At 48.2% G+C, this 115,045-nt stretch overlaps 2 protein-coding genes across 2 annotated transcripts; one reads left to right on the forward strand and one right to left on the reverse strand.

Annotated features, from left to right (window-relative positions):
• The first annotated feature begins 11,717 nt into the window (after nt 1–11,717).
• ZNRF1 (zinc and ring finger 1) lies at nt 11,718–98,986 on the forward strand. Its single transcript, XM_028502119.2, has 5 exons — nt 11,718–12,802; nt 86,922–87,017; nt 95,344–95,449; nt 97,101–97,192; nt 98,329–98,986. The coding sequence occupies exons 1-4, from the start codon at nt 12,379–12,381 to the stop codon at nt 97,156–97,158; spliced, it is 684 nt and encodes a 227-aa protein (XP_028357920.1). The 5' UTR covers nt 11,718–12,378; the 3' UTR covers nt 97,159–97,192; nt 98,329–98,986.
• A 3,486-nt stretch (nt 98,987–102,472) lies between these two features.
• LDHD (lactate dehydrogenase D) lies at nt 102,473–106,684 on the reverse strand. Its single transcript, XM_028501830.2, has 11 exons — nt 106,571–106,684; nt 105,635–105,747; nt 105,291–105,432; nt 104,925–105,066; nt 104,629–104,788; nt 104,124–104,323; nt 103,900–104,028; nt 103,698–103,825; nt 103,149–103,239; nt 102,952–103,063; nt 102,473–102,860 (listed from the first exon to the last, which is right to left on the reverse strand). Exons 1-11 carry the CDS (start codon nt 106,643–106,645, stop codon nt 102,695–102,697), a joined length of 1,458 nt encoding a protein of 485 aa, XP_028357631.1. The 5' UTR covers nt 106,646–106,684; the 3' UTR covers nt 102,473–102,694.
• Nucleotides 106,685–115,045: the final 8,361 nt, after the last annotated feature.

Genomic DNA, 115,045 nt, shown 5'->3' on the forward strand with positions numbered 1-115,045 from the left:
AGGCAAAACAGTTTTGATAATCATACTAAGACTTTATTTGCCAAGCCCTGGCTGGCATAGCTCAGTAGATTGAGTGTGGGCTGCGAACCAAAGTGTCACAGGTTTGATTCCCAGCAAGGGTACATGCCTGGGTTGCAGGCCATGACCCCCAGCAACCGCACATTGATGTTTCTCTCTCTCTCTCCCTCTCTAAAAATAAATAAATAAATAAATAAATAAATAAATAAATAAATAAATATCTTTAAAAAGAAGACTTTATTTGCCTTTTCGTTTTCTCTCACCAGTATAGAGTGGAGTTTTCTAGAAGCTACACAATTGTAGTAGATTGAATGGTAGAAGCAGATGTGAGAATCCAGAGGGGTGTTTTTTGGGTTTGTTTGTTTTAACTTTCATAGGAGCTTATTTGAGTCAAACTGATGATGAACACCAGGGAAAAAGATCTCAAATGCTTCTCCAGTGTTTTTGTTTTTTAGCTAAGCCAGATTTTAAAGAGATTTGCCACTTTTCCCGCTGAAATGTTTCTTTTTTAATTGCCTGATGAGAGAGAAAGAGAGCAACATCAATTTGTTGTTCCAATTATTTATGCATTTGACGCTTGTTTGTGCCCTGACCAGGGATCAAACCCTCAACCTTGGTATATGGGCATGACGCTCTAACCAACTGAGCTATCCCACCAGGGCCCCACTGAAATGTTTTTGTTTTGGAAAATACAGTTCTTTTTCATTTACAAAATGTATTGTTAATTTTAGTGTGCATTAATGTAACAGGGTGCAGCCCAGAGAGGGGCCCCAAATAGGGATTTGGAATGGGATCCAGAACTCAAGGTGTCCAGGAAATATTAGAAAGATATATAAGATGTCCTCACCCCTTCCCTGGATGGGGTTGAGTTGGAGAAAGGGACACATGGAGCAGGAACATGCAGAGCTGTTTTGTACAGCAGCAGCTTTGCAGCTAACCTCTAGCATGGTCATTTAACATATCTATAACCTTCAACTGGTTTCATAGATAGTTGTGGCCATGCCTTGAGCCAGGGGGATGGAAGTGACTTCCACCCAAGATATAACTGGGCGGGCAGCTCCCCCTAGTTATAGCTCCTGAGTGAGAGCTTGGACAAGATTGGCTCCATGACATGAGGCCACACCTGCTCAGACTCACAATGGCAGCCCAGTAAACTTGGAATAATGCAGGAATGCTGGCAGGTGTAACTGATTGTAGGAGGAGCCGGAGGTGAGAGTACAGAGGAAGGTTGGCACGGGGATTTAAACCCAGACTCGGCAGCCATGCGAGAGGGGAGAGAACCATGCAGTTTTGCCAGAGTGGGGACCCTCGCAGCTTTGGCGGGGAGAGAACCATGTGACTTTGCCAGAGTGAGGACCACATGGCTTTGGGGTGCTCCCTTTGGCCACATGGCTTAGGAAGTAGAAGAGACTTTGCCTGGAAGAAAAGGGGTGAAAGGACTCTTACTAGTGGGCCATGAGAAGGTGCCACACGGCTTTGGATTAACTGGAGATTGTGGCCACAACACAGCTGGTTGTGGCAGGAGCCCGAATCACAGACTTCTACTTCTTTTCCTGAGATACGGTACCCCAGATTAGGGCAGAGGGAGAAGGAAGGACTGTGTGTGTCTATGGGTATCCTCACAGACTTTAATACTTTAATGAAGACATTAAATCACTACTCTAAGTCTGTATAGCTTTAAATAAATATTTCCTTTCCTTTTCACAAATCTCTGGCATTGAGAGATATCTTTCCTCTGGCAGTGGGCATAGTGAACCTGGGGGGTCCTTTTTGTAATAGTATATCATACTGTTCTTGTCCCTGTTCTGTAACATTAATGTTTAAGTAAAATAATAAATAAATATTTAAAATTCTGTTTTAATTTCTAATAATTACTATCTAAATAGCCTGCCTAAAAATTTGGCTGGAATGGGGAGGAAATCTTTAATAATTCTTAATAGTGTAAATGATCCTGAGATCAAAAAGTTTGAGAATTGCTGTGATAGCATGATGAGTGGTGATTAGTTTTCCCCTCTTTTATCCCACCATCTCAAATTCTGGCTTAACTGCTTAGCTTCAAATTTTTTAAGGAAAGAGGAAAAGACCAACTTCATTCATTCAGTTGTTGTACCAAGGTAAGCACATGGCCTGGAGTATAAACAATACTGAAGTGTGAACTATTGTTGTTGTCAATATTATCACTACTTCTATGTGAAAGTCACAGAATGAATAGAGATAAAAAGGCTTTCCTTCCCAGCCCTAGCTGGTATGGCTCAGTGGATTGAACAATGACCTACAAACTCTAAGGTCGCCAGTTCGATTCCCAGTCAGGGCACACGCTTGGGTTGCGGGCCAGGTCCCCAGTTGGGGGCAAGCGAGAGGCAACCAACTGATGTTTCTCTGGCATGCCAATGTTTCTCTCCCTTTCTTTCTCCCTCCCTTCTCCTCTCTCTAAAAAAATAAAATCTTTTTAAAAAAGGGGCTTCCCTCCCCTTCTAGAGTGTTGGATGTACTGGAGTGTTGGATATAATAGGAAAGACAGCCTTAGCAACAGTTAGGGTGACCAACCCATTCCGGGAAACCCTTCAGTCTAGACAAACTGCAAAATGAATTTGGTTTTATAAAAGACTTGCAAGCAGTAAGTCAAGAGAGGACAGAGTAAATGGAGGGCCTGAGAGGACCTGACATAGCAAAGGTGACATTTAAGTTTTTCAGCATATTAGGATTTGATACAGTGCACTATCAAAAAAGTACTTTAGCATCAAAAGTGTGAACAAAGACCCTGAAGTGCGAAGAACAGGATGCATTTATGGGGAACATAAAGCAGTTTCTCAATTAATACTCACAGCATGGTGCTTCTTTCTTTCCTTCAAAATTCATCACAATTTGTAATTCAATATTTATTGGTTGATTTCATATTGTTAAGCTTCAGGACAGGGGCCAGGTCTGTCTTGTTCAGCCCTGCATGGCGACTGCATATACGAGGCACCCCATTAATATTTCTCCAATGAGTGGATGTGGAAAATGTAGTCATATATAAAGTCACATCCCCAGAGTGCTGTACTTGTCAAAAAGATAAGGATGCCTTCTGTGGAACCAAAAAGTAATTTTTAAAACTGTCCACTGTCTTTACTTGTAATTCTTTACACCCAGAAGGGAATACAGAATCACCAAACATTCCCATTAAAATTCCTTTGCTTTCTTTCCCATCCATCTGTCAGTTAATCTCACAAACTGCAGCCTTTAAAAAACTCTTCTGGCCCTGGCCTCCATCTTCCTGCATTGGCCTTCCTTTCAGCCTCCCAGCTTCCTCCGAATTCTCCAACACAAAAGGTCAAAGATTACTTTGGAGAGAAAGGCCGCAGCTGAGAGAACCAGGAAGGGGAAAAACTGCAGACCAGGCTCAAGGGCAGGAAGAAGGAGAGATCAAGAATACTTTCTATGCATGCTCATGCCACCGCATAGGACTAGATTGTGGACATAAGAAACATTCAAACCTGTAAAGAATTTCTGTGAGATTTTATTTGAGCCAAACGGATGACAATCGTCAGGGAGCAAGATCTCAAATGCTCAGGGGAATGACAGTTTGACAGGTTGTTTTTATTTTATTTATTTATTTAGTCTGCGTGTGTATTTGAGATAAAGGAGGAAAGGTAAGAAAGATTGCATAAAGGTGAGAGAAAAACAAGGCAGGGAATAGATTATAGAATAGTTAACAAGACCATTTCTTGAGGGTGGTTACCCTTATTTCAAAGGTGTGTTAACCTAGATGCCCCAAACCAATAGACAGAGCTTGCTTAAGGCAGAAACAAACCTTTTACTAGAAAGGTGACAGGCCTGCCCTGTGACTACCCATCATAACCTGACCAGGTAGAAATTTATGATCAGATCACCTTGTGACGCTACTTCCCATAGAATCCCTTTATTGCCCTCAATACGAATTAATTGATTCACCTAACACACCATATTCTTATTTGTTTATTTGCCTATTGTCTAGAATGTCCTGGGTGCTCAGTAAATATCAACTGAATGAGTGATTAGCCAACAGGGCATGTGGCAGGTATAGCCAGAAGTACAGCTAGAAACACAGGAAAAGGCTACTTAAGAAGGAGCTTGCTTAGTCACTTGAGGGTTTTTTTTTGTAGATATAGATGTAGATAAAAATATATTCCAAAATTCTTTGTCTTTGGAATACATATATATGTATTGTCTTTGGAATACATATACATTTTAGTAATCTGATTCCCACTAAAACTAGCATGATTGCCTTTGTCTGAGAATTTCTGCAACCCGCCCCCACTCCCACCTCTCTAGTGCATGTTTGTCTAGTTCGCAAAGTCTGCTTGTCATAGTTCATAGGCACAGAGAGTACGTTGGGTTTCAAATACTTGGTGCTCTGTGTTTTCTCAATGTTTTCTTTCTTAAATGTGAAAAGAGCCTGGGAGAATTTTTGAGAAAAGGAGCATGAACACCCTTCAAACTGCTTCTTAGCACCCTTCCTTTCCATCTCCCACCCACACTGCCTTCATGGAAGAGTGTGGACTCTGGAACTACATCCAGAGCTCTCTGGCTGCGGCTTCATTGCTGTATGCCTCTGAGATCCACACGTGACTATCCTATCTGAATCAGAGATGGGGAACCCTTGGGAGTCCCTTGTCAAGTAGACTTCAACTTGCTGACCAGGTGACAGGGCCCTTATTACCAAACAATGTCTCTCCAGTGGGCCACTTGCTAGGAAGGCAGGATTTGTGGCCAACTACAAATCCAGGGCTTTGGCAGTCTCTTATCAGCAACTGGCCTTGCACATTTGAACAGGGTCCTTTATCTTTCTAGTCCTCTGTTTCCTCTTCTGCAGAATGTGGAGTTAGCTGGCTCTTCCGTCTGTTTGCATCTGGGAGGGAATACTGGAATCTTGCCTTGAGCCCCAGTTGTAATTTCCCTCTCTTCATCTGTCGACAAAGATATGTGGACGTGCCCACAAGCTCAGGCTCCTTTCTAGGTGCATTCATTTGCCCAGCACCCTGGCTTCTCTTTTTAAGTTTTCTCTTTTCAAGCAAAACAATGACAATGTAAAGAGCTCTGAGAGGTCTGGGAGGAAGTTTCTTGCTGGGAATATTTGCCTACCCCCTGAGAAGGTGCTGGGTGCTCCCTCTGAAGCTGCAGGAAGCCCTCCCCACCCTCTGGCTAATGGAGACAGAGAGGGGACCAGGTTGGGGGGCGGGGCTTCCCAAGACTTCCCAGGAGTAGCCCTAACAAGTAATTTCCCTAATTTTCTCAACCCTTTATGTCCTAGGCTTAGATTCTTCCAGAGGTGCTTAAAACTGGGCTTTTCGGCATTGTTATGCACTCCTCTTTACAGATTTCCGCAACACCAGGTCTTTCTCCTGACTCTTCTGGTAGGTGGAGTCAGTGCTTTATTAACCCTGTTTCACAGCCAAAGAAGAGCCAAGCAGCAGCTCACCCAGGATCACTAAGAGGACGAAGATATGAAGGTAAAAAAATAGAGAGAGAGAGAATCCCAAATCTTGCTGGGGCCACTTCTGTATCTGATATCCTTGTACTGAGAGCATCCAAAAATGAATTGACACCTCCCCAGACCCGTTAACCTTAAACCAAGAACCCACAGGAGAAATTTGGAGAAAAACACATATTGGACTTTTGAAGTAACAAATGACAAATTGAAACTAATCTGCAGGTCTTGGTGGATGCTTGTTGCTACACGTTGAGTCACTCTAAGAGGTGAAGGGTAGAATCAAGCTACTGAATGGAGAACTCTGTATCTCAATATTTTCATTTCAGAGGGAAATTGTCATTTGCAAAAGTGCACAAGGAGATAACAAGGGCATTGCCTGAGGAAGGCCGCCGTTCACAGTCCCACAGGGCACCTAAGTTTAGTGTCATCAGCTCGTAGAGAGTAGGGGCTTCACCTTGGCAGTCCAGGCTCCCAGCTGTTTGGTGGTGCCAGGTGTGAGAGAGACTGGCTCATGACAGCCTTAGACCGGGATATAAACTTGAAGGGCAAAACATTAATCTACAAAAAGAAGTATAGCTGTTATGCAGATCTGTACTTTTTCACCCCGTTGGAAACCCTACAGAGAAAATGAAATTGTCACCCCGAAATTCCTCGATGAACATGTTCACTGTAAAGCTTAGAAGCCTAGCTCTGCTCTTCCCAGCCATGTGACTTTTTAGTGTTCATGTGATATATACTCCATATATACCTCTATCTCTCTGCCTTTCTCTAAATTTTCATGGCTCAAACACAAATACAAAAAGGTATATAGTGAAAGGATGTTATTTTCATCCGTTCTGTCACCCAATCCTCCAGTACCTGCTGCTCGCCCCCAAGGGGCTACATTATGTTGTTTCGTGTTCCCATCCAGTATCTTTATGAATATATGAGCTAATAAAATATAGACCTTTATTTGGAAAGGAGGCATTGTCAGTGCTCTTTAATCATTGGTCATGGCTTTTTAAAAAATATTTTATTGATTGATTTTTTTAGAGAGATGGGAAGGGAGGGAGAAAGAGAGGGAGAGAAACATTAACGTGTGAGAGATACACTAATGGGTTGCCTCTCACATGCTCCCAGTGGTGAGGGGGAGGGGGCCTCTGCCTGCAACCCAGGCATGTACTTTGGGAATTAAAACGGCAGCCTCTCGGCTTGCAGGCTGGCGCTCAATCCCCTGAGCCATACCAGCCAGGGTTGGTCATTCTTATTTTTAATGATAGTGATGCTGATAAATCTCTCCACAGCTTTTCATCCCCTCAGGTTATGACCCATGGCTTACAGGACACTGTTATCTGCCCTGAGGACCATCTTCATCTTTGGCTCCCACCTCCTCTCTTCACAGCTCTTCAGCATCATTCAGTTCCTTGGAGATGCCATGTTCTTTAGGCCTTTGGACTTGCTGTTTCCTTTGCTTGGACCAGTCTTCCTGAAATACGGTTCTCCCCTCCCCTCATTCTCTAGCTAATCACCAACTCACTTTTCAGGTTGTTAAACAGAAAACTGCAGGCCCAAAATGGCATCACTCCTGCTCAAAACCCATGATAACAAGTCTAGATTTAATACCTGATTCCACCTGCAGTTTCAACCTCTCCAGAAGCATAATTTTAATCTATCAGTCTGGAATTTCCTGGTCAATACTATGAGGTCATCTGCCTCAGAAGGTGTCCTTACCTGAAATAATCCACCCTTTGAATTTCTTAGCCCTACTCTCATCCATTTAACTTCTTTTTTAAAATTAAATTTTTTATTGTTGTTCAAGTATGTTTTAACTTCTTAGTCCCACTCTTTTTCTGCCTATAAAAAACTTCCACTTGTTACAAGTCATGGGAGAGCCTTTTTAGTTGCCAGGTGAGATGTTGACTGATTCATAAATCACTTAGTAAAGCCTATTAGATGTTTAAATTTACTTAGTTAAATTATGTTTAACATTTTTTTTAGTTTATTGATTTCAGAGAGAGTAAGGGAGAGAGAGAGAGAAACATTGATTATCGTTCCACTTATTGTATGTATTCTTCGTTTGGTTCTTATGTATGCCCTGACCAGGGTTTGAACCCAAAACCTTGGCCTATTTATGACCAAGCTCTAACCAACTGAGCTACCCAGCAGAGCTGAATTATGTGCTTTTCTTTTCTTTTTTAAAAAGATTTTATTTATTTATTTTTAGAGAGAGAAGGGAGAGAGATAGAGAGAGAGAGAAACATCAATGTGCGGTTGCTGGGGGTCATGGCCTGCAACCCAGGCACGTACCCTGACTGGGAATCGAACCTGTGACACTTTGGTTCGCAGCCCACGCTTAATCCACTGAGCTACACCAGCCAGGGGCTTTTCTTTTCTTTAATTCTCACCCAAGGACATTCTTCACTGTTTTCAGAGAGAAGAAGGGAAAGAGAGAAACATCAATCGGTTGCCTTCCATACACTCTCAGATGAGGGGATCAAACCTGCAACCTAGGTTTGTGCCCTGACAGGAAATCAAACCTGTAATTTTTCACTTATGGGATGATGCACCAACCAACTGAGCCACCCCGACCAGGCCAGGGCTGAATTATGTTTTTAACAAGGTTTTGGCTTAGAATCACTGTATTAGTGCCTGTCTGCTTCCAGCAGCACCATGCTCTTTCACTCTCATAGCACTTACTCATTCATTCATTTGTTTGGCAAATACTTATTGAGTGCCATCTACATGCTAAGCACTGCTGTATGCTTATCTATCACACTGTACTATCACTGCCTGCTTCAATAAACTTTGTGTGTATTGCACTATAATTCACATACCACAAAATTTGCCCTTTTAAGTATATATAATTCAGTGGTTTTTAGTATACTCATAAAGTTTGGCAACCATCACCATTGCTTAATTCCAGAACTTTTTCACCACTCCAGAAAGAAAATCATTAGTATTCTCCCCTCCCCCCAGGATCTGGCAACCATTAACCTTTCTATCTCAACAAATTTGCCTATTCTGGATATTTCATATAACTGGAATCACACAATACGTGGTCTTTTGTCTTTTATAGTGTTTTCAAGGTTCATCCATGTTGTAGCATGCATGTATCAGCACTTTATTTATTTTGATGGCTGAATAATAGTCCATTATATGGATATAGCATATTTGTTTGATTTAGTCATCAGCTGATGGTCATTTGGGTTGTTTCTACTTTTTAGCTATTTTGAATAATTCTGCTGTGAACAATCACATACAAGTTTTTCTGTGGGTATATGTTTTCATTTCTCTTGAAAATATACCTAGGAGTGGTATTGCTGGGTTACATGATAACTTCATGTTTAATCTTTTTTTTTTTTTGCCTTGACTGGCTCAGTGGGTTGGGTGTTGTTCTGCCAAACAAAAGGTCCCCAGATAGATTCCTGGTCAGGGCACTTGCCTGGATTGCAGGCCAGGTGCCGGGTTGGGGGTTGTGTGAGAGACAACCAATCGATGTTTCTTTTTCCTTCTCCCTCCCTTACCCTCTCTCTCAAAATAAATAAATAAAATCTTCAAAAAATTGTTTTTTATTCACCGATTGTATTTAGTGATTTGAGAATGAGAAAGAGAGAGAAAGAGAAACTGATATCAATTTGTTGTTCCACTTATTTATGCATTCATTGGTTGTGTCTTACACATGCCTTGACCAGGGATCCAATGTGCAACCTTGGTGTATGGGGACGATGCACTAACCAGCTGAGCTCCTGGCCAAGGCCCATGTTTAATCTTTTTTGAGAAACTGCCAGCCTATTTTTCATGGCAGATATACCATTTTATATTCTATCAGCAAGGTATGAGGATTCCAATTTCTTTTCATCTTACCAACACATGTTATTGTCCTCTTTGATTGAGCCATGCTCGTGGATGTGAAGTGGTTCCTCTGAAGCTCTGTGAGAATGCAGACTCCTTTGTCTGTCTGGCTCAACACCGTGTCCCAGACCTTAGTGCAGTACCTGGCACTTATTAGATATTCACATTTTGTTCCATATACTGAAAAGTGTTGAATGAATAGGTAAATTGAAAGCTAGTTAGATGGCTACAATACTTATTGATTGTAGGAATGTAGGAAAAAACAAAATGTTCCAATACACAAGAAATGATCGTTAAGTGCCTAAATGAGAAATTTATGCACACTTAGGTCCTAACAAGTGACCTGCAGAAAAATAAGAAAGCTTTTATCTCCCCAATAGAGATCTCTATCACCCCCATAGAGTTCTGTCAGGGGATCTGGTATTCTTTTTTTCCTGCACAGTACAAAACCACCCTTTTCTGTTACAATAGACTTCCTTCCTTTCTTTCTTTTTTCTTTCTTTCTTTCTTTCTTTCTTTCTTTCTTTCTTTTCTTTTCTTTTCTTTCTTTCTCTTCCTTCCTTCCTTCCTCCCTCCCTTCCTTTTTTTTCCTTTCCTTTCTTTCTTCCTTATTCTCCCCCCCCCCCTTTCTTTCTATTGTATTTTTTCCTATTACCATTAATCCCCCTGGTTCCCCCTCCCCCTGCTGGTACCACAGACTTTCTTCAGGGACAAACGTGGTTTAAATTTAAGCTTTCTTTTTTTTTCTTCTTCACGTCAGTCTTTAGGATCTTCTCATTTAGGCACTTAAAGATAATTTCTTGGGTATTGGAACATTTTGTTTTCCCCGGTGTTCATATCTCTTACAGAACTCTTGACTTCCTTCAGCAGGGCTTTTTGCTGACCCCCAAGCACTCCACGCCTGCAAATAGCCTTCTTCCTGTTTCCTTCCAAGCTGGTCACACTGGGACAATCAGTAGCTATGACAGACCAGCCATGTTTGTTTGTTTTCTTTCAATATTTCTCTACACCCTTGTTGACATAAGCAACATCCAAACCTGTAGAGAATTTTTATAAGGGTTTATTTGAGCCAAACTGATGACAGTTACCGGAAGCAAGATCTCAAATACTCCGAACAGTAAGTTTTGCAGTTTCTTTTTATACATTTGGAATTAAGGGAGGAACATAAAGAAGATTACATGAAGGTGGGAGAAAATAATGTACAGGAGAGTAAACACGTGCTCCCTTGAGGATGGTTACACCTTCCTTCAAGTGGTCTGAAAAAGAGGCATTTCAAAACCCATTAACCTAGATTCACAGAAACAATGGGCAGGGCTTGCTTAAGAGAAAGATAAAACTTTTAAAAACTCTTTTTATTGTTTATGCAATTACAGGTTGTTTCCACTTTCTCCCCCTTTCCCCACCTCCACCTAGGGAAAGGTAAAACTTTTACTAAAGAAATGATATACCTGTGGCGTGACTGCCCAATTAGGAATTTATAGTCAGATCACCCTGTGAGGTTACTTAGATTTATCACAACACCTCTTTTTTGATCACACTATTTCAGCTCCTCGATTTGGAGGTCAGACCAGGGGCCGAGTGATGCTTTTTTTTAGCACTCAGTACTTGAAAAATAGTGAGTGAATGAGTGAATGAAGGAATGAGAATAGGGGTGTATGTGAGAGGGGCATACTGCAAAATGCAGACTTGGTGAACAAATATTTATTGAAACACATTACGTCCCAGGCCCTCTGGTCCATGCCGGATAAAAGGTAATGAAACAGGAAACTCTCCTTGGACTGTTTCTAAAATCATTACTTTTTATTGCATTATTCCATTTCCATTTCTGTATCTTTTCACCTTTTATCACACAACTAATGATTTTCGGGATCACATTTTAGCTAAGGTACCTACTCATTTACTTTAGTCCAAAAGACATTTTCATCTGCTATCAGAAAATTATGGACAGTGTACCAGGGCGCTGTTTATCTCCAAACAGCAAAAAATCCCCCAAATGCTAAGCTTCCTGATCTTAGGGGTCTTTGGATGGAGAACCTTGTAAAGAACGAACACAGTGCCCAGCAGAGGGTGCTGTGGGGGCAAATTTGAGCCCGGAGGGGAGCTTGACCAGTGACCCTCAGAGCCAGGTAGGCGTCTTGAGTAATCTTTCGTCTTGCTTGTGTTTCCTTTCCACCCCCTAGAGCCTTCGCCACTCCTCCCCCATAGGTGGTTCCCCCTGCATAATTAACCACTTTCAGGGACTTAAAGAGTGTTCTCTTTGGAAAGACGCCTTGCTCCTGTTTCTGACGATTGGTATTTCAGGACACTCAAGCCACAGGCCCGCAGGGGCTGGGTGGTTGGGTGGGGGCCTCTTGAGCGTCAGCGACTAAGCGCTGCAGGGGCCGGGAAGGGGTTAAGCCGGCGGGGGGGAAGGGGAGGGGGCGCGGGCCGCGCCTGCGCTCTGCCGCCCTCCATTGTCTACACGGCTGCGAGGAGCGCCGGCGAGCGCAGCCCGGGACCTAGCGGAGCGGGGCGGTGCGGCTGGCCGGCCGGCAGCAGCTGGAGCGAGAGCGCGACGTGACGCGACCGCGGCTTCCCGAGCTCCGCTTGGCCGCCCAGCGCCGCAGCCAGCCCAGGGCCTGGAGGGGTCCGGGTCGCCGTCCACAGTCGCGGCGTCCTCAGGCGGGGGACGCGCCCGGAGCCCCCAGCCCTCCTCGCCTCCTCCTTTCGGGCCGGCGGCCTCCTCCGGCGTCTCCCCGCGCCCGCCTGCCGCCTCCCTCCCTTCTTCCCTGCGGCTCCCTCTGCTTTCGGGAGCCCGGGGGCGGCCTGTGGCGTTCCGAGCCTGCGCCGGACTGCGCCTCTTTGGACCTTGAGGGGAAACATGCGCTTGGCTTGGATCGTTTTAAATTCTTAGTTTGGGATCCCCGCCCGCCTGCCTCTTCCGCCCCGCGGGTTTTCTTTTCTTTTTTCTTTTTTTCCCTCCCGATCTCCTTTTTGACTCCCAACCCCTTTATGCTCGCCCAACCCTCCCCCTGCTGCTGAGAAGAGGGGGAGGGCTTTGGCCTCCAGGTTCCCGCCCCATCGGGGCTCGGGCGAGCATGGGGGGCAAGCAGAGCACGGCGGCCCGCTCTCGGGCCCCCTTCCCGGGGGTCTCCACTGATGACAGTGCTGTGCCCCCGCCAGGAGGGGCGCCCCACTTTGGGCACTACCGGGCGGGCGGCGGAGCCATGGGGCTGCGCAGCCGCTCGGTCAGTTCGGTGGCGGGCATGGGTATGGACCCCAGCACGGCCGGGGGGGTGCCCTTTGGCCTCTACACACCCGCCTCCCGCGGGACCAGCGATTCCGACCGGGCGCCGGGCGGTGGAGGGTCCGCGTCGGAATCCACTTATGCCCAAGGCAATGGTTACCAGGAGACGGGCGGCGGTCACCATAGAGACGGGATGCTGTACCTAGGTTCCCGAGCCTCGCTGGCGGATGCTCTACCTCTGCACATCGCACCCAGGTGGTTCAGCTCGCACAGTGGTGAGTCCGCGGGTGGTGGAGGCCTCGGAGGGTGGAGTGCGAAGGAGGGCGCGCGTGCGGAGGTTTCGACGTAGAGTGCACGACCTGGATCTGTATGTTGCCCCGTTGGTTCCGGAAGCCAGGGACGAATGAGATACCGACCCTCTAGAAAAGAGGTTTTCTGTGAGGCTGTGGAGCCGGGCGTTTTTGGACTTAAGGCATTGGTTCACTTATGGATGGGCAGAGTGAAACCTGCCTATTGAAGTCCCACTTATTGGCAGCACCATCCTCAGAGAAAAGGTCTTGCTTATATACAGTCAGCCTCGGTGCTTTCTTTCTGTATCTGCATCATTGTGCCTACCTCACCCTTACCAGACAGACAGATTTACCAATTTGACCAAGCTGGGCGATGTCTCCCAAACAAAGAATGTGAAAAGAAATAAAATTGGGGCCAAGTGGTGGTTGGATTTGGGCTCTCACTCTAGCTGGGAGAGAGGGGTGCTCAGTTTTGCCACCCTGCTGGAGATCTCTTCGAATTGTTTAAAATGGAGCAGCTAGCAGGCTGCTGGCATAGACAGGTGTGGCCTGCCGAATGGAGGCCCAGCCAGGGAACCTCCTCCCAAGCTTTGCAGGACTAGGGCTGTGGTCACCCTTGCTGCATGCAGTAGGTTTGGCTACATGACTCCCACATCCCTCCATCTTTTTTTCCTTCCCCTCCATGCTAAGTGCTTGGTCTTCCAGGTAATCTGCATCTTTTTGTATGGAGAGGTGGGGTTTTATTGCCAGGTGATTGGTACATGACAGGGGAAGAGGAGGATTCAAAGAATCTGGATGAATTCATGTTGTGAACTTCTGGTGACTAGCCAGGGAAAAGCTGGAGGAGGATTTCCCAGGCTTTGTCTGGCAGGAGCTTCTGGAGGAAAACAGGTCTGTCTGCTCAGCTAACCTGAGAAGCCAGGTTAGGCTTCTAGAAAATTGGTCAAAAGAGGTGTGCAGCCACTATTTACTAATTGGTCTTTATTTGGGGGAATCGGTCGGATTTTTTTTTTCAATTCTATAAACTTCATTTTGTGAAAAAAAAAATTCAGGGGGGAGAATAGTAACACTCGAAAGTGTCTTTTGAATTGCTAGGATGGCATTTTATCATATGTACAGGTCTCTAGATACCATTGAAGCTTCTCAGACTTGCATCAAACTCTTCCCTGAATGAGATGCAAGGCATGACTGCCTGTAGCACTTGTAGACGTGTGATCAGCTTTAGGTGGACGTCTTGAAATTGATCATCTTTTTCATAAAATTTGGTCCAGAGTCAGCTGTATTTACAAGATGATGTGGTTAAGTGTTTAAAAGAACTGTCATAAATATCAGATTTTAAAATTGAAAAGCACTGTAAGAAGTTTCTCTAAAACCCAGAATTTTGTGTGTTGTAAAACAAATGCAATCAGAGGCTTGTCTGGGGAAGGAGTTCCCCGATTGCTAAAATTTCTTGTATGTCTTTTTTACTAGAAAATTCTTTTCCCACCAGGTTTCATGCTAGAGTTGTGAGCTTACAGTTGGATCCCAAATTTCAGATTCCTCAGCTGTGAAATCTTTGTTTGTTTGTTTTTTCATCCAGTTGTGGTGAGGGCAGGAAGAGCCACTGAACCATGGGAATACAGGAAAAGTTGGAGCATATTAATCCGTTAAGGGAGTAATATAGTAAAGCATGTGTTGGGGGCTGCTATTAACATTTTGGGTAGTAACTTTCTTGATGGGACCATCCTGTCCTTTTGAAAGACATTGAGCATACCTGGTCCTGCCCACTACATGCCCTCAGGAATTTCCAAATGCTCGTGATGGAAGCATGGGGTGGGGGGGAGGGCACCACCCAGACTGAGAACCATTGCTCTAGGAATTCATTCTTTTGCCCTGGCCCAGAAGCTCAGTTGGTTAGAGTGTGGTCCCTTACACCGAGGTTGTTGGATGGCTACCCAGTCCCCAGTCAGGGCACATATAAGAAGCAACCAATGAATGAACAACAAATGTTTTTTTCTCTGTCTCCCCCGCTACTCCCTCTCTCCTTCTCCTTCCCCCTCACCCTATCCCCCTTTATCTCTCCCTCTCTCTCTCTCCCTCTCTCAAATCAATAACTGAAATTTTAAAAAATGAATTTGTTTTATTCAAATAAAGTAATTAGTTTTTCCTGTGCAGTTTATTTGAGATGAACCTTCATACTACCGCTCTTCTGCAGCGGTGGTTCTATCTTCCTTTCTGGAACATGCCAAGGGATCTTCTAGGACATCCCTTTCCTCTCTTGTTCAGTGTTATAAGAAGACACTCATTTCTATTCTGTAGCCTATGAGTAAGGTCTGAGCAGTTTTTACTCTTGCGTTGTAAAAGCAGAAGGGTAAGGATTTCGCTGCACAGTTGACTAGATGCCTGGAAGTTGATGTGATGCTCTTGCTTGTGTTTTCCAGGTGCTTTGGGACTCTTCACGGGCAGTCAAATAAGCAGGGGAGTTCAGTGTGCAGGAGGCTTCCTCAAAGGGAGTGAGCTGATGTATCGGGGTAGAATCCTGGGGTCCCAGCTCAAGGGAGTAGCTGTGACCTCAGGTGAGACACAATCTTCTCTCTTGAGCCTCATCTTTGTTATTTGAAAAATAGATATGTAATCCTCAACTGCCAGCCTCCTAAGGTTGTTTCCCAAACCAAGTGAGGATTCATAGCAGTCACATTTGTCTTCTCTTCATTCCCAGACTTTCTTGGGCTGTGACCCTCGCTCACCCTGTTCCCTATGCCTGGAATGCTTTTCCTTTCATTCTGTAGATCGATATCTCTTTCTGATCACTTAGGGTTCAACATAAATTTGTCTTCAGAGACCAGCCTTAAAAACTGGCTCCCTCCTCTTTATCTCTCCAGTCATTCACGTGTTACCTTATTAGAATTTATACTTTATAAGTTTTTATTTACCTGTTTACTTTCCTGTTTAGTTTGACTAAATTTTAAGCTCCACAGGAACAGAACTGTGCCTCTTGATCACCGTTGTAACTCTTGTACTATGTGTGCTCAGCACAAATACTGGTTGAGTGAATGGAGTTTCTTGTGTCCATCATCTTATGTAATCCTCACTATAACTCTGTGAGATAAGACTTTTTATTCCCATTGTACAGGTGAGGAAACTGAGGTGGAGGGGAGGTTAAAGAACCTACACAGGTTAGACAGCTAATAGGTGGTGGAGCTGGGATTGGAATTCAGGTCTAGCCACAGTCAGAACCTGGGCTCTTAACGATTACACTCGACTGCCCCCCATCCTAAAACAAGGAAGCCGACAGTGTCCTGGAAGTTGCGCTGGCCTGTGAGTCAGAGGACTGTGCTTATCTGCTGGTTGGGCTACTAATTGACTGCCTACTTGTGGCTTTAGGCAAGTGGGTCATTCAGCTGCAGAGTCACCATTTCTTTTTCTTTTTTTTTTTAATTGATTTTTTTAGAGTGAGACATCAATATGTTGTTCCACTTATTTATGCATTCACTGGTTGATTCCTGTATGTGCCCTGACCGGGAATTGAACCCTAACCCTGGCATATCAGGACGGTGCTCTAACAAACTGAGCTACCTGGCCAGAGTACAGGATACATATTATCCCCATCTTACAGGTGAAGAAAATATAACTCTGCTCTGTAGCTTGTTTGGTTAGAGCACCATACTGATATGCCAGGGTTACGGATTCAATTCCTGGTCAGGTCACATACAGAAATCAACCAGTGAATGCATAAATAAGTAGAACAACAAATCGATGTCTCTCTCTCTCACATATATATATGCGTGCGCATGCTCGCACACACACACACAAACACACACACACACACCCCTGCTTACCTTGTTGGGTCTCCTGAGATAGTGTTTAGAAAAGCCATGTAACATTCATAAGGAGAGTGATGTTCCTTTAGGGGCACTTCTCTTATAGTTCTCTGCCTTCTTTCATCTTAGAATTTCCTAGGCATTGAGATTTAGAGCTGTGTGAACTGTTTCCCCGAAACAGAAGCGAGTGCTCTCTACTGAAATCCAACCTACACTGACAGGCCGCTCATAATAATGAATGCCATTGAGAAGAACTGCTTTATAGGGTCAGAGTTAAAGAGTCCATTCCTTTCCACATTAAAATGTAAGTTTTGCTGCAAGGTGTTTAACTCCTAATAGTATCCTGTCTGTCTCAGAATATGGATTTCTAGATGTATGTGTGTGTCGGGGGCGGGGGGCAATAGAGGATCCACCATGTAGGAAGGAAGAGGTTGCCTGTTTTCTGAGTCCTACTATAGAATGGCTTGAGGGTTTCGCTCCAACTCGTTAGTCATGTGTATGTGTACACATGCCCCTGGTGGTCTCCCAGGAGCATGATGGGTCTCCTGCCCCGCAAAAGTTCTGTTTTTAATGAATAAAAAAAATTTTTTAAGCAGCGTTTTCAGTTCTCTATTAACCATGAGGGCTTAGTTTCTATAAAATAAAAGAAGTTCCCTCGAGGAGAAGATAATTTTTAAGAAAAATCTTATTTATTTATCTTTAGAGAAAGGGAAAGGGAGGGAGAGAAACCTTGATGTGTGAGAGAAACATCAATCGGTTGCCTCTTGCATGCCCCCAGCAAGGGACTGGACAGACAACCCAGGCTTGTGCCCTGACCGGGAATTGAACCTTGCAGGTGGGCGCTCAATCTGCTGAGCCACATTAGTCAGGGCAAGGTGATTTCTTGAAGGTCAATAGTTAACTTTTACTCGTTGGGGTTTGAAGGGTGTTGCAAAAAACAGGCTTTACTCTAAAAGTATTTATTTTATGGGGTGTGTACATTTTGTTACTATACAAAGACACAAGCCAAGTAAGTCACAAGGAATACTCTAAACCAGACTACTGTTAACCAAAGAAATGCAACTCTTAATTCCTTTTGGGAAAAGGAACATGCTTTGTATTTTTACAAATGTGATATTCTACCGGAGCTTATTGGGCACTAACATTTCAGAGAACCCACATCTAAAACTAAATTTTTTTGACAGTTTCAAAATCGGAAACAACTTTATAGGGAAGTGGTCGTATCTTAAATGGGTTCTGACCCTGCTAAGCCTTAAGCAAAGTTGTTTTAATGACAGATGGTCGCTGAGGTTGTGGTAGTAGAATTTTGAAGTTAACCCAAAACCTAAATCCTAATCTCAGTTTTTTAAAAAGATGGATGAGTATAAATTTCCATATTTCCATCTGTTTCTTTTCCAGGCTCTGTCATGGTCTAGTCTGAATCAAATGGTTCCTGGTGATTACTGTGGGTATAGGTTTGACTATGAGAAAGAACTTAATAGATTCAGCAGTTTGTTTTTTGAAATCCTCACCAGAGGATATTTTTATTGATTTTTAGAGAGAGTGGGAGGGAGAGAGAAACACTGATAGGCTGCTGCCCGCAAGCGCCCCATCCAGAGTGAGCCTACAGCCTTTTTGGTATCCGGGAGGACGCGCCAGTCCGCTGAGCCACCCGGTCAGGGCTAGATTCACCCGTTTTAACTTCTGACTCTTATGTGCTCATTAGCACATGGTGTATTCTTTTCTTTTTTAAATTTTTATTTGTTTTTAGAGAGAGGGGAAGGGCAGGCAAAGGAGAGGGAGACAAACATCGATGTGTGAGGACGTGGCTTGCAAAACAGGCATGTGCCCTGACTGGGAATCCAACTGGCGACCTTTCTGTCTCCAGGCCAGGGCTCAATCTGCTGAACCACACCAGCCAGGGCAAAAGTATGAGACTTTTTATGTATGTGTGTGATGTGTTGTGCTAAGGCATGTATTTATTCAGCTGGTACTTATTGAGTGCCTCCAGTGTTCTGGGACCTGTGCTAGGTGCTGGGGATATCTATGTATTAGCAGGGTGATTAACATTGCTTTGCTCTTTTTGTCCACACAAGAATGTCCAAACCCGAGAAGAATTTTTATAAAATTTGTTTGAGCCAAATGGAAGATAGCCCTGGAAGCAAGATCTCTCCAGGCTGAGATAAATGTTTCCAAGAAATGACAGTTTGCAGAATTGAGGAACCTTAAGGAAGGTTACCTGAATGAAGGTGGGGAAAGCAACCTGGGGATCCGATTACAGGATAGTTAACATGAATACACTCTCTCTAAGAGTGGTTTTAGAAGGAGGGATCTGAAAAGAGACGCTTTAAGGGTGTGTTAACCTGGATTCACAGAGGCAATGGGCAGGGCTTGCTGAAGGCAAAGATAAGCCTTTCACTAAAGAAGGTGTATGCCTGGGGCCTGACCACCCACCCTGACCTGCCCCAGCAGGAATTCACACCCTGTGAAGTCACTTTCCCTGGAACTCCTTTCAGGCCGACATTTGTAAGAATCTTTGCTTCCTTGCTCTTTAAGAGATAGTCTGAATATTGCAGCTTGTGTAAGATTTTACCTTCTTCCTCAGTTCCTCAGTTGAATAAACAGAGAAATTCAGGATTTTGTCCATGAGGCTGCTACATGGATGATATTTCTTCTCTACTCATCATTCACACTATTCATTCTTTCCTAAGCCCTAGTTGTGACCGGGGCAGGTGACCTTTTCTTTTTGGTTCCAGTCCAGTGCCTACTTAGTGCCTACTAAGAAATTCCTCACCTGTCCCAACACAGGTGGTCCTCTGTCTTCTCAATGAGAATATCAAAGGGTTGTTCTGATATTACATTATCTTTTAAGGTTAAAGTTGATTTGTTTGCACGTAGGAGAAACTTAGATCTGGGGTCACCCAGATGATCTGGGACAGAGGTAGGGGGAGAACCGAAGACCCTAGACCCCAGCTGGCTCGATCATTTTGCCCACATTTCTCAGCTCTTTGGAGAGCTTTTGGTTTGTTTCTGTCCCCCAAAACTTTTTTTTTTCCTTTGTCCTGTTGAAAGGGTGTGTTTCCTTAGTAAAAGCTATTAAGATTCTTTTATCCCCAGGCTTGCCCAAATACTCTGGGAGTCCTGCGAAGATCTGAGGGAGTCCAACCTAAACCAGCAAAGTACTTGGTCTACCATAAATACAAATTGGCTTTCTGTGATAATTGTTCTGTTCTATTTAGATCATTTACACTGTTAATGCCCTCTAAGGTATAATGCTGTGTAAGTCAGCTTTTCAAAAGAAACTTTTCTGTAACACTGCCCATTACTGTAGTGCGCATCACCAAATACCCGTGTGTACCACATGTTACTAGATTTCCTCTGTCCTAGTTGGATATGGCTGAACCATTCATACCATCGCAACCATTTGCTCTTGAGAACTATGGAAGTCTAAGGTCTGTGATGAGGACTGGCTTGCAGGCCAGCTGCCTTCCATCTTTTTTTCTTTTTTTGTTTTTTTAATCCTCACCTGAGGACATTTTTTCATTGCTTTCAGAGAGAAAGGGTGAGAGAGAAACATCGATGCGAGATAGAAGCGTTGATCTGTTGCCTTCTCTATGTGCCCAGACAGGGGATCATACATGCCTGAACCGGGTATTGAACTTGCAACCTGGGCATTTGTCCTGACTGGGAATTGAACCCTCAGCCCTTCAGTTATTGGGATGCAGCTCCAACAAACTGAGCCACACCAACCAGGACTGCCTCTTATCTTAATATCTGACGAGCCCAGTCATGTTGGCTCTGTTTAACTGATCCATTTGCTACCTCATCTCTCAGCTCAGAGGCCAAGTGCAACATAAAAGCATAGTGAATCTAGGCATATCCAGTATTTTGAGGTGTAGGGATCTCCTATGAAGTAGCAGACCTTTGAGGAATAGTATTATGAGCTGTTCTGTGTTTTCTGTGGCTTTGGAAAACCTTTGGATTCTTCTACTGAAAATCTGTTTGAAAAAAATATCTTTTTAATGAAACAGTGTGAGTCACAAAGCAGGCACTCCTCATAATAGCATTTCTCACCAGGGAATTTTTGGTAGCTGTTGGGGGAGGGATTTGAGTAGGTTGTGGATGATAAATCCCTCAGTGGAACATAACCAGAGGCTGCCATATCAGAACTCTGGTGCTTTCCTTGCTGACTGTGAGCCCTGAATTCACAGTGCAGGACCGCAGAATAGAATGGGAGGCCTGTGCTCAGTGAATTGCCACCGCAGCATGACCAATGAGATTGGAGTTTCAACAATCAAACTCAGTTCATTAAGTTCATTAAAACACCATAGTAGTATAATAGGATCATGAAACGGAGGCCTTGGGTCAGAGGGCTTGAGGCCATTTGCAGGAAAAGCATCATATTTCTGGATTAAGGGATGGCTGTGGACCTAATGATGAGAATTTAAGAATTATACGTGTGCCTTCTTATTCCATATTGTAAAATAGTGGCACTGTGCTTGGCACTGGCCGTGGGACTTCTTTACAAAGAGAGGATTCATTCAAGGTCATCTGTGCTCTTAAGACTTTAGGTCTAAGCCCCGGCTGGTTCAGTGGATTGAGTGCCCGCCTGTGAACCAAAAGGTCACTGGTTTGATTCCCAGTCAGAGCCAGGTCATTGGGTTGCAGGCCGGGCCCCCAGTTTCGGGGGTGTGCGGGAGGCAACCAATCTGTGTATCTCTCGCACATTGATGTCTCCCCCGTTCTTTTTCCCTCCCTTCCCCTCTCTTTAGAAATAAATAAAGTCTTAAAACAAAGAGTTCAGGTTTAATAAAGCACTTAGAATGACACCCAAAGTGAACATCACCCAGTGAGTCTCTTCGTAGGATTGTGAAGAGGAAATACTGGAGATATTAAGAGCTTAGAACAAGCCAGGATTATATCAACACCTAGAACGCCTGTCCTCAACCTCTCGACCCGCCCAAACCTGACTGTTGACTGTCGCCAGCTTCAGTGACCTGCAGTTCTTTGTCCTCATGTCTGAACCACTGTCTTACATAAGCTACAGAGGACGTGCTGAAAGGTTGTTACAACTGTGTTAAGATTTACTTTCCTTTGGAAAGCCATAGCCATCTCCACTCCGCGTTTTCCTGGCTTTGTACTTTCTTCAAAGCCGCTTACCAGTTCTAAGCCTCTGGAGTTCAATAAAAGGGAACAGGAAGTTGGTGTTTGGTGCCTAAGAGCCAGCAATAACTAATAGAGAAGAGGAGACACGCAGGCACAGAACCGGGAGGGCGGTTCTGGGCCTTGAGGCATGAGGCCTGCAGGGTGCAGACATCCTTCAAAGATGACTCGAACCAGTGCTTTCAAACAAGGAGAAAGCAATAGGAATCTCTGCTCTGAGAGGACTGATTTCCTTAGGTTGTAGAGTAGAGGCTCCAGATTTTTAACTGGTGGTATAATTACAAACCATCTTGCCTAAGGAGTTCAAAACACTTTTAAAAAAATGATTATGTTTCACAAAATAGCAGAAACGACTTCCCTGCCCCTGTGTTCCGTGGCAGGGCCTCAGGGTACGTCCTGTCACGGGACCCGGCTGGAGCCTGACCCTTCCTTTTCCTGTCTGCTCGCTTTTATGAGTTGGACTGTAAAGTGTCTCCGTGCTGTGATGGCAAAAAGGGGAAGTCACACGGCTTCGTGCCACTTCAAACTTGGTTTCACGGGCACATTTCAGGACATCAAATAGTGGCGTGACTCTGAATGGGAGCTCTGGTCTCTTGGAATCTTTTCAAACAGTGAACTATTTCAGGCATTCAAAAGAGATAATGTACTTTACCTGCCAAGCAGATTAATAAATAAAACATTGCAAAGGCAATTGAATGTACCCACCCATTCCCACTTCTCTCCTTCCCTCCCCAAAGGTAGCCACCGCGCTGACTCTCCTGTTTGTCATCCTGCCCGTGTTCATAGTTTTACCGCATGTCACTGTCCGAACCAGTGTTCACCTAATTTACGTAAGCTATCGTAATGTCTCTGTCCTTTCGTGTCCCTGTGTGCGTTGACCTCGGAAGAGGTCTGAGATCTGTAAATCCATCGTGCTGCTCACTGTTTTACTACACGTATCTTCACTGTTGTACTCTATTATGTGAATATACCACAAACGCTACTGTTTGTGGATCCATTATCTATCAATGAATATTGAAGTTATTTTCAGTTGCTTTAAGAATGTCTTTCTGTTTCCTTATATACTTGAATGAGAGTTTTTCTAGGGTGCGACCTTAGTCAGGAAACAGCTGGGTCATAGGGTATATACATCTTCAACTCTTAATTTAATATTGCCCAGTTGGTCTCCAGTGTGCTTGGATCAATTTACACTCCCCAAATAGCATATTTTCACTTGTTTTATGTCCTTGCCAGATCTTGATAATGTCATAGTTTAATTCTTGTCAAGCTGTGATGGGTGTGAAATGATATATCATTGTGATGTTACTTATATATTTGATGATGAGTATTTCCATAAGTTAATATATTAATATTGTATATTTGACATCATGTTTTCTCTTCTGTGAAATGCTTATTCAGGTCTTCTACCCATGTTTATATCAGATGGTTCATCCTTTTCTTGCAGGTTTATATGAATTTGTGCTTTGTTTTGTTTTGGGATAATTCTTTGTCATGTGTAATTCAGATGTATTTCTCCCCGTTTGTGGATTATGTCTTTACTCTTTTGGGATTTCTTATGGTTAACAATTTTAATGTAATTAAATACTCCAGTGTTTTCCCTTGTGACCTGTGTATTTTGTGTCTTAAGGAAGATTTTCTTTTCCTGAGGTTATAAAAATATAATCTTATATTTTGTTCTAAAAGTTTTTAGATTTTGTCTTTCATATTTAAGTCCTTAATCTGTAGGGAATTAGATTGTAAGATAAGGATATTTTCTTTTCTCCATTTGAATAAACAGCTCTCCCGGCAACTAGTGAGGAAGGGCCAGTGAGGACTTCCCCTGGGATTTGCGAAGCCGCCTCCCTCGCAAGCAAGCTTCCTTCCAGGATTCACCCCTTCCTGGGCTCTTTGTTCTGTTCCCCCAGTCAACTCGCCTGTCCTCCTGCTAATACTTTCTTAATTCCTAGAGCCTTGTCTTGCTGCGCAGAAGGGCAAATCCTTTCATCTTGTTCATTCTTTTTCAAAGCTCTTTTGTCTAAGCGAAGCTTTTTAGGGGACAAATGCAGATTCTGGAGAGAATCAACAAAATGAAGTACCAAGTGCTGGGAACTGCTTTGTTTATAGCTGGGATTCCTAATGACAGGACATCTGGCAAACCGACCCTAATAGGCAGTTTCAAATTTTTTTCTCTACTATAGTGCACAAACAATAACATTTCCGTGTTTCTTTGTATTGCAAGCAGCAGAATAAACAGTTCTGTATGTTACAGACAACAACAATAAAAACAGCAAACACTGGTTAGCTATTCTGGGCACATTTTGCTTCCAGATAAATTTTAGATACAGCTTTGTCAACTTCTCTGGGGGAAAACCTGTTAGTATATTTATTGGAATTAAATTGAATTTATTAACTGTCAACTCTGAAATTGAGTCTACCCATGACCCTGATGGAAGTGGACTTACAGATATATAAGAGCCCTGGCTGTGTAGCTCAGTTGGCTAGAGTATTGTCCCCATACACCAAGGTTACAGGTTCGATCCCCTGTCAGGGCACATTTGGGAATCAACCAGCAAGCATAAATAGGTGGAAAAACAAATCTATCTCTCTTTCTCAAAAATCAATAAACAAAAATTAAAAAGAAGTGTCGTGTTTGGTTTTGGTAGATATTTTTTATTCACCCAAGGATATGTGTATTGATTTGAGAGAGAGAAATAAACATGGATGTGAGCAAGAAACAACAATGGGTTGCCCCCCATATACGCCTCAACTGGGGATCTAACCTGCAGTCTAGGTTTTTGTAAGTGCCCCAACTGGGAATTGAACCCCCAACCTATTGGTGCATGGGGATGAGATTCCAACCGAGAGCCACACCAGTCAGGGCTTTTTCTGACTTCTTGAGATAGACCCTATGTTACTGACTTTTCAAACTCCTTTTCTAATGAAGGCCTCTAAGGCTCTAGATTTTCCATTGAATACTTCTTTAACTGAATTCCATGATTTTTGATATTTGTGTTTATCATTTAGTTCTAGGTATTTTATAATTTCATGTATTTTTTGATTCATGAGTTATTTATAAGTTTATTTTTTTAATTTCCAAACATTTTTTAAGTTGGCTTCCAGCTTAATTGCATTATAGTCACAGAGCAGTCTGTATGATAGTGATTTTTTTTGGTTTTTATTGATTCTCAGTTTGTGGCGTATTACTACATGGTCAGTTTCCATATACAAGGTCTGTCTGGAAAAAGTCCAGCCATTGTTGTTGTTGTTGTTTTAAAGATTTTATTTATTTTTAGAGAGAAGGGAGGTGAGGAAAAAGAGAGGGAGAGGAATATTGATGTGCAAGAGAAACATTGATCGGTTATCTATTTCTCATCCCCCATTGAGGACTTGGCCTGCAACCCAGCATGTGCCTTGACTAGGAATTGAACTGGCAACCTTCTGGTTCTCAGGCAGGCACTCAGTCCACTGAGCCACACCAGCCAGTGCCAGCCATTGTTAATATAATGAAAATGGTTTGCATGACACAGAACTTGGCAGGCAAGGAGAATGGACTGGAATGTGCATGTGTGAACAATGACAACTTCACTATACTAGTCAGCGCGGGCAGTAGATGCTGTTGAGTGAGCATGTGTACTGTGTGGCTGTAGCATTCAAAATGACTGAGCAAGTAGAGCAATGAATTTACTAACAGCAAATTTTGTGTTAAGCTTGAACATTCCTCCGCAGAAACTATTTGGATGATTCAGAAGGTTGCTCGTGCATCATGTCTCGTGCAGAGTTTTTGGCAAAACATCAAATCACCTAGGGTCACCTAGGTTTGGTGTCCTGCAACTTTTGGCTTTTTCCAAAACCAAAGTCTCCTTTGAAAGGGAAGGGATTTCAGACCGTTGATGAGATTCAGGAAAATATGACGGGGCAGCTGATGGTGATTGGGAAAACTCTGTGAGGTCCTAAAATGCCTACTTGGAAAGGGACTGAGGCATCATTGTCCTGTGTACAATTTTTTTTGTGTCTTTTTCAATAAATGTCTATTTTTCATATTATATGGCTAGATACTTTTTGGATCATCTGTTGTATTTATGTTTAAGATTTTGTTCTAATTGTTGAGTAAGAGTTCACTCAGGTCAAGCTTATCAGTTTTGTTGTTGGAATCTTTATCTTAGTAAGTTTTAGTGTACTCAATCTACCAAATTCCTGAAAATCTCTCTGTGACTGGATTTGCCAACCTCTCCTTATAGTTCTGTCAAATTTTGCTGTATATGATTTGGGGTTCTTTCAAGTGCATAGTTTTTTGGAATTCTATCTTTCTGGAGAATTTTTTTGTAGAGAGCATCTTTATCCCTAATAATACGTCCCCTTGGTATGTTTTGTTTGGTATCTAGGCCAACTTTCTTTTTGTAAATATTTGCCTGGTATCTTTTCATATCTTTTTACTTTCAATCCCTGTGTATTGATGTCTTAGATGTGTCTCCTGTAAATGACAGTCAGATTTTTTTCCAACCTAACCTGGGACTGTCTTAATTGGCAAGTTTAGTCCATTGTAAAAGTATGGTTACAACTATATCTTACTTATTTTATTTTTTAAGATTTTATTTACTTATTTTTAGAGAGAGGGGAAAGGAGGAAGAAAGAGAGGGAGAGAAACATGATGCGTGAGAGATATATTGATTGGTTGCCTCTTGCACACCCCCAACTTGGGACCTGGCCCACAACCCAGGCACGTGCCCTGACTGGGAATAGAATTGGCAGCCTTGTGGTTCACAGGCAGGTGCTCAATCCACTGAGCCACACCAGCCATGGCTGGGTTTTTTAAATTCTATCTGTTATTTTAATCTTCTCTTTTCGTGTTTTGCAAATTTACTGTCTGTGTATTCAGGGTTTGATTTACTTTTATTTATCCTGCTTGCTGTTTGTCCTTGAATCTGAGATTTCATGTCTTTCAAAACATCTGAGAAATTCTCAACCATTCACTTTTCAAATTTTTCCTTTTATTCTCTCCCATGTTTCCTTCTGGAAATCTTTGAAGTTATACCTTCTTATTGTATCCCTCACATTTCTTAAACTCTTGTACTTTCCAATACTTTATCTCTGTATGTTGCATGCTGGGTAATTTCTTATCTCCACCTTTCATTACACTGGTTCTTCACCTGCTCTGTAGCCCACCCATTGAATTTTTTTTTAAAGATTTTATTTGTTTATTTTTAGAGAGGGAAGGGAGGGAGAAAGAGAGAGAGAAAGAAACATCAATGTGCGGTTGCTGGGGGCCATGGCCTGCAACCCAGGCATGCGCCCTGACTGGGAACTGAACCTGTGATGCTTTGGTTCGCAGCCCATGCTCAATCCACTGAGCTACGCCAGCCAGGGCCCACCCATTGAATTTTCAATTTTATCAAACTACATTTTGATATCCTTGGAATAACCTGGTGGTTGTTTACTTATTGCCTTTAGCTGTGTAAAAAACAGACAAATAAAGATGAGTAAACCACTTGTTTCTGTGGTTCTAGTTTTCCTTTTTGGGAAAGTTAAGTGGGGTTGGTTAGTTGCTTTCTTTTTCCTCCTGTTCAAAATTTCCATGAAGCTGTGCCCCTGGCGTTGCACCGCTGAGCAGCGGTACGAGGGAGGCAGGAAGCTGGAAGCCCGTCATTTTGTTCTCCGCTCCCAGAGGAAGAGCTGCTCCTGAGTCATGTAGGGAAACCTTTCAGCACTGTACCTCTTGGGAGATCACAGCTGTGGCAAGGATCTGTTTCTATGGCAACAGGAGGCTTAATCTTTTTCTGTATTCAGGATGTGCAGAGGGAAGTTACAGGATAAACTTTCCAATTTCTCAGAAGGCTGGATGTATTCCTTTCTAGACAGCACTGACACAGTAGCAGCCAGCCACATGTGGATATTTAAATTACAGTGAATTAAAATGTAAAATTTAGTTTCTGAGTCACAGTAGCCACATTTCAAGTGCTTAACAGCCGCAATTGCTAGTGACCACTCTGATTGGACAGCATAGATAAAGAGCATTTCGGTCATTGCAGAAAGTTCCGTTGGACAGTGACAGTGCTGTCAACTCTCCCACAGTATTCTTCGCCTCCCCGCACCCCCCAGTATTCTTAACAGTACATAGAGAATTGGTAAACGTGTAGTTCCAGAAAGCGGATGAAGTGCACCTGTTGATACCCCACATCGAGAAGGCTCCCTTTCGAGTTACTGCCACTCTGCGCCATCTACTTGTAGGAAGAATTCTGAGAGGACGTCGCATTCTAAAAACGATTTATGGGATCAAATGCTGACCCCAAGCGCACTTGTATTACCTAGAATCTGGTGCCATGGGAAGAGAGGAAGCCGGGTAAGCAGAAAGGTGAATGAACTTCCGTTAGGACCCTGAAGACACATTACTGCATGGGTATACTGATTTTATGCAGTTGTGATTAAACTGAGAATTGGGAGGATGGGTTTGTGAGGTGACTGGAGAAAACCAGCCCAAGGTCTTATTACTTGAAAATTGACTCAGGCTGGAAATTCCTTGTAGTGAAATCATCTTTCTCCACCCCCTTAAATTGCCATCTCATTCTCCTTGGAGTTGCTATAGAACAGTTAAAGATTCTCAAGAAGAGAGGCCTTCTTCCTTCCCCTGCCACATACACGCGCCCACACCTCCTTCAAGTATAGCACCGTTTCACAGGACTGGCTCCAGACAGACCGAGAATAGGAGCAATGTGGGTCACACCAGCCCTGCCCCAACAGGCCACGCAGAGAGGGAAGAGCCGCGGACCCTGACCTTGTTCTTCACCCAGGGCCGACATTGCTAAAGCTTCACTCTGTTTTTGTTTTTTACGATTTTATGTATTTATTTTTAGAGAGAGGGGAAGGGAGAAAAGAGGGAGAGAAACATTGATGTGTGAGAGAGATATCCATCTGTTGCCTCTGGATTTTATGTTGTTTTTGGTTTTGGGGGGGTTCCTGTCATTTCTAGAAACTAATTGTACTTGAAAGTGGTACTATTCACAGCAAATACATCCTACCCATCCCCAGCCATTGTGCCTGTTTAGGCAAGGAAGTCATGATAAAATGGTAATAGGTTGTCCACAAGCTTGCCCAGAAATGCTCTTATCTGTTTATCTCTTTGCCAGAGAGACTATACTATTTGGTCAAAACTTCTCTGTAAGTTGTGATAAGAATACCACAGGGAAAGATAACAAAGTCCCCTCCTGTAAATGTAGTCTGTTCTCCTAGAGTGATTAAATGATCGACTAGGAAAGAGCCTGGAGCCCAGCCTCAACTGCAGGACATTCGGCAGGTGAGTTACACCAGGCAGCAGGATTCATAGGAGCCCTTGGTCAGGTCTCTCCCTGCCTTAATTTCTGAAGCAATGCAAATGTCTAACTTGCTCCCGAGTTCATGGCTCTGTCCCATTTTTCTTCCTGATGGGATGATCACTTCTGCCATAGCTAGACTTAGAGCCTAAGAAATTTTTATCTTGGGTCCACAGTCTGAGCTACTGTAAAAGGAAATACCAAGTGGAGACCCCCCGGGTGGGGGGTGGGAGTGGAGACATTTCAAGCCAGGCCTGTAAGAGGGAGCTAATCATGGCTCTGCACTCAGCCGGGGGGCTTTTGCTTCCTTGGGGTGCTGCAAACAGAAACGCAAAACCGGCAGCCGACTGGTGGGGCCTGCAGCAATCCACTGGGACCCAGACGCTGTCTGAGATGATATCCCACAGGGGAGTCGCTCATGGGCTCAATTCCCACAGCCTCGTAGTCTGAGTAGCCGTCAGGGGACGGCAGGCACTGTCTGATTCTCCTCTCCTCCTCCTGCGACCTGTGCAGTGATAAAACTGCCAATAACCAAGCACCTTACTTGACGTGTAAGAGAAGTGTTAGCCTGTTCCTAAATGAACATGTGAAATATTCTGAAATAAGAAAAAGCATTCTCTCAAGTGTTTTTTAAAGATGTCGTTATTCTGTGTGACTCTCTGAGCCAGCTGTGGGCAGGAAGTAAAGGTGCCAGCCCTGAAGCTGGAAATTGAGCTCTGGATGAAGTCGAACCCGTTGCCCGTTGCCCAGCCGCAAAGTGGATGCTGATAAAGTTCCTGGGAGCTCACAGCCCTTCCGGATGGCACGTGTCATTTCTCCCGTGCCCCAGAAAGTGGAGAAGCAGGAGCAGAGTGGCACAAGTACTTGGAAAAATTCTGTAATGATTTGAGCTTCAGCCAGGCTTAACACTTGAGTCTTTGAACTCTTCCCTATTGGGACTCTTGCTTTTTAACAGTCAGTATCTTTTAGAAATAAGACACATGCATAATCTTTAAAAACAGTCTAAAATAACAGTGTTACTAATAGCAGACATTTATTTATTGCTTACTCAGTGCTAGGCACAGCTTATATAAATGCTTCTCCTGTATTAACTCTTTCAGTTCTCACCGTGGGAGGTAGTTATTTGTTATCATTCCCATTTTACAGATTAGCCAACTGAGCCCCAGCAGTGAGGGAACTCGCCCAACATTCCACAGCTAGAAAGTGACGTGGCTCTAATAAATGGTATCTGTACAGTCATTAAATTGTAGTCAGTTTGGCCATGCCCCAGAAAAATTAAATTTGGGGAATCTTTCAGTCCTATGTCCTCCCTACCAGTTAGGAGCTTATAGCTTTCTTTGTAGTTTTATAAAATGGTGGAGAAATGAAATAACATCTTGTTATCTCAGCCATGAGAGGTGTTGCCCTCGATTGCATTTTTCTGCTGTTTATCACAACGTCAGTCCTCTGGACAATCTCCGATTCCAGCGGGACCCTCGGCCCATTCACCCTCTTCCCTTCCCCGTTCCCTTCTCCCCGTCTCTTAGCCCACCATGCCTTTATTTTTTTCTTCAAATAGCTTAAATTCCAAAGTCGGTCATTATAATCACTGCCTCATGTAATACCCTGTCATTCTTCCTCCCCTCTTTTGCTTTGTCACACTTGCTCGGCTAAATAAACCACAGCCCCGGTTAAATCCCAGACTGCCTACGCCGTGGGCGTGCTCTGGGGCTGCAGGAAACACCCAGCATGTTCGCTGGCCTCACTCTTCATGTGTGACTCAGTGAAATTTATGAATAAATTTGGGGAGAGTTAACAACTTAACATTGCAACTTCCAGTCCATGAAAGTGGTATTTCTCTACATTTATTTAAGTGAACTTTAATAAACACAGCAGTGTTTTGTAGTTCTATAATAAATAAAGGCCTTGTGCACATTTTAAAACATTTACCTCCTAAGTACAGTATTTCCTGTTTGTTTTTTTTAAATTATTTTAAATTAATTGTGGTAAAGTTCACACAGCAAAACTTAACCATATTCACACTGTTCGAGTGACCAACCTCCAGCTCTTTTTCATCTTGCAAAACTGAAACTCTGTTCTCTCTCATCAAACAAGTCAGCCCCCCATATCTGCCTCCCCCAGCCTCCGGCAGCCACCGTCCTACTTTGTTTCCGTGAGTTTGACCACTCTTGCTGCCTGCCTCATGTAAAATCACATAGTATTTGTCATTTTGTAACTGGCTGAACATCCTCACGGATATTCAGCGGAACATCCTCAGGGCTTATCTGTGCAGTAGCAAGTGCTGGAGCTTCTTTCCTTTTTAAGGCTGACTAATATTCCACCACGCGTGTGTGCACCACATGTTCATTCATCGACAGACATGTGGGCTGCTCCATCTTTTGGCTACTGCGAATAATAATGCTGCTGTGAATGTGGGCGCACAGCTCTTTCTCTGAGGCCTTGTTTTCAGTTCTTTTGTATACATACTCAGAAGTGGTATTGCTGGATCATATGGTGATTCTATTTTTAACTTTTTGAGGAACTGCCATCCTGTTTTCCATAGTTGCTGGACCCGTTTGTATTCCTGCCGGCAGTGTACATTCCCACCGGTGTGTGTTAGCTCTTGGCTTTCGGATACTGGGCATCCTAGCAGGTGCGAGGTGCTGTCCTTGCACTTCCCCAGGGATCAGTGATGTTGAGCATCTCTTCATGTGCTTGTTGGCTGTTTATCTGTCTTCTTTGGAGGAATGTCCATTCAAGTCCGTTGTTCATTTTTTTTAGGATTTTATTTATTTACTTTTAGAGAGGGGGAATGGAGGGAGCAAGACAGGGGGAGAAACATAGATATGTGAGAGAAATATCCATTGGTTGCCTCTTGAGCACCCCCAGCTGGGGACCTGCCTGCGACCCAGGCGCGTGCCCTGACTGGGAATCCAGCCGGCAACTTTTGGTCCGCAGGCCGGCACTCAGTCCACAGAGCCACACCAGCCAGGGCCTTTGTTTATTTTAAAATTGAATTGTTGAATTGTACAGACTCTATATGTGTTGGATATTAACCCTTTATCAGATACATGATTCGCAAACATTTTCTCCCATTTCATAGGTTGCTTTCCAGCCTGTCGGGCCCCTTTGATGCACAGATGCTTTTAATTCCACTGTGGTTCAATTCACCTGTTTTTGCTTTTGTTGCCTGTTTTTTCTTTTTTCTCACCATATCTGTTGATGGCATTTTAAAAACTTCTTTTTCCTAGTTTGCTGCTAGTCTGTATAAATACAGTTGATGTGTATATATTGATCTTGCTAAATTAACTTAACTGGTTCAGTAGCTTTTGTGTAGCTAGTCCATAGAACTCTACCTACGTAATTACATTATCTGCAGATCAAGGCAGCCTTACTTCTTTCCAAACCTGAATTCCTTACTTTATTGCACTAGCTAAGATCTCCAGTACAGTGTTGACTAGAAGTAGTAAGACAGATCTCTTTGGATTACTCCCAATCTCAGGGGAAAGCATTGCGTCTTCCATTATTAAGTATGATGCTAGCTGTGGGTATTTCCTCAAGTTTCCTCCTGTTTCTCGTTATCAATGGCTGTTGGATTTTGTCAGCCTCTGTCGAGATGATCATAGGAGTTTTTTCTCACTTGTTCTGTTAATATGATGAATTACATTGATTTCAAAGTATAAACTATAGTCCAGTTGGTCATGATGTATTATTTAGTGTGTGTGATAAAGGAAAGGAGTCTTTATTCAAAAGCTACACAATTTTGGAAAAACAGCTTTCCTTTTTCTTTTTAAGATTTTATTTATTTATTTTTTGAGAGGGAAGGGGTGGGGGGAGAGAGAGAAACATCAATGTGTGGTTGCTGGGGGTTGTGGCCTGCAACCTAGGCACGTGCCTTGACTGGGAATCGAACCTGTGATGCCTGGATCACAGCCCGAGCTCAATCCACTGAGCTACGCCAGCCTGGGGAAAAAACAGCTTTCCATATGCATTAGTCACATAAGGCTATCCGTTAAGGCTAAAATCTTTAACTCTGGTCATAGCTCTAATTGCTTAAGCATTGCCATTAAGGCTAAACTCTAATACCTGAGGGTTTTTTAAACCATTCCTGCTATTAGTTTTTAATTATCTTATTTCTATAGGATTAGTTTACAAACTAAAACAACGTAAGACACAAAACTACACAATTTTGGAAGAATGTCAGGCTTCTGCCTCAGAGCCAGTCCCCTCTAGGCCACTCAGGCCGACCCTGGGCTGTGCCGAGAGTTCCTCCCATCCGAAATTCCGTCCGCTGGGAAGCGCCAGCCGCTGCCGCATGATCACCCAGGAGTCCTGGAGGAAGAAGAGAATGTGATGTATTATTCTTTCTACATATCATTCACTTCAGTTTGTTAAAGTTTTGTTAGGGATTTTTGCTTTTATGTTCTTGAGGACTATTCGTGATTTTCATGAAATATTTTTGTCTTGTTTTGGTATCAGTAATGCTGGCCTCATACAAGGATTTGGGAAGTGTTTCTTTTCTGTTTCCTGGAAGATGTGGTGTAGTATTTTTTTTTTTTCTTTCTTAATGTTTGATAGATTTCACCAGTAAAGTTTTCTGGGTCTGGAATTTCCTTTGTGGAAAAGTTTAACTAAAAATTTAATTTCTTTAAAGGTGTAGGGCTATTCAGGTTATTTCATATCAAGTAAGCTTTTGTAGTTTGTCTTTTTCATGTAATTTGTCCATTTCATCTAGGTCATTAAATATATTAGCAAAAGATTATTTGTAATATTTCCTTATCCTTTTAATGGCTGTACGGAGGTTTAGGGATGGCCCATTTTTCATCCATGACATTGATAATTTGTGCCTTCTCCTTTTTTCTGGGTAGTCTGGCTAGAGATTTATTAATTTTATTAATTGTTTCAGTGAACCAGCTGTGGGTTTCATCGATTTAATGTTACTTTTCTGCCTTCTGTTTTGTTGATTTCTGCTTCTTATTTCACTTTCAGTTTAATGTGCTCTTTAAATTTTTTTTTGATTGATTGATTTGAGAGAGAGAGAGAGAAACATCAATTCATTGTTCCACTTATTGATGCATTCATTGGTTGATTCTTATATGTTCCCTGATCAGGGATTGAACCCACAACTTTGGCTATGGGGACGGTGCTCTGACCAACTGAGCTACCTGGTCAGGGCTTAATTTTTTGATACTTGTCTTGTGGCTCAGAATGTGTTCTGGTTTGGTGAATATTCCACATGCATTTGGAGAGAAAGTGTTTTCTGCTGCTCTTGAGTGGATTTTCTGTCATTGGCAGTTAGGTCAGTTTGGTTGATAGTGTTTTTTAAGTCTTCTAGAACTATACTGATCTTCTGTCTCCTTGTTTTATTAATCACAGAGGCAGTGTTAAAATCTTTAGCAATAATTATAGCCATTCCAGTTTTCTTTTGATTAGTGTTTGCATGGTTATTTTTTTATCCTTTTAACCTGTGTCTTCCTGTTTACTTTTTATTTTACTTTTTAAAAAAGATTTTATTTACTTATTTTTAAAGAGAGGAAAAGGGAAGGGGAGAAATAACTGATGTGAGAAACATCAGTTGATTGCCCCTGGCATGTGCCCCCACCTGGGACCAAACCTATCACCCAGGCATCGAACTGGTGGCTTTTTGCTTTGAGGAGCAGCACCCAACCAACTGAGCCACACTGGTCAGGGCTGTGTCTTCCTATTGAAAGTGGGTGTCTTAGAGAAAGCATAACATTTTATATATGCTTTTAACTGGAATGTTTGTATTTAATTCAGTTATTAATGTAATTGAGTTTAAGTTGACCATCTTGCTTATCTTTCTGTCTCTTTTCTCTCTTCCTGACTTCATTTAGACTAAGAGAATTTTTTTTTATTACTTCATTTTATCTCCATTACGGGCTTATTAACTTTTTACTTCTTTGACTTATTGTTTTTAGTGGTTGCTCTCGGTTTTACAATATACATCTTTAACTTATCACAGTGTAACTTCCGTTAATATTATTCCATCATTTCATGTGTAGGGTAAGCACCTTACCACAGTATTTTCATTTATTTGCCTTTCGAGGAAGATCTCTTAAGTCCTTTATCACTGCCTCAAGTTCAACCACCGTACCTGAGAAGATGGTGAGTGCGTAGGCCCTAAACAATAGCATTCAGAGTTCACAGTTCGTGGTAGACATTGTAAGATCTTGAGTAAACCATAAGAAGCTGAGACCTGAAAAGCACATATAATCTCATTTTTCTGGTTCTCTGGTTTCAGCGGCTAAAAGAGCGAGGGAAATTGCAGTATAACAGAAACAGGCAAGGACTGAGCTGTAAGTAGGAGGAGGTTGCCATTATCAGTTTAATACCAGGTAGAGTAGAAGATTCAACTTACTACCTTATGTAAGAACCAAGAAGGATCACCCTGAGAGTTTTCAGTCTCCTAAACCCTAGCAGCACGAAGCTCCTCTGTCAGCATCCTCTTGAGCATGAAGACTGCTTACCATGTTCCAACCAGCGCTTTCCCCTCTCTCCAGCTGTGGACCCAAGGACGCGTTGCTCCCCCCAGTGCTCAGGTGTTCACTCGCCAGCTCCCAGTTCTGAGTTGAGATCGCTAAGACGTGCATGGCTGCTTTGGGCCGAGAGCTCGTCTCAGCAGTTCTCCTTCCAAGGACCCATCTCTAGACAAGCATGGCCTGTTGTCTGGCAGTGAAGCTATCTGCTGTCTCATCCGAAGACCTTTGAACAACCTGTCCAGAATTATAGGAGCAACTGGATTCATTTTCTTTCCCAGATGTTAAAATTTTAAACACTTTAAAGGGATGGTAGTACCTGTATGGTACTCGGATGAGTAGGATTTGTCCAGTGCACCTGGGGGATACGTGTTTATGTGCAACGTATGTTTAATTCCCTCGAGCACTGTGAACTAAGCCACACGTAATTCAGTTTCTTCATTGTTTTTGCCTGGAGTACATTCAAGAAAATCCTTGGGCTGCAAGACATTTTATAGGTGCAGTTGCATTGATCTGGGAGGAAGAACGATGGGAAACATGAACTTGACATTTCTTGGATGCCTATTCAGTGCCAGGCTTCTTTCATCTATAAGATGGGAAATGACGGAGACAGAATTTCAATCTGCCTGACTCCAGCATCATCTTTTGCAGCTTTTGTGATGGGTGGCATTTTAGATGTGATCAGGTTTAAACATCTCATTCCGATTATAACATTGACAGGAGGTGCTGCTGTGGAGAGGGAAGAGCAGCATGGATCATACCGTTGAAATCCACATCTTCAGGACCTTTTGTCCCTTTCCGCAAACCCCGAAGGGTGGAACCACACCGACAGGTTGGTGTGTAATGGCACTCCTGTGCCTCCTTTGGCCTTTAGAAAGGACGTAAAACATTCATATAACTTGCTCTTTTCATATAAAATTTGGAAAACAACCAAACCTTGCCAACAGACCTGGAAAAGTCTATAATAAGAAAGTGGGTTGGGTCTTGTGAACACTTATTTTCCTCCCTCTGGTTGCCAGACTTCAGGCTTCGCCTAGCCTTGAGATGCAGAGACCAAGTTTGTACAAGTCGGCTACAATCGGCTTGTCGTTTACCTAGAAAATGTGCAAGAGCAGCCTTGAAACCTATTTTTGTTGTCTGTTGTTAAGTCATAAAACCTATCCCAAAACTTAGTGGACCACAGCCATTAACACATTTGCTCATAATTCTATGACCGAGGAATTAAGGTAGGGCTCAGCTGGTCATTCTCTCTGTGGCCACAGCGAGGACATCTCGTGAGGTTACTGTAGTCAGAAATGGGAGGTGGAACATCCGAGATGGCTTCACTCACACATCTGGCACCTTGGTGGGAAAGGCTAGGAGGCAGGGACCTCTCGGTCGGTCGGTCTCCACGTGGCGCTCTCGCCCCCTGCAGCTTAGGTTTCACTGTGTGGGAGCTGGGTTCCAGGTGATAAAGGCAGAGCTGCCGTTCTCTCAGAAGTTACATGCTGTCACTCCCTCTGCATTCTGTGGGTCAGAACAGAAACCAGGGCTGCCCTGTGGCGAGGGGAGGGGCAGGGCAGAGGAGCCAGTGGGATGGAAAATATTGTTTCAACTAACTTTAAGTGAAAAAAAAAATTTTAGGGAGGGGGAAGGGAGGGAGGAAGAGAGGGACAGAAACATTGATGTGAAAGGGAAACAGTGATTGGTGGCTTCTCATACTCAATATGCGTACCAGCCCGGGCCGAACCCAAAACCCAGGCACATGCCCTGACCAGGGGCCGAACAGCCAACCTTTCAGTTTGCAGGAGGACATCCAGCCAACTGAGCCACACCAGCCAGGGCTGCAACTATCTTTAGATACATAACCTACCACAGAATCCTTTCCCTGGAGAGCTTGGGCCCCACCCCAGGCCGTTTCAGTCAAAATCTGAAGAAACTGAGGTGCTCTTGGGGAAGTTCTGCGTGTATGGCCTTCAGAGCATGTTCCCGCTGAGGTCCTCAGTCTGGCTCTTTCTGGCGCATGCAAACATGACATTCCAGTGTGCGACCCCCCCCCCCCCCATAGTATTACGAGAAATTGAAAATAATCTAAGTGCTGTTACATTTTTTTCTAGGACACAGTCCTGCTTGGATAAAATTTTTCCCCACCTGCTCCTGCATACGCTGATGTTGAATACTATCGTTTGTGTGATAGTGTGTAGTGAATTCCTTGTAAGAACTAGGTCTTCTTCTGTGTCCGTGTCTTCTGTAATAACACAGCATTGGACACCAGCAGGGATACGGGAAATCGTTGAATTGAACCCTTAAAAACGGCACTGGGGCTGAGTGTTACCCAGTGCTCGTCAGGACCGCGATCCTATAGATCAGTCAGTTACACGTCCCTGCTGAGGACTTAGGAAAACATGCGACCTTGCACTTCACAGATTTAAAATTAGATTCAACTTGAAAAGTGGCTTAAACATTTTTAAAGGAGAAAACACTTTTTAAATGTGGAAGCACATTTAAAATACCTTGAATAAATATCATTTACTTCCCTGCAAACTACTTTATTCAGAAAGGCCCAAGGCAGAACCCTTCAGACTTGGAACCATTTCAAATATAGGACATTTGTCTTGTCATTGTCAGCATAGGAGCACACAAGTTCTACTCTTGAAACCACTTACAAAATAGTTAATGGTATATGAGAGTGTTACATAGCTCATGGAGTGCTGGCCCACAAGAGAGTAATTATAAACCTCTCCCTGTGCCTGTATGAAGTATGGATTCCCAGGCCCTCCTTTTCTAAAGAGTCGGCGTGGTAGGTCTCTGGTGGGACTTTGGGAACCTGTGTTTTTGCTGAGTGTTTCTGGAGCTTTTTAGAAGTGCAAATTAGTGAGCCTCATCCCAGGCCTACCAAACTCACATCTGGGATGAGGGGGTGTCTGGGGCGTCTGCATTTAACAGTTTTTCCAGGTGATTCATACTTGTACTAAAATTGGAGAAACACTATTAGAGAGAAATCCGTTTTTTAGTTTTCTGCCTGAAAACTCCATTTCTAGTAGGAAGTGCCCCCAAAAGATTTTCACTGTGTATAAACCTGCAGTCAGGGACCCTCCAGATAATAGGAGAGATTTTTTTTTTGAGGGGGTGGTTAGTGATTTTTTAAAATTACTTTATTGTTGTTCAGTTACAGTTGTCTGCATTTTCTCCCCTCACTCCCCCCCACCCCGAGATGTTTTTTTAAGCTGCAGTATAATTTACATGCCATAAAATTTATCTGTTGTGTATAATTCCATGATTTTTAGTAAACACAGAGTTGTGCAACTATTTCTGAAACCCCACTTTATAATACTTTCGTGCCCCCAAAGTGTCGTACGCCTGTGTGTAGTCAGTCAGTCCCCGCTCCTACCCTCAGCCCCAGACAGCCCTCAACCTGCTGTCTGTGGGTTTGCATTTTCCGGAGAGTTCTTTAAATGAATACCCAGTATGTGGCCTTTTTCATTTGGCTTTCTTCACTTAGGTTCATCCATGTTGAGCTTGTTGTTCCTTATTATTGCTAAATAGTATCTTGCTGTATGAATTTACCATATTTTTGTCTGTGCGTTCACCAGGTGTTAGACATTGGGATTGTTTTTAGTTGGCAGCAGTGACGAACGTTACTGCTGTGAACATTCATGTACAGGTTTTTGCGTGGAAACGTGTTTCCATATGGCAGGTCTGTGTCTAACCTTTTAAGAAATCAACAGACGTTTGCAAAGCGGCTGCGTGTTCCAGTCGCGTGTGAGGGTCCCACTCTTGCCACCCTCACACCACCTGGTTTTGTGTTCGTCTCGTGAATTACAGCCATTCTTGTAGGTATGTAGTGGTTTCTCGTTGTGATTTTTTTTTTAAAGACAACTTGGCTTTTATTTACTTTGCAATGCATTCCTATCGTTTTTTTTTAAAAAGATTTTATTTATTTATTTTTAGAGGGAAGGGGGGGGGAGAGAGAGAGAGAGAGAGAGAGAGAGAGAGAGAGAGAGAGAGAGAGAGAGAGAGAGAGAGAGAGAGAGAGAGAGAAACAGAGAAACATCAATGTGCAGTTGCTGGGGGTCATGGCCTGCAACCCAGTCATGTGCCCTGACTGGGAATTGAACCTCCGACACTTTGGTTTGCAACCCGTGCTCAATCCACTGAGCTACGCCAGCCAGGGCTTCTTGTTGTGATTTTAATGTGCTTTTCTTTAACGACTAATGTTGTTGAGCCTCTTTTCATGTACCTGTTATCAGCAATTCATATCTTATCTTTGGTGAAGTGTCTGTTCAAATCTTTGCCCATTTGTTTGTTATTCGTTGCCTCTTACTGAGTTGTAAGAGTTCCTGGAGATAAGTCTTTCATCAGATATGTGATTTGCAAATATTTTTTCCCAATGTGTGGCTTGTCTCTTCATTTTCTTATATGGTGTTTTTTGAAGAGTAAACATTTTTAATTTTTATTAAATTCAGTTATCATTTTTAATCATGTTTTTGGTGTTATACAGGAAAAAAACCTTTACCAACTCCAAGTCACAAAGATCTTCTCCTATGTTTCCATTTAGAAGTTTTATAGTTTTAGCTCTTAACATATGTCTGTGTACCATTTTGTATTAATTTGCGGGTATGGTGTGAGGTAAGGTTCTAAGTTCCTTTTAGTTTTATTTTATTTCTTTACACAGATACATACATTCAGTTGGCCTAGTGCTATTCGTTGAAAAGACCATCCTTTCCCACTGAATTCCCTTGGCAAAATCAATTGGCCATAAATGTAAAGGATTATTTCTTGACTCAGTATAGTTCCATTGACTTATATGTTTATCACTGTCTTGGTTACTTACAGCTTTATGTAACCAAGCTGTAAGTGTTAGTTCTTCCTTTTCTTTATTTTTTTATAGTTTTTTTTACTGTTTTTTTCCATTGCTATTTATCTTACTCCCTCTTCTACCTCCCTACACCCCTTCACCCCCACAATCACCACCCCATTGTTCATGTGGTTCTTCTTTTTCAAAATTGTTTTGGCTATGCCGGGTCCTTTGTATTTCTCTCTCAAGTTTAGAATTAGCTTGTTGATTTCTACAAGACTGTTAACCTCTTTTTGAATCCTGATCCTTTCCATTCAGGAGTGTTGGTGACTTCTCAGAGGAATTGAAACTGACTCGCTGCTCTTTGAGAGGCTGTAATGAAGGGTTCCTGAGAGACGCGATCTGTTGGCGTTTCTCCCGTGCAGCCACGCTACATTGAACAGCTAGAGAACGCAGGCCAAGGCCAGCTCCAGAGCAGCAGTGGACTGGGGTGTCTCCCTTCACCCCGGTAGTTGGCATACCATAAGTACTTAATAGGAGCGAGAGAGCATCTACAGTGAAGAGTAAGTTGAGGATGATGCGTTTATCTTCTTTCTCTTTTTGATCCTTCGTTATTTTCAAGCCACCTTTGTATCAGTGACTTTTGAAGCAGCCCGGCCGAGTCTGGTTTCTTCCTCACTGAAGGCATCTTCGTGGTTCATTGCTTTTATCAGATTTTTTCACCTGCTCTTGCTTAAGCCTGTAACACATTATCACTCAAACCAGATGTGCTTTTTTTATCTTCTCAGAAGCTTGTGAGGGGAAACTCGGGTGCTTTCCTTCCTCAGTTTTACTTAGAGGAACATTTTATCTCCTTCTTGCAAAGGTTGGCTCTTCATCTTTTCACGTTTTAAATATGTATGTCTTTTGAACAGGCTGCCTTCCAAACTGTATAGTTCTTATCTTCCTTCCACTTGCCCAGGCCTTTTTGTGCTGAATTCACTTAAACCCAACTAATACTTTATTGAGTGTTTGACTGTATGCACGGTATCATTTTAGGTCCTAATAGATGTGCAGAAATGGATAAAAGATGGTTCTTGTCCTTGTGGGACTTACAATATTGTCAAAACAACGGGTAGTGTGAGTACACAAACAGCTATAGGAGGAAGTGTGTAAGACACCGGGAGGATCTCTGGGTTGGACGGGGTGCTGGCTTTCCAAGGAAACGGCTGTGAATCAGGGCCACTTTTGCTTCGTATTTTAAAACTATGCTCCTGACTTTCTGAGTTTAATCCTGGCAAATCTCTTGCGATGGTTTAGCTGTCAGCCTTGCTGAGTATAGGACAGATGGAGTGCTCGAATTTCAGCCCTCCTCTTCCCGTTAACGCACTTTTCTGCCACTGATTTTACAAGGCTCTAGGATACACTTTTTTAAAGAAGATTTTATTTACTTACTTTTAGAGAGAGGGGAAGGGAGGGAGAAAGAGAGGGAAAGAAACGTCAGTGCGTGAGAGATACATTGATTGCTTGCCTCTTGCATATCCCCACCCCAACTGGGGACCTGGCCCGCAACCCAGGCATGTGCCCTGACTGGTAATCGAATTTGCTGCCTTTCTGTTCTCAGGCTGGCACTCAGTCCCCTGAGCCTTAGGATATACTTTTAATTAAGTTGTTTGATGGACATTGTTTTTCCCTTGGGAAACAGGGTTGTATATATGAGGGGGACACACCCCCCAAAAAAACCCCAGAATTATCTTCTGGAGGGCAGGCACCTTATAATACAGGCTTCCCCCACTAGGTGAGTGTTCTAGGAACCCATCCGTATCGGTGTACCAGCTGGTGTTGTAAGAGGCTGTGTTCAGCTTTGTTGAATTTTTTTTTAAAGACTTTTTCAATGGTGTTTGCCTACTTCATGATGGGTGATTTACAAGCGCACCTGCCCACACTGCACTGAGTGTTCAGCAGTTTTTGACCAAAAACGGCATGACCCCCATGACCCACCCACTCTACTCACCTGATCTCTCCTCAAGCGACTTCTTTGTGTTTCCCTAGGTGAAAAAAGTTCTCAAAGGGAAACAATTTGCCAGTGTGGATAAGGTGAAACAAAAAACACCAGAAGCATTAAAAGGCATCAAAATCGATGAGTTCAAACACTGTTTTGAGCTGTGGAAAAATGTCATGATAGGTGTATTGCATCAAATGGAGAGTACTTTGAAACTGGATGAAGTTTAAACACGTAAGAATGAATACACAAGTTTTTAACAAACAAATTCTTTTTCTTTGTGGGGTCTCTCCTCATATAACAAATGAACCAGAATGATGTACTTAAATGGAGTAACACAATATTTTAAGTATCTCATCTGTTATTTAATATATTATTCCCCAAGGGGAGCTTAGTATGGTCCTGTCACCCACAAGCATCTTGAAAGGGGGATTCTTTTCTCTTAACATCGTGTGATATGTCCACCAGAAGAAGGAGGTGGCAGAGGATTGAAATAATGATTCTGTTAGCTGCCTCCCCTGGCCCTTTCTATACCTTGCTGTTTTCAGCAGAAATCTCGATTAGGTGTCCTGGCCAGATCAGTGGGCGTTGCTCGTCTGGTGGCCTCATGGATCCGGGTTAGGGACGTGTTCCTGTTCTTTGTTTGTTTGTTTTTAATCTGACCCACACCCTGCAAACCAGGTTCCCCATGCCAGTACCAGAATAACCCTGGCCAGGGCTCAAGAAAGACCTGGTAACTGACCTAAAATTAAATGCATGAACTCTGCCTGCCCTTTGCATTATGGGTTTTCGCTAGGTGTTGTTGACTGTTTCCCCCCCTTAGGAAAAGGATGGGAAATGGAAGTTTGAGTCATTATTCTAGGTAGAGGGAGGGGGTGGATGAGTGGGAAAGGTAACTGCTAATAAGCATGGGTGGGGCCAGTGCAGATTTTCCTGGATCTCAGATTTTTTTTAACCAGCAATAAAGATTCCATGATATTATCAATCATTGGCTTTATCCAAGCGATCCCTATTAGCGTCTTAATTTGACTTTGAACTTGAGCCATATTGCATCTGGTGCCTGTAAGCCTGCTTTGCTCTTTTGACTCAGCTAAATCTTCTCTTTAACGATCTCACTGAGTACTCCCAGGTGGAGAGTGTGGTATATTTATCCCTGACACCTTCCAGACTATAGGGTATCACAAAAACCATGAAAAAGGGGGGCCACCTATCCCTGGCTGGGCAGCTCACTTTGAGTGCCGTGCTGCTACACCGCCATTGCAGGTTCCGTCTCTAGTCAGGGCACCTGCAAGAAGCAACCAAAGAATGCACGAATTAGGGGAACAACAAATCCATCTCCCCGCCCCCCCTTCTGTCTCTAAGATCAATGAATTAAAAAAAAATTTTTTAAGGGAGGGCACTACCTAAAGTTAGTTTTTATTCTGACTTAAAAGTAAGTGTCTTGGGGTGGCCGGGGTGTGGGGGGCCTGGGTGAAAAGATAAAGGGATTGGGAAGTACAGATTGGAAGTTAGAAAACAGTCACAGGGATGTAAAGTCCAGCACAGGGAATATAGTCACTAATATTGTAATCACTGTGTGGTGCCATGAAATATCAGGGAGAACGCTCTGTAAAGTGTGATTGTCCAACCACTATGCTGCACACCTAAAACTAACACAAAATAATGTTGAACCTAAACTGTACTTGAAAAAGTTGAAAAGAACCACACAAGTGTCTTGGAAATTAAGTCATGTTCTTGTGCCTTTGTCTTTCTGGGGGGGGGGGGGAGGCAGTGCCCTGGGGAGCAGGTGCATGCAGGTGGTGGCGGACAGCACTGTGGGACTCGTGAAGACATTGCAAGCCCTGTAGGATGTCATGTTTACGTTCATCTAGACCTCAGAGCTTTTGTCTTTACACAGAATGAGGAATTTCAAATATGCAGAACAATGTGGAAAATAATATGGCGAATATCTATGTGTCTATCACCAAGATGAAATGTTCATATATGTTTTTATCATTCCTGTGGATTTGTCTGTTCTCGTACCACTCAATACCCATGATTTTGTGCACATGTTAAAAATGAAAAAAAAAATAATGTATCTCTTTGCAACTTGTTCCTTTGTTTTGTTTTTAATTCAGGCTATTTCAAAAGACATATTTCAGGCTTTTGAAATATGTCTGTACAGATCCGGCCTGTGATAAGGACCCTAATCATGTTGGATTAGGGTCTGCAGTGTTTAACTTCACTTAACCTTAAATGCCTCTTTAAGGCCTTGTCTCCAAACAGTCACATTCTGGGTTACTGGGGGGTTAAGACTTCAACGTGGGACTTTTGGGGCACACAGCTCAGCTGGTCAGTTCACCACTGAATTAAATCATTGACGGTGTGAGTTCTCAGTTTGTTCCTGATCATAGAGGGGTTTTACAGAAGACGTTCTTAAAGTCTCACCACTAAGGTGATTGTTGCTGTGGGTTTGTAGATAGTTTGCACCGGGCTAAAAAAGTTCCTTTGTAGCTTGGGTCAGGTAGCTCAGTCGGTTAGAGTGTCGTCCTGATACACCAAGGTTGTGGGTTTAATGCCTCATCAGGGCACATAGAAGAATGAACCAGTGAATGCATAAATAAAGTGGAACGAGAAATTGATGTTTCTCTCTCTCTCTCTTTCTCTCTCTCTCTCTCTCTCTCTCTCTCTTTCCTTCTCTCTCTCGGTCCACCGTGCCCCCTCCCCCCAAATCAGTCTCTCTAAAATCAAGTTTTAAAAGTTTTCCTTTCTGTACCTAGTTTGCAGTTAGTGATGAACTTTGGAGACTTTCCAACCCCACGATCCCCGCTTTCTCAAGTTAAAGCTCAGGAAAATCAAGTACCTGGCCCTCCTCACTGCAGGGTGCAGAGAGAGGACCTGGGCTCTGTCCAAAGGCAAACTGGACGGAGCAGCTGCGTGGTGGAGACTGCGTGTTGACAAGGTCAAGTTCTAGCGTGTATATGGTGTCGGGGTGGTGTGAGGGTGGCGTTTTCCCGGAAGGCTGAGGACCGCTCCTCATCAGTCCCGCTTCGTGCTCTGGATTTTGGCCTTGTCCCTGGAAGCTCAGCTTCTAGTCCGTGTTACTCTGCCACTGTCCTTTTAATTAACATTGTTTTTTGCCTAATCACCATGGTTCTTTTTCGCTGGTTGATGCGAGGAACTTTTTCTGGCCTAGTGGTCTCCCTACCACTCTTTGGGAGTGCTCTCTGGGCCTTCCTGGGTTGTTGAGTTGGACACTGATGACTTTCCACTATCTTAGGTGCATTTTTCTCAGTGTTAGTGAGGTGTAATTCACATACACTTCACCCATTTGAAGTACACAGCTCAGTGCATGACTACAGTTGTGCGGTCATTGCCACTGTCAGTGTTTTAGAACGTTCTCGTTGTCCAAGAAAGAACATCTACAGCCTCTAAACAGCTCCTGTCACCCCACAAGTCGCCCAGCACTGAGCAGTCTGCTTCCTGTCGGTGTAAATTGCCTCTTCTATTGCATGCATTTTTAATTTCCCCCAGGCTCGGCTTTGCTGTATCCCACAAGCTCTTTTTAATCATAGAGGAATTATTTTTTTATCCCCTTTTCTTGCTTTTTCCCCCCTAAAAATTATTTTGATATTAACATAAGAAGCCTTATGCTTATTTAGTATTCAGGAATCATGGCTATAGAATATATAGTGAAAGTATTACTTTTAGATCTTTTGGTGAAGTTGGCAGTTATATTTCCTTAGATGATCCAATACAACTTCATAAATGTTATCTGCTTTGTTTTAAGAGGCATGGAACCGAAATCCCCTGAAATTAAACGAATGAATTCTCCATTAAATGTTGTCCTGGGGACTTCCTTACTGATCAAATTTCCTTAGGTTGGAACCATATTAAATCATTAAGTGCTTCCAATTATTTCATCCCTTCTTTTTTACCTCTACACTCATTACCATATTTAATTGCCCTGATACACATGCAGGTTTTTAGGTTTATAAATGTACAAGATGTCTTTTCCCTCCACTTCTTTTGAAAATTTTTGACCCTACAGAAAACGTGAGAGGACAATAAACACCTATGTATACCCTCAGCTAGGTTCAGCCAGTTAACATTTTGCTGTATCGAACTTCCCTTCCCTCTCGTATTTTCTCCTGAACCATGTGAAAAGTAAGTTGTAGACATCACGACATTTACCAGTTATTATTATGTAACATTATGTCCTTATTCAAATTTCCAGTTGTCCCCAAAATGTCCTTTTTCTCATTTACCTTTTCCCTTTCCCTCCCTCCCTCCCACTCTCCCTTCCTTCCACAGTATCTTACTCTTTGGAATTATGAGTCTTTTTATGTACTAATCTTTAAATATATTTATTCTGCAGGATTTGTTAGGTTGTACTGTTTTCAGATTCCTGGTGGGCAGTGGATTTGCCCTGTGCATTGTAATTGTAACCTGTGACTACAAGGCTGTCACAAGCAGGGCACGGGAGGGGAGGTGCAAGCCCCTGGTTCCAGTTCTGAGGGGAAACTTTTCTTTCCTCTGTACACAGCACAGGCAGACAAGCCTCTTTCCTTACCTCACTTTCTTTTTCTTTTCTTTCTTTCTTTCTCCACCTCCCCCCCCCCCCCCCCCCCCCCAATTCGCTCTCAGTTTCTGGCACTGGGGATTTCCAGTTCTTTGTTTTGTAGCAGTAGGGTTTTCTGGCTATGTAGGCTGTCATGTTACTGTAACTGGAAGTTCCCCTGATTTTCATGTTCAGAATTGAGAGTTGACACGTCAGAGATTTTTTAAGGCTTAGGTTTCAATCTGCTGTGAACTTCCAGCAAGTGACTGAAGTTGATGTCTTTCTCACAATGTAACAAGTCCTAGAATCTTAGCTTCTCTAATTGTTACTCATCCTGATTACAATGATATTACAAATTATCACTTTTTTAATGCTTGGGGGCTGGAGAAAAGATGGGGTGGAGGGAAGCAGTAAGGAGTATCGCCAAGTTGTTAAGTTGTAGAAGCCACTGGTTTTTGTGTTTCTTAATCTTCCAGTTCTTAAGGGCATCAGTATATCAACATTGAAATGTGTCATAATGGTTTCCTTTCCAAAACGATCAAGCTGGAGCAAAGTTATTACATTTTAAAAGATGAAAAGAATCGTGGTTCATTCCCTTGCTGAAGTTGTAGTTTCAAGGATTTATGACTTTTTAACATGTTCTTTTTTTAGACAGGATCTTACTTTCAACAGCACAGATGGAAACAGCTGTCTAGAGCATGTTCCCTCGCGCTGCTCGTGCAGTTTACCAGCCAGTGGTGGTTCGGGAGCTCTCAGAGCCCAGAGAGCCCCATGTCGACAAACCCAGGCTTGGGCATGCGAGGAGAGAAACACTCCGTTGTTTTTTTTTAAATTTATCTATAATTTTCAGTTTGCAAATTTGCAACAGCCCCAATTTAACTATAGGAATCATCTTTCTACCCCCCCCCCCCTTTGGCCCATTCGATATACCTTTTTACTTCTGAAAATTACCTGTTTGGATGATCTCAATCCTAGTGTTTCGTGTAATGCCAAGATTGCTGTCCCAAAAAGGGAAGAGATGATGTCTCTGGGAATCAGGGGCTCAGGGATATTAATGAACATTTTTGGTGCTTAACTCTCCTTTAGTTTTCGAATTAGAAAAGGAAGGTTTCTGTGACTGAGAAACTTCCATGAGCTTCGGGATTTTATTTATTTTTCCCCCTCTGCAGTAAGTGGTTAGACTAGATTAGCAGTTCTTAACTAGGGAAATGTTTTGGCATCATCTGAAGAACTTGTGTTTAACTTTTTACTTTGAAATAATCATAGATGCACAGGAAATTGCAAAAAGAGTGGCCACACATCCCTGCACACAGTTCCCCCACTAGTGCACATCACATGGCTGCAGTGCAAGATCCAGCAGGCAAATCCAGACCGGTAACCTTGGTACGGTCCAGCGACCTTCCTCGGACGTCACTGGTTCCATCCGCCCGTTCGCGTGTGCGGTTTAGGCAGTTTCACCACGTGTGTAGGTGGGCGGATCCGTCTCTGCAGCTCAGGTGCAGAGTGTCCCATCACCACAGAGCTCGCTGGTGCTTCACTTCGCAGGCACACCCACCCCCGCCCCCGCCCCTGGGTACCACTGGTCCATTCTCTGTCTCTGTAACGTTGTCATTTTGTTAATGCTAAATGGAATCATACAGTATGTAAGCTTCAGGGTCGGCTTTTTTCACTTGGCATAATTCTCTTTCCAAGTTATTTATATCTATAGTTCATTCCCTCTGTCCCCTCTGCACCTTTTTTGCTAATTTCGTGTTCAATGGCATGGCTGGCCCTCAGTTCATTTAACCTAACTGAGGAACTTTCATAAAATACTTGTCTGCTGGGACAGCCACAGCACCGCCTCCGCCACTGCCCATCCCAGATACTTCTCTTTTTACTGCGTTCGTTTTATCGTCACCTATCTTTTCACCCATCCACTCAGCAGTCTTACTTTCCAGCTCATTTCAAAGTAAGTTGCAGACATCTGTATACTTCCCTCTAAGTATTTCAACATACAGGGGTGGGCAAGAGTAGGCGAACAGTTGTGATACAAATAAATAGTACAGTAATTAATGACTAAAACGAGAATGAACTCCGTGTCTCACATACAACTGTGGGCCTGCCCTTTCCCACCCCTGGGTACACCATTACCTGGAGTTCAGTGTTTGTTTACAGTTTCTCTTGATGTAAAATGCACGCCCCAATGAAGTGCACACACTTCACGTATATGTTCACTGACTTTTGACACGTGCATACACAAGTGTGACTTACACTTATGTCAAGACACAAAAATTGTCACCCCATCAACCTAGATCGTGGGCTGTTAGGTTTACTGTGGGGACCCAGCTCGAGTTGTTTGTAAAAGGTCCCTCGTCTTTTTAAAATTTATTTTTTCAATCACAGTTGACAATTATATTAGCTTCAGGTGTGCAGCATAGTGATGAGACATTTACATACCTCATGAAGCGATCGCCTCGGTCAGTCTGGCAGCCATCTGACAGGTCCCTCGTTTGGAGGGGGCCGATTCTGATGCTCGCCCTTGGAAGGAACCCCATGTCACTGCAAAGCCTCCTTCGGCCCAGCAGGCTTGTTGAAGCTGAGGTCGGGGTTTCTATCTCAAGGGCGTGAGTGACACCCATACTCCTTCCTGCAAGGCCACCTCCCTCCTCAGACAGACAGGTCTGCCAGCGGCAGTGACATGGAGAGAACTGTGCAGTGCACACTCGTGTGACCGCCACCGGGCCTCCACAGTCGCCGCGTTCCCGCGTTTGCTTCAGCGCAGACTTCCTCTGCGCCGTCCCGCGGTGACCCGTCTTACTGTTTGGATGCGTCTCTCCGAATGCAGTTTTCACCTCGCCGTGATCTCCTCCGTGACTCTGCTCCTTTGCAGCACAGACTTACAGAGTTAGAATGGCGCTGGTGACCCGTGTGGAAATGAGGAGACTCTGAACCTGCGGATGCGAGAGACATTTCTGTTTGCTGCCATTGGGGATATGGCACGTGTATTCCCAAAGCTAGACATCCTGTGGCTTAGCTCCATGCGGCACCTGTACTGGGGGTAAGGGAGGAGCCTCCTGACGAAATGGGCTCTCTCTCAAAGTCCCGTGCTAGGTAGGCGGGCTGCCTTCCACCAGCTCCATGCGTAGACCCCAGAGGGAATGTGGCGGATTTTATCTCACTCCCCACCCTTCTTTATACAGTTAGTTCAGGTAGGTGGTTAGTATCTTAACACTAAACACCAGTTTTCAAAATATACATAGAAACTGGGAACAGAGGGCGAGAAAAGAATTATATTCTCCAACCTGAGGCTCCAGCTGGGAAGATAAAAAGTGCAGTGCCCAGTGCCCACAGCCGCCAGGGCCTCCTTGTGGGCCTGGAGGTTTTCCCTTTGCAGCCGTAATTCCCATTCATAGGTGTGCCCCGTGCTGCAAAACACGATTCACAAATTAAATGAACAAACTTGACTCGTGTAAGTAGTTTTCCTCATAAGCCCAGTTTATGTCTTTTCAGTTTGTCCTTGGGTATGACATGTCACATTTTCCAGGAAATCTAGACTTCAGCAAAGAACCTTTAGGCTAAGTCCTATTGGTTCTTGGTTCCCTGTTCAGGTCTCATCTGCTGTAGTGTCCACTGGCTTGTGTGACTCATCCTGGTGGGTCAGCTTCTTCCCTTGTATTCCCTCTGGTGGTCATTGTCTTCCCAAGCCTAGGTCAAAACTTCGCATTTGGTTGAACTAACTGTGTCTCTTCCTGCAGCTTGCAGGGTTACTTGCATTTTAAATTACTTCTTCCCTCCTTGTTGACAGTTCCCTCTGTGCTCTCCCTCCCTCGAGCAAGGCCCTTCCGTTTCCCCTGGTTTTGTGGTTCCTGTGGAAATGGCGGGGGCCCGTGGAGAGAATGACTGGCCAGCTCTGCGTGTTTGCAACAGTGTAGCATTTTTACGTGCGCTTCTTGTCTTCCAGAGTGAAGGCCTTGTTGGCTGTGTTGATCCAGAAATGTGGCTTCTGGTTTGGAGAAGGCAAATAAAACTCCAACAACTGTTACTGTGCGGGCTGGGCACTCTCAGGAGCCTGGCCTGGAGTCAGTCCAGTCATGGAGTGGGGTGGCCCTGTCCACAGCCGTTGATACCCCTTGGCCTTCCTGATACCCAGGTGGTTCTGCTGCCTCACTGACCCCTGTCAGTCAAAAGGCAAGCCAGTCACTGGCTAAGGGTCTGTAGTCTAAGATCCTGGACAGATTCCCCCATAGGGCCTGGGGGAGAAAGAAGAGTGGCTGTGTGTGCTGGGGGCAAGGGGTACCAGGGATGCGAGCAGGCAAAATGAGCTTCTCAGGCCTCATGCTGGCTTTTCAGCCTTGTCTCTGGTTCCCGAGTCAGGAACATCTGGTTAAGGATCTAGAATCATTGCTTTTTACTTTAAGAAGCGATTTAATAATTTACCAGTCAGGAGTACTAGTGTTCTGTGCTTCTCTGACCGTCTCTTCCATCTGAGTTCTGGGATAGCGTTACTGTATCACCAGTGATTTCTCTCCTGATTCTAATTCCACTGGGAGGTTGGCTTACCTATTCATGTGGAGCGTGAGACCTCGCTGTGGAGGTGGTTTTCACTGATCCCATCTGTCGAACAATCTCAGCCCCTCCTTGTCTCCCACACCTGGCCTTTCATGCTGGTCAAGTCCAAACAAGAGGGTCTGACTCTCTTCCTGGTCTGTTCTCCTATGTAGCTCCCTTGTTTTCCAGCAGTAATTAAAGGAGCAGGTCGTCTGGATGAACCTGTTACTGCGATCTTATCAGCTCCCCAGAGCAAATGCAGAAAGACCCTTTGTAGCAGGCAGAGTGGGTGGACCCATTGTCATTTGTAGAGCTGGGGCTCCTCTCCCCAACAGGCAGGGCCAGGCCCCGTCCCGTGCCGCGCTGATGCAGGAGGAGAATTGAGAAGTGTGGGAACATCACTTGGACTTTCCCCCTTGCTCTCATGTTAGCGTTTTCTAAAGGAACTCTTTCTCTGGTTTAAATAAAGTGACAGTGCTAGTTAATTGGGATTGAGAACCGCCCCTCCCTTCGTGTACACACACTCCTCTTTTCCAGTCCCTGACCATGATTTAGACTTTCACCCTTCTTTTATAGAGCCAGGGTCCTGAGTTAAGGTCCTGGGTGAACTTACTGGGAAGAACTGGGTCCCCAGCACTTCCCATGCTACTGCTCCAGGAGCAGGTCAGGCTGCGGACTTGATGGTGAGCACCGCTGGTCCCTCTGGGTGAGAGGTCTTTTCCTCTGCCCACACAGTCAGAGGCGTTGTGGACACACCAGCTGCCTGGAGGGAGAAGGGCATGAGAATGCCACATGGTTGACCTCTTCAAGTCAGCTTGGAGGCAAAGGATTTTGACTTTACAGAAGAAAAACAGCTTAAACATGCCATCTTGTGGGGGTGATTGTTGCCTTTCCGAGTGAAATGAGCCTTCCCCGGGACAGTCAGCCTCGCCTCTAACTGGGCATATCCTCGAAGGATTAAGAGTCTTCGTGCATCCCGAGCTTCAAAGGAAACAAGTAATGTTTCTGCTCCAGCATTTCCTCAGTAGTGAGTGACATTTGCTGGCCGATGACCCAAAGCCATCCCTGAGCTGCTCGGAATTGAGATCCATCCCTTTGCTGAGCTGGCAGTTTATCATTTCCATGTAATTGGGACTGTTTGCTGTTGGAGAGTATTCTGAAAACTGCGGTCATCTTAGCTATTAACAGTAGCTGGTGGTTATTTCTATAGGTCCCTCTCCCCATACCACCTTAGAAGTCATCATATGCACATAACACACACACACACACACACACACACACACCTTTAAATGTAAGGGTCTCTAAAGATGAGCTGGACTCTCCCTCTTCAGAGGTCAGGGCTTAAGGAAGTTGACTGTAAAAGGACCATCTCCTCCCGTAGGTCGCAGTGACTGTGTTCGCATTTCCATCGGGCAGCTCTGGCCAGTGCACCCTGGCAACTGGGTTTTGGGCTCAGGATTCCATCATGTTCAGTGATGATGCTGCCCATAAGTTCTAGTTGTTGTGATCGGAACAGGTTTGAAACTCAGGTATAGGGTTCTGTCCGATGTTGGCATTTACCTTTCTTGGTTGAAGAATGAATCTGGCATTGGCACTCTGTAGCAGGAACGGGAACTGTACGCTTATACAAGACTTAAAGATACTGAAGTTTCCAAGTAGTTTGTGGGAGAGCAGAGTGTCACGGAATTATCTCTTGGGAGAGACTTTTCAAACCGCTAGGTTCTACCACCCATTGTAGGAATCTGCTAGAGAAGCAACCAGAAAACTCAAGAGTTCTCTGGCTTTGGCCGTTTTATTGCCAGAAAAATTAGGCAAACAGGATCGCAGTGCATGGACGTCCTCTGTTTTCACAGTTCACCAAAGTGAAAGTGAATCGGTATCTCTTGGTTTATTGCCTTGATGATCAACTGACATCCTCCCGTTGGTCCAGAGGTAAGGTTTCCCGGCAGGTATGCCTGTGCTGCTTAGATTGACACCCCCCTGAGTGTGCCCAGTGGTGAACCTTTGAAGGGCAAGTGAGCATTCCCTCAGACGCCCTCGGACTGCACTTTCTCCAAGGGGGGTGGTGAAGATGCCCCCTGGCTTTTGTTGAAACTTCTCTGTTTTCCCAGGAAAACTTACCTCCCCCTGATGCATTCATTCATTCATTCCTGCAGCATCTTCCTGTCCAGTTTCTTGGGTTGTTGGAACTCAAGATTTAAGATTCTTGCTATGATGACATTTCTCCTCAGAGAGTCGCGCTGTCATATTTTCTTTGGGGTTTGTTCACAGTCTCCCGAGGGCTTTTCCGCATACAGAGCCCGGCAGCGGCTCCCCGGCTTCTTTGAAAACCTCCGCCCTGCCAGCCGCCTCCTCCAGTTCCCTGCTCCTCTGACTCCGGTGTAACTCAAATACTTGTTTTGCGCTTATTCATGCCAAGCAGATTTCTGATCTGAACAGACTTCAGTGAGGTTATTCCAGTGCAAACAGAGATGGCGACAGGGTTTTGTTTTCTTATTTGCTGAGCAGGAATCACCAGGTTTGATCAAAACCTGGAGCTTTAAAAAATGGTTTAATTTGTGCTGGATTGAGAAGGGCTTGAGGACGATGAGCTCCTTCGGTGCCGGGGCGCCGGAGCCCTTGCACAGCCAGGGGCTGGCTGCTTCGGGGCCGCCGGGTGGCCGGGTTCCCGCTGTTCTCCCACGTGCTTTCTCTGGGTTGCCATCACTTTCGAATCTTCTATCTCCGCTTACAAAGTCAGAGAGGTCTTAGGATACGGACTGAACATAGCTTCACAGGAGGACGTGAAAACTTCACACGCAACGAAGGAGTGCAGTCAGCCCTGGCCTCGGGACCAGCGGCAGCAGCTGCTGTGCCGGCCGGGGAGGCAGCGGGCTTGGTTCCGTCTGCCTGGGTAGCTGCCCCTGCAGCAGTGAGCTGTGTGTGGAGAGGGTAGGGACCAGTGTGAACCCCTCAGCCAGTGAGAGCACCGAGAGACAGAGACAGAGAGGGAGAGAGAGAGAGAGAGGACAGCCTCTACCCTGTCCCTCTGGTCCTAGAAACACTCTGATACTTCGCCTTCTCTCTCTCTGAGGAGAGCCTGGGACTGTCCCGTGAGGTGGGCTCTTCTCTATGGTATTCAGGTTTTTCCTTTTTGGCTTTCAGTAGCATTGTCGCAGGGGACACCCTGAGAATAACACCAGGTAACAGTTACATCCAAGATTATTTCCCCATACCTGCTGGCCCAGCACCCCTGCAGGCAGCAGAGGTAACAGGAAGAAAAGTGGCCAAGGCCCTGGAAAAGAGTGAGAGGAATGGTTTAAATGGGGACAGCTTGAGGGGGCGCTGGAGCCCTGCTGGACAGTGGGGACCCCAGCCCTCACGATGCACTGGGGCGGAGTAAGCACATTGCATCCGGCTGCCTTGGAAAGATGGAGTGTTTGGATTGAGTCTGGTAAGTCGATGAGAGGTTAGATAGTGGCTGGTGGCAGTTCCACTTGCTTTGGGTGCAGCTGTGGCTGGTTGGGTCCAGGAGAATCATTCCACATGGCGTCCTTCCTTTTCTCCTTTAAATAAATCAAGTCTCATCACCCAGAAGATGCACTGGGCCTCCTGTACAACTTAGTTGAGAGTCAACCACACTGTTTTGTTTTGTTTTTTTCTTGTGCTGATTTTGAGCTGCTTACCACCATCTCAGGGGCTGCTACCTGCTAGGCTTTTCATATTTGAATATAAATGACTAGTTCCTGGCCTTGATCTCCAGCCGCGTGAGCCTCTGGGAGCTGTGAAGGAAGGCCTCCGAGTGTCCCAGACCTGCCTGCCATCGGGAGAGCCTGCTCTCGGAGCTGTCTTCAGATTAAACAAGAGGGCTCATTCTGACAGACACTCTGACGTTAGTTACCTTTCCCCATTGCGTGCTGTCATCACATGTCCGTGGAACTCAAACAAGGGCAGCATAATAAATCAAGACCAAGCCGAATAAATCTCTGATACCGTGAGGGTGTCAGAGACAACTAGTCGTTTTCTTTTTGTTTGTGATGGAATGGCTGGATGGCATAGGAGCCCGTCTTTCTGCCACCAGAAGACCTGTCTCTTAAAGTGTGCCCTTAGGTCTTATCCAGCCCTGTTTGATCCTTCTGGTTGTAAGCAGAGGAGTATTGGAAGCAAATGTGAGTTTTCTGCTGTACTCATAATGGTTGGAAGTTGTATAAATTGATGTAAAAAGGTGGACTATAGGTCATAGGCTGATAGATTTGATCTCTCTCTTTCAGGCCAACTTTGTTCATTGGACCCTTGGAAATTCTAATGTTTATATTCCTTTGTCTCCCCCTTCCCCATTTCTCCCTTCACTCCTTTGCACTTACAAAATCTAGAGGATTGGGTAGAGTTTGGGTTGGGTTCTATGACAGGCATTCTGGTTTGGTTATTTGGTATAGTCCAGGACCCTCTCTCAATTGTAGCCAACTCAGAAACCCCTGACCACTGCTAAACCGAGGGGACAGGGCTGCTCGCTGACACGGGATGTCCGACCCTGCCTGTGGTGGGAGCGGAGAAACCAGTCCTGCCGACACACTCGGGCACCAGGGCCGTGAAATCCTTCTGGCACACCAGCCTCGAAGGAGAGCACAGACGTCTAGAAACCTTGGTTTTGAGTTTGGCTACACCCTTGATTTTGGGGACCACTTCCAAGATCATGTCTTTATTTCTTCTCAATACTGAGAGGGTACTGGAGTTTCTTAACTGCATGAGGAGGCCAAGAAAAGGAGGCAGGAGGTCTCAGCGAGGCTGCCCATGGGGACTTCCCTTCAAGGGACGCAGTGGGTCCAGACCCTGTGGTGACACTCTGACTTTCATGCCGGCAGGTTTTGTGATGGCTTAGTCAGAGTGACCCAGGAAAGAGGATTTAAACAGAACGAGACTTCTCAATTGATCGCTGTACTCCAGTGTAACTTTCGCTCCACCAGGTATTTTAGCAGAATTAATCATCTTGTCACCAGCTTGGTTTAAAGTGTCAATTTGAGGAATCAGCTTTGTAACAGCTTCTGACCTTGCTGAGGCCTTTTAATGAAAATTGGCGCAAGTGGAGTAATACTGAGAGGTTCCCTTCCCTGGGAGCCTGACTGCTGAGACAGTGGAAACGCAGGTTTGTATTGTATTTCCCTCAAGTCGATCTGCGACAGAAACTTAAAATTAGGTTACATTTTGACTTGACAATGTATCACTGTTCTCTCTCGCTGTTAGGCAGCTTAGAAGGATCTAAGCAAATGGCTGTTCAGCAACTTCAAAAGAACCGAGACAGTTTAAAGAACTCGCTTTGACAGATCTGTTATATTTCATTTATAATAACATGCTTAGAACTTCATTTGTTTAAGAGCGTCTCAGAAGAAGGTAATGCTTTGTAGTTGTCCCATTAGCAGGCTCTACTAAGCACAACCTTGGGAGGCTAGGGACACCCCAGGTCTCTTTAGAAAATGCATTTCTTCGTCACGTGGGAAATACTTCTCGCTCCTTAGAACCTCTCAAGGCCTGCTGGAAGGCTTATCTGACGCTGGAGAGGTCTCTACCCCCAGAGTGCCTTCAGGGAGGTGGGGAAGGATGCCTTCGACCTGGTGTGGGAGTGGGGATTCGCATTCCCAAAGCTTTGACCTTTTGCTAAAGTTGCATTTATTAGAAAGAGTCTGTTACAAGAGCTAAGTGGCCCTAGGCGGCATGGCTCTGTTGGTTGGAGTGCTGTCCCTTGAACGGAAAGGTCGTGGGTGTGATTCCTGGCAGGACATATGCTTGGGCTGTGGGTTCGGTCCCTGGCCGGGGCACAAGTGGAGGCAACCGATCGACGTCTCTGTCCCTCCCTTCCCCTCTCCCTAAGCATGTCCTCAGGTGAGGATGACAAAGGAGAGAGGGAGTTAAGTAAAAGGGAGCACAAATATGGAATGTCTTTACCTTCTCACAGCAGCTTTGGCCACACGCACCTGCGTTTCCTTTGCCTCCTGTGTCCACAGCAGCACGCAGGTAACGGGGCCGTCCCGCGTCTGGTCTGTTCCCATGTGGGTCTCCTCTCCACTCCGTACCTGCGGCAAGGTGAATGTTTTCGGTCTGTAACCTCCGAGTCTGTCTCCTTCAGGTCACTGTAGGTGATGGCGGCTTCACGTGGGACTTGGGGGTAGGATGCTGCACAGGTGGTCCCAGGGGAGGTGTCAGATGAGGAGCAAGGGGGTGTCTTCTGAAGTTTTAACAGTCAGTGTGTGAATAGCAAGTATCCGCTTGCCTTTCCTAATAGAGGCTCTTTTAAAAAGGGGGTATCAATTCTGAAAATATTTTAGGACATTTGCCATGTGCGAGGCCAGGCGGGGGTTCCTAACTCGTTCTGTTCACCTGGGAGTACTACTGACTTTCGTAAGGGGCAGAAGAACCCACACTAAGGGACCCTCCGCAGGGGGAAAATACCACAGAAATCCCTAATTTTAAACATGTGAGCCTTAGAATTAGAAGGAATCTTAGAGGCATAAGCCAGTCTCCCCACTTTGGGTGAAAAATGGAGACTCAGAAACACTAAGTTTTGTCCAAGGTCACACAGGGGTTAGAGACAGGCCCTCAAGAATGCACATAGTTTAGCTCCCTGCTTAGCCCTCTCTCCAGCACCCCACCCCACCCCACACCGGCAGTGGGCTGGACACTTGGAGCCAGAGCCTGTGCAAGGAGGAGTGCCCTCAGGGAGGTCAGGAAGGGTGCCCTGGGCCTGGCGCAGGGGTGGGGGTTCACATTCCTGGAGCCCAGGGGTGGACTCCAGCCTAGACTGGGGTGGGCACAGACAGCCAGGCTCTGCCTGTTCTTACTGGCACCTGACCTCCCTTCATCTCTGACCCTCCACCTCCACCTCCAGCCCCGTCCTGGGTTCAGCATTTGCTTTGGACAGGTGTTCATGTTATGCAGCTTCGTTAGAAAAATTGATGGTAGCATTTCCTTTGTATGTTTCAAAGTTTGGCCCAAGGATCTGGATCTATTCTCGGAAGTATTTGAATTAATAAGTGAATGGAGATAACGTGCTGGTGGTTTTGAGAGTGAGCAGTGAAGTTGGTGAAGCCACTGTGAGGGCTGAGGCTCTGCGGCTGTAAGAGGTGAACACTTGTGAGCACGTGGTACGTGGCCCCCGTGGCATGTGGCCCCCGTCACTGGGCCCAGGAGATTAAGGGAAGGACCCATTCCTATCAGAATCGGAATGAGGAGGGAGAGCAGTCCAGGCACAAAGCCGTCACTGCTTTTGTCCTCGGCAATGAGGGACTGAAGGTGAGGGGCAAGTGGCTTTCCTCCCAGCTGGCGGTGACCTCCCTGCAAGTGTCTGCCTCCGTCACGTCACACTGGGTGGGGCTGGCGAAGGGGTGCAGGTTGTCCCCCAGCTTGTGGTGTTTGCTCAAATACAGGGGTCCAGTCCCTTTGTATTTCTAGATCACCCGGAGGAATACAGGAACATTATTACGGGAAATCCCTCTCCTACCTGGAGTCTCACATTAGCTAATCTTGGAGATAAGGGCCTGATTTCAAACCAAAACTCAGTCGCTCTTAACTGGACCGAAAAGGAGAAGCAAGTCCCCATTTGGGCCAGCTGGTTCTACACCCCCACCCCTCTTCTCCATCTGGCTCTTCCTGTTGTCCTGGGGTCACTCTGCCTGGGTTGGGACCGAGGCCCCAAGTCACTCATCGCTGTCTGACCTTCACCTTCCTGTGCCTTCGTTTTCTCATCTATGAAGGAGAAGTAAGAACAGTGCCCAGCACAGGGTTCAAGAGGTGAAATGCAGTCATGCCCAGAAAGCACCCAGAACCCGTGCCTGGCGCACAGGGGTGGCTCCCGGCATGCAGGCTGCCTGGCCCTCTCCCACCGTGCGCCTGGGTGGGCGGAGAAGCTAAACGAGCTGCAGACTCAGGGCTGCTGTGGCAGGAGAACCAACACTTATTCTGGCTGTTCTCGACAATCACTGCTGTATTTAGCACCCATGTGTCTTGCACTGGTGAGCGCCGAAAGGGCTTTTGAGAAGGACTGACCACCCGACCCTGCCCTTGGCTCGTATGCCCTTTCTCAGTGGCACCTGGGCCTGTCCCGTGCCTCTCGGAGGGCCCTGGGAAGGGCAGCGTGGAACACAGCAGCTGGCGTGCTGGGTTCAGACCTGCTCACGCAGGCGTGGGGTGTTCGGTTCATTCAGACTGATGAGGCTGCATTTCCCGGGGATTCACCTGAACTTCCGTGAAGCATAGGCCATGTCCCTGTGGCCCTCGCTTAGTACTTCTTGTGCCCTCAAACAGGGAAAAACAGAACGTGCCTTTGTTCGCAACGCCACACCAGCCGAGTCGCTGTGCTGATTATAGTACTGCACGTGCTAACCCAGGCAGGCAGAGCTAAAAATGGAGAAGAGGGAAGCAAAAATGGTGAGAAGGCCTGGGCGAGGCTCTGCCCTGCCCTAGTACCGGGGCTGGTGGGGCGGCTCTGAGGGCGACATTGTCGCAGTCCTGGCTGTGTCCAGCAGCTCCCCGGGGTGGCTGGCCCTGGAGCACCGCCTGCACCCGTCCCTCTCCTGCGCCTGGACCGTTGGCTTGGCCTTCCTTCCTAGTAAGGAGCAGCCCCAACCGCCATGGTTTTTGTCAAGACCCAGGAATAATAGGGGTGGGGTTAGGAAGTGGGAGGACTTAGGAAAATATCTCTTTTGGTTCTTGTAATTATGAAAGTAACTTGAGTTCCTTATCAAAAGAAAAAAAAGCAGCAAAGTGTTTAAAGTAAGAGGTTATTTCCCTTCTCCCGCTCAGCCTCCCTGTCCGTGGGTAACGTGGCGGCTGCCGTGAAACACAGGTGTGCCAGTGCGTGTGCTGCTGCAAGCACACGTGGGCTTGTGTTCTCTGAGGGTGGCGTACTCTGCATGTTGTCCTGCAGCTGTCATTAAACATTTCAGTTTGTGGGCATACTAGTCCGCAGAAGTTTTGCCTCTCCGTTTGGGCTGTCCAGTAGTAGCTCATCATGTGGATTGCGCAGATTCTCAGCCAGACCCCTGTTAACTTTGAAAATAAGGGGGGTAGTTGGAAAGCCTGAACAAGGGCCCATTCGTGTCTTCCCCGTCAGGTGACTCCCCTTCCCCGGCCCCACGGCACCCGGGAGGCGTCGTCTCTGGAGAAACGGAGCAGCAGCGTGTGGCCTTAGCCGGGCACCCACGCAGGGAGGCTGGGGGTCAGGTGCCAGACCTGGGGCGGAAGGGTCAGACAGGAGTCTAGTCTGTTCCGTGAGGCCCCCAGTTTCTTTCCTGCTCAGTTCCAGGAGTAGAGAATAGAGTTTGGAGGGTCTTTCTTGGAAGAAATTGAACTGCTACCCAGGAAAGACCTGTGTATCCCATTTAGTCACAAATGAACAAGCTCGTCAGCCCCCTCTATTGCAAAAATTCCAAGAAAAAGATTCGCTAACCAGTTCCGTAGTGTGTTGAGAACATGTACATCCCAAGTACTATTTTCCCCCAGAACACAAGGATGGTTCAAAACACAAGGATGGCCTCTCACATCAATAGACCAAAGGAGGGCAAATATGATGTCAATTGATACAGACACAGAATTTGATAAGTTTAGTGCCATTTTATGGTTTAAAATGTAAGTAAAATAATGATAAAAGGAACTTTTTTTAACTTGACAGAGTTAAGTAACAAAAATCTGTAGCAGTATATTCAACCAAAGAAACATTAGGTAGTAGAGGTCTTGATCCACGGGCTAAGGAAGAAAAAATAAATTAAATGCAAGAACTGTAAGGGAAGAGATAACACTTTTTATTTTCACATGATGTAATCAGATGTGAGATGAATCTATCAAATCAAATTGTATTTTCCTATGCCAACAGTAATTGACTAGAAATATAAGAAATAATAGCAGAAGAAACCATCAAGTTCCTGGTATTTAACTGGAACAGAAATATGTAGAACCTCTGTGGGAAATCCAAATAAATGGAAGACATTCGGTATCCTTGCATGAAATGTAATATTATAAAGATGATAATCTTCCTTTCACGTTGATGTATAAATTCAGTGCTATGGCAATGACAGTGGAGTAACAAATTACCCAAAAACGTAATAGCTTACAAAAGCAATAATCATTCTTTCTCACAATTTTTGTGAGCCAGTAATTTGGGAGCAGCCTTCCCAGGTACTTTCGGCTTTTTGGCCTCTCACGAGGCTGCAGTGGGCTGAGGGTGGGATCGTCTCAAAGGCTTTTCCACTCACATGCCCTGTGCCTGGTCTGGGAAGACTCAAGCCCCTGGGGACCAGGGCAGCTGGGGATCCCTGGGCATCTCTGCTTATAGGCAAGCTTCTGTGTGAGCTCAGCATGGTGCCTTCCGGGTAGTTGCTGGACTTCCTATATCTTGGCCCAGGGCTCACACAGCTCTTGACCCAAGAGAGAACCAGGCAGAAGGCTATCTGGCCTTCTTTCACCCAGCTGTGGAAGTTACCCATTGTTACCTTTGCGTGTTACCAGTTGAGGCAGGGGTGAGAGTCACTCTAGGTAAACGGAAAGGAAACACAGACCCCATCTGTCGGTAGAGGAATGTTAATATCACATTGTGAAAAGAGCATGTGGGATGAGACATATCTCGGTGCAGCTATCTTTGGAAAATACAGTCTGCCACAAATGCAGTCCCATTCAGAATTCTAATTGGATTTTTAAAAACAGAACTTTAATTCTTCAATGCACTTGAAGTAACAAAGTCAACATTTAGAAAGAAGAGAAAATGAGATGTGTCCTCGGGAACAATCTAGTATAGGAGTTGCCAACACACACACAGAATATTGTGCAAGACGGACCGCAGTAAGTTCCATTAATGGGTAGAAGCGAAGCTCTGTAAGGACCCAGGGCAGGAAATCACTGGTTCCTCCTCCTGCTGTAGCGTGTTGAGGCAACTGCTACCGCCTCTACCTAGTCTGAACCCAGCTCGCTCTCTGCTCAGGCCTTAGAGTGACTCCAGTTTGAGGGACGCTTGGCCTAAGAGAGACCAAAAATATGTGTATTTTAGATAGCTTTATTGAGCTAAGATCTAGTCAAGGTTCACACGTTGCGTTTGGTTGGTACGTTTCTTTCATTTCTCTTGATCCAGAGTTGTGTGTGTGCACACGCACGCACGCGCATGTGTGTGACATGACTTCTTGTAAAGAATGGCCCTCATTCTGGATTTGACTGTTTTGTCATGGTGTCATTTGACCTGTTTATACTACCCCTTGCATATCTATAGAAACTGAAGTCTAGGTCCAAAGGTTTGATTAGTTTCAGTTTAAACATTTTTGGCAAGGATACAGGTGTCATTGCTACATACTTCATATTGTGTCATGTAAAGAGACATGTAATGAATGTCAAGGTTTTTCTACCGTTAGTTCTATCAAGTTTGATCATTTGGTTAAGACGCTGATGGCCAGATCTTTCCCTTGTATAAGTACTTCAACCCCCTTTGTGGTTAGCAAGTTCCTTTCAGGGTGATTCATTGGTGACTTGCAAATATTCAGCCCTCCAAAAGCCAAATGATTTTTAGCATTCTAATGATAAAACCTAATGGTTTTAATATTCAGTGATGACACTTGCCAGAATCAATTATTTCTTTGGTGGGTCACTTCGAAGCTATTAATGTGTAAAATTGTGTGGTGCTGTCCTATACATTAATAGCGGTATTACATTATGTCACTTTCCTTAAGTCTGGAGCATCATAATCCTAAACTCCTGGCCCCAGGATTTGCAGATAAGAGGTTATAAACAAGTAGGGAAAATGCAGGACGTCTTTGTGTCACAAGAGCAGGGAAGGACTTCTTGAAGCACAAATAAGACAGAAACACACAGGTAGTATTTAAAGCCTCAAAATCCGAAGGGAGAGGATATAAAAGAGAATAGTAGAGCCCTGGCTGGATGCGTCATCAGTTGGTTGGAGCGTCATCCCGTACATCGAAAGGTTGCAGGTTTGATCCCCGTTCTGGGCAAGCAGGGAGGCAGCTGATTGATGTCTCTCCCTCTCTCTCTCAAATCAATGGAAGTATCGTTGGGTGAGGATTAAAAAAGAGAAAGGCAGGGAGGAAGGGAATAGTAGAGGGCCAGGTCTGAGCCCTAAGGCACAGACTGTTATTGAGTGGTTGGGAGGAAGAGGAGGAAACAGAAGAGGAGGCTGAGGAGCAACCAGTGGCGTAAGAGGAAAACCGAAAGAGTGCAGTACATAAGCCAAGTGAAGAAAGAACCTCAGAGAGGAGGGAGTGATGAGCTGGCTTGTGCTCCTGTGAGGGGTCAGGTAGATGAGGACCAAAAGCTGACTGTTAGGTTTGGCAGCTTGGGGGCCGGTGGTGCCCATGCTGAGCGGTTTGGTGGACGATGAAGGCTAAAGTCTGGTTGAGGTGGGTTTGGGGTGAAGAAGAGAGGCCTTAGCAAGTATAGACAACCTGGAGAAGTTTTGATGTAAAACGATGCAAAGAAATGGGGAGATAGCTGTCAGAAAGCGGAGTCAAGAGAAAGCATTTTTCTTAAATTGCAGAAGTAGCAGCATATTTGCTTGCTGACAGGAACAAGCCAGTAAAGAGCAAAGAAATCACACAGCCAAAGTGACAACCCACATTTTGCAAGCACACCTACAATCCAGAGGATGCACACCAAGTGCTTGTACATGGTTGCTTCTGGAGAAGGAGGTCTGCAGGGAGGAGAATGGAAAGAATGACCCTGGGGATGAAAGGAGCACACAGAGGAGACTGAATAGATCAGCCCTTGTGACCAGAGGATAAAAACAAAGGATGGGGTAACGGCAGCCTGATATCTCGGACAGGTTGCAGTGAAACCAGTCGGCCAGCCCCACCCATAGACACGTGGACGCCTGGAATAAAGTCATTTGCAGGGTCGCAAAAAACTTTCCATTCTCCAGATAGCTGCTGAAGGACATACTCACTCCTAATGAGGGTGTAAACCAAGAAAGAGGAAAACCCACCTGGAATCCATGAAAGGGTTGTCTAGGGAAAGGGATACCTGTGTGCTGCTTGGGACTTCACTTTTCCCTTGCCCCCTTTTATAGTAGTAGTTGTAGAGTATCTACGCCTTAACTAAAGAGTTTTACTTTGTGGCGTCAGGGATGAGACCGGACAGTGCCCAAGAGCTGCCAAGATGCGTTGTAGCATTTAATGCTAACTAACTGGAAACAACCTAAATGTCTATCTGTAGGACATTAGCTGAATGAAGTACGTCTCCATGTAGTAGAATAGTACATAAGTGTTTCATAAAAGAGATGAGGAATATTATATTGTTTTGTGTAAAGAAAATTTATTTTTAAAAGAAAAAAGCCGACTTCAAAATAGTGTAGATGTATCCCTGGCTGATGCGGCTCGGTCGGATGGAGCGTCATCCCATAGCCAAGGGGTTGCAGGTTCGGTTCCCGGTCAGGGCACATACCTGGGTTGTGTATTTGATCCCGGGCCCCGGTGCATGCACCCCCATCCGGGTGTTGAGTCCCCGTCTGGGCGAGTGCAGGAGGCAGCCGACTGGTGCTTCCCTCTTGCATCAGTGTCTGTCTCTCTCCCTTCCCCTCTCTCTAAGAGCATTGAAAATAAAAAGCGTAGATGTAGAAAGAAGGAATTTTAGTCCAGAAATACATTTTAAAAACAAAATTCTTTTATACACTGGAGAAAAGAATGCTCACATAAAAAAGGGCCTCACAGTTTAGAGCCCAGCGCTGGTGTGTGTTCCTCAAGAGTGCAGCACGCTTGGAGAGCCATGAGCTGGAGGAAGATGGCAGTCAGGGCTGGCGAACGTTTTGTAACGTGCTGAAGCGATTGGGAAAAAAACCCCAAGCGTTGTGCCATCCCCAGCAGAGAGAAGGTGCTGCCACCGGGCCAGGGGGTGGGGGAGTGTCTCTGTCTGCGTGCTGAGCAGCTGCACACACGTAACAAATGTCTTTCTCAGGAGGCCAGGTTGGGTTCTAATCCATACCCACTGTTCCTGTCCCACGGACTGTCTAGTTGGTTGGTTTTGCCCATGAAAGCCAAACTGAAACATCTATTGGGCCAAAAAGTCAAAGCCTCAGGGGTCTAGTTCTGGAGTGTGACCCCTGGAGGGAGACTGCCCAGGTGTGTGCGAGGGCCTCCAGTGCCAGCTGCTGCCCGTGTGAGGCAGGCGGAGGCTGCGCCTGGAGCCTGTGCAGCGAGTTCGCATCTCCAGCCAGGTACCCTACTTCCTTCCCTCCAGGGCAGGAAACCTATCTCCCTAGTCCAAGTCCAAATTTGACCCTCGTGGCCAGAGCTGTACATTTCCCTTTGCACCATTTCCTTGCTTGTCTGAGCCTGTTTCCTCTCCTGTAAAAGAGAACCGAAGCCATCTCACCAAGTTATTTTGGGTGCACTCATAAACACGAGGGTTCCTTCCCTCCTCCCTGGTTTCATGCAGCAAATGGATGGAATCAAGCTGATGCCTGAGGAGAACCAATGGGGCAGAAGGGAGAAAAATGGTACTTTCTGCTGCTCTTAGCCAGAGGGCTGAATGTCATTTTAAAGATCCGAGTGAAGTTTACACTATTGTCTTTGCAGAAAAGAAGAGAACAAAAGTAAAGAAGGAAGACAGGAAGTAGCTTTGCAGATAGATTCCTACAGTTTTGGAGACTTATTTGCTGTGGTTGCCCTGGGTCCCAGGGACGCATGCTGTCAATGTTACTCTGAGCCGCTTGCTCGCACTCACCGGGAGCTACCACGTGCGCACCTGGTTTAAGTTGCCCTGGAATGCTGCTTCCTCTCAGGGCCCAGGCTTGGATCCTTACATATTCTCCTGGAGTGGGCACACCTATTTCCATGATCCATGATGTGCGTGTGTGTGTGTGTGTGTGTGTGTGTGTGAGAAACTGTTCCTAGCCCTGGCTGGGTGGCTCAGAGGGTTGTGGATTTGATCCCTGCTCAGGGTGCGTACCAGAGGCTACTAATGAATCAATCTCTCCCTCTCTGCCCCCCCCCCCACATACACACAACTTCCTCTCTCCCAAATCAATAAACATATCCTTGGCTGAGGATTAAAAAAAATTGTTTCTAGCCCAGTTCCTATCTTCAGTCCAGATTTCCCTTCTGGGCCTCAGCTTCTTATACCAGATGCACCAAACACCTCCGCCTGCTCACCTCTCAGATTCCTCAGCTTGATCTGTCCAAAACGGAACCATTACCTTTACTCCCGCTCCCCTCCTGTGACCCATCCTTACTCTAGGAATTCGTATGTCCGTGAACGCCACCATTTACCCACTGTCTGAAGCCAGGCACGGGAACATCACTGGTGACTTCTTCTGCACCCCTCTTCTGACTTCTCAGATAACCAGCCCAAGAGAATGAACACTTTATTTTTTTTTAAAGATTTTATTTATTTATTTTTAGATAAGGAGAAAGAGAGGAAGAGAAACATTGATGTGTGAGGGAGAAACTCGATCAGTTGCCTCTGGTACACAGCCCAGGCAGGGACCAAACGCACAGCCCAGACACATGCCCTGACTGGGAATTGAACCAGCGACCTTTCACTTTGAGGGGCAACGCCCAACCCACTGAGCCACACAGGTCGGGGTGAGAATGAACACTTTAAATTTCTTTTAAATCCATATACTTTCCTACCAGGGTTGGGCACAACAGTATAAAGGAATGCCCCCAAAAACCTCAGTAATCAAGATAAGTAATTATTCGGAGTTGGGTATGTCAGATGGCCCATTGGGCAGCCTGTCTGAATGCTTTAATAATATAGGGGACCTTAATGTTGACCAGGGCAGTGGGGTAGCCTGTTTCTCTCCATTCACACCGCCTTTGGGTTCGGTGGCTGCTGGCAGCATCCTCCTAACTGCTCGGCAAGGCTGGAGACGGCCCCAGTCCATTCACTGAACGGAGCCCAGAGTGGTATTTCCAAAGTGCAGCCCATCTCAGAGCTGTGGAGTAGCTTCCACCACAGCTGGAACGATGCCCCCAGATCCTCAGTGTGCCTCACCAGGCCTTATCAGATCTGATCCCTACTCACCTCTTTAGCTTCCACATATTTTGGTCACTCTCTCAATATTTAAAAAAAAGGAAACTTCTTTTTATTGCAGTTTAATGTAGATACAGAAAAGGGCTTATATTACATCATAAATACACGTCTTAATGGTTTTTCACAAACCGAACTCTGTGACCAGCAAGCATCCTAGGAGACCCTCCCGTGCCTCCTGCCCTGGTCCAGTCCCTGCCCCTGCAGCAGGTCACAGCCGTCCTGACGTGTGACACCACTGACTTGTCTAGGTTTTGTACTTCAGGTGGACGGGCTCCTCTGGCAGACGCCCTCACGTCTGCGTCCTTCACTCAGCTGTACCTCTGTGAGAGGTGTCCAGGTCGTTGGGTGCAACTGTACAGCGTCCCTTTCGCTTTGCTGTAATAGTTCCCCATTACGTGAAAACACTATTTTTATCTCTCCTTTTGTTCTTGAGCTAGGATCGCAGAACAAAATACCACAAAACGCAGACGCACAAAACAGCTGTTTGTTGTCTGTGGAGCAGCCCGTCTCTGCTGCGTGATATTTGGGACCTCAGCCGGGAAACTGGAAGGCCAGGCGCTATGTCTCTTGGTGGCCTATCACGCACATGTGTGGCCGAGACCCCAACCGGGGCCGTCTGCCAGGTGCTGGCAGGTGGGGCTGCTCCATGTGCTCTGGGGGCTTCCTCACGGCGTGGTCCCGAGAGCGAGGTCCCAAGAGCAAGGTCCCGAGAGCGAGGTCCTGAGAGAGAACTAGGCAGCCGCGGTATCTTTTCATAGGATAGCCTCACAAATTGGAGCATTTTGGCTGTGCGCGATTGGTCACAACAGCCCTAAGCCCACCCAAGTTCAAGGGAAGGGAAGACAGACCCTAGCACATGACGAAGAGCCACGGGTTCTGGAAAGGCCTGTGGTTGGGGAACAGTCCTGAGGCCATTTTTGGAACATACAGTCTGCTGCACCGTTCCGCTGGTGGTACATGTTTGCCTTTCTGATGCAGCCACACTGATGCTCTTGAGTTCTTTTTAAAAGTTTTTTTTTTTAAATTGATTCTAGACAGAGGGGAAGGGAGGGAGGAAGAGAGGGAGAGAAGAAGCATTGTTCGGTTGCTTCTTGCACACACACTAATTGGGGCTTGAACAAACCTGCAACCCAGGCATATGCCCTGACTGGGAACCGAACCAGCGACCTTTCAGTTTGTAGGACCACTGGGCCACACTGGCCAGGGGCACCTTTTTAGTTTTTTGAAAGAACAGTCTCTCTTCACCCCAAAGCCCTTGCACATGCCGTTACTTCTCCTTGGAACCCTTCCCTCCCCTCCCGCTCCTCCATGCCAGCAGCCTGGCTGGCGCATGCTTATCCTCCTGTCTCAGCAGCGCCGTCCCTTCTCACAGGGGCCTCTCCTGACACCACCGCCGCCTCAGCCCTGGCCCCAGCGTCTCAGTGACTACTGCCCTCCCGGTTCTGCTTGACACCGTTTTGTTGTTGTTTGTTTTAGATTTTACTTATTTATTTTTAGAGAGGGGGGAAGGGAGGGAGAAAGAGCGGGAGAGAAACATTGATGTGTGAAAGATACATCATCCAGTTGCCTCTCACACGCCTCCAACCAGAGACCTGGCCTGCAACCCAAGCCTGTGCCCTGACTGGGAGTCAAACCTGCGACCCTTTGGTTCGCAGGCGGGCACTCAGTCCACTGAGCCACACCAGCCAGGGCTTGACACTGTTTTCTGTCCCTATCATAACAGCGCTCATGAGGCAGTGCCTATGCTTGTATGTTTGTGTGTACGCCCCATCAGCGTTTAGGCTCCATGAAAGAGTTCTTTCTGCTTTGTATGCTGATCAGTGCCTGGCACTTAGTAACCCTCAGTAAAATGGATTCAGCCTCCAGTGTCCCCTTACTGGAGACAGTGACATATGCCCAAAACTGAGCAGCGACACAGCTTTGGTACATAGAAACTAGATACAATTTTGATGCTAAATACAATTCTAGTTTGAGACATAGAATTAGCAATATCATAGGACACACACACTTAGGGACATGCACCAGGTCAGGGAGCGATTTGAGGTTTAGGTTGTCCCGTCAAACCCCCACATTTTGCAGGTGAGAAAGAGAAGCGGAGCTGTGACAGGAGTCGGAAGCAGGTGCCTCCAGGGCCTGAGGTCTTGGGCCCGCAGTGCCAGGGGCGACGTTCCAGTGGGTGGGGGCCCCTCCCCCAGCCTTCACCTCTGAGGCGCAGGGCTGTGCTGGACCAGTGATGACGCCCTGAGACTGCCGTTCGTCACGCCCTTCCATGTGTCAGCAGCAAGGAGTGAGGCCCTCTCCATCAGTCTCCCGAGCTCTCCCTCCCTCCCGGGCCCTGGACCGGTCATCAACCACTTACTCTCCTTTGGGTGAAAGAAAGCACTTAAAAAAAATCAAAGCCAGGTTTCTTTTCATAAACATTGATCATTTGCTTGGCTTTTGTTAAAAGTAAGCTTTTTTTTCCCCCTCAGAACTTGCTGTGGTGTAGAGGGTTGAGTTAATACTGTTCCTCAGTTTGTGGCATACGATCATTGGCCTGCGCAAGGCTGCATTCTTGGTTTTGTTCATTCGTACATACACTTCCTTTTATTCCTATTTCCTGTAGCCAGCCACGTCAGTGTGCTCGTGTTCTCTTATTCGTGTATTATGAATTGCTGCCTGTGTGGATGTGCAGGGTTTTCTATGGTTTTAGATTCGGCCTTTAGTTAATCGTGTGCATATGGTTTTCACTTAAGTAAAAGGGTTGTTGCCACAGACACTCGTTTATTTTTAACTCGGCACTGTGTTCAGATCTATCCAGTGGTTAGTCTGTTGCTGCTGCCTGCTGCATGCTACTTCACAGTGTGCATGCCATGCAGGGTCTCGACCCATTCCCCATCCGTTACCTGGGCTGCCTGCCGCTCCCTGCTTCCCAACTCCATCCCATCCTGCCTTCCGATGGGCCTGTAGGGGAATTTCTCTGGGAAACATCCCCAGAAGAGGGCCTGCTGGACCATCGACCAGTGAACTTTCTAGGGTCACTGCTGAAGACTCAGAAGACCGAGTCTTCATGTCAATCTTTTGTATCCCTTTTTGTATCCTAAGTGCTAGGAAGGCAGGTTGCTTACATTGCCCCAGCTTTTAGCTGGACCCTGGAATCTTGCAGTGACACTATCCAGCAAAGCAGAGGCAGAAGTTGGGGTTTTATTCTCCTTGAAGTCTGGATTGGATTGTTCAAACTCAAACTGCTCCTTCTGTGTCCACGAAGGCAATGAGTTGCGACTGTGGAGGTCTGGTCTGCTGTCCTCTTGTCACCGACGGATGCTGGGCTGCTGACCGGGGCAGCGTGGCGTAGTGGAAGGAGGCCCACCGTGCAGAGCAGTGAAGCCGCCACAGCACGCGCTGGGCCTCTTCACACACGCGCCGACCCCATCCACGAGCTGGGGCCACACCGCTGGCCCGCAGGGTGGGTGCGGGGGCCCACGAGCCAGTGCACAGTGCAGAGCCTGTCTGGGGCCACTCTGACTCCCTCTTCCCTGTGCCGCGCTTATGAGACCTGAGAGCTCCAGCAACAGCGTTGGGAGGAACACGGTGCTTCATGAGTTGGTGTCGTAAAGGTGTTGGACTATATTAAAATCTCTGGTATCACAACAGGCAATACTTATGGATGGATTTATGTCTGGAATTTGCTTCAAAATACTCTGGGCACAGGGGGAAGTGCATGGGGGTAAAGATCAGGTGACCATATGGTTTATGGTCCAATCTCAGGCGTGTTTGAGACTGAAAGACGGGGCTACTACTTATACCAGAACAACACACTTAAGCCAAGATTGCCCAAGACATGGACACCCCAGGAAGAAATGCGATGATTCCGTCTCATTTAGAATCAATGCTGAGTTCATCATTGTTGAAGCTGGGTGATGAACAACTGGGGGCTCATCAGACTCTTTTTGGTTTGTTTGAAAATTTCCATAATAAAAGGTATTTTTTTAAAAGGAACTATATCTGTCAGACTGCTGAAGCATTCAGAAGTCCCCATTGTGCAGGAAATAGCTACTGGGTCCCTAGGCATCCCAGGCCTGGGGTAGGAAGCCCAAGGCTCCCAGTACTGCTCTTCCACCACCTTGGGGTGGGGGGGGGCCGTGTGGGGAGGGGGAGGGAGGGAGGCCCTGCCTGCTCTTGCTAGTCAAGCATGGGGCCAGGGCTGGCCTTTTGCCTGCCCCCAGGACTTTCAAGGGCTGCCCAGGTGTTAACCGAAGCAGATGCTTTCCCGTCTGCTGCACACCACACTGCTGGTGGCGGGGGCGCCTGGAGTCTGCGCACACGCATGTGCACATGTGATTATTATCTGCACCCATAATCAGAGTCACGGGTTGTGCAGGAAGCAGCGTGACCACTGTGGGTTTTAACCGACACTCTGCCTCACACGCTGTGCCACCCCACTTAGCCCTCGCTGCGTGGTGTAAGGTAGCCTCTGCTGGGAAGGGACTCGAACAACAGTGTAACCTCCCCTTCGTTTGTTATCTCTCTTCGGTTGTACAGCTGGGCCTTTCCACACAAGTGCGCACCAAGTGTGATATTTATCCATCCAACAGATGTTTACAAGAGCCTATCATGTGCCATGATTTGGGGACACAGTAAAAGCAAAAGACTCTGCCTTCAAGGAGCTTGTTTTGTCATGGGGGTGAGAGCAGGTGCAGCGGTGGTGAGTGCTCGGAAGAAAATAAATTGGGTTGTGGTGGGGATGGGTTGAGATGGGCTCCTTCAGATGGTTGTGCAAGGAAGTGAGAGGGAGCTGGCAGATGTGAGAGAGGGGCATTGTGGGAGCCAAAAAGCAAGTGCAACATGGAGGGGGGGCAGTGGGTGGAGGAGGAGGGGGGTCATCCTTCTTAAATGCTGCTGAGTGTTGGAGAATTGACGTTAGGATGGGACTATGTGGAGGTCACTGGTAACCTTGGAAAGGGTAATTTGGGGGTTGGGGTAGTTAAAGAGGGAATGGAAGGAGAGGAGGCGCAGGAGGCCATTGCAGAGGGCTCTTTGCAAGGGGCTTTTCATGGTAAATGGAGCAGTTGCTGAGGCTGTAGGTGGGGTTGAGTGTGTTGTGTAAGGTAGAGACTGGCACACTCAGGGACATGCTGACTCAGGAGGAAAATGTGTTTAATGGAGCTTGTAAACGACCCCTGGGTGCTTTAGCAAATATTGAATGGCCTGCTCATGAGGGAGAGTCCTTGAGGGCCTCAATCAGTTTTCTTTTTCCCTTGGAGTTCCCTCTTCTCCATACTAAAAGTAAGCTTTAAACATTCGGACTGTTCTCAAAACATCTGTTATAGCATGCTTTATTCTTCTGTCTATAATTTTTTTAAAGATTTTATTTCTTTTTAGAGACAAGGGAAGGGAGGGAGAAAGAGAGGAAGAGAAATGTCAATGTTTGAGAGATACAGCAATCAGTTGCCTCTCACACGCCCCCAACTGGGGATCTGGACCCAACCCAGGCATGTGCCTTGACTGGGAATTGAACCTGCAATGATTCGGTTCTCAAGCTGGCACCTAGTCCACCGAGCCACACCAGCCAGTGCTGGCGGCTTGTTTTTTAGTTGTCTTATTGCCCATGGATTTCAATAAGCGGTATTTGTGCATATTCAGGTTGCTGATGCTAATACTCTGGGAAGTCAGTGTGCTGGCTTGAAATGGGAGAAGGTCAAAATCTTTGTAAAAATAGTCATCAAGGCAAAATGTTAGAGTGAAGAAGGAATTCCCAGTTTATGTGGCTTTTCCATTTCATAGGCATTTATGTTTATAAGTCCAGTACAGAGACTGCTTACTGGCTTACTGTTTTGTCCACTGACATGCACTTGATTTTAATGTTGCATCGTGTCACACGTTTTTGCTTGCCAGCCCATCAGATTACTTCTTGTCGGCCATTAGGAGATCCCTGCCCTCTTAACTTTGGAACCATTATTATGAATAAAGATTTTTGAAGTGTTGCCATCCATGTTCCTCCTCCCTTGTTCAAGTCTCTTCCGCTTGCTTTCCCACTTCTTCCTCTCCCATTTTTGTCTACTAGACTTGAAATAATCTGAACCAGAAATGAAGAAAACCGATAAAGTAACACACTCTGTGTGTCTTGATAGGGGTCTTTCACTCTTCTAGGGAACTTAGGGTTAGTGACCCTTTTTGCTTATGCTTTGTTCCAGGAGGGTCTCTGGGAAATCCTTTTCACCTCATTAGCAGTAGCTCCTTGCTCTCTGGGGTCTTCCCGTGTCTTTCTGCGTGGTGCTCAGCTGTGGATGACGAAGAGCACGTCCTGGAGCACTAAGGCCTTCCCACACACTGACAGGAGTTAGTTCGCTGTGACGGAACTGATCATTCCACTGCTGTTGGGCTCTCAACAATCCCATTCTATTCCTTTCCTTCTTCCTCTTTAGGTGACATTTCAAAGCACAGTTGTGGCCTAGAGGATGAGGTCCTCTGCGTGCTGCCTCCGTCTACTTCTGTGTTGGAGGCACAGCTGAGCAGAGTGTATGCCCTGCTGCAAAGGGGCCAGGGCTAGGCCCAGGCAAGAAGCCAGCCCATGTTCATTCTGCCAAACAGACAAGCTCAGCCTGCAGTGTTGCTGCATGCCAGGGCCCCAGCCAGAGCTGATCGTTTTTGTGATGTGAATACAGCTGTACATGTTCTGCATCCTGAGCTTATATTGTGAGGCTTCTAGCAGACCCCCAGTGACATGAAGGCCAGGGCTGTCAGCATCAATAGATGCAAGTTCCATAGTGCCAAGCAAATGGTGTTGTTCAATACCAGCAGTCACTTAGATTTGAATGCCATGTCTGTTTGCCCGTTGAGTCCGATGCTGGCTGAACATCAACAAGCAGTGTATTCAAGCACTTTCCTTCTTGTCGTTGAAAACTCCCTATCATTCATATGGACATTGGGGTGGACGGTGCCTCCAGGAACCCAGAAATAAACTATTGGTCCTGCATAGATTTTATGTGAAACTTTTTTCTTTGTCTTTTCCCCTTCCCCAACTTTCCTTTTCTCCTCCAACCCCACCTCCAAGCACTCATACGCATGCACGCACACAATGAAAAAAGCAGTCAATTAAAGGTTGGAATGTTTTAATATATTAAAGATACCAGGACTTGGAAAATATTATGTATTCAGAGGAGGAACGGGCCAGCAACAGAGTGGTTACAAGCCGTCTTGTTTCTCTAGGAAAGCCTGCTGAGAGCATTTGCAGAGTGAGACTAAACCTGCATGGCTGGTGTCCTGCTCAGGCAGCATCCCTGCCCCCATCCCCCCCTCAGAACTGGAAGAAGTGAGGCTTCCTTCTGTTGCTATTGTGGATGCAATCCACAAATCCTCTGGGAGTGGGGGGTAACTTCCTTATTTGCCCAAGAACCAGATTTTATTGTCCCTTTGACTCTTTTTTTTTTAGATTTTATTTATTTATTTTTAGAGAGAGGGGAAGGAAAAGAGAAAGAGGGAGAGGAACATCAATGTGTGGTTGCCTCTCACGTGGCCCCCACTGGGGACCTGGCCTGCAACCCAGGCATGTGCCATGACTGGGAATTGAACCCACAACCTTTGGATTTACAGGCCGGTGCTCAATCCACTGAGCCACACCAGCCAGGGCCCGTTTGACTTTTTTGAGGGGAGGTGGTCCTTGGCCCCATGCCTCATTATTGAGTTTGTAAGAAAAAGCCTAGGGAATTTCACTTTTTCCTAAGAGTGTTTTCTCTAGCCTTGCCCAGACACTGGAAAGCCCACTCCAGAAGCATGGGTGTGCGATGTGTAGGGTATTGGAAGGTGGGACAGCTTTTGAGAGGGAAGCATGTATTCAGCTCAGTAACTAGGCATTTCCTGGCCAGACCCATCTATCCCATTGTCTAGCTTGTAGGTAATCCCTGATGTCTAAGAATTTAAATAAATTCTGGCTTTGGATACCAGACAATCTTCCTCTTTGAACAGATGGTCCATCTTTTAAATAAGACATCTCTAAAATAAAAGCCAAATGTTGCTCTGGAGACTACATCCTCACTTTTTGAGTCATAATTGGATGCCCCTCAACTTGCCTAAGCATGGTAGCTAGGTAACAAGGGGTTAGACTTCAGCATCCATGTCTCCTGGCCAGTAGTTGGGCACTTGATCACATGCCGAGGCATCCATCTTTTTTTGCGCCAGCACCTGCTCAGGTTCCAGTCATCTGACCATCGTGTCCCTACATCCCCCCCCCCCCCCCCCCCCCCCCCGCCATCACTGCCCTAAACACGCCTCTCTCTAAAGAAATGGGTTAGAGAAGCAGAGGGAACAGGACCAGTGAGTGGCCGTGGTTTCTGCTCCTGGCAAACTCGTTCCCCACTCTTCACTTGGCTGGAATGCTGCTGTTGGGCGGGCTCCACCTGCCCGGGCTGCAGCCTGGACTTGCTGTGGCAGCGGGATGCGCTGGATGTGGCCGGGCACCCACCCGTGTGCACACCCTGCCCTTCTTCCCTCTGTTCCCGCTGTGGGCGTCTTCACTGAGCCTGTCTTCGTTTGCAGTAAATGAACAGGAATGAATGGACTGGTTTTGTGATTAGGATTCAGCCTCTATTTTTAAGTATTCATGTATGTATTTTTCACATATTCATTAATCCTGAGGCCACATTCATTTCACAGTTTAACAACTCGGAAGTCAGGTTGTGTCATATCATTGCATCTTAAAATTGCCATTGGCATCTTTTTCCTCCTGTCTTCTCTTGGAGGTTCATGATGGTGTCTCTTAAAATTGATGGCATCTTAAGAGTCCACAAAATACATTATGTAAGGTCAGCTCATTTTTCTTTGCCTGGAGAATGTGTGCATTTCCTCAAGTAGGCAATTTTATCAACATATCTTAGTATATTTGAGTTGTACCGAATACAAATAAACTTGTACTTACCCTGGTAAAATGCTCCCCCCCCCCCCCCCCATTTCACATGCTTTGTTCTGCACAGAACACTTTCACATCTTTGTTTGGGCTTTAGAACAACACTGGCAGTAGGCAGTGGGCAGGGACTATGCAAATATGGGTAAGTCGCTTGTACGAGGTCACCTGGCTAGTGATTGGGAGAGCCTGTTTCTTCTGACTCTTACGATTTTCTTTCTTCCAAACCAGTCAGCCTCGAATCTAGAAACAGCAAAAATATGTTGGGGGTGGAATATACCATGCTGAGTGTAGAGAACGGAGATGACTACTGAATCTTTTTAGTGGGTAAAGGTTGGAAATCCCAATGTGCACAGAAGAAAATAGCTAAGCACAACATGTTATCACTATAGAATGCATAGACATTGCAAACGACAAGTGTGTGTATTGCGGCTGATACAAAGAGGTATGTATACTTAAAGGGCAGAATATGACTATCCACGCAGAGAGGACTCTGGGAAAGTAGTGGCTGGAATGCATGTCTTATTTCTTTGATCTCTTCCAATGCCAAGCCAAGGGCAGGCAGGCAGGCCCTAGAAGGAGTTAGAAAGGCTGAGCTCCTGAGAAAATGCTAAGGCAGAAGTTAAGAGACCTGGAAGGTGGGCTCAAGACATTTGACATATCAGGAGCAGGAGTACTAGAAGGAGAAAAAGGCAGAGAAAGGGTGTATCTGTCAGTACAGGCTAGCAGAACTCTAATGACAACACAGTCGTATGAGCTCAGTAGTTTAACTCACCAGCTTTATTTTTTCCCCTCACACGGCAGTATCCAGGGCAGGCCAAGAGTAGGGGCCTTTTCTCACTGTGGTCACTCGGGAGCTCAAGGCGATAGAAGCTTCATCCACTGCGGCAGTACAGGTAACATGGTGAACCATGAACTGGAGCTCAGTGTCCCCCTGGAAGTATGTCCATTACTGCTGCTCCCGTCTCACTGGCCAAAGCAAATTACAGACCTGCTTTTAACCTCAAAGGGAGCAGGCAAGTGCAGCCCTACTAGATGGCTGGAAGGAGGGAAGCTGGAGATACTTAGTGAATGGCACTCATGACTTGCCGCTATGGGAAATAACTGAGACACATCTAAGCATATTCCGATAAAATTACTGAACTCCAGGGACGAAGGGAACCATTTTTCAGACTTTCAGGCCAAAGGAACATGCTATTTACAAAGGACAAAGAATCACCAAAAACTGTTAGAGCTAATAAACAAAAGTCAGTGAAGTCAATAAACTGTTAAGACAATTCCACTCATAATAGCATCAACAAGAATAAAATACTTAGGAATAAATTCAACCAGGATGAAAGAGCTGTACCCTGAAATCTGTGAGACATGGAAAGAAGCTGAAGCAGGCACAAATGAATGGACACATGTTCCTGTGCTCGTGGGTCGGAAGAATTAATATCGTTAGGTGGCCATACTACCCAAAGTGATCTACAGGTTCAGTGCCATCCCTGTCAAAATTCCAGTGACATTTTTCACAGGAGAAAACAAGTTTAAAATTCATGTGGAACTGCAAGACCCTAAATAGCCAAAGCATCTTGAAAAAGAAGAATAAAGCTGGAAGCATCATACTCCTGAATTCAAACTGTGTTACAAAACTATTGTAATCAGAACAGTAGGGTGGGGGCATAAAACACACACACAGACAGATGGAACAGAATAGAGAGTCCAGAAAAAAAACGTATATGGTCAGTTAATTTTTGCAAAGGCACCAAGAATACACAATGCGGAAAGGATAACCTCTTAAATAAACAGTATCAGGAAAACTGGATATCCATACACAAAAGAGTGAAATCAGACCCCCTAGCTTACACCATACACAAAATCAATTCAAAGTGGATTGAAGACTTGAGCGTAAAACCTGAAACCGTAAAATCCTGTATTATATCATTGAAGTTTACAGAGATGTTAAGCATTCTGACACCCCACCCCACCCCCCACCTTTGCAAAAAAGGGTAACTTTTGCGAGGTGATGGTTATGTTAATGAACTTGATTGTGGGAATTATTTCACGACTTATACCTATATCAAATCATCATGTTGTGCACTTTGTAATTTTATTTGTTAATGTTACCTTAATGAAGCTGAAGAGAAAAAAAGAATTCCGAGGTTAGACAAGACATTCATCCAGCTGCCACAATAGAGGAAAGGTACCTGGGCATTGGACAGTCAGGGAACCCGCGACTGCCCGCCACCGAAATACTCACACGTGCTGTGCCTAGCGGCTTGGCCCTGGCTGTTCTTCTGGCACACCGAGGGGTCTGCTTGCCTGCCGGGCGTCAGAGGGGCCTCCCCCGCCCACCGCACACACACATCCCCCTGCTCAGCACCTTCCAGTGTTTCATTATGGAAATTTCAAACATACAAAAATGCCGAAAGAAGTTTAACTAATGAACCTTATTTTTGAAGCATTTCATTTTTAACGCCGACATTAGTACACCTCCCTCTAAATGCTTCATCATGTTTATCATTAACTACGGTTTAGCATTTGTTTAAACTTTTTTCTGATTGAGGTACAATTTATAATCAATGAGTTCTCAAATCTTAATACTACATTCATTGAATTTTGGCAACTGCGTGCATATGTGAGGCCTGAACCTCTTGTGGTACAGAACACTTTCATTCCCCCAGGAAGTTCCCTCATCCCTTTTTCAGTCACTCTCTGCCACTGTCTGTTTTTTCCTACCGTAGATTAGATTTCCCTGTTCTAGAACTTCGTATAACTGGAATCATAAAGTGTGCTTTTTTAAAAAAATTTTGTTGATTTGTTTTCAGAGAGAGGGGAAGGGAGGGAGAAAGAGAGGGAGAGAAACATCAGTCGGTTGTCTCTTGCATGCCTCCACCTGGGGATCTGGCCTGCAACCCAGGCATGTGCCCGACTGGGAATAGAACCTGCGACCCTTCAAGTTCACAGTCAGGCGCTCAACCCACCGAGCCACACCAGCCAGGGCAATGTGTGCTCTTTTGTGTCCTTCGCCAGCATGTTCTTTAATCTTCATCAGTGTTGTTGCACATATCAGTAGTTTGTTGCTTTTAATTGCTAAGCAGTGTTTGCGTTCGTGATTATGCCAGCTTGTGTATCCGTGCTGTTGAAGGGCAGCTGGGTCGTTCCAGTTTTTGCCTCTTATGAGTAAAGCTGTGATGGACATCTTTATACTTATCTATTTGTAGGCATATGTTCTCATTTCTTTGGGGGAAATATTTAGAGGAGGAATTGCTTGGATTAAGCTAGATGTATGTTCTGTTTTATAAGGAACTAGTAGCTCTTCTCCCAAAGAAATGTATCATTTTTTGCTCCCTCCAAGAGAAGTAAAGTTTCAGTTGCTCCACATTTTCACCAACACTTGATATTACCCGTCTTTTAAATTTTTATTATTTGGCATTTTAATAAACAGATGTATTAGGGTTCTCGAGAGAAACAGAGCCATGGGGTGGGGGTGTGTGTGTGTGCATGTGTGGAGGGAGGGAGGGAGTGAGAGGGAGAGAGAGAGAGATTGAGAGATTATTTATTACAAGGAATTGTCTCGTGAGATCAAGGAAGCTGAGGAGTCCGATCATCTGCTGGAAAACCCAGGAGAGCCCATGGCCTTTAGTTTGAGTCCAGGTCTGAAGCTTGAGAACCAGGAGCACTGAGGGTATACATCCCAGTCCATGGGCTGGAGAAGACCAGTGTCCCAGCACAAGGAGGCACAGAGCCCAAAACCTCTATTCCTCCTTTTTATTCTATTCAAGTCTTCAACAGATTGGGTGGTGCCGGGAGGCCACTCTGTGCCCTCCCCGATCTGCTTTACACAGTCTACCAATTCAAATGTTAATCTCCTACAGAAACACCCACAAATAATGTTCAGTCAAATATCTGGGCACCCCATGACCCAGTCAAGTTGATGCATCAAGTTCACTCACAATAGATAGGTTAAGAAAAATACACACATATGAGGGGAAACCCCAAAAAACTGAAATTTATTTATAAAAAAGTTGTGTATTTATTCTTACATGTTTAAACTTCAGTCACCTTCAAAGTGCTCTCCATTTGGTGCAATACACCTACTGAGACATTTTTTCCACTGCTCAGAACAGTTTTTGAACTCATCGGTTTTGATGCCTCTTAGTGCTTCTGCCGTTTTTTGTTTCACCTCTTCCACGTCAGCAAAATGTTTCCCTTTGAGGACTTTTTTCATCCAAGGAAACAAAAAAAAAAGTTGCCCAGGGTGAGATCAGGTGAATAAGGAGGGAGGACAGGGCATGGAGGTCATGCCGTTTTTGGTCAAAACCTGCTGAGCAGTCAGCGCTGCGTGGGTGTTGGCTTGTAAATCATGGCATGGGCATGGGCAAATGCGCAGAAAGAGTCTTCAGGGAAAATCACTGCAGCCGAACACTGCCTCTCACAACAACACCTGCAGGTACACTGATACAGATGGGTTCCTAGAACACTCACCTAGCAGCAGGGGAAGCCTGTACGACAAGGGGTCTGTCCTCCAGAAGATAATTCCTGTGTTTTTTTGGGGGGGGGGGGAGCTTCTCCCCTCATACACACACACTAATATAGTAAATTGCTTTTAATTGCCAGTGTGGTTCACTTCTAATGTCTGCTTATGAGCATGTTCGTGGTTCCTGGGAAACAGGTGAGCCCCAGACCCTAGAACAGAAGTCAGGACTCCTGGGCCTTTCCCTGGTCCAGAATATTACCCGGGAGAGGCTAACCCGCACCTCAGCAGATCACAGGCTGCAGTGGTTCCCAGTTATCTCTCAGCGAGAAAGGGGCAGGGGAGGAGGATGGGATGCCTTTAGCCCCTTGTCTTGGGATCCCATCTCTGCAGAAAAAAAAAGTCATTCCGTGTTACTTCTGGCGCTAACGTGTATAATAAATCCCACTGAATCAAATTCTTTAGTCGTGTCTCATTTTACAGACACTAAGCACCCTCAGGCTGTGAGAGGGGAAGATCCAGGCCGGACACCAGGAACTGGGCAGCAGGGAGGCAGTGCTGGGCGTGGCGGTCTCTGAGCCCCTGGGCGGGAGGGATCCACAGGCACCCCACCTCCCCGGGACAGGAGGTCCTGTCTGGATGTCATGGCTTAATTTTCCCTGGTAGCTTCTTTTGATTCTCCTCCGTCTAGGTGATCCCAGAGACAGGCAGAACTGGGGCAGCGTTAAAATAGCGCATCAGCATAGGAGGGAGGGTCAGGGAGGGAACTGGGGCAACGTGCTGAGCACAGGTCCCGAGAAACCAGGTCTTAAAGGAGAAGGTTGCAGTTTTGCAAAATGAGAAGTATGTGGTCCCCAGAGCACAAAAACTTTAATTTATTTCGCAAGATAAATGTTGCAGAGTATTGGGAGAGTTGTAACTCGAGCCACTTGCTCCTGTGCTTCCTATTACCCTGTCCAATAGGAAGGCCCGTGTGAGGTCCAAGGGGCCCGGTTAACCCGACCCAGGAAGCTGCTTCATGCACATGACCCTGTGCGGGTTCTTGGGGTCACTGTTGGTCTTACCCACCAGGGGGCTCACCCTTTGACCTGGCAGTAAAAATGGGTCAAGACCCTGCACTGTGTGGCAAGCGCAGGCTTGTCGTCTCTCGGGAGCTCTGTTCCCTGGTCTCTGGTCCAGCTGAGGAGCCTCCACTCAGGCAGGACACGGGTTGAAAGACAGGAAGCAGCTGGGCTCTGGCTGATCAAACTGTCCTTGGCTCTTCTAGCGGTATAACCTTGAGCTGGGCTTTCGGTTCACTCCCTTCACTTCCTGCGTGGAAAATAGTGGAGCCACAACACGTGCAGGGCACGGCCTCTGAAAGGAAATTGGATTGGAGAGAGGAGGGCAACTGGGTGTACTCTCTCACTGTCTGTTCACCCGGCTTCCAGGGCGACAGGCAGGGTCTAGTCTCAGATGCCGTTACAGGGTCTCCTAGAGACTCCACCTGCCACTTTCTCGGGAAGATCAGGCATCTCATACGTTCTCCCTCGGTGCTGACGAAGGCCTCGTGAAATGTAACACAATCATGTCAGTTCGATGACTCTGCAGACCTTTGGTTTATCTTTGTTTGCAGGGCTGATTTTAATTTGATTTGGACTTTTCCCAAAGTGGTATCAATTTCCTAGATATCGTAACTTTTGGATAGCTCCTAAAGACCACGGCACTTGCCACTCCGTGGGGCCATTGGTGCTGACCCATGACTGTACCGTGCAATGCAAGGGGAGACTGGGCCGGAGAGCAGTGGGGCCCACCGTGATCGCCCGCTGGGCTTTCAGGACGGAATGGGGGAAAGACATCAGTTTTTCCCCCTTAACTCTCCACGGTTTTCCATTTCCTTAACTTTTGCCTTTAAATTTCCATTTAAAAAGTAATTTCCAAACTCAGCATCTTACGAGCAGTGTCGGAGGCTCGTGTGCCTGCCGAGTGAAAAGCAGAGCTCCGTCCTGCCTTGCTAACAGAATTCCCAGAAACAATTATTCACCGTTTTCCGTTTATGGAAGGACCCAGGATCGGGGCTCGTCGGGAGAAATCGGGGCAACATGGGCGGTTTGAGATCGGTGTCTAGTCATACGCGTGTCTGTCATGTTTAGGTGGTTTCTGCGTGCGCCGTCTCACCCGCCAGTCTCACAGCCTGGCGCTCCAGGCACACCCTGGGCGGCCAGACTTCCCGGGCGCTGCGCGTCAGCTCTGGCTCCGTGGCTCTTTGCCTCGGGAGAGTGACATGCTTTGATGTCCCCTTCTGCAAAATAAAGTTACCCTTAGTATCCCCGTCATACTTGGTAAATGAGAAGACGTGTGCAGCCCAGTGGCTGCCCATAGTAGTGGCTCAATAAACATGACCTGGTGTCGTCAGTGGGTGCCGTAGAGGTACAACAGGGACCGTGGTTCCACGTGGGCCGCATGGAAAGGGCCATACAAGGTGTTCTGGAAGTTCAAAGAAAACAGAGGCAGGACTGGCAAGAATGGCCACTCACTGCCTAACCCCAGCACACTTTTTTTTTTGTCTTTCAAAGATTGTATTTATTTTTAGAGAGAGGGGAAGGGAGGGAGAAAGAGAGGGAGAGAAACATCAATGTGTGAGGGAGACAGCCATCAGTTGCCTCTCACACACCCCCAACCGGGGACCTGGCCCACAACCCAGGCATGTGTCCTGACGGAGAACTGAAATAGCAACCTTTTGGTTTGTAGCACGGCACTCAATCCACTGAGCCACGCCAGCCGGGACCCCTGGCACAGTGTGCACAGTGGTCAAGGCCTGTGTGCCCAGTGCTCCATCACCCCCCGTCTCAGCGCCAGGGCCTTCCCCCAGCCCTGCCGCTCCCTCCTCCTTGTCCAGTGCTCCCGTGTGTGATGGTGAGCGTTCCACACACATTCGATGAGCTGCTTTTCAGCGTGCTTTCAGGTTTCTCATCTCATTTGCTTCTAGCAGGAACAAAGTAAGCGACTATTTTTCAGATGAGGAAACTGAGGCCCGGGAGGGTAGATTATTGCCAAGGTCTTCGGGCTCAAAAATCCAGGGCGTTCCGGCATTTCCCACTTACGTTGCAGACTTCGAGTTCTGTCTCGAGCCATACCCCTGCCCCCAGTCCAGAGGTATGACCTCTCCCTGCTACAGTGGCACTCCCTCCAAAACCACCTCTTTCCGAAACCCCTGGTCTGAGGCATGTTTTCCCAGCACCACCTAGCAATTAACTCCATTCTGAAGCTGCCTGCCTGGAGATAGCATCACACCACATCACATCACATCACATCACCTGGAGATTGAGCCCCACAGGTCAAGGGCTTGGCCCTACAAGACCGCCTCCCGCCACTTCAGACGGCAGTCACAAGTCCACGCTGCCGTCACCTGTGCTTCTGACCAGCTGCTCGTTAACCAGAGGTTCCCACCATCCCCTCCTCACTTCCACTTAATTTACTAGAGCAGCTCACAGATCTCTCAGAGAAACATTTCACCACCAGACTATGAGTTTATTATAAAGGGATAGGAGTAGCCAGGTGGGAGAGATGCACAGGGCCAGGTGTGGGGAAGGGGCCCGGAGCTTCCGCGCCCTTCCCGGGGGCACCACTCTCCCCGAATCTCTCCGTGTTCACCAGCCCGGAAAGCTGTCAGAACCCTGTCCCTTTGGGTTTTTACGGAGCCTCCATTACATAGCTATGCTTGAATCATTGGCCATTGGTGGTTGAGCTCAACTCCAGCCCCTCTGCCCTCCCTAGCGGTTGGGGGCAGAGTGGAACTCAGCGTTCCAGTCCTCTGGCCCGCTGGGGGATCCCCTGGCAGCCAGCCCCTATCCTTAGTTGACTGAGGGACTGCCCACAAGCCGCTTCATTCATATAAACCCTGGGGTGATTGAAAAAGGCTTGTTGATGACGTCAGCTATGGCTCTGGAGCTATTTCAGGAACTGATGACAAAAGACCAAATGTTACTCATCTTAGGATGTTAGGAAATTCCAGGAGTTTTAGAAGCTCTGTGTCAGAAATGGGACAAAGACCAAGTATTTATTTCTTATTGTGAATCATAGTATCACACCTGCGAACAACTTTCCTCTGGTGGAAAGGACTTCCGATTGGGAGCTAAGGGATCTGATTCTAGTCTCAGCCCCACTCCCTTAGTCTGACCTGATGGCCTCACTGGTTCTCTTCCTTTGTCTGTACAGTGAGGGACTGGTCTAAACCTTTGAGTCTCAGCTTGTTTTTTTCTAGGACATAAATGTTCAGTGACATTCCTTTGTAGATCTGGTTGGGTGGCTCGCTTCCCAGCACCATAACTATAACTCGCCCCCTCTCCTTTACCCAAGGAATCCCGTTGGGGTGCAGGGACTGATAGCCATGCATCTGTTCTAAGTTACCAGGAACGTGAAGAAAGTGTGAGGCTTTTTATTAGTAACAAATCACTTTAACATTTCCCAGTGACTCAGCCGGCAGACAGAGTGCTGACTTAGCAAGTTTTAAGTAGAAGTGTCCTGTAGTCACTTAAACTGTTGCAAACCTATGGTATTTTTAGTCAGAACAAAAGGTGAGGCAATCTCTAAAGAAAATGAGACAATCTCATAATGGCTGGTCACCCTGGAAGGTGTTTCCTGTAAGTATAGGTTTCTTCGCAGGGCACAGGCATGAGGTCGGATGTGAGGACACCCTCCTTCTGCAAGACTCGGGTGTATTGCTCACCTGCCTGCCACGCGTGCAGATTTCCGAACTGGATTAGGAAAGAATCCAGCCTGGCACGTTTGAGGCGCAATTTTGCCAGAAAACTAGGCATGGGCCCTTCCCACCGTGTTTCTCTTCCGTCTTCTGGTTTTGTTATTAATGGACTCATACCCACACAGAGATCAGCAAATACGGCACTTTCTCCAAGCTTGGCCAGAGTCCTCGGGCCGGTAGCACCTCTCAGACTTCTCAGCCGAGATGCTTAGTTGCTGAGGATCTCGGAGGAAGGGTGTCAGGGGTCCGGGTCTGCGCCCCAGATTCCAAAGCCCACTCTGTCCGTGTTAAAGCAGACCCTGGATTTTCTGTTTGGTCCTGTAGTTCACAGAGTTGTCACTGAAGGGAGAGGAGGGTTCGGAGAAGACTTGAAGCAGAGCGCTTGTGACCTGCATGGAATGTGGGAGTGGGCCGGCTTCCTGTCTCCGCAGCGCCCACTGTCTGTGCCCGGGGCTTCCCACGCAGCCCGCCCCGGGCCACAGGGGAGGAGTTCGCCTCCGCCCTGGAGCAGCGAACAGTCCACACGCACCCTCGGCCTTGTATCTGTTTCTTAAGAAACGTTGCTCATACGTGTTACCAGCATCCAGTTGACTAAAAACTAACAAGAGCCAGATTTTCACAACAATAACTCTTTAACAATGTCAGGTCTTTTTTTGGTAGAATGGGAAAGAATCCATTTGAAAATAATTTCAATAAAAGTAAAATGGAGGAAATTGGAAATGGTTTATCTGTGTTTATCCATTAAAAATTGTTTATCAAAAACAAATCAAGGAATGTGTTTGCTCCATGGAGTTGAGCTCAGGAGAGTCTGCAGCGAAATCTCCGGTGCTGATAGGGTTCCGACGAAACCCCCGGGCCGTGGAAGCAGTCCCCACTCGGAAGCAGGGCCCCGTGTTCGCCTGGGGTTGTGACACAGCTGTTACTCTCAGTGGCGTATGGCCAAGGCACGTGTGGCATTCGGGAGCGCCCTGGTGGGCCACCCCACTGCCCGCACACCGTCAGAAGACAGCTGCCTTGGCCACACGGGGGAGGCGTAGGTGCTCCGGGGGAGGGGTGGCGGTGCTGATGACAGTGGGGCTTCTCCCCTCCCCCCACAGGACGCCCAGCCACGTGGTCTGAGGGCTGAGTGGCGGGAGGGTGTCCGATGGCCTGCCGTTCAGATGATTCAGTTGCCCGCATTCGATGCCTGCCTATTCCCAGCACCCTCCTTGGGAAGGGGCCCAAAAGAAAACAGAACTCCAGTCAGCTGTCAGCGACTGCTGATGAACTTCACAAGGGGCATACGGCTGGGGGAGCACTAGTGAAAAAATGGGAGTCGGGAGCTGTGATAAAATAACAAATTTGGGGGTGATTTAGTAAAGGAGAAATCAAGTCCAGGGTGTGTCTGGGTTTGAATTCTCCGTGTCGACTCTGGGCCACATGGCCGTCGTCATTTAAGACTGTCCGCATTTATAATGAATGTACTTAGTTTGGAGAGAACATTTCATCCCATTTTCCTCCTCTTTTTCAGGTTTCAAGTGCCCCATTTGCTCCAAGTCTGTGGCTTCCGATGAGATGGAAATGCACTTTATAATGTGTCTGAGCAAACCTCGCCTCTCCTACAACGGTAAGGGCTCAGCCGGGAGCCTCTGAGCGAAGGTCTTCCAAACCCCACGTGGCTCTGGGCAGCGTTTCCACCCGCCTTCTGGCAGGAATTCCTCAGTGGTGATGGGGGACCTGGCTACTCGGGAAGTCTCGCTACACCGGCCGGCGAGGAAGAGGAATGGGACAAGAAAGGAAGGCCCCAGGGGTCAGGTCCAAGGTGCCAGGAAGTCTCTTGGGTCACTCAGTCCCTCTGCCCTTTCTTCCAGCCCCTTGGTTCCTCGGACCCCTGACTGGGTGGACACAGCTCCTGCCCATTCTCACACCCGACATCAGAGAGTCCAGAGGGTGTGTCACCTCTCTCTGGGGCGGGGGCAGGGAGTTTGTGCCAGAGGTCGCATGGAGCGCGTGAGCCCCGACTCTCCGCGGCAGACCGAGCGCAGTATGTGGGCACCCTTTAGGGAGTGAAAGCACTGAGCTGCCTCCTGGTCGCTCCCCCAGGGCCGCACCGCTTCCTGGCGTGGAGGCCACCTCCGGGCTGAGCACCGAGTACACAGGGGGCGGGAAGCCAGGCCAGGGGCTCCTGAAGCCCGAATCCCCATGATATGGCACCTCTGGACAATAGGGGTGTCGGCATCTGCCTGGTGCGTGTGGGTAAGGGTTTGGAGCCTTGCTGATCTGAGTTCAAAGCCTGCCTCTTCCACTTACTGACTGTATTATCCCACTGCTGACAAGTTGCTTAGTCAGCAGAGCCTTGGTTTTTCTGGCCCACAAAATGGGGATGTCAGTATCTGTTCATAGGATTTTTGTCATGATAAAGTAAGGCAAACATTACATGTACAACCCTTCCGCACAGAGCCTGGCGCGTGGTCAGTGCTCGGGAAGCTGCAGTAGCCCTGAAAGAGGCGAGCCCGTCCTGGGCCTCTCCTCGTCCTCTTGCAGAGCGGACTGGCTCCTCTCTGGTGCTGTGCGCCCTGCGCTGCAGATGGCAGTCTGGTTTTCTGTTCTTCTGTGCTCCGTCTGGTCCCCAAACCACATCCGTCAGAGGACTGTGTCCTCCACAAGAACAGGCACTGGATCTATTGGGGTGCGCGCCGACCCTGGCGCTGGGCCCCCCGTCTGGGACCCAAGTCACAGCAGTGCTCAGGAAGCAAGTTCTGTGACGTCTCAGAGCGTCTGAGGCCTGGACGGGAGGGAGGTGAGCCTGGGTTGCTCTGCCCCCATCCCGATGGTGAAAGTTCCCTGGGTGGCCTTTTTACAGGCTCCTCCCTCCTCAGACCCCCATGCACTCCTCCCCCCACCCAGCATTAGCCCGGGGAGGCCTGCTGAGTCCAGATCTTTCCTGTGAAAGGAACCCGAGGACTCTGCTCCACTTGGTTCTCCTGGAAACACGTCCCACTGTTGTCTCATCTCTCGTGTACTTGCTCAGCCGGAAGACTCTGGGTGCAGGCGGGCGGCCGGTCCCCTCCTGTCTCAGCGACACGCGGTCTGGTAGCCGTTGCTCAGGGGGAGGGCCACCAGCCACAGGGGAGACTGTGGCCCTGCCTCTGTCCCCAGCGTCTCTCTCCCTTCACACTCTTCCGGTGCCCGGGAGCCCTCTTCTCCCCCGGGGACGCCTCTCCATGTCCCGCTCTGTTGTCCCGCACGCGGGGTCTCCCGATGGACTTGTAGGTGCACCCCCTGGAGGCTGCTCCAGCTCTGCCTCGTTCCATTCCTGCCCTGGGCCTGGGACCGCGGACGGAGAGGAGTTTGCTCCCCAACCACGGCCTCGTACACCGGGCCCGCTGCTTTTCCACGGTGTGCAGAGCCCCCATGGAGGCCGCTTTCTGTCCCGTGGGCTGCCGAGCGCGGTCTCTGCAGACACTGCCTGTGTCATCAGAACACAAAGCAGCCTCCACATGGGCTCACCTGAGCGGCCTGGGCTCTCGGTGTCGTCCGGGAGGACTTTGCAAAGGCAGCAGTGCAGGGCAGAGCGCCCCGGAGGCTGCCTGAGAACGGAGCAGCTGCTGGCCCCGTTCAGGGCGGGGGGAAAGGCTCTCTGGGGCCCTGTCCCTGAGAGCTGCCCGGCGCTGCCCATCAGCCTCCGCCTGCTGGTGCCCTGGGGGAGGGTCCCCCTTTCCTTTCACCGTCGCCTCCTAGGAGAGCCGGCGGGCGGCCCAGTCCGAGCACCGGTCACCTGCACTCAGAGGGAGAGTCCAGTCCCCTTAGAGGACAAGGAGGTTGGCCAAGCAACCTGAGCTATTACTGTGGCTGTTCCCATTCTGGCCCCATTTTTTCCTCCTCTAATCGAAAAGCCACCTTCCGTGGGGGGTGGGGGGGGGGTGTGATCGAACTGGAGACTACACTCAAGGATCTCCTTTGCCGCCAAAAGCAAAAAGAGGGCATGTAGCACGGGTCCTCTCTGTGGGATTCGTCAGAGGGTGACAGAGGTGCTTCAGGAACAGTGGTCGGGCCCCCAGCGTGCGCTGTCGATGGGAAAGGGGGGCCTGTGGCTGGACTCCTCACATGGTCTTTTCCGAAGACTCCTGGACCTTCCAGGGCAGAAGGCGGCAGCCCCCTGGGGTTTGTGTGTGGCGCGGCGGTCCCCAGGGCCCGTCCAGGGCCTGCTCCCGTTCAGGGGATGCTCGGGGCCCTCGGGCCGAGCCCCCGTCAGGACTCTCGGCGTTTGTTTGGAGTTTGTCGGTAGCATACTTTACCCGTGACTTCTTATCATCCCCACCTCCTGGCTTCACTTTATCTTTCTAGTTTAAAAAACAACGCGAGGGGAAAGAGTCTGTGAAGCACAGAGCTCTCAGAATCGTTCCAGAAGGGGGCAGGTGGAGGCTTTGCTGGTGGATGGAGAAAGAAGTGCCGCTTTGTTAGGAAGATTCCCTAGAACTCCTGGTCACCCCCCCGGAGATCCCCATGCACGCGTGCGAGCACACACACACACTTTCTTTAGTTGCTGGCATCGATTGGGGAATTTTTAAGAAAACTCACAGTGGTTACATAAGATGAAATTTAGTTAACCACCAAAGGAAAAGAAGTAGAAACCTCCTGAATGAGGCAGGATAGAAAGTAGTATTTTTCTTATTATAAGTGTTGGCCTCAGCGTGGGTTGGAAGGCCTCCAGTAGCCATCTGCCAGATTAAAAAAAACAAACCACACACACACACAGACATTTAGGGAAGGCAAGACTAGTTCAACTGGTTTGTCCAGAGCTCTAGAGAAATGTGTGGACCAGTAGCCTGCACTCGGTGCAAACCCCTGCTGGGTAGCGGGGGCGGGGGGCACGCCAGACCCTGGGGCACTGGGTGTCACATCCCTCCTTGTCCCCTTCCAGTGTCCCCTTCCCGCACGGCTCTGGAGCCCGGGCTCCTAGGGGATACGGAGGGAGCTGGAGGGGCCCGTTTTTGTGGGTAAATGTGGTCAGCTCAAATGGGCCTTTTAATTTTCCTCCCTTTCCAACATCTGTCTGTGGTTCTGAGACTGGGGAACTCAAGAATATATGCACTCAAATTTTGACCAACAGGTTGCTCATCTGGCAGAGCGAGCCTCGGGTGGGGGACCTGATTTTGTTGTGAACACAAGAGGCGAATACAGGGGAGGGGAGAGGCGTAACAAATGACCGACTGCCCCCTGAGAGCAGGGGGCCTGGTTCCCGGGCCAACCAGAGCCTCTTGGCCCTGGGACATCCCAGTGCGGGCAGGTTCCTTCCCTGTGGTATTAGGGGAGCCTGGTGGTGCTGGGAGGAGCGGCTTCAGAAGATTCTCTCTTCTTCTCAGCTTTGTCTAGGGGCGCAGACCCCATGCCCTGCTTCTTCCGGGTCCTAACTGCCCTCCCCTCCTGTTTGCCAGAGGTCATTGTCCCCAACTTCAGGGCTCTTGAAACACTGAATGTCGCACAGGCTTTCAAGGCTGGGGAATGTGGTTCCCCTAAAAGCAGGAAAGCCTGCTGCTAGTTTCCTCAAAGCCAAGCCAGCAGATGTGGGGAACTGGTGCTTGTTTGGCCTGTGTCTCCCGAGACCCTGTATTTGGGGTGGGAATGCCTTTTCTTGGGTCTGGGGGGTCAGGAGCTCTTGTTAGATACTGTGTAGCAGCTGCCGAGTCTGGCTGCAGAGGTGTCTGTCCTGGTGTCCCTCCTACAGGAGGGCAGGGAGGAGGGTGTTCCCAGCAGCTGCTGATCAGCATGCCGGGCTGCTGGGTGAATGAGGAGTGGGTGGGAGGGAAGGAGGCCGAGGAGGGTGCTGAACGGGGTGGCTGTGGGGAGCCCTCTGTGATTGCAGCCCTCTGGACCTGAGTTTTACTGGCTCACTCCTCTGGGTGGTCGTCATAGCAGCCCCCCTCATCAAGCCAAAGCAATTGGGTCACGCCTCACTATCCTGGGGTGTTGGGTCGGGAAATTCTCTCTGCTTCAAGAAATCCCCCTTTGCCTAGGGATTCCCCAGGAATGGAACTGGCAAAGCCCTGGTGTTTTGGGCACTGCCCTTTCCTGCTTCCCAGTGGACCAGACCAGCACCTCTGCACGACCAGGCTCCCCCACACCTGGGCTGAAAATGAGGCCAGGGGGTGGAGTCTGTGTCTCCAAGTCATTTGCTGGGGGTTCTCCCTCTGGCCCCACCTCCCTTCCTGCCAGGGAGGGCTTTGCCTGCCTTCAGGCACAAGGGAAAATGCATTATGTACAGTCCCACGCTTAGCTACTGTTGTGAGCTGCACACTATCAGCCTTCCCTCCTGGCTGGTGGCGGAAATGTATCTGTAGCTTTCTGGGCTTTCCCACCCTCTCCTTGCCACCAGCATCTCTGGCGGGCGGGGAGGGGGGTCCCAATTTGGGTCTAGAGAACTTTGCCTGTCACACCAGTTTGGTTCCCTGGCCTGGTTGGAGGAACAGGCATTGGCACCATTTTGCATCAGCCCCAGCCTGGCCAGACACGTCCACACTCCCCCTCAGCCAGTCACACAGGCCTCCGTGAGGACATCAGGGGGCTCGGAAGGGGTTTGGGCGGCAGTGAGAGGAAGGCAGAAAGCACCGCTTTGTTCCTGCGCTCTCATCCACAAGCACTGGCTGAGCCCCCTCCTCTGAAGACCTAGGGATGCCGAGGGGCATGTGAGTCCATCTGCAGAGTGGCCTCGACCACCTGCAGCGTCAGGCGCAGCGTCCTTGGCTCTGTGCCGTGAGGCCCTCCCCCAGCGGGCAGCAGGCTCCCACCTGAGGGTGCGGAACTCTCGTAGGACCCGGCTGACAGCCGAGCTTCAGCTTTGGTCGTTTGCTCTTCCCTGCTGGGCTCTCAGAGACACCTGGGGGCTGCTGACCTCCAGGGCCTCAGGGACAGGACGGGCAGTTCTACTCGACCCACTAAGGCAAGTTCCTGCCTCCCACCCTGCACTGGGTGCGCGCACTGCTGGCCTCCCTGCAAGGTCGGGCTCCAAGCCCCATCCCAGGGGCCTCAGGCGCCTTTGGGTTAACAGGCGGCAAATGACCGCAGATTGTCCGGTGGCCAAGAAGCTGAGAGTGGCTTTTCTCCCGTCTCCGTGTGCGTGACTCACGAGCTTGGGAACTGACGTACTGAGTCCGCTTTATCTCGGGCTTTTTCCTTGGAGTTCCTGGTGAGGGGCTTTGAGTCACCGTAGTCTTCTGGGCCTCGAAGAATCCTCGTTTATTGGCCCCAGATGTTTCTCTCTCCACCCGAGTAGTCAGCAGGCGCAGAGAAACAGCCCTGGGGGAGGACGCCAGTCAGGGGCCCAGGCCTGCACGAGGGAGCGAGCGTTCCTGAGCCCTCCGCCAGGCGCCTGGTCTCTGTGTCTCCATTCACAAAGTGGGAGCGCCGCCGCGTGCCCTGCCGAGCTCCTGAGATCATGAGGCTCGTGGGAACACGCACACATGAAATCTTAGCGTGTTTCACGGACAGCGTTCACGAACAGTTACAGTCTTAGTCCTGGAGGATTGACCCTGTTTTAAGCTTTCCTTTCTTCCCATGCGTAACCCTGCCCTCTTGGTTTTTCTCCTGTGGCTTTGAGGCCTTCTGGGTAACCTTAGCGTACTTCACCTCTTCACCGGCCTTTCGGATATTAAGGTTCATGTTCTGCCTCCTTTGTATCTCAATCTAAGCGTTCTTCCCAGACTATCGCTTTACGTCACATCTATGACCTGTCACCTACATCTCTTTCTAAACCCCAGATGCAGACTTGAACAGACTCCTAGACATGTCCATTAGCGTGTCCCAGGGCAGATGCCTGGCCCGCCCCTCCCACCCAGCTCTGAATTCACCGTTTCCTCCCCGTGCTTCTCTTCCTCCTCTTCCTCCTCCTGCGTTTCCCCTCTTAGTGATAAGTGCCTGTCACTCGTCACGCCACCCTGGGGAGCGCACCCTCCCTCCCTCCCCGCCCCCACTGCCAGTGCAGGCCTGAGTTCGCCCGCCCCGCATCGATGTGCTGGCCCCCAGGACCTGCTCCCATCCGTGGGCTCTTCCGGGCCCTGCCCCCGCGGTTTCCGGGGACCTGATGTGGTCTCAGTGGGTCTCCAGGGCCCGTTAGTGAACCAGATGAAACCCAAGGACACAGGTTTGGTCTCATGCTCCCAGCCCCCATGGCCCGGGCATCTGCACGGCTCCCGCTGTTCCCAGGTGCACAGATACGGTTCCCTTCACCTGGAACCTCCTTCCCTGAATGGTCCCCACCCTGACTAGGCGTCGTTCCTGCCTCTCACACCTGAGCCCGTGTGCATCACAGGACTCCCTGGAAGTCCCTGTGCTGTTCATTTCTGTGGCCCTGGTCAGCCTCTCCTGCTGGACTGTGAGCTCCTTGCATCCTGAGTTACCAGTGCCCAGAACGTCACAGAAGCGTGGTGAAGGGCTGCTGACTGGGCTGCGGTGTCCTCTCTGCTCTGCTCGGCTCCTCTGGTCACGGCGTCGCTGGGGCCCGTGGCGCATGCAGTAGCTTCTTCCCATTCATTCTCTTTGGTGTGGGGGTGGGAGGCCTCTTTCTCTTTTCTTTTTTTTTTTTTTTTTTTGTTGAGTTTTACAATTTAGTAGCATTTACAACATTCACAGTGTCATACCACTACGATGTCTATCTAGTTACAAGCATTTTCATCACCCCAAAAGAAAACATCTCACATGATTTTCCTTGTATGTGATGGTTGCGATAGTCGACCCAGCAGGACCAGGAGCGGAGTGATGGTTGCTGGAGGCTGAGGGGAGAGGGAAATGGGCGTTGCTACTCGAGGCGGGGGGGATACAGTTCCGGTTACGGAGGGTGAGTCAGTCCTAGAGACGTTGTACAACCTCGTGCCCATAGTTAGTTAAGACTGCACTGCCCACTTAGGAGTTTGTTAAGACAGCAGATCTCGTGTCAGGCGTTCTTAACACAAAAAGGAAAAACTCTTACTGTTGAGTAGTCACTCCTGGCTCCCTCCTACCCTCGGCCCTGGTCTACACTTTGTCTTGATGAATTTGCCTGTTCTAGACATTCCATGTCATGGAATCATTGTAGTAGGCGGCCTTTTGGGTCTGGCTTCTTTCACTTAGTGTCATATTTTTGAGGTTCATTCGTACTGTTGCATGTGTTGGTTCTTCGTTCCTTTTCATGGTTGAGTAATATACCCTTGCATGGGTATACCACTTTTTTAAAAGGTTTTATTTATTTATTTTTATTTTTAGACAGAGAGGAGGGGAGGGAGAAAGAGGGAGAGAAACATCAATGTGTGGTTGCCTCTCATGCGTCCCCTACTACGGACCTGGCCTGCAGCCCAGGCGTGTGCCCCGACTGGGAATTGAACCAGCGACCTTTTGGTTTGCCGGCCAGCACCCAATCCACTGAGCCACACCAGCCAAGAGCCACTTTTGTTTATCGATTCATTAGTTGGTGGACACTTGTTTCCCCTTTTGGCTGTCGTGAATAGTGCTGCTGTTAACATGCATGTGCAAGGGTTTGCGAGAGGGCCTGTGTCTTCCAGTCAGTCTTACCTCGCACTCCTGTCCTACTCTCGCCATCACCATGTTTTTCCAAACCAGAGATCAGTGTACTTGGTTTGCCTGTGTGTTCAGGGGGAAAGTCTCTTCGGGGAAATAGGTTGCCTCGTGCTGCCTGTGCTACACATCCGTCCCTCTGCAAGCGTCTAGCTGTACCCTGGGTGACTGACTTCCTGGCGACTGACTCCCTTTTGCCTTTGCACGAATAATGTGTGATATGCGTGTCTTGTGTCTGCAGTGAGGGCCTTCAGGTCCAGGTCCGTCCTGGGCTTCTGTGTCCCCCACAGTGCCTTGCACACTGTGAGTGACCCAGGCAGTCCCACCCAGTCCTAGACCCGTGCCCGCCTTGTGCCACCTGTCTGCCGGTGACTGACCCTCTCCCCCACCCCTGTTCCCCTTTGCAGACGACGTGCTGACTAAAGACGCGGGTGAGTGTGTGATCTGCCTGGAGGAGCTGCTTCAGGGGGACACGATAGCCAGGCTGCCCTGCCTGTGCATTTATCACAAAAGGTACGCGGGGGTGGCAGGGCCGCGCAGCCACACCCTGGCCCCCAGAGGGCCCCTTCCTTCTCCATGGGCAGGGGAGATGGGCAGACCCTCACCACTAGCCATTCTGTCTCCTGTGGCTGTGGGGCAAGTCCCCCCTCCCCCGGGACGTGAGGAGGGGTCGAGGCAGAGGCCGGCAGACGTGCTGAGTACAGGGCTGAGCCGAACTGCCGGAGGTTTTGCTCCGAGTTGAGGGCCCATGACGATGGTGGGCGATGACGGGGAGTCCTGTGGCGCTCCACAGATTAGAGGCACATAGGATCCCGCAGAGCCAAAGTTTCCCTTCTTTGGCAGGTTCATTCTTCACCCATCTCCCCAAGCCTTTTTTCCCTCCATGGACCCCGCTGCTCCACGGGGTGAGGCCCCTCGGTTATGTGAGAGAGCAGCAGGGAGGGGTGTGCTTGCTGCCCCCGCATACGCCCCCTTCTCCTCAGAGAGCCGAGAGGTGGGGACAGCCACTACCTGTGGGGCCGCGCACTGGAAGCTGCTATAATTAGCAGGGCCGAGGTTTGTCCTCGGGCTCCAGCAGGGGCCTCGTTCTTGTTTCCAGCTGGAAAGAAGACACCTCCCTACCCGGGACGGGAGGACGCTCTGTGCTGCCTGTGGCCGCCACCTGCTCTTGGCTCCTCGAGCCTCAGCTTCATTCTGACGCACGGGCTTTTCCAAAGCCTGACTCACAGAGCCGCCGGTGGCCACGGGGCAGCCATGGTACCCGGCACGCAGATGTAGCCGAGGCAGGGGAGGCTCCAGGTCGGCCTGGGGGAGGGGCCGGGGGCCGGGCCCACACAGAGTGCTCCAGGGTCCTGGCCAGGCACCGACCAGAACCTGAAGGGAACCTTTGGCTCTGGGGAGAATTTTGCCTGTCTGGACCTTGTCTTTAAAAATACCCAGATGTTGGTTTACAAATCAGAAAGCTGTCGTGGAGCAATCTCTGTCCCCTCTCTGATTCAGACAGTTCTTTCTGTAAACACCGGAGACCAGGGTTTCACTGTCAGCCTCCCGTCTGGCTGTGCTTAGCAGTGCCACTAAGCCAGAGGGCTGTCCTTCCCTGGGAGCGGCTCGGAGTGGGCTGCCAAGCACAGCCAACAGAACCAGGTGGCTTGGGAGTTCCCTAAGAAGTCACTACCTGGGGACTGGCCCTCAAAGCTGCTCCTTTGACCCGAGAGAGGCCTCTCTCGGGTCCCCAGAGTCAGTAATGGCCAGCCTTCAGGTCTGGGTCCCTCTTCCTGCCCTTCAAGCCTTCGGGCCGGCTGACAGGCTGCCCTGCACTCTCCCCTGGTCACTAGTAGCTACGGCCGTCCTCCTGGGCTCTGTGCAAGTGAGGTCTCATTCCCTCTCAAGGCCTGCCCCCCCCCCTCCCCCGCATCCAGATCCACCCCAACTGTGCCCACCGTGCCAGGCTGGCTGTCCGGGCTGAGCCAAGATCAGCCTTGGTGTTCTGCCTTCTTCCTGCTTCAGAAAGTGGGTATCTGGGCACACGCTTGCTTTCCCCTGGGGTCCCCCCGCAGGCGGGGTTTAAGGAAACTCCTGCTCAGAACCCTGACCCTCCGAGCGAGTTCCCCAGGGAGCCGCCGGTCAGCGGTAACGTGTGTCCCCTTGCCGCCTCCCGCCTCAGCTGCATAGACTCGTGGTTCGAAGTGAACAGATCCTGTCCGGAGCACCCTGCGGACTGACCCTGCTGGGCTTGCTTGCCGACTCCTCTCAGAGGTGAGCGGGGGGTCGGGGGGGCTCTGGGCTCGAGGTTTTGGGGCCTGGGGGTGGGGGCTGAGTTGCCCTTAACACACCCTGGGGGAAGGGAGCACCTTACCAGTTAGGGGTTCCGTGGCAGGGGTGTGGTTGGGGGAAGGCTAAGAGATACAACCTTGCACGGTTATGAAGAAAAACCTGCTCGGTACAGGGATTCTTTGGGGAGAGACCAGTCTGTTCCAGACATCTAGGGCGAGTCTCCCTGGTGAGGGTGCGGGAAGACCCCCTTGGCATGTGCCAGGTGGGAGAAGCCGCTCGAGCCCGCGACCCTGGGCTTGCACCTGCGCGGTGCTTGCTGAGCAGGGGGGGGCAGGTCCTCGCTCCCCTCCCCCGCCCCCATACAGACTTCATGCTGGTAAACGAGACCGCCTGTGGGACAGCGTGCTGTCCTCTGCGTAATTGTCGGCGGTCCGCTGCTGGTTCGGCCAGACTCAGCCCGCCGCCCCGCAGCACGGGCCCCCGATTCCACAGCCGGCCAGTCAGGCGGCTTCCTCCCCAAAGTGTGCACACGCGCTCCCCCTCTGGAACCTTCCTCCCCAGGGCACCTGCTCTACTGCCGACCGTCCTCTCCTGTCCCCCATATTACCTGTCCCTTCCGAGTTCCGGGCTGGCACTCCCTTTTTCCTGGAAGCAGGCAAGACCCCCAGGGAAACCACAGCCCTGGTTCCACCTCCTCTCACATCCAGAGGTTTTGGGCCTTTTTTCTCCTCCCTCCCTGTCTCTCTCTCTCTCTCTCTCTCTCTCTCTCTCTCTCTCTCTCTCGTTTTTTGTTTGTTTGTTTTGTTTTGTTGTTAGGTTTATTTTATTTATTCCAAGTAAACCCCCAGAACAGCTGGCAATGGCAGACAGTCGATCAGGGACATTTGCTCTTTGTACCCTCACCTCAGAAACTGAGGGCGTGGGGGGAAGCAGCAGCGAGGATGAGTGAGGTGGAGGGCGTGGAGCCTGGCGCTGGGGGGGCAAGTCCAGATCCTGGGCCCTGCCTAGGCCCCCTCTGGCCGGACTCACGGAACCGCAGGCGCCTCTGCCGGGCGCGGCCGCGCGCGCGCTGGCGTCAGCCGGACAGGAGCACGGCTTACGTGTTGTGGTCCGCACAGGGACAGCCAGCCTTGTTCCTGAGCGGAGGCCGCGGACACTGGGGCAGAGCTGAGCTGGGGACACCAGTGGGAACGGGGCACCCCTACCGCACTGACTTCCAGAGGATGGTTCTCCCTTTCTCCCTGAGGATACCGAATTGGATGAGCCACGAGTTGGAGAGAAGAACCGACCGCCATCCTTCCCCTCACCCCTCGTCCCAGGAGGAAAAGGGCATTTTCTTGTTCACCTTTGAAAGGCACTGTGGGCTGTCTCTAAAGTGTTTACAAAAAAAAAATCATAAAAAAAAGTCTAGTGTCGACTGGTGTTTTCCTCCGTGATGTTTACAGATCGCTGTCTGCCGCCCGCCAGCGCCCACTCGGTGACAGAGCAGGTCCCCAGGGGCGCGTTCTAGTGGCGCGGGAGCCCGCACGCACAGCCCCTGTGCCCGGCGCGCATCAGTTCGGCCCTGTCCATCACCGACCACTCTGCCCTGGTTTTCTTTGTCCATTTTTCTGGCTTGGTTTTGCACTTTTCTCCCCTTGGGACCCCGAGATTTTGACTTCATTGCCAAAAAAACCCCACAAAAACCCGTGGAAGACCTCCCCCTCCATTCCCGAGTCTTCTCCCTCCTTCCCTTCCTCCTGGTTCTGGTCAGTTCAGAGGACTTAATAATCACAAGTGTCCTGCAAAAATGCCTGAACATTTTTCTTGGACCTTGTGGATTTTTTCCCCAGAAAACTTAAAACAAACAGACGACTTACTAAAGGGACATGTACAGCGACCCGTTTTCAGGCACTCTGTTTGAGAACATTTTAGCCCTCGATGTTCACACGTGGCATCAGCCCATGCAAGATAGGTTTCTGTATTTATATATTAAAATACAAAGAAAAACCTTATAAAATGTTTAAAAATTGTTCAAAGCTTGGGGGAAAGCTTTCTTCATTAGTCAAGATGTTTTGATATGGTATTAAAATCATGTCTAATAAAAGATGCATTGTGTGACTTTATTTTAATGGTGTTGCACAGTCAGGAAATGGGGTCTGGACGCCCTGTCTCCCACCCCCTCCCTCCCGAGCCTTCCTTCAGGGTGCCATTGGGGGCTGTAGGAGGGATGGGGTTCTCAGAGCAGTCACAGAGGGAATGTGGCAGGCCAGACCCCAGTCCCCCAGGTTTGCCAACCCTCAAGCGTCACAGAATCAGTCTGCCATCACCTGTGGAGTGGTTGTGACAAAATTCCGCAAGATCTGCAGCGGCAAAGGTCTTCAGCCGCTGGAGGCTGCGAGGATGTGGGCTCTCATGGGTGTTGGCCCAGCACCCCACCCTCCTGCCCTGCTTCGTCCTCCACTCCCCCTTCCCGTCCCGGGTCCCATGTCCTGCCTGCCTGTTGCTCAATGCTGACTCATGGGCATGCTTCATTGAAGCCCAGAAACAGGCCCTGTTTTGGGGCAAAGCCAACTCAGAGCCACACGGGGCTCACAGGAGCTGGCACAGCTCGTGCTGGGCAGGAAGCTCAGGGCAGTGGGTAACAGTGCGCACCGGCCTCTGTCCCTGTGCCAGGCAGGCTCCCGGAGCGGCGTGCCAGAGCCTCCTGCGGGGCCTGTGAAGGAAGCCTCCGGAGGGAGACGACTCCGCACCTTCTCTGCGCTTCTCAGGCGTCCACGTGCTGTCGCCCCTGTGGGCTCTGACCCCGCCAGGCCCCGTTCTGCAGCCGGTTTCTGTCAGGTGCTCTTTGAAGCCCCTGCTCTGCAAGGGCGTTGCAGGCCGGTGGGCAGATGTGAGCTGAGGGACAGGCACGTTCGGCACATCCAGAGAAACACCGAAGAAGAATACGTGGGTCTGAGCCTGGGTCTTGGAGTCAGGCCTGAAGCAGAGACCCCGGGGACCAGCGATCGCCATGGCAGCCTCTAGAATATGGACTCCGCACTGTCCGCACGTGGCTCCCCTGCTTCTCGGCAGAATGGCTTCATTTGTCTGAACTTCAGATTCCTTGCATGGGGACCAGGCCATGCAGCTCAAAGGTCACCGTGAGGGTCAGGAAGTCTGCCCAGAAGCCCCTGGCACACGCATAGCAGGCTCCCTCGGAGCCTCGTCACTGCAAAGAGCATTGTTCTATTCACAGCACCGCCTGCTTCTGCCTGGCAACTGTGTCTCCCTGTTCTATATTTAATTTCTCCAGCAAAGCTGGCCCTGACGAAGATCTCCTTGTCTGACCCCTGGGCCTGCAGGCAGAGGGCTGTATGCCCACCTCAGTTGCTTAGGCCTAGAGGCCTTGGCAGCATCCTGGCTGAACTGAGTGGTTGTGAGCCAGGTGGGGCTGGGCTGGAGCCCATGCCAGGTGCTATTCCAGGCTCCTGGGGCTGATGTTAACCACACCCCCACCCAGTGACTTTCACTCCCACCTGGCACACTGCAGTCCTCCAAATTCAGACCTAGACTGCCAGCTCCTGGGGGTGGGGTGGGTGCCTGGGTGTCCCACGTGGAGCTGGTATCTGTCCTCTTCCATCTGGACAGCTCTCACCCCTTGGAGGGGAGGGGATGGTGAGGAGCTGGGAAGTAGGCTCCACCCACTCCCTTTGTGGGGCTTCCTGGACCAGAGCACCTCACTGGTGTAAAATCACCTAGTGGCATTTAATGTTGTTCAGGTTTTTAAGAGAATGTCCTTATTCTTAGGAGAAAGATGGTGAATTATGTAGGCGAATGATGCCAAGAAATGTGTTAATTTCAAATGGCTTTCTTCAAAATACAGCAAATAGGACAAAAATATTCATTGTTGACTCTTCAGTGGCTGATATGTTAATGAATAGTGTACTTGTTCTTTCAACCCTTCTGTGTGTTTGGAAGTTTTCCTAATAAAAAGTTATGGGGAAACGGTCTTTTGCTGAGCACCTACTGGTTGCCAGGCAGTGGGAGACGTATCAGAGAGGACCCCTGCCCCAGAGGGGAGAAGCCCACTCCTGCTGAACAGGGGTGGGGTCTAGTGAGCTGTGTCTCAGGTGGAATGCACAAGGCTGACCTGTGTGGGGTGGTTTGGGGAGGGAGCTAAGAGACTTGCCCCACACCGCCCCTTGGCATAGCTTCTGCTCCCATCCAGGGCAGCTGGGGGACAGAAAATCACAGAGGAAGGGTTCCCAAAACCAAGGAGGAGTCACAATGGGCTGCTTCTGCCCAGGGTGTGAACAGCTGATGGGAAGGGGGTTGAGGGGAAGGCAGGGAAGGAGTTGAGAGGTAGCTTGGGACGGAGAGCGAGGCTAGAAGGAGAGTGCCCCTGCTTGGTGGCCAAGCCCTTAAGGGGCCAGAGGGTGAGGGAGCTGGTCCCACACAATAGGACCCTGGGACGTGCAGGGCGTGGAGAGTTTAGAGATTGGCTCGCCTGGCGCCGCTGCCCCAGCAGTTGCTGTGGTGTCTGAGCTTATGGTGTCTGGCGCCCTCTCGTGGGTTTAAGGGGATCAACTCAGGTAACCCAGACAGTAGCTCTGGCCTGGGATCCCAGGGCAGGAGGCACGCCACCTGGTGGACAGATTCTGACTGAGGGCAAAAGATCTGGGAGCATAATGTCATAGCCTGGAGATGTGTGGTATGAGAATAACTTCACTTCCACTTCCCGTGGTTGGTAGCAGCTGCTTAAAGCATATGTTTGCAATGTTCTAAGTCCCAGTGGGGGCTCAGTGGAGGAGTCTGCCGTAGCTGATGTTGGCCATGGTCAAGTCCTCAGGCCCTAGGGTTCCTCCTATCAGCAGAGCAGCTGGGACAGGGACCTGGGTTCCTGGAGGAGACCTTCGCCTGTAGCCTGAGCACCAGCCCCTCCACGGGCTGCAGGAAGTCAGAGGACAGGTCTGGAACGAGGGATGGGGGTGTCTGGCCAAATGACCTGGGGGGAACAGGGGCAGGGGCAGGAGGCCTTTCGCAGGCACTGCCTGCTCGTCTCCAGACAGCCACAAATGGGGTTCTGGTTTATTTGGGGGCCCCAGAGAGAACTCTCAAGGCCCCTTCCCACACGGAAGGAGTGTGTCTGTCAGCAGGCAGATGGAGTAGGGCGAAGGGTACTCAGTTCCTCGGGCTTTGTCCAGGCTCCCAGCAGTGGGGAGGCCTGGGTGGAGGGGAGTCATCTTAGTCCTTGGGGTGACCCCCACCCACAGAACAGGATGTGTAAGACAGCAGAGGAAACAGCTTCACCAGGAGTGACCCTGAGCCGTTTAATGGACCAAAGGCTCCCGAGGACAGCCGGGGGGCCGGGGAGGAGCCAGGCCTTTGGGCTTCCTTCCCCTCCTCTGGCCGAGGTCTTCTGCAGACAGGAGGTGAGGCAGAGCCGTTCTGTGGTGTGAAGACAGAGTCCAGACGGGCTGCTCCATGGGCCTCTGGGCCTGTGGGCAAGGTACTGGGAGCCCCTCACAGCACCTTGCCTGGGTTCATGAGGCCTCGGGGGTCCAGTGTGGCCTTGAGCTGCCGCATGGTCTCCATGCCCACAGCGCCTACCTCGTCCTGCAGCAGCTGCCGCTTGCCCAGCCCAATGCCGTGTTCCCCAGTGCACGTCCCGTGGAGTGCCAGGGCCCGCCTGGGAACAGCGGAGAAGAGACCGTCAGATGGGTGTTCCGCCCACTCCTGTCAGCCCACCCCCACCTCCCTGGCCCAGGCTTTGCTCTTGCCTGCCCAGCTGTTGTGCAAAGGCTTTAAGCCTGCGGAGCTCCTCAGCGTCCTCCGGGTCTACCATCAGGATGCAGTGGAAGTTACCGTCGCCCACGTGTCCCACAATGCATCCTGGGGGGCCCAGAGGACAGAGCTGCTGCCCCCAGCTCAGCCTTCCACCCTCTCCTCCCGGACTCCAGCAGTGGGCAGGCAGAACCTGTGAGCCCCGAGGCCTTCAGGTCCTCCTTGGTCTGCACCAGGATCTCCGGCAGCCGGGAGATGGGAACACAAACATCGGTGGCATAGCCCTGGAGAGAGGGCAGGCATGTGAGGTTCTCCCCTCACCCCCGGCCTAGAGGTAAGGGGTCCCTGGGGCCAAGGTCCTAGAGGGCTTGGCCTCTCACACATAAACTTGTCTGCCCTTCTCTAGGCCTCAGTTTCCCCTGTACAACAAGGTGATGGCTGGGCACATTCTCTAGGCACTGCCAGGAGAGACTTACACAGCTCTGTCCTTGCTCCCCACCCCACCCAGTGCCATCCCCTCCATTTCCCACCTGTCCCTGTGCCCACAGCCTGGCTCAATGCAGAGGCTCCCTCCCCAGGGTTTGGTAGATGGCTGCTTTCCTCCAAATAGTGAGGAACAGCTCCGTGGGAACAGTTCTGCCCACTCTGGGCCTCAGCCTGCTCTCCGGACACCAGCACAGGGGGCTGAGCACAGGGTCCGTGGGCTCAGCCGTGGGCCCTACCTCCCCCCAGCCCAGCTCACCTTGCTGCCCGGCCGCAGGGCCAGGCTCGCGTACCAGGCATTGTGCCGGGCAGCCCAGAGCTGGCTGCGCTCCTCTGCCTCCTTGGCCCAGGAGAAGTGGGAGGCTCCATTGTCCTGGGTGATCTTCTCTGTGGGGGCAGGGGAGTTGATGCCAGGCCTTGCTGTGGGCACCTGTGCCCCTGCCCCACAGCACCTCATATACCTGCCTGCTGCACCTGCTCTGCCAGCGCCTGCTCGGAGCCGTGGAACTCCAGGAAGAGCGTGGGTGCCACAGGGTAGTTCAGTTTGCTGTACCTGTTGCAGGCATCTATCATGACCTCATCCAGGAACTCTGGGGCCAAGGAGAGGGCAGGTGAGGTGAGGGCTGGTCTTCAAAGGGGGCCTTTCCTGGGGAGCCCACCTGGACTGCCCCGTTCCCCGTCTCACCAATGCGGGCCACGGGCACCGCAGCATGGAGGATGTTCACGGTGCTGTCCACGGCTGCCTGGACACTGGGGAACGCACAGGTGGCGGCCACTGTGGCCTCAGGGACAGGGTGCAGGCGCAGGGTGGCAGCTGTGATGAGACCCAGTGTTCCCTCCGAGCCCACAAACAGCCCGGTGAGGTTGTAGCCAGCTGCGCTCTTCCTGGGCCCCCAGGGACACACAAGGTCGGTGAGTGCCCAGGCCATGACAGCGGGTTTCGGGTCAGAAGCTGGGGCACCGTCCCCTCCCCCACACCCCCGCCCCTGCCAGGTTGTGTATGGGGCCCGAGGTCTGAGCAGGGCCCCTCGACCCAGACCACCGTCAAGGCAGGTGTTCCCTGGTGCAGCCCACATCGGCCTCGTGCAAGAACAGACCCCAGCACCTTCAGCTTTGTCCCGTGTGACCGTTTCAGAAGCCTGGCCCACCTAGGGAGGGGGCCCCAGTCCCTGCGGGCAGAGGGCACTCACCGGAAACGACGGCCCTGGCCCGCGGTGTGGAGCACCTGCCCGCCGGGCAGCACCACCTCCAGGTTCAGCACGTTCTCCCGGGTGGTGCCGTAGCGCACGGCGTTGGTGCCCGAGGCCGCAGTGGCTGCCATGCCACAGAGAGAGGCATCCGCACCGGGGTCTGCGGAGCAGAGGGCAGGCGGAAGGCAGCCTAGGACGGGCGCCCAGGCCCAGGGGGGTCCCCTCAAGCCCCAGAAAGAGTCCTCCCTCCAGGGAGCCCTCAGGGCCCCAAGGAAGGGCCTCGAGCCCCAGCCTACCCACAGGAAACCAGAGGCCACAGTCCCGCAGGTGGGTGTTGAGTGCTTTGCGGGTGACGCCGGGTTCCACCACCACAGAGAAGTCTTCTGGATTGAGCGCCAGGATTCGGTCCATGTGGGTCAGGTTCACGCAGACACCACCCTGGCGGGAGTGGTGCCAAGGGGCCGGCTGGCCTAGTTTTTCTGCCACACCACAGTCCCCAGGACCCCAGCCTTGAGGCTGACCTCCCAGCGGCCAGACTAAAGCCTCAGAAAAACAGGTAAGGGGGATTGGACCTGGGCACCCGAGCTGTGTGCGGCGGAGGGAGCACCACAGAGGTGACGCGCGTGGCGGGCCAGAGCCCGGCCTGGGAGGGGCCGCCGTACCTGCACAGCGCAGACGCCCCCCTCGAGCCCAGTGCCGGTGCCGTAGGGGATGATGGGAACGCCTTGGCGGTAGCACAGGGCTGCCAGCCGGCTGACCTGCTCCACGTTCTGGGGCCACACCACGGCATCCGGAGGTTGGCACCTAGAACCGGATGCTCAGCAGTTTAGGGGGCATAGGACTCTCCTCTGGTCCTGCTCACATTTCAAGGACCCCCAAGGTGTTACGGGGCCTGGGGCAGCACCGTGGGGCGGGGTGTGGAGGAGAGCGCCAGAGGACCCCAAGACAGAAGGGGGGGGAAGAAGCCAGCCCAGAGCCCTCACTCGCAGAGGCGGGAGCCCCACACCTGTGCATCGACTCATCGTGCCCATGGTGTTCCCGGACGGCGGCCGCAGTAGACACGTGGGGGCTCCCCACAATTGCCTTCAGGGCCTCCACAAAGTCCTCGCTGAGTTCACCCTGCGGGGGAGAAACACCTTCCAGCTGGGGCCACGGGCTCACCCCTGCGGCAGGTGGCAGGGGTGGAGCTGGAGGGGGAGAGGGGCTGCCAACATCTCTGGTCTCCTCTGCCCTCGCTGGCTGGCACCACCTCCAAGGCCCAGGCCTGGCCAGGGGCCCTCCAGGAGCAGGCCCGCTCTACGGGTGCACCCCTTCCCCAACATGGCCTCGGGGGTCCGTGTTTCCCTTCGGAGAAACTGCTACCTGGATGAAAATGCGAACCACATTCACCCTACAAAAAGGGCGTCAACAGGGTCCCACAACATAGCCAGTCCTGCCTGCGGGCCTTGGAAGGTTACTCGTCTCTGTCCCTTCCCAGAGGCCAGCCAGGCACACACACAGCTTGATGACGCAAGCACTGGAAGCAAAAGTCGGCGGGCTCCATTGCCCACCCACTGCCACGCCCCCACCCCCACTCCACCTCGCCCGGGGGCTTGTAGGCTTCCGGGAGCCCTTCTAGGGATTCCTCCCAATTTTACAGATGGGGAGTGGACGCCAGCCAGTCAAGGACAGCCTGACGGAGAACCCAAGTCCTTGCCTTCCAGGCACTTATTTTAAAAGGTGTGTGTACGTCTGGCCCCCTGCAGCCCACGAACCTTTCATTGGCACCCCGGAGCCCCACTCAGCTGTGGGAACCTCAGACCATCTCACTCCACACCCACACTTGACACACCGTGAACCCGCTGGTCCTCTGCTCAAGGTCACACAGGGCTGGGGCCCCACAGCGCCTGGTGGGAGCTTGGCATGGGGGTGGCCCACCCTGCAGGGGGCTTCCCCTGCCTACCTGCCTCACCCTGGAGCAGTAGCCCCTCCAGGGAGACAGCCCCCAGGTTGCTGCAGCCCGGAGCAGACGGGCCATAGCTGGGCAGCTGTTAGAGGGCGGTGGGCATTTAAGCTGCACTAGCTCATTGGCTGTGCGCTCGGGGTGGAGCTTGCTTAAGGTGGCACTCCTTAAGGTGGCCCTGCCAGACCTGCTGAGTCAGGTATGTCTGCTAGGACCAGTACTTCCGAAGGAGGGTGAGGCTTGCCTAACACAAAGGGAAGCGGAATAGCAGGGCTTCCTGTGGTTCTTCAAAGCCAGACTCCTTGCCATGGCCTTGAAGGCCCAGAAGGAACCCTGCTAGTTCCTGCTGACCTCTCCGTGTACCCCACTTCCTGCCACTCTCCTTGGCCTCAGAGCTCTGGCTTCCTTTTCCCTTCCTGTGCACCTGGAGCTCCAGCCAGGCTCAGGGCCTTGGCACACACGCTCATCTTTCTCACCCTGCAAGTCTCCGCTCCAGCGTCACAGAGCAGGCAAAATCAGGGCTGTGAGGAGGGAAAGGGCGGAGGTGAGATGGAATGGGGCAGTAAGGTAAGCCAGGAAGCCTTCCTGGAAGAGGGGAGCTGAGGGTGAGCAGCAATTCACCAGATAAGGGAAGGAAAAGACCATGGCATCTCTCATTTCCACCCTCCCAGCTGGGCAGAGCTGAGGACCATCCTGGAGCCATGAGGCTTCTGCTCGCGAAGGCATTTCAAGCTCAGGGTCCCTCCCACAGCACATTGGAAGGAGCATGTTGCTGACATTACTGAGATACAGCTGTTCCTGTCTTTGTTTTTCTTCCAAACCGAATTAGGGACACAAACACCTGTGTAGGCCCTTCTCCCAACCACGTTCGAACACGCACACAGTTCCACTCTCACCCTGTTGCTTAACTGGCTTGTCTCCAAAAACACCTTTCACAGATGGTTAGTTCAAATCACAATCCAGTCAAAGTCCACAAAATGCATTTATTTAATGCCTCATAAATCTTTTCTAGTTTGCAACAGTTTTTCTCTTGCCCTTTTTTCCGTTCCATTTATTTGTTAAAAAAAAAACTGGGTCACTTGTTCTGCAGAATTTTCCACATTCCATTTTCAGATGATTGCATCCCTGTGATAGTGTTTCATATAGTTCTCTAATCTTGTATTTCTTACAAAGTGTTAGGTCTCAATGTGGCGCTCTCCCATACAACTTTCTGTGCTCAGGGAAATCTATATCTGTGTTGCCCAATATGGTAGCCATTAGCCTCATGAGGCTAATGATATGAGAGCTATCTATCTCTGGTTGGGGAATAGATGCCAGGCAGAGAGCGTGGCCGACCCGCAAAGAACCACCGTGGAGATCCCTACGGCTCTGGAGCAAGGCCATGACGTAGTGTGTACACATAGTGTGTACCCATAGTGTGTGTGGTATATGGGTCAGTGCAGTATATACACTGGCAGCCAGATTGCATATACAAATAGATATACACTATTTTAAAAACTGACCCTGGCCGTAGCTGGTGTGGCTTAGTTGTTGGAGCGTTGTTCCATAGACTGTAAGGTCACAGGTTTGATTCCTAGTCAGGGCACATACTCAGGTTGCAAGTTTGATCTCCAATCAGGGTGTCTATGAGTAGGCAACTAACTAATTGATGTTTCTCTCTCTCTTTCTCTCTTTCTCTCCTCTCCTTTCTCCCTCCCCTACCACCTCTCTTAAAAAATATATCCTCAGGGTGAGGATAAAATAATACATAAATAAACAATAAAATAAATAAAAAATCACCCCCAGCTGACTACTAGGTCCTGGTTAAGGTGGTGACTGTGGCCCTAAGGCCTCAAGTGTCCATGTGGCCAAAGCTGGCCATCGGGAGTTGCATCCTGTCAGACCTGCCAAGTCACAGAGACGGGCTGGTCCAAAACAGTCCATCCTGTATGAAAGGAGAACAGACAAAATGGGGTGCGGGCAGGGCCAGAGGGCAAAGCAAGCTGCCTGAGCAGGCAGCCCAGGCCCCCATGTCACCCCCCATTGTTTGGCCAACACTTGTCCCTCAGCTCACACCTGTGGCCATATGGGGGAACTCTTATGACTGGCTGATAGAGAAGGAAAAGTTCAAGTTGATTCATGAGTGGATTGGTTCAATATGAGCATGTAAGCTGAAAATGGCCTGATGCTGCCCTACAGCTCCACTTAGGAGCAACCCTGAAACCCTCCCAGTTGGCAAAGCTCTTGGTCATGCACCTAGTCATCCCCTTTTGTAGAAAGAAAAGTGTCTCGACAAAGGAATACAGGCCCATGGGCAATGCTGAATGGCTTGGCTGGCTGGTCAGGGGCCTGTAAGGAGAAAGTTTGGAAAATTAGGGTCAGAGAGGTTTGGGAAGAGGTATGCAGTTGGAGCTATAAAAGTAGGTACAAAGTGAGAGCTTTGTCACCCAATCTGATACATGATAACACCCAACAGAGAACATCTACCAGGCAAAAGACTAAATGAAGTAGACAGCAAGAGTCAGCCAGTTGTCAGCAGCTAAGCTCAGTCAGTAGCCACCCCAACGAGGGCAGAATGGTAGTAGAGATATAGACTAATAATGTGCCCACCAGCACGGGCACCGACTCACTAAGGCCGATCTAGCTACTGCCACTGCTGTGGGTCTACCCTACTACAGCCCTGCCTCCCTGACATGGTACCATTCCTCAGGGAGACCAGCCAGTCATGTCCCCTGGGAACCAGCTGATTACATTCCACTTGGGAAGGGGAGCAGTTTGTCTTGACTGAAATCAGCACAACACATGCTAGGGGCTTAGGTCTGACTCTCCTGCCTGCATGGCCTCAGCCAGCCAGCCCTTCTCTCTGAAGGCTCCCAGTCTGACCCGCTCACACGGTATATCACATAACATCACTTCAGGCAGTGACTCACTTTTCCACAAAGGAGGTGTAGTAGTGGTCTTCACCACTGACCAGGTGAGTCATGAATTCTGTTGTCTATTGAAACGACAAAGCCAGTGCCATTTGCTATCATGGAGCCATCTGCTGAGCGGGCCTATGACCCTGTTAAACATAATCGCCATTTTACTCTTTTGAGCTTATGTCCCCAGAACTAGAACATGACTGGAAAAGCAAGTAAAGAATGTGAGTAACCACTCTCCACAGCCACAGGCAAAAGCTAACATTGGAGCAAACTGCAGCTTACGCAAAACCAGCCAAAACCTCCCATGTTGCAACATCTCTAACAACCCAGCAGCCACACCACAGCAAACCATGCCACCCAATCCTTTACAATCCAGTAAAAGCTCAAGGCCCCAATTCCTCAGAGCTGGTGCATTTCTCTGTGCCAAGCCCCTTTCCTCCCTTGGAAAGTGAATACAACTTTGCTCTCTGCATTTTTCTCTCTTTGTGAATTCTTTCACAGCCATGTTAATAGCCACCCTAATATCCACCTCACAATGTGGAGCCACCAACCTCACAGAGATAGAAAGAGTGGCTTTTGGAAGGTGCAGCTAAGGCATCAGCTTAGAGATGCATCTGGTCAACCACAGTGGCAGAAGAGGGAAACTTTTTTTATATAAATAACAAATAAAGGATGGGTATCTGAGTTATTTTTAACTTTTTATTTTGCAATGATTTTACATTTGCAGAAAAGTTACAAAAATACTAGAGTATTCCCATATACTCTTTACTTAGTTTTCACTAATACTGACATCGTAAATAACCATAGTACAATGATCAAAAATAAGGACTGGTAAAATACTAATTGGTACAGTTAGAGAATTGGGTGCAATACTAAACTACAGATTGGATTTCACCTGATTTTCCACTGACATCCTCTTGCATCAGTGGGGGAGAGGGCTGGTTGGTTGGTTTAGTCCAGGACTTTATCCAACATCAGCCACTGCATGTGGCTTTGCCTCCTGCAGTTTGTGACAGCTCCCCAGTCTTTTCTGGTTTTTCTGACCTTGACGTTTGCAGCACTATCAGTTCCTTTGTCGAATGTTCCTCAGTTTGGGTTGTCGGACTGCTGCGGTCCAGCCACAGCTAGGTCCAGGGTTTCCTGAAAGGTGGGTAAGGCGTCGGCGATGGGAGACAGATGACAACACACCTCAGAGGACAGTGATGCTCTGTTCCGTTTATTGCAAGTACAAGCAGGTTTTTATACTTTCATTTTTAGCAGTGATTGACATTGGCGATTAGGTAAAGCAGAAAAAAATTAATACAAAGGTAACCAGGAAAAATACAAAAATTCCCATAGATTCAGTTATATTAAACAAAGATTATTTTAACCAGGAGAGCCACAAATCAGACAATTAGAAATAGCTGTACGTACAGAGTTTGAATGTCTTATTGTTTATTAAAATTCTCAGAATTTGTCATGGGGCAAAAGGACACGGTAAATTGAACAGAGGTTATAGGAAATTTATTATAAGGCCTTTGTGATGTTTAACTTACCTATTTATCTTTTCTGTCTAAAATATTTCTTTATGTACCATGGACTTTAACTCCCTGGTAACTGTTTCTATGTGCTTAATTTATAATAGTTAACCAGCTTTTTTTATTTCTTTGCCTGTCTAATTTTATTTGATATATATTCCTATTCAAGGTAAAGGCGGGGCTGTTACTCCAACAACTTTTAGACACTCAGGGGCTATTTCATTAAAGGGGATTTTATTCTCTGGTCAGGAAATTATTTTATACAACTTCATTAGAATTATGCAAATCAATAAACCTGAGATACAGATATTTAACAATCCCACCACCTTTTAATCTCCAAAACAAACAAGTAAGGAGCGATAAACAGGAAATTCAGCTACAGTAAACTCCTTTTATTTCTTAGTTAATAAACACCAGGGAGGTCTTCTTCGAGCTAGCCTTTCCATGAAATTTAGACTATTATAAGGCACTTGAACTTCATCCTAATTGACCATTCTAATGTCACCCTCATTATATGCTCCTGTATAAGGCAATGGGAGATCTGGAACCCTCTGGAGACCATTAGCTCCTTTTGGGGGATACCATAATTTGCCAATAATCTAATATGCTACCCAGGGGTATCCCTGGGCTGTGGGTAAGGGTCTATATAGTTTTTTTCTTGTTTTCTAGAAAGACTCTTTGTATCTATGGGTAAGGAACAGGCATGGGAAAGTCCGCCAATAATTCAACCTATTGTAACTGATTTATGAATTCTTTTATGGGAACAATCGGGGGTAATTTCTTACTCAGGTTTATAAACACTGTATTTAAAACAATCTGGGCATGATTCAATAGTCTAGGGAGAACTAGTTGTCCCTTCAGAATTTCCCTCAAAATGAATCATTGACTCTTTTCGAGCCTCTTTCTTCTCATGTTCTGTTCTTATGGGAATCAGGGTACAAAGTAAGACCATGATTAATATTAGCAAGGAAATTATTAAAAGCAATCCCCAGAAAAATTACCGCCCCCCTTTGTATGCCACGCTCTCTTCCAGGAAGATGGATTCCTTGAATGCCCTCTTTCCATGTTCAGACCTTGTCAAAAAACATGGTTGGAAGAGGGCGTGGCATCTGACACTCTCTCATGAGATTGAGGTCATGTGTTTTTGGCGAGAATACTAAAGAGGTGATGTGCCCCTCTCAGTGGTTCGTGTCAGCAGTGTAAGATACTGCTAGGTCTTGTTACTGTGACATTAACCTGGGTCGCTTAGGTTAGGTGGTGTCTGTGGGGTTTCTGCCCTGTCAAGTTGCTCTTTTTCTCTTTGAATTTAATAAATACACTGGGGGAGATACTTTAAGACTTTAAGGCTCTGGCCAAAAAAAGTCACCCAGCCAGCCTCAGTTGAAGAGGTGGGGAAATAGATTGCACCTTCTGGTAAGAAAACCTGCAAAGTCATGTTGCAAGGGGTGTAGAGACAGGTGGGCTGTGCACTGGGGCCACTTCTCTTTCATCACGACCTCCAAATCGCACTGAGATACCGAGTTCTCCTGAGACAGGAATAAGCTTCCTTCGTGCTGTTGGCAAACGTGGCCAACAGCCAGCCACAAAGACATGATTGTACAAGGGAGAAGACAGATACCACCTCAGTGCTCTTCAGTATTGCTTTTCTAGAAAAACAAAGCAAAACAAAACAAAATACAAAGCCAGTTTCCCACGGTATAAAAAAAGCATTGTATTACAGGTCATTATGCAGAAATGGGTTACCTAAGCAAGTCTGGATTCTCCCGAAGCCCTCGTGCGGCCCAGGGTGGCTATGAATGCAGCCCAACACAGAATCATAAATTTACCTAAAACTTTTCTTTTCTTTGTTTTTTTGCTCATCAGTTTTCGTTAGTGTTTGTGTATTCAATGTGTGTTCCAAGACAAGTCTTCTTCCAGTGGGGCCCAGGAATGCCAAAAGTTTGGACATTCCTGCCAGCTAAATCGCGTGCCTTATGAAGAAAGGTTTAGCTTGCCCAGTTTGGAGAGGTAACCTCTTAAGCCCTTGGGACATCCTGCCTGATAAAAGTGTCTTTCTTTGCCTGGAGGCTTAGGTCCAGCCAGATGGTCCATGCTAACAGTGTAGTTTGTGCTGGGGGCCTCGGGCCGCACGGTGTCACCCTGAGCTCGGCTGGGTTCAGAGACTGAGATCAGCCCAATGGGCAGTGAGACACACTTACACGAGCAACCTCCGAGGCTCTGGTGAGCTTCTGGTCGGCAACACGTCGCACATGTTGTCACGTATCGTTGCTGGGAGAGTGGAGCCCTGTCTGCCTGATTCCACTGAGAGAGGACAACCGGAATGTTGCACCTGGTGTTCCAGGACTTTGGCCTTCGCGCCTCTTTCCGTTGCTGATTTTAATCTGCGTCATTTCACCGTGGTAATCTGTAACCAGGAGTAAAACGGCTCACCGAGTCCTATGAGTCCTTGTAGAGAATAATTAATCCCAAACATGGTCTCAGGGACCCTTGGACACAGTCACATTATCATTTTAAAACCATAAACCAATTGTCTTTGCCAGAATTAAAACTTGTTGACCTCTCCAGACTTCAGTTTTCCATTTGTAAACAGGTATTTAGATAAACAGACCCAATCCTTTCTGTCTCTGGATCTACACATAAAATATGGGAAGCTTTGATTCATCTACTTCGTTTTGTAGTAATACTTTACCCTATAATACTCATGCCCATGTCTTTCTGACCTGTGTGAAATTATCTCTAAACCCTCCATAAAAACAATACATCCAGTACTAAATGTATTCAGAATGACTATGACTTTTTTTTTTTTCCTCAATGTGGGATAGGCAGGATATTCTTTAGGTGTCTCCCCACAAGGAGCGGCCAGAGCAAGGAACTGGCTGGAGTACTTTGCAGTCCCAAGACCTGAGCCATAGCAGAGAGGGACTGAAGACAGAGCTACATACTCTGCCACGATGCAGGGGCACCACGTGTCCCACTTACGTGGGCAGCACTGAGAAATGGAACGATGCTGGTACTGCCCACTGCAGCAGGATGCGCAGGCAGCACTTGGTACACTCAGGTGGCCAGCACTCCCAGACTAGAGGATGCTGGTTTCAAGCATTGTCAGTTCTTGTCCCAGTCATTCATTCATTCCTTACCTACGCCAAGCATACTGCAGGGAAGGCAGAGATACATGAGACGGACAGTTCTTGTATGCCCAAGGATCCTTGCATGAAACATTTCTAAGCCATTGGCCATGTAAGAATCCTTCGTTCTTCAAGGAGGAAAGATGGATTTATCAGATGCTCAGTAAAATAACTGAATTTTGCAAGGTTAAGGCTGTTTCCCCCCAGAGTTAATTTATGTCAAAAATAAGGGAAAAGAGAACATGAGATACTCACTTTTCTCCATATCAGGAGAATCTTTGCAGGCTTCCTACTTTGTAATTTTGCCATGAGAGAAATAGACTGGAGGCCACTTACTAGAGCCCCAGATGAGGAGGGGAAAGCCGTCATTAGGTACCGTGCTTCCCCACCATCTCAGGGACAGTAGAGGGAGGCCGGTCAACTGCTGGGAGGAACTGGTGGAGTAGAGGGAGTGTGTTATCTGACTTCGGAAATAATCCAAGAAAAGGAACCTCTGCCAGTAGGGATCTGAGTAGGGATCCTAATGTCTGATTAAGGAAGGAGTCTTGGCTCGAACTGTACCTGCTCAGTAAAGACTTCTCTATCCGCTCTATTGAAAACTGCAACTCCACTGACACATCCTCACTGCCAGCACCCTTGATATGAACTCCTTAGCAGTGGATGTCACTTGACATGCTGTAGATTTGACATAGTGCTTATTGCCTGTCCTCCCAATTAGAATGTGTGCTCACAAAGTGCTCACAGCTGCACCCTAGCATAGTGCCTGCCACCCAGAGAATGCTTGACAAATCTTGATTGCAGGAATGCTAAATAAAAGAGTAGGAAATAGCCCTGGCCAGTAGCTCAGTTGGTTAGAGTACTATCTTGATATGCCAAGGTTGTGAGTTCGATCCCTGGTCAGGGCACATATAAGAATCAACTAATGAATGCATA

This window comes from Phyllostomus discolor, chromosome 12 (assembly GCF_004126475.2).
Source record: "Phyllostomus discolor isolate MPI-MPIP mPhyDis1 chromosome 12, mPhyDis1.pri.v3, whole genome shotgun sequence".
Classification (NCBI taxonomy): domain Eukaryota; kingdom Metazoa; phylum Chordata; class Mammalia; order Chiroptera; family Phyllostomidae; genus Phyllostomus; species Phyllostomus discolor.

What these genes read in the sequence shown, in the direction of transcription:
- LDHD (XM_028501830.2), bottom strand. Translation starts at nt 106,645, where the DNA reads ATGGCCCGTCTGCTCCGGGCTGCAGCAACCTGGGGGCTGTCTCCCTGG. An exon ending in TGGCCTCTGGTTTCCTGTGG is followed by an intron (nt 104,789 to 104,924) that starts GTAGGCTGGGGC and finishes TCTGCTCCGCAG; the next exon opens with ACCCCGGTGCGGATGCCTCT. An exon ending in GGCCAGGGCCGTCGTTTCCG is followed by an intron (nt 104,324 to 104,628) that starts GTGAGTGCCCTC and finishes CTGGGGGCCCAG; the next exon opens with GAAGAGCGCAGCTGGCTACA.
- ZNRF1 (XM_028502119.2), top strand. Translation starts at nt 12,379, where the DNA reads ATGGGGGGCAAGCAGAGCACGGCGGCCCGCTCTCGGGCCCCCTTCCCG. An exon ending in GTGGTTCAGCTCGCACAGTG is followed by an intron (nt 12,803 to 86,921) that starts GTGAGTCCGCGG and finishes CCTCTTTTTCAG; the next exon opens with GTTTCAAGTGCCCCATTTGC. An exon ending in ACCTCGCCTCTCCTACAACG is followed by an intron (nt 87,018 to 95,343) that starts GTAAGGGCTCAG and finishes TCCCCTTTGCAG; the next exon opens with ACGACGTGCTGACTAAAGAC.